The 144,179-nt window shown below is 41.3% G+C and overlaps 1 protein-coding gene and 1 pseudogene across 9 annotated transcripts; both read left to right on the top strand.

Moving 5' to 3' along the window:
* The first annotated feature begins 11,057 nt into the window (after positions 1 to 11,057).
* LOC148028686 (Met-10+ like family protein / kelch repeat-containing protein) lies at positions 11,058 to 109,316 on the top strand. Of its 9 annotated transcripts, XR_015692307.1 has the most exons (13): positions 11,060 to 11,663; positions 11,822 to 12,012; positions 12,087 to 12,469; positions 12,699 to 13,082; positions 13,387 to 14,397; positions 46,306 to 46,435; positions 62,233 to 62,465; positions 62,604 to 62,739; positions 104,003 to 104,079; positions 104,273 to 104,379; positions 104,469 to 104,635; positions 107,691 to 107,742; positions 108,839 to 109,316. XR_015692307.1 is itself a non-coding variant. In XM_087687475.1 (11 exons), exons 1-11 carry the CDS (start codon positions 11,159 to 11,161, stop codon positions 104,567 to 104,569), a joined length of 3,258 nt encoding a protein of 1,085 aa, XP_087543601.1. In that variant the 5' UTR covers positions 11,060 to 11,158; the 3' UTR covers positions 104,570 to 105,611. The 9 variants fall into 9 exon arrangements, 4 of the variants coding, with proteins under 4 accessions (XP_087543603.1, XP_087543604.1, XP_087543602.1 ...); XR_015692308.1 differs by lacking the exon at positions 107,691 to 107,742 and having other exon boundaries at positions 108,839 to 109,315; XR_015692309.1 differs by lacking the exons at positions 107,691 to 107,742; positions 108,839 to 109,316 and adding an exon at positions 105,641 to 107,436.
* Positions 85,687 to 87,294, top strand: LOC148028687 (uncharacterized; annotated as a pseudogene).
* Positions 109,317 to 144,179: the final 34,863 nt, after the last annotated feature.

The raw sequence follows: 144,179 nt of genomic DNA on the forward strand, positions 1-144,179 counted from the left end.
ACTCATGGGATTTTAGCCTTGATAATTGGTCGTCTTTAAAAAATGCAGACATGAGAGAACGCATCATAACTGTCAGAGTGTAGATAAGCTTGACTACTTGCTTCACAATGCGCTCTTCTTTAGTGGAAAAAACCTAAGGAGCGCGAGGTAGCTGCATGTGACCATCAGCACTTGACTGCGGCCAAAGCGCTTCCATCTTGTCTACCTCCTTCAAATCCATTTGTGCCCCTATAGTGTCTCTCTTTCATGTGATGTATTCCCATAGCAAGCTGCCCACATTCTTGAAAATATACATGGGATCCAACAAGTGGTTGATCTGTAAGTGGATCCAATATGGCAACTCATAGAAAACTGAGAACCGCCACATTCCGTTTGGATGTGACTTCACGTGGAATATTTTCAGCTCGTACCAGCTTACGGCATTCATACGTGTTGGAGATTGTCCAAGAAAACCTTCCCTGAGTTCATGACCCTCTGGCAAGAAAGCGGCATGTCCTTGATATACCATCTTCTTCATGGTTCGTGACCTTTGGGAGTCTAACTGTGACCCGCACAATGGACATGCATGATAACCTGAGGTAACCAGACCTATTCCAACACTTCTATCCGGTAAATACAAACTTGAACGAGATAAAATATAGATATTACCAACGAGAACGGAAGCCTATTTACCTGAGCACTCTCTGAATCCCGGAAAGTCATGCATCGTCCACATGAGAATGGCTCGAATATTGGCGGACCATCGACCATCGCACTTGCTCATATCTTGTACGGTGACCCCTTCCTCCCACAAAATCTTAAGCTCATCGACTAATGGACGAAGATACACGTCCATATTTTTGACTTTGTAGCGGCCGAGGACGAGTAAGCTAAGGATGAGATGTCCTTTCTTCGTAGAAAGTCATGGAGGGATATTGTAGTTGACAAGGACTGTAAGCCACACACTGTAAGAAGTTGAGCGCAGACCGAATGGGTTCACGCCATCCATTGCAAGACTGAGCCGAAGTTTCCTTGGCTCTTGGGCAAAGCCTGGGAAGGTAGAGTCAATGTGGCTCCATGCGCGTGAATCCGCTGATATTTGTTGAACTCCATCTATGGACCTATTCTGCGCATGCCACGTTGTCAAGCTCGCCATGCTGGACATATGAAACATGTAGTTTATCCGAGGAATAAGCGGAAAGTGTCTAAGAACTTTTTGAGGGATGGTTTACCCTTGCAAGTTCTGTCGATACCTGTGAGCACCACACTTTGGACATATCTCTATAGTCTCGTATTCTCCTTGAAACAGTATGCAATCGTTGATACATGCATGGATGTTGTTGTAGTCCATGACAAGTTTTCGTAAAACATGTCGTGCATCATCACGGACTCAGGCATGGTATTTGCAGGTGGTAATATATGATATTTCAATAACTTTAAAAAAATCATAAAACACCTTGAAAAAGCACAAATGTTTTTAATAATAGTGTAAAAGAAATCAACGAAGCACACGTACAAGGTCCCTGAACAACTCGGTCACACTCACATCGCTCCACCCGTATTTTGCTTGCACACTTAGGAGTGCAAGCAGTGTCTTCAGGTGAGATACTCGGTGCCCATTATATAATGGTATGGATGCTTCCTCTCTAAGTGGATCAGAAGTCTCGACATCCATGGGAATCAATGCATCGATCATTGCCTCCATCTCGAGCTCCAAGATTGTAGGTAGGTATGGAAGGCTGCCTATCTCCTCTGGTATTGACGGTATAGATTGGGTAGTGCCTTCCAAGTGGTGGATTGGCTCACGCACTCCATCCATCGCACGCCCATAAACTCTTCTAATTGGCCACAAAGGTTGTACTCCTTCTCCTTGGGATGAGACGTCACCTCCTTGGATAGAAAATTTGCCAGCTACACCCAATCTTCTTGTATATGGTATTCAATTAGCTTGCGAGTACAATGCATGATTGATATTAACTTTTCTTACCGTTTGCTGAAAATCCACAATCGCTTGATCAATGATCTCAGATTGAAACTCACTGAAGCATCGTACGTGTTCTATAGACAATCGATGTTTTCGTCTAATTGCCAGCTTGCATTGAGAGCAAGGACATGGGACATGCTGATTTTGATATGCCTCGCGATCTTGAACAACAAGACCTTCATTGTTTTCCATTTTGTCTACGTTACGACAAACAATTTGTTTTTGTTATCATTCTTTTTCTTTCTTAAATTGTTTGAGAAGGGATTTCTTCTCTTGTAACTCAGCAAAAATTAACGTATGTAAAGTCTCCACCCACCCACCCACAGATTAACATATATATGTCGGAGTGTTTCCCATCTCGTGCTGTTGCACTGGACCTCGCCACCACTCTCTCTTTGTTTTTTATCCATTCATTATCTCCTCTCCTTCCATCTCTCTCTCTTTTTCTCTTTCTTTATTATGTTGTATGTTTATTCCCTCTCTCTCATTCCTTCTTCTTTTTTCTCTTCCTTCCCCTCTCTCATTTTCTTTAACGATCAGGGCTACGACTACGATGAAGACCACGACCACGACTATGACCACTATAATAAACAAGAAAAGAAGAAAAAAAAACAATAACAACAACAACTACTACTACTACTACAATAATAAATAAGAAAAGAAGAAAAAACTACTACTACTACTACTACTACAAAAAACAAGAAAACTAAACAACAATAAACAAGAAAAGAAAAAAAACTACTACTACTACAACAAACAACAATTAATTTCATTTTTTCTCTTCCTCTCCCTCCCTCACCCTCTCCCTCTCTTTCCCTATCAGGTTTAATGTTTTTTCTCTCCTAATCTCCCTCTCTCATTTCCTTTTCTCTCTTTCTCTCCCTCTCTCATTTCCTCTCCCTCCCTCACCCTCACCCTCACCCTCTCTTTCTCTCTTTCTCTATTATGTTTAGTGTATTTTCTCTCTCGTCTCCCTCTCTCATTTCCTTCTCTCTTCCTCTTCCTCTCCCTATCTCATTTCCTCTCCCTGCCTCACCCTCTCCCTCTCTTTCTCTCTTTCCCTATTAGGTTTAATGTTTTTTCTCTTTTTTCTCTCTCCTCTTCCTCTCTCATTTTTTTCTCTCTCCTTCCCCTCTCTCATTTCCTCTCCCTCCCTCACCCTTCCCCTCTTTTTCTCTCTTTTCCTATTATGTTTAATGTTTTTTCTCTCTCCTCTCCATATCTCATTTCCCTTTCTCTCTTTCTCTCTCTCTCTCATTTCCTCTCCCTCCCTCACCCTCACCCTCTCCTTCTCTCTTTCCCTATTATATTTAACTTACTTTCTTTGTTTTTCTCTCTTCTCTCCCTCTCTAATTTCTTCTCCCTCCCTCACCCTCTCCTTCTCTTTCTCTCTTTCCCTATTATGTTTAATGTTTTTCCCCTCTTTTCCTCTCCCTCCCCCTCTCTTTCTCTCTCCCTCCCTCTCCCTCTCCCTCTCCCTCTCTTTCTCTCTTTCAATGTTTCCCTCTCCGTTCCTCTCCCTCTCTCATTTCCCTATTATGTTTAATGTCTCCCTCTCCCTCTCTTTCTCTCTCCCTCCCTCTCCCTCTCCCTCCCTCCCTCTTCCTTTCCCATTTCCTTCCTCTCTCGTTTCCTCTCCCTCCCTCTCCCTCTCCTTCTCTTTCTCTCTCATTTACTCTCCCTCTCTCAATACACACGAATTATACCAAAAACAAGTAAAAGAGAGAGAGAAAACTCCCTTTCCCTCTCTTTCTCTCTCTCTCCCTCCCTCTCCCTCTCTTTCTCTCTCATTTCCTCTCCCTCTCTCAGTACACGGGGATTATACCTCATTTCCTCCCTCTCCCTCTCTCATTTCCTCTCCCTCCCTCTCCCTCTCCATCTCTTTCTCTCTCATTTCTTCTCCCTCTCTCAATACACACGAATTATACCAAAAACAAGTAAAAGAGAGAGAGAAAACACAAAAGCAGAGCAAGAATGGACAATGTACTCATCGTAAAGGCTCGAAGAAGGGTTTGCGGCTCCTCTTCGCGATGGCGGCTCCTCTTTGCCCTCCGTACACCTCCTCCTCTTCTTCGCGAAAGGCGGGGGCAGTGGCTGTGGCGGTGAGAAGCCTTCATTCTCCTTCTTTCTCTCTTTCTCTCCCTCTCAGCAAGATGGTCGCTCTCCCTTTCCCTCTGTCTTTTGTGAATGCGCGAAAAATGACGTGCTTGGGTTTCGGCCTGTGTTTTTTTCCTCTGGGTACCGTCGCTATTTGTGTCGCTATTTGCGTCGTTATTAGCGTCGCATTTGATGCCGCTATTTGTCGTCGCTAACGCGCATCGCTATAGCCTCATATCCTTGTAGTGGGGGAAGAGAGAGGGAGAGATTACACTTTGTGAGAGGCAGTTTTAATTAAAACGGGGTGAACCTTCAACTAAAATAATAAATTAGTATAGATTGTTAAAACTGCCAAATTAGTCATTGTTGAGAATATTTTTAGGCTATATGGGCTATCAACCAATAGTTTATGCAACTGTGAGTAAAAGTTTAATAGTCACTTTTGGGAGTCATAAAACAAAGAAAAATGCATATCTCTTTGACAAACAGGAATGATACCTTCCCCCATAATTATAAAACAACAAAGAGACTTGTGGCAACTCTTTAGTATGCTACTTGTATAGCATATTTATGTATTTTCTTATATATTACTATTCTTTTATAAAGTTATAAGTTAATTTTTAATAATCAAAAACCTTATTGAAATGTGAAAGCCATGACATCTCAAATTTTGACCAAGTAACTTTTTTATTTTTGGTTTTATATCTTGCAAGGTACTCTCCATCAACATGACATTTTAAGCTATATAATGAGTTTTTAACTAAATTTGATTAGCTTCAAAAACTTGTAAGTAACTAAACTAGATCAAAACATTCTAAAAGATCATATAGTTTTTTCAAACATAGATATTAAGATGTAAAATTATATATAATCATACATTGATATTATCATCATGAATAAACATAAATTTTTATGTTAATAGAATACATAACAATAATGCATAAATCCATTCAAATGCTAAATCAAAGGGTTTCTTTTGATTTTAACCATTTTATAAACCACTTACAATTCCAAATGTTTAACTTTGATTTTCAAGTCGCCATAAGCTAAAAAATGACCTCTTCTAACATATTTAAGAACAAGCACTCTAACAAAAAACATAAACTAAAAAATCACATTTTCTAAAATATTTAAAGCAAGCACTCTAGCAAAAAACATCAAACATAATACTATCACCTAAACTCGGTTGCACGTGTCTCTCTCTACTTGTGTCTCTCTATGCCTTTTTTATTCTCTCTCCTCATCGTTGCCTTTCTCTCTCTCTCTCTCTCCTATTTTTTATTTTGATATTTTTCCTCTCTCTCTCTCCCCCCTCTTTTTTCCTCTCTCCTCCTCCTTTGTATTTTCTCTTTTTAAAATGTTTTTCTCTCTCCTCTTTTTTCTTTGTTTTTCTCTGTCCTCTTTCCCCCCTCTTTTTTCTTTTTTCCTTCTCTCTTTTTTATTCCTTTCTCTATTTCTTTTCTTTTTGCTATCCTTTTCCCCCCTCTCTTTTCTCTCTCCTCTTTTTTATTCTCTCTCTCTACCTACTTTTTTTATTTTCCTCTCCTATTCTATCATTGGCTTTCTCTCTCCTCTATTTTTCTTCTCTCTCCCTCTCTTATTTCTTCTTTTTTCTTTTTTCTCTCTCCATTTTATTCATTCTCTCTCTCATTTCTTCTCTTTCCTCTTTTCCCCTTCTTTCTTTATTTCCTCTTTTTGAAATGTTCTCTCTCTCCCCATCCTCTTTTTTTATTTTCATCCCTCCCTCTCACTCAGTTTTTTCTCTCTCACTCTCTTTTCTCTATATATATTTTTTATTTTCTCTCACAGTTTTCCCTTCTCTCTCTATTTTTCTCTTGCTCTCTTTTCTCTCTCTCTCTCTCTCTCTCTCTCTCTCTCTCTCTCTCTCTCAATGATCTTATTATTATCTTTAAAGTTTTAAAGCTATTATTTTCTCTCTCAAGTCCAAAACTATGTAAAAAAAGGTTTAAACTATTTCTCCCTCCCTCTTTTCCTCTTCCTTCTTCTTCTTCTTCTTCTTCTTCTTCTTCTTCTTCTCTCTCTCTCTCTCTCTCTCTCTCTCTCTCTCTCTCTCTCTCTCTCTCTCTCTCTCTCTCTCTCTCTCTCTCTCTCTCTCTCTCTCTCTCTCTCTCTCTCTCCACTTCATTCCTCTCTTTGTCTCTAAATTTTCTTATTATTCTCTCTAAAGTTTTTGAAAGTTGTTATTCTCTCTCTCTCAAGCTAAAAACTATCTCAAAAAGTTCGTCCTCCTCCTCTTATTCTTCTTCTTATTCGCAGCAAATATGTGTCTTTGTTATGGCAGCCAAGATACAGGAGTCATGGGGTACACTGACTCTGATTATGCAGGACATGCAAATAGTAGAAAGTCCACTTCTGGCTATGTATTCACTTATGTTGAAGGGGCAATCTCTTGGATGTCCAGGGTGCAGAAGTTTACGGCCCTTTCTACTACAGAGGCTGAGTATATTGCAGCCACAGAGGCTTGCAAGGAGGCTATCTAGTTAGGCTGTTTGATTGCAGACCTTGATATGACAAATGATATGCCTACACTACATTCGGATTCTATGAGTGCCATTCAGTCTCTCTCTCTCTCTCTCTCTCAAAGTATGTTAAAAACTATGTCAAAAAATGTTAATTTTAAAAAGGTCATTTAATAAAAAGAGAAGAAGACAAAAAACTTTAAATCAAAAGAAGGGAAAAGTCTAAATTTAAAAAGGTTGTTTAATTAAAAGAGAGGTAGAAGAGAAAAAGCGTTAAATTGAAAGAGGGGGAGAATAGATAGGGAGAAACCTTTGATTTAAAAAGAGGAAAGAAGAGACATTTAAATTTTTAAAATTTAGAGAGAGAGAGAGAGAGAGAGAGAGAGAATATATATATATATATATATATATATATATATATATATATATATATATATATATATATATATATATATATATATAAGGTTTAATTAAAAAGGGGAGGGAAAGAGAGAAAGAGATGTGTGATTGAGAGAGAGAGAGAGAGAGAGAGTGGTACGAAGCGGAACACATGGCAAATTTAGCAAATCAAATCTCAATCATAAACAACTTTATGACACACATAATAGAACTTAGTGAAAAAATCTAACAAATCAAATATATCAACTATTAAATACAAGCAATTATAATACATAAGAGGATTTGAATAACTCAATAGATTGAGAAAGACGAGAAAAACACAGGATTGGGTCCAACCTCCCCCATGGCAAAAGCCATGGTTTGCCATCCTTAATTATATATTATAGTTTTACATGGATATTTGCATTCATATCTTACATATAATTACAAAGAAAGCACAAATATCAATTAAAATACAGAGTTTTAAGAGTCAAGAGGTATCCTGTAACATGTTGCAGTTGCTGCAGAAAAATTTGTGCTCTGAATTTTGACATTTTGACATTATCATTGCGTCCAAAGCATGCCAAAACCTCCAAAATGACTCTTGAAGCTTTGAATTCCAATTCCAGATGAGGGACAAACGAGAAAACTCAGTTTTCACCCTTTTCTCCCATTTTACGCACAATCGTGTTGCTTTTATAAAGAAAGCTAGAAAAGCCTTCTAAAACTTAACTACATTAAGAAAATAGCTAGGTATTCCATAAAGAAAGCTTATTTCAATAAAAGCATATCTTAAATCTCATATTCTAAAATAATCCATATTAAAAATAAATAAATTAATAGTATTAATGAGAATAATCTAATTATTACTAAATAAATTTAAACTTATAACTTACAAATAGAGTAATGATTTTAATAATACAATATCATATACATACATAATATTATATATTATATTTAAGATAACAAATCATAATTATGAAATTTATGCTTGGACTTATGCTAATGCCTAGTGCTACCCAAAGTCACCGCTACCTACTCTACATATCAACTGAAGCATTCACAATTGTTTATAAATAAAATAAACAAATAATAGTGAATACCTAGCAGTCTTCAACTACAAATAATTAAAATAGGTTGGAACACTGTCCTAATCTTAATTTAAATCAAGTGCACACTCTAAACTCGTAAAAGCTTAATTAATTAATATGAATTTTACAAAATCACGCATTGTGGAATCACCCACATGCACATTAATTAATAAAACACTCGAGAAGAACAAACGTCCCCGTCAACTTCTCGCGCAAGGAATCCACCTTATGTACGAGCCCCAGTCAACAAATAAATTTTACAAAATCCATTGTAAAATCTCATAGGAATCCACCGTGACTATACCTCCTGGCATGAGAGAGAGAGAGAGAGAGAGAGAGAGAGAGAGAGAGAGAGAGAGAGAGAGAGAGAGAGAGAGAGAGAGAGAGAGAGAGAGAGAGAGAGAGAGAGAGGGTAGGTTCGAGAAGCCGTCTGGAGGTTCAAGGCTTCTTGAACCTATAACAAATATAATATAGTATAGATTATTATTATTATTATTTTCTCTCTCCCTTTCTCTCTCAAAGTATATTAAAAAATGTGTCCAAAAAGTTTAAATTTAAAAAGGTTGTTTAATTGAAAGAGGAAAAGAGTAAAAACGTTAAATTAAAAGAGGGTGAGAAGTTTGAATTTAAAAATGTTGTTTAATTGAAAGAGGGGGAGAAGAGAAAAATTGTTAAATTAAAGGGGGAGGGGGGAAAGAGAGGGAGAAACTTTTGATTTAAAAAGGGGGAGAAAGAGATGTTTAAATTTTTTTGATTTGATTAGAAAATGCAAGAGAGAGAGAGAGAGAGAGAGAGAGAGAGAGAGAGAGAGAGAGAGAGAGAGAGAGAGAGAGAGAGAGAGAGAGAGAGAGAGAGAGAGAGAGAGATTACACGTGATTGAAAAGGATAAAGGATGAAGGAAAAAAGAAGCGAGAGAGAGAGAATAGGTAGATTTGGGAAGCCCTCTGGATGTTCAAATCTTTCTAAAATTTTAATGAAAATAATATAGTAGTATAAATGTTTTTCTTTCTCCTTTTATCATGTAAAGATGAATAAAGCAGTGTATAGGGAAGGCAAAAAATAAGGGCCAACAAAAAGCCATTGCGTAGTAGGAGGTGATGCTGGCCTATCAGGTAGATAACATGGATATATAGGAGTGGTGAAGAGGAAGGTAGGGACAAAGGGAAACAGAGGTGGAGGATAGGTTTGCCACCAATTCATGGCCACCATATGCAGACCGATACCTCATGGTCATGGACCTCTCGTGTGAGTACCAATGTTATGTCAATGATTAAGATGCTACTTTTATAGATGTATATATATGATATCACTTATGAGATATTGCTGCTCATGAAGATCACAATTTCTCTTCCTTCCTTCTTATGTGCGGCCATTAGCATGAAGCTAGTATCATAGCTTAGCATCCCCATAGACATTGATCAAAGGATGTCTTGATTCCGACTCCTTCAAAACCATTGAAACTGGAAGAATGTGGAGATCATGAAGAAGGAGGCTATAGGTTGTAGCTAATGGTGATCTTTGTGGGATTTTTTATTTAATAATTCCTCATCGTCCTCATGAGCTGCTTAATTTCCATTACCATTAGTTGTGATCAGTTTACCATTGCCATTACTATTGTTGAATTCAGAGGCGATAACACTATTCGATAGTACTAAAGTAGCAAGATCTAAATTGTGTTTTTTATGCTAGGCTAATGCGAATAATATACCTACTTCGCAATGATGACGATGATGGAATATTTCTTATATGTAATTGATAAAACTTCTAAAATTATTAGCAATGCATTAGGATGTTTGGGTTTTTGATGAGCAAGAGAGTGGCAAAATGCTATCTCTAGCTATGTTTCATGGCTTGATAGGTTACATAGATCCTTGCAAGACGTTCTCCATCATGGGACCTCTTGGATTAGGAATGGAGGGTTGGAAAAATGCCTTGTTGTAACAATAAAGCAAGTTGTTTGCCATCAAGGGACCTTTTGGGTCTAATTTATACTTTAAAAAACATTATTTGTTGCGTAAATATGGTTAAAAACAAATTCAATTCAGCAAGATTAATATCATACATTTAAAAAGGTATACTTGGTTGTTAGAGAGAGGTACCCCCCTCTTCTGAGCTTTAGGAAGTCATATCCTTGAGAGAAATTTGTATAGCAAATATTGTAGAACAGGGCTCCTTATATGAATAATGAAAAAATGATTGACCATTTAGCCTAGTAATGCTGGTTAAAAGAGAAGTAGAGATGAAGACATGGCGGCAACAAGAGGAGAAAGCCTTTTTCACTTGTATCGGTAAATTAGCATACTCGATAGTAAATCCTCCTCTAAAAAGCCTAGGTGAAGGCTAGATCCCTACTATTTTTGTTGGGATGAGCATAGAATGAGAGGATGACCCCTCGTCTCTATTATCACTTTGCCATGAGTCAAAGGAGGTATCCCCATGAATCAATCAAAAACAACATATGTGAAGCACAAGTTATTTGACATGCTTACATGGCATGTGTAGTGCTTGCTCTAGGCACTATTCCCAAGATATTTGAGAAGTGATGGAAGGATGTGAAGGCCCACAAATAGGGTTGGCCAAAGGCACAGAGTTCCACCCAAGCACGTCTGTTAGGAGCCACAGGCTGCACTGTTGTGCAACTATGCTCTACCCAAGTACCAAGGTATACCTACCTTTTCCTCACGATGGATATCATTATCTACCTTTGGGTAGATAGATGGAGAAGGCGCCTACAAGTCATTTTGGATGACCCTCCATGAAGGACTCAAGAGGATTTAAAGGAGGACTGGATAGTGACCTGTATACCCATGAAAAATAATTTGCAAGAGATTACTAAATATAATGTTGAGATTGTCGTACTAGAGGCCCCCAACTCTATCCCTAAATCTACCACCTTCAGCGAGGACCCCAAAAAGACAAGTGGAATTATTAATACCCACCTTAAATTGTCTAATAAACAAAATCCTAAAACCTAAACCTGGCTGCACCTGTCAAGTTGTCAACCTTTTTAGACCAAGGGGGTTCTTAAAGTTCTGAAATCTACTACTAGACACTCAAGGCTCTGAACTCTGAAATCTACTACCAGACTGACTGTGTGACCCAGCGAGACGCCAGAGATTGGTCGAAGAAGAGGAAATTGAGTCGAAGAGATGGACTTCCATGCTCGGAAGCTTGCAGCTCTGCAGGCCATGGCTTCCCCTTTTCCAGACAAATCTCGAAAGGGAGATGTTGATGCACAAATCGCCCCTCTCATCGCTCGGATTAACGCACACCCTGCTTACTTCACAACCAGCTCCTGCTCTGGCCGAATTTCGATCTCTACTTCACCCTCGTCTTCGTTTGCTGAGGCTGTCGATGCTTTCGAATATACTGACGTAAAGGGAGAAGAAGACTCAATCAAGAAAAATAAGAAGACAACGAAGAAGAAGATGAAAGGGGGGGACTGGAGCTTCATTACCCACGATCCAGCGGATGCTGACGGGGTTGTTCGTACAGTTGTGGGAAGCTTTGCTGAGGAGAATCAGGGAAAAAAAGAGCTGCTTGGAAATATGGTTTTCAGATTCGAGCCTTTCATCCTTGCGGTTGAGTGCCTCGACCTTGCAGCAGCTCAAGCTATAGTCGCCTGTGCAATCTACTCTGGCTTTCGAGAATCTGGTAGGACACATTCCCTGCACTTCCATAGCTCCCTGCTTGTGCCAACATACTGAGCCTCGCATTCCTGTTTGTGCCAACATACTGAGCTTCACATTCCTTTTTTATGTGGCAATGCCGCATTTATGTGTGGATTCGGTAGCTCATCACCTTTCATGCAGGTATTACAAGCGTAAGGAGGCGCATAATTGCAGCAGTGAGGTGCTCCATCCGAATAGAGGCTCCCATCGCAGAGAAAGGATGCTTGCTGGTCAATGAGGAATACTTGAAATTCCTTGTGCGTGCTGCAAATGAGAAGATGTTAGCTAATCACCGTAAGACTGAAAAGTTCTTCACTGAGTTCATCACACAGGTATGCTTGCTGATAATCTCTCAACATAAGAGTTGGGCAATTTGCTGCCATAACTTAGATGAAAATCTCTGCAGATTGAGGTTCCATACACACAAAAGAACACATCCACATTTTTCAGTTCAAGAGATCTGTCTCATAAGTGCAGGAGCAAAGCAAGAGAATCAGGTAAGCATAATTCAAGGAAGTTGGCAGAACTTGAGAAGAGGCAGTTGAGTGTGCTTTCCTGGATTTTTGATATGGAGGCAAGAGTGCAACAAGGTGTTCTCCAAGTCTCAGGACTAGCCTCTGATATAAGTAATAAGAGTAAAGTTGAGCAAGAGATATCTGCAGTAGTTAAAGAAACGCAGGAATCTGATGGCACATGTAGCCCAGCAAAGGTGGTAATAGAGATGTTTGCAGCTGAAGATGTGGATTTGAGCACTTCATCCCAAGATTCTGGTTTGGAATTAGAAGGTAGGTAGGTGCTATCTGACCCTTGATTGATGTGGGTTAATGTTTTCTTGTGAGGTTATGCTGCTACAAATCAGTTCTGCCGTCTTTTAGCCATTATATTATATTGGCTATTAGAGATTGTGTACAAGGTACTAATCATAGAAAAGATCTTTTGTGTTTTTTTTTTTGGTTGATGTTGCATGATGGGAACTTGCTTCTTTTTAGCCTTATCTTCTATCACTGTCACATCTCAGCCTTGCAGGGGCAATGTTTAGCAAGTTAAATGACTCATCTGAGAAGCTTTATCGATGGGGGCATTCGACTTGTCTCCTGCCGGGTCCTTTTGGAACAAGTTCACACTTATTGGTGACATTTGGAGGATATGGAGGTTATGGCAAGCAATGCAGGCAAAACGATTTGGTGATTTTGGATTGTCTAAATGGCAAACTTCATTCAATCTCTGCAAAAAACCCACCAATAGCAAGAATAGGGCATACAGCTTCATTAATAGGGCCGAAAATGGTGGTCATAGGGGGCCGGGAGGATCCAAGCAAGCCGCTGGCAGATGTTTGCATCCTACAGCTTGACAAGATGGAATGGATTTATCCAGAAATTGGAGGTGCATGGTTTCCTCCAAGGTATTCCACAAAAATATGAGATCTGGAAAATCTTGCTTGTTTTTGCTTAAGTGTTCTGTATTTTGCATGAGATCATCAATAATGTGCTGAGTGCATGTATACCAGTTTGCTCCAGTCCCTTTTATCCATGTATTCTCTTCTTGAGGGTGCTGGTGGATGCCTGTGTCTGTGTTTCTGTTAGGCTATTCCCAGCTGGGCTTTCCAGCTGGTTTGAATACTTAATATTGTCACCAGAATCTGCTTGCCATTGGTGTATTTATTGCACCTCTAATATCTTAATTGGACATCATTTTCCTTTCTTCAGGCACAGGCATGCAGCAGCGAGTATCAGGGAGAAGATCTATGTTTTTGGTGGACTTTGTAATTTAGATGTTTTGGGAGACCTTTACATTCTGGATTTGTCAGAGCTTCGATGGAGTCGCTTAGAGTGTTCTGGAGATGTACCTACTCCTCGTCATTCACACTCTTTATCTGTCATTGACGAGAAGCTTTACTTATTTGGTGGCTTTGATGGACAAACAATATGTGGGGATCTGTTTGTTCTTGAAATCAACAGTTTCATATGGAGCAAGATAAATTGTGATAGGATCTACAGGTTTTCTCACAGCATGACTGTAGTTGACAGATCCTTGCTCTTACTTGGTGGTTGCCCTTTGACAAAGCATGTGAATGTTGTTTCTTTGTTGAATGTAGACTCCATGCAATGGAGTCACAGAAGAGTTATTTTACCTACTGGTTCTATTCTTATTCGACACACTGCAACATGTCTAGGAAAGCAGATTGCAATAGTAGGGGGTGGTGTCTCTTGCTATGCTTTTGGCATCAAATTCAGCCCCTCTATTCTGATGGATCTAACATTCTTGCCAAACCACGCTTTTAGCTTGGAAAAGCAGCCAGATTGCTTAGCAAGTGGAACCTCCTCTAGTGAGTGTGTTTGGGGACTGAAGGTTGACAAGCATCTTGCAAAACTGACCAAGGATATTTTGAAGCAGCTTGGCTGGTTGGATATGAGAAAGAAGGTTGCAGCTAATGAGGATGGACACATAACTTTTCCTCTGAGAAAAGCAGCTGTGAGTTGCATAAATGGAAGCAGTAAGAGAGGTACATGTGTGGAAGGTTGTGCCACCAGTGAGAAACTTTTAAAAGAAGTGCTCTTTCTGACGGAAATTTCTCAGAACTCTGAGATTGTTCAGATGCAATCTTACATTGATACGAAACCGAAAAAAACCCCATGGGAAAGGTTACTGTCCTCCATGAGGTCGTTGATTAAGATGCATAACTTGCCTGAATCCCTTCTTCTTGATCTGCCAAAGAGGTACATTTCCTTGTCTTTGGTTAATTGCAGCTTATATATTCCAGCTTTCAAAGGTTTATTTGTGTTTGTAAATATAACTTATTATGCTAGTCTTGGCCTGCTAGGACTCAAATAGCATTTACTTTTCTGGATGACATTATTTTGATGAAAGGGAACAAATTGAATGTTGTGAAGTGGTTATGTTCATGAAAATTCAGGCATGCTAAGGGTTGAAGCCTCGGCCCTTGAAAATTAAGCAGTTCAGCATCTGTTGACCCCATTTAACTAGGATCATGTTGACAATTGGTGATGGAAAATGGATGACTCGAGTGTAAAGAAACAGTAGAAACACTAGGAAGGGCAGTGACCTGCGGTCAGCAATGGAGGGAGCGAAACAGTCCTTTGAGTAGCATGATGTATATGATGACTTTTGGCAGTAGAAGGAATGATGTGGGCAGCAGTGGAAGGAGGGAAAGGCAGTCCTCTGCGTAGTAGGACTTTGATGATGACTTGGAGCAGCAAAAAGATAAAGATCTGTTGGCTATAAAGCAGCCCCATGATCGTCAGATTGAGGGAGAAGATGATATCAACCGGCTGGCAACAGTGGCTGCAAAACACATGCAAATGCAGGCTGCATTGTACAAGGTGTCTGATGATGTGGCAGACACCAGGTTGGTAGTGGACAGCTTGGTGATGACTTCTCCATGTTGGTGCTGACCTCCAGGCAGGGCGGCAACAATTAACAGGCTGGGCAACTGCCAGCAATGTGGCACCACTAGTTGCAAGGTGACAGCTCCTCCAATTAGGAGAGGTGAGTGCATAGCGGAAAGGAAAGTGAACATGGAGAGAAGGAGAGTGAAAGTATGCAGAAGAGAAAGGAACAAACCGATTGCAATGGCTAATGATACAAGGCTATAACAGTCAGCCCCAACACACAGTACAGAGCATTAGTGTGGGTGCTAGATGGTAGTAGGGCGATGAAAGAGAATGAGGGTTGGCTGAATGATAAAATGATGTGATGAGTGAGAGGGCAGGCTGCCTAAAAGTAGACAACTTGGGGCCACAACTAGTAATCGAGTGGCCAGGCCCATAATGTGGGCACGTAGGACAGCCTACAATGCCCAATAAGAAACACACTAATATACCCTCCATCTAATGCGCCTAAAGCACATAAAATGACACAGAGAGACAATACTTCTAATGTCTCTGACTAGCTTAGATTGAGCCTCACAAGGAGGAGATGATGGTATAAGGTACATGTCTGCTAACACCCCCTCTTAGATCTTGGATGTGGTTGAAGGCCAAAGGAGATTGAGATTGAAGTTCACTAGAAAGAGTGCCAATGTTGATAAAGTCCAGTGATGAAGAATGCCAACCAGGGCCCAAGACCTCTCCAAATGAAAGTCCGATCCAATGGGTGTCCATCATAGGCCAATGGAAATGGAGAGGCCTTGAACAAATCACTCTTGAAAACTTTAGTCGGGGATAGGTGAGCCAAGCCTCTAATCCATTGTGAGATGATAGTAAGGAACTATTGAAGGTGCCACAACTTGTATAGAAGTAACAAGGACGAAGGGCCGTAATCAAGTGGCTAGTGTTGAGCTAAAAATGTATTAGCTTCACTTAAATAGCCCCAAAACATGCTTAATTAAGGAAGAAACCTTGTTTATTTAAAAAGAAATGCATTCCTTGAGAGAGTCTATATTCCATAAGCACAAAGCCACTTGGAAGGGCCCAAACTTTCTATAAATAGGTATGCTACTCTCCATTTAGTCTTAATCTTGTTTTTGTAGATTTAAGTATTTCAACTTGCTGCCCACACCCTAGATGTGGAGGACATCGCAGTTCAAGTTAGCCATTGCTGTCTACAACAATTTGGCGCATGTTTCCAGGCTACCACACATTGTTCGGAGTTGATTTCGGCATGTTGGCTGCTGCTGCTAGTTTTTCTTGCGTTTTTAGTTTTTCTCTCTCTTGCCACCAATGTTTTTAGTAATTTTCTCTCCTCACCTGCGTTTTTAGTTTCTCTCTTTTCCCTATGCTATTTCCCCCCTATGACGCCCCGATACGCCCCACCCAAGGGGCAATCACTATTTGTGGCTTTGGATGAGGATATTTGGGAGTTCTCGAAGGAGGGAGAGGTTATCTTACTAGGAGACTTTAATGCCAGGACAACCTCCCATTAGGTGTCTTTCTTTGATACATCTGAGGAGATGCTACAAGAGCAAGATGTGGATATGGGGGAAGTCACCGAATATGGAAGATACCTTGTGGAGATGGGCATAGCACACAGGTTGGCCATTCTCAATGGCTTGGCTAGATACCCCCTATTTGGCTTCTTCACATGTTATCCTCACCGACACGGTGCCAGTATAGTAGACTACGTTCTTGCCCGACCGATGCTGATATCTCACATCCAGGACCTCTCAGTATCCCCATGCCTTCTTGGAGTTGCAGTGGATCATGCCTACCTATCATTCACCATCGACCTCCAATTCACTGACTCGCAAACCCATCATGCAACTCACCGACACCCGAGATACCTCTTTTCTAGAGAGACAGAGGATACTTATGAGGTGGAGATCCTTAGATTGTTACATGATGCAGACCTTGACGTTCCATTATAGGAGATGACTCAGTAGTTCAGTGAGGCTTTACACATCGTTGCAGGTGTAGCCTTCCCACACTCACGACCCACACAGAGAGCCTCCACCAGGGTGACATCTTGGAACAGTTGGTATGACGATGAGTGCCGTGAGACCAAAGCTCAGCTACAGAGAGAGATAACACTGGGGTCCACTATCCACAAACAAACACAGATACTCTTTAGACGCCTCACATGGTGGAAAAAGAAAACATTGTTGGCCCAGCTGGAGCATTATATCTGCCGCTACCCAGTGTATTATGAGGTCCTTGGTCGTTTCCACTGTCTCAGAGTCATGGATTTTACTGATCAGCGATGCATTGGCCTCTTTCTTTTTGAAATACGACGGCTTCGTGACATGCGCCTCAGGAATGTAGCTGCTCCAGGACATCGAGGCCTTTATAGAGGCAACTCACAGACTTCTTTGCAAAGGAGACACAAAAGACTTCAATACAGTTACAACCACAGTCCACACGAGAGCCTCTCTCACCGCCACAGTCCACACACAGACAAGGAGTATTGATTGATCGAGCCATTTAGCATAGCCGATCCAAATGTCCTAGGCCTCGACACAAACACCAACACCTTTATAGATGGATATAGGGGATTATTGCTCGGGCTAGAGCTAGGCCCTCCATACCCACATGAGATTGTACCATTTGGAGCTCATTGTTACTAGATAGAGCTCTATGTTTTACATATAGCCATAGTTAGTTTTCTTTTTTATTTTGCTTTGTGCTACATATTTTGCCTAGATAGTTGTACCATCATACATACGATTGTAACTCATGGTCTCATAGGTCATTTCGGCCTTTTGTAGACGTTAATATATCATTTCATTTCATTTCTCTCCTGCACTGCCGTTTGCATTCGATCTAGCCTTCCTTGGCTGTGTTTGCTGGTGTTCGACATTTGGAGGCTGCCTTGCTGCGATTCGGGATTCGTTCAGAGTACGGCACACTCTTTAGATTATTACCCTTGCCTTGATCCTTGAGATACACGAGTTCGAGGTACAATATTCATTCATTGCATAGTGTATTTGTTGTATGAATATTGTATATTGAATAGTCATATTACTTCATTCATTGTTTGTGTTCATTGTTTTTGAGTTACCCTAGCCCTAATTGTGTTCTTGTATCAGTTTGTACTTTATCGTACGGTGTTATTTGTGTTTCTATGTTAGGATATTTCTTCATATGGTATTAGGGCCAAGTTCTCTGAGAGAAACCTAGGCCTTGATCTGAAAGCTCTGTACAAGAAGCAACAACAATAGAAGGGTAGATGACTTCGAACAGTACTTTCAAACCACTTCTCATATCCAAGCTAAACCCATCGAGGAACGAGTTGGAGTGAGCCTCATAGCTTGCTTCACAAGCTCTCGACATGGTAGGACAAACATTGGAGTACCATGGAGTTCCACGACCTTACGAGATCACTGTAGTTGAGTATGATCTCATTTTGATGCATAGAAGGTAAGTTTGAATTTCACCCTTTAGATTCGATGCACCGATTTACTGACTATGTAGGAAGAGCAGAATCTCCACTTAGGACTGGCCATCCGCAAGTGAAAATTGGCATAGAGTACACTGCATTGCCTTCATACTTTTTCTCTCCGGTGCTATCTACCATTTCAGATTTTGTTAATGATGATTTCCCTTCTCCTATTGGTATGGATGATTTTCATGATGAAGGATGTATGCAAAACAATTTTTGGTTTATGAGTAATAAGGAAGACAAATATTTCTTTATGAACTCAAGACTAGGTAAACAGTTGAAACAAGAAACTGTGAGTATTTTTTCCCTTTTTTTTTCCTTCAAACAATTTTGTTTTCAAAGGTTAAAATAAAGAAAGTGTATCTTCATCATCATTTTTTGAATTTAATGCATTTAATGGACAAAAGAAACCCATATTATTTTCTACATCTACATCTATTACAAATCCATTTAATCTCCCTCCCATCTCACCCTCTTATTCCGTTACCACATCCTTTCAGTCTTCATTAAGTGCACTGCATATTGCCTCTCAAGTCTCATATAGGATCACATGTGTTTTCATTCACCACATCGGGGGGTTCTTCAAACTTAGGCATAGCCGTTAGGACCTCATCTCTTCCTCAACCAGGTGGTGTTCCACATTTTCCTCACATACTTTCGGAATTATTGCAACTTGGGTATTTCCCCTAGTCTCTCCCAAGTGTGAATCAGTTGGTGCCACAATTTGCCTCCATGGCATTACCTAGTGGACCCTTTGGTCATTAGGTTGTGTCCTAGCCGACCTTTGGACAAGCTTATGTGTCCTAGTGCCTCCACCTCCATTGATACCTTATGGAAACATTCATGTTCTAGTGTCTCTGCATCAATTGGCACTCATTGGACACTCAGCTTATTTCTGCCTACCCATCTCTTTCCCCTCCTCCTTATCAGACATCTCTACCACCACCACCACCACCACCACCACCACCACCACCACCATCTTATTCTTCACATCCATCTTATCCCATATTTCCAACATCTCATGGTTCTACCTCATCTTTCGCCAAGCATGCATTCAATGACAAGACTCGTTTTAACGGATCAAACTTTACTACTTGGTCAAACTTGATGAGACATGTCATTGACTCACAGAACCTATGGGATCTTGTGCAAGGGTTGGAATCCCAACCTGATTCCGCACTTGTTTTATATGAGGTTATCCGCTCATGGAAAGCTAGGAATGCCTCCACTATTGTCGAGTTGATGCAAGGCTTATTGCTTGAGTTTCATTCTCAGCTTCAGTATTTTGACTTAGCATCAGAGTGATGGGCACACTTGATTGACCGCTATGCGGCTCAGGATAGGACCCGTCGAATAAATCTCGACCATGAGCTTTAGAACTTCAAAATCTTTGACTGGGATGACTTGAAAGTTAAGTTGATTGAGTATCAATATCTCCTTGCCGAATTCTTCACTATAGTGACTCCTAAGTGGTTTGACAATCATGTCACATTGTTTCTTAACAAGCTGATGCGTAAATACTTTAATATTGTGCAATAAGTGGGTTCTTTGTTTAATTTACCCACATTTTATAAATTTGAATGTCAACTATTACGTTATGCACGGCTGGTCGATTAGTTTCATATAAATAATCCCTCAGAGGGGGCTTTTGTTATCCATTCTTAGAAGGGGTAGCAAGGGAAGGGTAAACCAAATCAAACTTCAAATCAAAATCAAAATCAAAATCAAGCAAGGGAATCACAAGGAAACTCCTAGTCTCAACTTAAACTCGGGTGGCAGAATGTACCTAAGAAGAATAGATATTGTCAACATTGTGAAAAGGATGGCCATTTTGACCAGGAGTGTCGATCAAAGGCAAGAGGCTTAGCACCAAGATCCAAGTCATAGACCCCCGCCCCTCAGTCGGGCAAGCCCCATCAGGGGAGGTAGGGTAATGGCAAGGGACAGTGGAAAGGTTAGACTCACAGTGCCATCGGTCAACCATCTTAGTCGACAACGTTCTAAACTCTAGAGGGCTTGTCTGGCTGGTCTACTGAGGCCCACATCGTCTCCATAGAGACATTTGATGCAAGTCTCATCCACATCTATGAGTTGCCTCCCGATGAGATTATCATAGAGGTCCACTCATCATAGCCGAGCACATCAGCATTTGTCTGGATTGTGGATTGTGGAGCTACATATCTCATGACTCCTATAGAGGACATTTTCGATACCAAGCCCCTGCAAGCTGGGCGGGTTTGCGCAGAAAATAACTCCTCAATCAAGACCCAGGCTCAAGGTTGCGTCAGTTTTGCCTTAACAAGGGTCCGGATTTGACTTTGTTGGACAATGTGTACCATGCCGCTCAGCTTGGGGTAAACTTGTTATCTGTTCAGTAGCTTTGTTGGTTAGGGCGAGTAGTTTTCTTTATAGCGACTACAGTCGAGGTCGTTAACTCTTAGACTGGTTTAGTGATTGATCGTAGTGAGGCACAATCTAATGGCCTATACCACAGGATTCATTTTCTTATCGAGCCAACAACTGAGGGCTTCGTGTTTCATAGCTTCCAAGCACTAGCCACATCTCGGAGCCTACGAACAATGAGCATCTTTGGTATTTCCGCCTAAGACATCTTAGCTATGACTCTCTTTATGAGATAGTTGCGGGTATTCCTTACTTGAAGCTAGCTTGAGATGTCTGTAGAGCATGTCAGCTTGGAAAGCAACATCGTACCCCATTTCCTTAGTAGTCTACACATAGAGTTGAGACGTCTCTTAGATTGGATCACGTTGATATTTGTGGGTCCATATCCATTGTTGCCTTAAACGACGCATTGTACTTCTTTTTGATAGTGGATGATTATTTGAGATCCATGTGGGTGTACTTTCTTAAGTATAAGTCCGATGCTTTCACATATTTCTTTGCTTGTGTGCTACTGGTTCATAATTAGATGGGTCCTCGTGTTGGTTGCATGAGGAGTGATAGCGGTCGTGAGTTCATCTTCCACGAGTTTTCCGAGTTTCTATAGTAGCATGGCATCTCTTGAAAGACTAATATGAAAGTAGCACACATATGTACATACAGTCACTAAGTATAACTCACTAAGGAAAGAAGTGGTAACACAATCAATATACTATAACCAAGGATGGACTACATGGATATAGTTCACCTAGAATCACTATTATATTCTCATGTGCTCACCAAACATGCTAGTGAATAATATCCTACCACATCTCTAGTTGTATTTTACTGTGGAGGATTTTAGAACAATAAATCTAAATTGGTTCTTGTAGATGGTTAGAAGAGTTAATCTCACCCATGAATAAAAAGAACATAGAAGCTTTTACCATATGGGGGTTAAAATATTCTGAATCAATAACTCAAAATATCAGTTTTTATGGCTCAGTTCCTCTTAATTTTGGTGAACTCTAATCAGATGTTTACTTTCTATTTGATCCCATTGCGCTTGGCTTGCAGTAATTCTTATACTCTGAGGCAAGTTCACCTCTACCAACTCCCCTCTCAGAAAGGAGTCGTAGAGCATCGGAACCGGATAGTCGTGGAAATGATACGCTTTATGCCGTTCGCAGAAGAGCTCCCTAAGCGCCTTGGGGTTGAGGTTGCTAACATTGCGGTTTACATCCTTAACTGGTGCTTGCGACTGTAGCCCTTTCTCAGAAGATTCTATACGAAGCATTCTTTGGCTCTTGGCCTGTCATATCCCACTTCAAAGTCTTCGGATGTCGTAGATACATACATACGTGTGATGATAAAACAAGAAAACTTCTTTGATTAATTCATACTAGGCTAGACTCAGCTTACTTAGTCAGCATTCTTAGTTGGTATTTCATAGCACCTAGGATGCCTTATTGGATTGCATGTCTATGCATGTTGCGTTATTTATGGTGTACTTATTTTTATGGTCTCACTTATAGTTTTAGTTTATGTTTGCAGGGGTACACTGATTCTGATTGGGTAGGAGATCCTGACACTCTGCGTTCCCATGGCGGGTACCTCTTTACCTTGGGCATTGTTTCCATTTCTTGGTCTACCCATAAGTAAGAGACGGTGGTGGCTTCTGCGGCCGAGGCAGAGTATAGGTTTCTCTTTGATGGTACCACCGAGGCCATTTTTTGAGAAGCTTATTGGTGGCACTTCACTTCCCTTGTGACTCTCCCACCGTTATCTCTTGCGACAACCAGAGTGTCATTGCCCTTGCGGACAATCCAATCATCACACCATGGACACGGCATGTGGAAGTTCACTTTTACTTTTTCAAAGAGCAAGTTGAGCTAGACACCATCCGCCTAGAGTTTGTATCTTCATCAAACAGTTTTGTAGACATTTTGACCAAAGTGGTCAACAGGCCGGTTCTTCAGTACTTTTTACCCAAGACTAGTTTGGAGACACCCTCCTCTACTTCTTCAGATTGACAGGGAGAGGGTGCTTCCGTGTTGCTTTCCCTTCCAGTTTAAGAGAGGGCGACTGACTATTTCTCTTGATAGTGGCAATGGTGGTGCCTATAGTTTTTAGACATTTATTCATTCATTCATTCTTTTGTATTGTACTTATGAATATTTGTAACTTCATCCGTATTGCCAGGATGACATGATTGTAAAAGGGCACTTGTGCAAGTGAATAATTTTCCTGTAAGGACACTGTCGTAGCGGCACCGTTGTATTTCATTTTGCGTGAGTATGACATCTTGCATCTCCCTTTGCATTATCCCACGCATTGGCATTCTGTTCATGTAAACATGCATCTGTGTGCCTTTATTGATGTTTGGTCTTTTGGAGTGATTGACTCTGGATTCATTATATTTGTTGCATTGCACATGGCGGTCTCTCAGGTAGTTCTTTCTAGCTTGCTTACTTTCTTTGCTTGTCTTGCTTACTTTATATCGTTGCTATATTTGTGTCACTCACACCTTAGCCTTTTTTTTTTCATCGATATCTAGTAATGGTAGGGATAGTATGCTTGTTTTATGAAGGTCTTGGATGCGACTATTGTTGAGCTAAAAATGCATTAGCTTTACTTAAACAGTCTCAAAACATGCTTAATTAATGAAGAAACCTTGTTATCTAAAAAAAATGCGATCCTAGAGAGTGTCTATTACCCATAAGCACAAACCCACTTGGAGGGGCCCAAACTTTCTATAAATACGTATGCTGCCCTCCATTCAGCCCTCAATCTTGTTTTTGTAAATTTCAGGTGTTTCAGCTTGTTGCCCACACCCCGTTCGTGGAGGATATCTCAATCGAAGCTGTCTATAACTGTCTCCATTAGTTGGTGCCTGATTTTCAGCTCTCTTTATGCAGTTTGGAGTTGATTCCAGCCAGGCGACTGCTGTTTCTGTGTAGACCTACTGTCGTACAGCCTGTCACATTATCACAGTCTTGCAGTCTGCATTTTTAGTATTTCTCTCTCCTGCAGGCTGCCTTGCTTGCTTTTTTAGTATTTCTCTCTCTTGCAGCCTGCGTTTTTAGTCTTTCTGTTTTCTGTAGGCTGTCATGCTTGCAGCTTTAGTCTCTCTCTTGCAGCTTGCGTTTTTAGTCTTTCTCTCTCCTCATTGTTGTTTGCATCAGATCTAGCTTCTCACTGTTGCGTTTGTTGGTGTTATGATATCCGGAGATTGCCTTGTTGTAATTCGAGATCCGTTCAGAGTACGACACATTCTCTAGCTCATTACCCTTGCCCTGATTTTTGAGATACAAGAGTTCAAGGTACAATATTCATTCATTGCATAGTGTGTTTGGTGCATGAGCATTGAATATTCAGTAGTCATATTACTTTATTCATTCACTGTGTTCATTGTCTCTGAGTTATCCTAACCCTAACTGTGTTCTTTTATTAGTATGTGCTTTGTCGTACGGTTTTTGTTTATGTTTCTGTGTTAGGATATTTCTTTACATGGTATCAGAGCCTGGTACTCTTTGAGAAACCTAGGCCTTTGATCTGAAAGCTCTACACAAGAAGCAAAAACAACAGTAGGTTCAAATGACTTCGAATATAACAATACCGATCTAATCTCCAAAACCAACTATGCTGAGAATCAAGCGAGAGTAGGCCGATTAGCTTGCTCCACAAAGTTCCGACATGGTGGAAGACACTTCTAATTACATGGAAGAAAAGCTAGGCAAGCTGACCTTTGAAGAATACAAACTGATCATAGCTTATAGATGTAAGAAGATTGAGGAGCTCGATTGAAGGATTGCCCTTCAAGAAAAGCTTTTAAATGAAGGTATGCATGAATTTCTCTCTTTAGATGTTGCGCGTAAATCTGATGATGTTGTAGGACTGTTGAGACCTCCATCAGGGATGGGCCCTCCTCTTGGAGAACAAGACTTGGAGTATGTTCCTTTCTTTCATCCTCTTTCGTCCACTCCGGTGCAAGGTACTTTAGATTCGTCTTTTGTTCCTTATTCTTTTACCTCTTTTGCTTTGTAATATTCTGGTAGAGATCATGTGGAAGAAAGAGTCCAGTTTGTTGACTACGGAAAGGGTCCTCGAGGACCTATTCTTGTATGTTAACACACGTTGTGGAGATTATAAGAAAAAGCCAAGTACCTCTTCTTCTAACCTTTCTTCTTTTCAGTCTATTTCATAAAATCAGAATGAATTTGGTATTTCTTTTTCTTCATTGCATGGTGCATCATCATCTTTACATTTTCATTTTCAATCATTAAATGATAAAAATGAACAAAATGCATATGCATCTCACACACCACATTTTCAAAACCCACCCATCCCACCACATTCTTCCACTGCTTCCCCACTTCCATTCACACCATTTACATTTTCATTTCAAACACCTCATGTCGCACCGCACATCACATCGGGGAGTTATGGAAACATAGACACATTCTTTAGGACCTCATCCTTCCCTCAGCCGGGTGGTGTTTCACCTACTTCATACACATTTTCGAGATCATTGCAGCTTGGGTATTCCCTCCAGTCTCTCCGGAGTGTGGATCAGTCGACTCCATAGTTTGCCTCCATGGGTTTACCTAGTGGACCTTTTGGTCATACTGTTGTGCCCTAGCCTTATTTTGGACAGGGCTTTTGTGTCCCAGTGCCTCCACCTACACCGGCACCTTATGGAAATATTCATGTTTTAGTGCCTCCGTCTCAATTAGTACTCATTGGACACTTACAGTCTACTTCTCCCTACCCACCTCTACCCCCTCCTACCTATCAGACATATCCACCTTCACTATCTTATCCCCCACATCCATCTTACTCCACCTACTTGACACCTCATGGTTCTAGCTCATCTTCTGCTAAGCATGCATTCAATGACAAGACTCATTTTGATGGGTCAAACTTTACCACTTGGTCGAACTTGATGAGGCATGTCCTTGACTTCCAGAACCTATGGGATCTTGTACAGGGGTTGGAGCCCCAACCCGATCCCACACTTGTCCCATACGAGGTTATCCGCTTATGGAAGGCTAGGAATGCCTCTGCTGCTATCAAGCTGATGTAGGGCTTATTGCCTGAGTTTCATTCTCAGCTTCAACATTTTGACTTAGTGTCTGAGTGATGGGCATACTTGACTGACCACTACGCAGCTCGGGATAGGACCCGACGTATCAATCTTGACCATGAGCTCCAGCTTTTCAAAATCACTGACTGGGATGACTTGAAAGTCAAGTTGACGTCTTCTCGTTGAATTCTCCACTACGGGGATTTCCAAGTTCTCTGATGATTAGGTCACATTGTTCCTAAATAAACTCCCCAAGAAATATTTCAATTTTGTGGAAGGTATAGTTTCAAAGCCTATCATGCTTAGATTCTATGAATTTGAGTGTCAACTGTTGCGTTACGCACGGTTGTTCGATTAGTTTCATATGAATTCCTCTTCAGAGGGGGCTCTTGTTGCTCATTTTTAGAAAGGGCAACAAGAGAAGGGAAAACAAAACCAAATCTCCACTCAAAATCAAAATCAAAATAAAAAACAAAAGCAAAATCAATACAGGGAATCCTAAGGAACATCCCAATCTCTCAAACCTGGGTGACAGAATGTATCTAAAAAGAATAGGTATTGTCAATATTGTCAAAAGGTTGGCCATTTTGGCGACGAGTGTCGATCAAAGGCAAGAGGCACAACGCCAAAATCTAAGTCACAGACCCACGCTCCTTAGTCTAGCAACCCCCAATAAGGGAGACAGGGTGATGGCAAGGGACAGTTTAAAGGTCAGGCTCATACTGCCACCGCTCCAGCCATCTGAGTCGACAACGTTCTCAACTTTAGAGGGCTTGTTTGACTGGTCTGTAGAGTCCCACATTGTCTCCATAGAGACATTCGATGCGAGTCTTGTCCATATTTGTGAGTTGTCTCCTGATGAGGTTACCTCAGAGGCTTACTCGTCACAGCCGAGTACTTCAGCTCCTGTTTGGATTGTGGACAGTGGAGCTACACATCATATGACTCCTATAGCGGACATTTTCTGTTGCCAAGCCCCTGTTGCCGGATGGGTTTGCGTAGGAAACAACTTCTCGGTCAAGATTCAGGCTCAAGATTGTGTCAGTTTTGTCACTAACAAGGGTCCATATCTAGCTTCGTTGGACAACGTATATCATGTCCCTCAGCTTGGGGTGAACTTGTTATCTGTTCAACAGCTTTGCTAGTTGGGGCGAGCAGTCTTCTTTACAATGACCACAATCGAGGTTTTTGACTCTCAGACTGGTTTAGTGATCACTCGCAGTGAGGCACAACCTAATGGCCTATACCACATGACACATTTTCTGACCAAGCCGACAGTTGAGGGCTCCGTGTTCCATAGCTTCCAAGTCTTAGCCACATCTCGGGAGGCTACGAACAATGAGTGCCTTTGGCTTTTTCGCTTAGGGTATCTTGGTTATGACTCTCTTTAGTTGGTTAAGGGCCTTCCACGCCTGAACTTGTTCCTCAGCTTGGGTTGAACTTGTTATCTATTCAGGAGCTTTGCTGGTTGGGGTGAGCAGCCTTCTTTACAGCAACCACAATTGAGGTTTTTGACTCTTAGACTGGTTTAGTGATTGCTCGCAGTGAGGCACAGCCTAATGGCCTATACCACATGACACATTTTCTGACCAAGCTGACAGCTGAGGGCTCTGTGTTCCATAGCTTCTAGGTCTTAGCTACATCTTGGGAGCCTACGAATAGCGAGCGCCTTTGGCATTTTCGCTTAGGGTATCTTGGTTATGACTCTCTTTATGAGTTGTCACGCCGTGAGTTGGTTAAGGGCCTTCCACGCCTGAAGCTAGCTCGAGATGTTTGTAAAGCTTGTTAGCTCGGGAAGTAGCACTGTACTCCATTCCCTCAGCAAATCTCATATCGTGCTGAGGTGTCTCTTAGATTGATTCATGTTAATCTTTGTGGGCCGACATCCATTGTTGCCTTGAATGGCACGTTGTATTTCTTTTTGATAGTGGATGATCATTCCAGATACATGTGGGTGTACTTTCTCAAGCATAAGTCAAATGCTTTCATATATTTTTCTGCTTGGCTGCTGTTGGTTCATAACCAGATTGGTGGTTGTGTCGGTTGCATGAGGAGTGATAGTGGTGGTGAGCTCATCTCCCGCGAGTTTTTTGAGTTTCTACAGAAGCATGGCATCTCCTACCAGCTCACCTCTACCAACTCCTCTTCTCAGAATGGAGTTGTAGAGCGTAGGAACCGGACAATCATGGAAATAGCACGCTCTATGCCGTTCGCAGCAGAGCTCCCTGAGCGCCTTTGGGTCGAGGCTGTCAATACTTCGGTGTACATCCTCAACCGGCATCCAATTGCGGTTCTTCCTTAGAAGACCCTGTATGAGACATTTTTTGGCTCTCGGCCAGTTATTTCCCACTTCAGAGTTTTCGGGTGTCGTGCGTACACATATGCTTGATGACACGATAGGAAAGCTCACTCCCCGAGCTGATCTCCTTATTTTTATGGGATATTTCTTTGAAGCGAAAGCCTATCGTTTGTTTGATCCTTGGACAAACATGGTGATCGTTAGGTGAGATGTCGTCTTTGACGAGAGGGATATCGTGTAGTTCTCTGCACAGGACTCCAATCCGATTCCTTCCCTTCTTCCACATAATAAGAGATTGTGCCCACTGGGCACGGTCTACTTCTCACTCTTGACATTTCCGTAGATTCTTTCGCTCCTAGGCTTCCTCCTGGATACCCGTTACCTCGCTGGTACCAGTAGACCATGCGAGATTCCGGGATCCTACCATTGGATTCCACTTCGGAGGTGTTGGTTTATGTTTGTAGGGGTACACTGATTCTAATTGGTCAGGAGATTCTGACACCCGGCGTTCCCATTGCGGCTACCTATTTACCTTGGGCACGGCTCCCATTTCTTGGTCAAGCCGTATACTGGGGACGGTGGCGGCTTCCATGGTTGAGGCTGAGTATTGGACTCTCTTCGATGGCACCACCGAGGCCATCTATCTAAGGAGTTTACTGGCGGTGCTTCACTTTCCATTTGACTCTCCCACAGTTGTTGTAACCGGTCTATGACTCACATAAAGCGGTAGTTCCTTCAATTAACACCTGGACTTTACATACACACACATAAACAGAGACCTCTCTCCCTCGCTCAACACCAGATTGGCCTCAAAGACTGGCGCCCCTCTCGGTATCTCTTTATTAATTAAAAGATAGAAAATTACAGAAACAGTAATGTTCCAAAATACATAACCTGTGAACAGTCGGTTTTCATCTCTTCTAAGTAAATCCCAACTGCATAGGAACAGTATAGCATGTCCAGATCAACACCCCTTACTGTCCAGTATGTGCAGAATTCACTGTTCTTACTGTCCAGCATGTGCAGAATTCACTGTTCTTACTGTTCTTTATGTGCAGAGTTCACTGTTCTTATTCAGCATGAACAGAGTTCACTGTTCTTACGATTTAGCATGTGCAGAGTTCACTGTTCTGATTCAGCATGAACAGAGTTCACTGTTTCTTATTCTGCATGAGCAGAGTTCACTGTCCTTACAATTCAGCATGTGCAGAGAAAACACAGAATGGTACCTTCGATGGAATCAATCCATCATGCAAAGCATTTCTTCTGAGAATAGAGAGAGAGGTGATCAGAGGGAGCAAGCTCTACCTCCGTGCTTGAGTTAGAGACGTAGAAGTAGTCTCCATGGCTGGTTTTCTTGCAGCAATCTGCCCTCAGCTCCTCAAAACTTCATTCTCCCATCTGCCCCTTATGCTTATTACGTTTTTTAAAAATGCTCTCCCTCTCTCTTTTGGGAATTTGTGCCACATGGCATACATGTAACAATTTTTCCGTTTAAACCTTCCGGTCTAAAATTCTCCATGATCGGTGCAAAATTTGACCTCCATACAAGCTAGAGAATTAATCCTCGTGTAAAAACGAAGACAATGCCGCGAACAGATTCTGGGGTCTAAAAATATTAACTCCCTAAATTTTAGGGATGGTGACTGTTGCATTCCTCAAGTTGTTCTGTGCAACTTTTATCATTGCGACCACATCAAAAGTGTAATGTGGCTCAGTTACAATGACTTTTATTCCGTGAGCATTTTCACATGTGCATCTTCTATCTTGGCCAGACTCATTGTCCTGCACCATCTCCAGTGGCTAAGCACACAGTCGCAAACCACTGGGATTCTATTCTTCAGTGCCCATTCAATATGGAACTGGTCCTAAGGCTCAAACAGTCCTAAGGCTCAGATAAACCATTAGTCTAATTTGTCCCAATGGCTGCCTCTTCTGGCCATGCAAAGATCCCGTTTATTTCAAAAGAACTCTGGGGGTAAAAAGCAACAACAACAAAATAAAAGAAAAATAAAATATTTATATAAGTAAATAAGAAAAGCAACTGTAAAAAGTATCACCACTTGGTGACATATCCCCCTTTTGAAAGAAGCAAGCAATCTCGATGGCATGCCACACATGCTAATGGATGACATAGGGCGATAACAAGATTCTCCATGTTATTAGTGCCATCGCATGTATCACTTGCTAACAGATGACACGGGGCTACTTCAGGAGTTTTTCCACTACCATTTGTGTCATCGCAAGTTCAAGTCTCACATAGATGGAGGATTACATCCTGTATCCAACTATGATTATTAGGAGTCTTTCTAATATACATGTTTCCGGATGCAACACAGGGCGATAGCACGTATGTGCGAACTATTAGTGTCACAACATGCATATTTATTCAATTGAAGTGTAACAAATACAACTTCAAAGCACTGAGTTTTGATTCAATGATACACATGTTAATGCTAAATGTAAGCCATACATTATGCATTATTCAATGAGATACAATATTCAACTGTACAATAGAGAATGTACATTGCTTCAAAAAGCATTCTAAGTCACTGTAGATTCCAGTAAGAAAGCTTCTCGGTAAAGTTGCAATAACTGAGGCGAATCTGCCAATTTAGCCTCTTCCATCCATTTGGCATCCATTGGTGAATAGTTCTTAAACTTCACCAAAAATCTTCTTATAACTCTACCTTTCACTTTCCTATCCTTATGTGCTAGAATCTGCTCAAGAACTAGAATCTTATCTAATTCCTTTACTTCAGGCTGTTCCTCTTGAACCAAATCTTCTGGCAGTTCACGAATAAAAGGCCTCAATAGACTCACATGGAATGCATTATGAATTTTCCAATTCTCTGGCAATTTCAGCCTATATGCTACGTCATTGATCTTCTCTGAGACTGAAAAGGGCCATAATAACACATACTCAACTTTGGAAACAAATGTTCCTCGCCCTTCTATTTTCTCAAATGTGCCTTTTCAAAATGCAATAAGACCCAATCATCCTTTTTGAACAAGAGCTCTCGACGATGACTATCAGCAGCTTTTTTCTCTTTAGTTGTGACTTTTCTAGGCCATACTTGACCTTTTTATATGCTTCTTCCCAATCTTTTACATAACGATTTGCTTCAAAGATGTTATCTTTTGTCTGCAAAATGGGAGGCAATTTCTTTCCACCTTCCACAATCTCAAAAGGTGCTTTGCCAGTAGATGAGTGCACTGTATTATTGTATGCATACTCAACCAATGGCAAGTAGTGTTCCCAAGAAGTCTTATGATCTGAAACATAACACTTCAGTAAATCTAAAACAATCGAATTTGCTTCTTCAGACAGTCCATTAGTTTGTGGATGGAAAGAAGATGAAAATTTCAGCGTAGTGCCCATGTTTTCAAACAATGCTTTCCAAAACAAGCTAGTCATTCTCGGGTCTCTATCACTGACAATTGACCGTGACATTCCATGGTACTTGAAGATATTTTGCATAAATATCTTTACCATGTGTTTTGACGTAACCTTTTTCCTTACAGGGATGAAATGTGCGTGTTTGCTGAATCTGCAAATGATAGTTCAGATTCCATCATTCCCTGAAGAAGTTCTTGGAAGATCAAAAATGAAATCCATGGCAATAGTTTCCCATGGCCTTTCTGGAATAGGCAGTGGTTGCAATAACCCTGGTGCCTTTTGTCTATCAAATTTGACCTTTTGACATACAAGGCAAGATCTGACATATGCATCAATATTAGATCTCAAGGTTGGCCAATAGAAGAAAGTCTCTACCACTTTGATTGTAGCATCAATACCACGATGTTCTACATACGGTGGAGTATGACTTTCTAATAAAACTTTTGGCCTTAGCTGTTTTGTAACACAGTCTTCCATGCATCATGATATAGCCTTCTTTGAACACATAATGATCATGATGTTGGCCATTGATTAACTGTTCATAGATTTTAGAGAAATCTTCATCATCAGCATACTGCTCTTTCATATCATCCAATTCATGGTGATAAGGAATTGAAACAGTTGATACTTGTGGTTTTCGAGATAAAGCATTTGCAACTACATTCTTCTTGCCTTTCACATGTACTATTTGAAAATGAAACATAGATAGGAAATTCGCCCAATGCATGTGTTTCTTTGATAATTTAGCCTGTGTGAGAAAGTATCTAAGTGTTTGATGATCCGTTTGCATTACAAAATCAGCACCAAGCAAATAGTGCTTTCAACTAGAGAGTGCATGGATCACAACCAATAATTCTTTCTCATAAATTTGGTGAGTCCTTTCAACGACAGAAAGTATTCTACTCTCATATGCCACAACTTGGCCATTCTGCATTAATACAACACCAATGCTGTTTCCACATGCATCACACTGCACTATAAATGGCTAAGACAGATCTGACAAAATAAGTACTGGATATGTAGTCATTTTTCCCTTCAAACATGTAAATGCTGATTTCTCTTTGCAGTCCATTGCCATTTGACATCCTTCTTTTCAAGCGTATGTAAAGGAGAAGCAATCTTTGCAAAGTGTCTTACAAATCTTTTGTAGTAAGAGCATAGGCCAAGAAAACCACGGACATCATGAACAGTTTTCAAGTCTGGCCAAGAGACAATTGCTTCTATCTTTGCAGGATTCATCTTCACACCATCTTTAGAAACTATGTGTCCAAGGAAGTGAATCTCTTCCAAAAAGAATTCACTCTTTTTACCATTAATGAGCAATCTATTACGCTTCAGCTCATTAAAGACTGTAACTAAGTGTTTTCTATGCTTCTCTTCATTCTTTGAAAAGATAATCATATCATCAAAGAATATGCCAACGAAACTTCGATAAGGGCGGAAAATTCTATCCATCATCCTGCTAAACGTAGCAGGAGCATTGGTCAATCCAAACGGCATGACTAAAATTTCATAGAGACCAAATGTCGTTCTAAAAGCAGTCTTATGGATATCTTCTGGCCTGATTTTGATCTGATGGTATCCACTTTTTAAATCTATCCTGCTAAACATTCCTGCTCCCTGTAATCAATCAAGAATGTCATCTATCCTCGGAATCGGAAACCTATTCTTGATCGTGTTCTTATTCAAGGCTCTGTAGTCAATACACATTTGCCAAGAGCCGTCCTTTTTCTGAACTAGCAACACAGGTGAACAAAATGGAGAACTACTGGGCTGAATTAGTCCTTTCTCTAAAAGCTCATTAACTTGTGTCATAATCTCTTTCTGCTGCGTTGCACTGACCCTGTATGGTGGCCTATTGGGCGGATTAGTCCTTGGAATAAGATCTATGGTATGATCTTCAGGCCTCTTAGGGGGTAACTCTCCTGGTAACGAATCTGAGAAACAGTCACTGAATTTATCCAAGAAAGCCCTTTTACTTTCATCTAGTACAGACACATTACTGTCAACTTCATCAACTTGCTTTGCAAAAACCAAGTACGTAGAAATATGATATTTCATTACAGAAGTAATTGCAGAAGCAGAAACAATTGGGATAGACTCTCTTTTAAACTTCACATCTAACACGAATCTTGCTCCTATGTATAAGAGTAATCGTTCTATTGTAAGTATCCAAGATAGCATGATTCCTGTGGCACCATGGAATACCCAACAGAACATCACAGCCCTCTAGAGGGATAATATGAAACTCCTCTGTGTCCACATAGCTCTGAATATGCATACGAAGTTTGCCAAGAATGGGGGTGACAGGTTTAGTATGTCCTGGGCATGCCAAATCAGCATGTCCAACTGGTCTCATTTCCTCGGGACGTATACCCAATCTAGCTGCCAATGCTGGTGAGATAAAGTTTGCACGAGCTCCAGGATCAAAGAAAATAAGCACTGTGGAATCTTTGATTTTTCCCCAAGCTTTGCACAATTCTGTAGCATCATCAACTGATTGATCTCCCAGCATATCAGGCACCAAGCCAATGCTGGGCTTTTTTTTACTAGGCGCATCTTTATCCTCCGCATCTTTATAAAATTGCTGTGGGGACTTGGAACCAATATGGCCTTTCTATTCACAAATAAAGCATTTTCCAGCCATCATTAAAGCCTTTCTTTCTTCAAATGTTTTGCCAAAAAGTGGCCTCTTTTGTCCTTTACCCTGTTTAAAAGAAGTCTGAGGTTGCTGCTGAAATCTTTTCTTCCAAAAAGACTTCTTTGTAAAACTGGTCCTTTCTGGAAATTACTTCTTCTTCTTGCCAGGAGCCTACTTAAACAGAGAATCCTTCTTTTCAGTGCCTTTAAAGCTGTCAGCTTTTCCTTTCAACAATGCATTTGCCACACCAGCATTTTCAATTAACTGTACCATATTTGTAACCCTAGTCTTGGTACAATAATCCCTGATAGCTTTGGGCGAACCGCAACAGTACTTTTCAATTTGTTTTGACAGGGGCACTGTCCTGTAAGTACTCACGGGCAAAAGTGCTTCCCAAAATTTCTTATTGTACTCTTCTAAATCGGTACAATTTGCCGCATCCAATTTATGCCATGCAGTTGTGACATCTACTTCAAACATGTTAGTTAACCATGATGCTGCAAACAACTGTTTGAAATGAACCCAAGTGTCAGAGTGCAGCGGTGCGGAAGCGTAGGAGTGAGAGAGAGAACGCAGAAAGAGAGAAGAGAGAGAAAGAGACAGTAGAAGATGAAGATCTGCTGTATAAAGTGTGCTGTATACAAAGATATGCAGATATATACACGGGCGCAGTGCGCTGGACTGCGTGTCTCCACCTCGACGATGCAACCTGCTGTTCACCTCGAAGTCTGCTGCAGTCTGCACTGTCTCCTGTTTGAAATCTCCGAACAGAGACGGAATCTGCGCGAGCCACCAGTCTGTAATCTGCGAGCAGAAGAATGTCGGCAGAAGACTGAAAACTCGGCTATAAATAGCCAAAAATTTGGGCGCCAGAAAATGCAGGTCGGCTGCATTAAATGCAGCCGACTGTACTGCAGCAAGTTGGACTGCCACATGGCAGTCCGACTGGACTGTGCAATCTGACAAGGCAATGATCTCTAACATCCCCTCTCAGAGCCTAGGCAGGGCAGAAGCCTGAGGGATCTGGAATGTCTCCGAAGTAGAGCCTAGGGAAGTGCCTTCGTAAACAAATCTGCAAGATTATCCTCCGTCTTGTAGTACTCCACGGTGATGGTCTCATCCAGAAGCTTCTCTCTGATGAAGTGGTACTGGATCTCTATGTGCTTCGTCCGGGCATGAAAAACAAGATTCCGTGCCAAGGCAATGCAACTCTCATTGTCGCATTGCAGCAAAGTAGGATGAGTCTGGGGGCAGCCAAGCTCCTCCAGCAATCTCCAAAGCCACACAGCCTCACATGTGGTGGAAGACGCGGCCCGATACTTCGCCTCAGTAGACGAAAGGGCCACCATGGGCTGCTTCTTGCTACTCCATGAGATAACACCTGCACCCAAGGTAAAACAGTAACCTGTAGTAGACCGCCTGTGGTCCACATCACCGGCCCAATCCGAGTCGCTCCAACCTGTAAGAACAAGATCTGAACCACCTGTGCTTGCGGGGTAATGAATCCCTAAATCAGACGTCCCCCTCAAATACCGAAGGATCCTCTGAGCAGCCTGCCAATGCACCGTCTGAGGTGCACTCATAAACCCTGCCAAGAGCCCAACAGCAAAACAAAGATCAACACGAGTGTTGAGGAGCCAAATCAACGATCCAATCAACTGACGATAACGGGAAGCATCCGCCATGGGAGAAGCTGAATGGGAAGTGGCCTTCCAGTTCGGATCCATAGGAGTAGAAAGGGTCCGACAATCCTCCAGCGCAAAAGAAACCAAGAGCTCCTGTACATATCTCTGCTGAGAGATGAAGATCCCCCTCTGAGACTGATAAATCTCATGGCCCAAAAAGAAATGGAGTAGACCCAAGTCCGTCATCTCGAACGTCTGATGTAAAGCTGCCTTCGTCTCTTGGACCTTCTGTGCATGATCACTTGTGACAATCAAATCATCAACATACAACACAAAAAGCACACAACCAGCCTCAGAAGTGTGTACATAAAGCTGCGGATCGGCCCTAGAACACCGATATTCCAACTGTGACTAAAGGAACGAATCAATCTTCTCATTCCATGCACGCGGAGCCTGCTTGAGGTCATACAAGCCTTCTTCAACTTGTAGACTTTCCCATCAGAAGATCCAAAGCCAGGAGGCTGCTCGACATAGATCTCCTCCTTCAAATCACCATTGAGGAAGGCCGACTTCACATCCAACTGGTAGACAGGCCATCTCCTATGGCTAGCCAAGGCAAGAACAGCTCGAATAGTCGCCATACGAGCAGTGGGGGCAAAAGTATCATGACAATCAATCCCTGGGCGCTGTGAAAAACCTTTAGCAACAAGGCGAGCCTTGTGCTTGTCCAAAGAACCATCGCTAAGGTACTTGGTCTTGAAGACCCATTTGACGCCAATCACCTTCTTATTCGGGGGGCGTGGCACGAGTGACCAAGTGCCATTCCTCTCAATAGCCTCCAACTCGGTTTCCATAGCTTTCTTCCATGGTGCGGATTGTAAAGCCTCTTTCACGGAGGTGGGCTCTCGATCCTGCATAACACGGGTCATCAAACAATAGTTAGAGCAAACAAGCTCCGTAGAATGTGCTTGGTGCCTCCGTGACCGCCGTGGACCATCCTGTGGTCCCCACTCCTTAGGGACCCCCTCGATCCTTGAATCACGAAGTGTGTCACGGGCCCAACGAGCAGGAGGCCGGACCTCCCCTCGTCTCTCTCCATCAGCTGAAGACTCTGGGATATCCACCAGTGGTAACTCCTCGGGGGTGACCGGTGGAACAGTAGACCCTGTGTCAGAAACATAATCAGAATCAAAAGGCGCGGGCTCCAAAGGAACTGTAGCGGGAGCCCAACTCTCCCCTGGATCTCCAAGAACGGGATGCTTCTCACCCATTGGTATGGCCGGAACCTCCACAAACCGAACATCTCGACTGGTGTACACATCCCGCTTGACGGGATCATACAAATGATAGCCTTGGGATTGGGAGCTGTAGCCAACAAATACCTGTCTTCGGGAAGCTGCTTCAAATTTATCACGATGAGCCTTGGGAATGTGAATATAGGCATCACATCCAAAGACCCTAAAATAAGAAACATCGGGCTTAGTCCCAAAGTAAGCCTCAAAAGGTGTCATCCCATCAACGGCCGAAGTGGGGGATCGGTTAAGGATGTGGACTGCAGTAGCCATAGCCTCGGCCCACAGAAACTGAGGTGTCTGTTGGTGCTCCATCATGGTGCGCGCCATCTCGATCACACTTCGGTTCTTCCGTTCAAGAATGCCATTTTCTTGAGGAGTGTTGGTATTAGCAAACTCTTGGTGAATACCTTTATCTGCACAAAAACGAGCAAACTCATTAGAAACAAATTCACCACCCTTGTCGGATCGCAAGGTCTTCAATCTCCGGCCTGATCGGTTCTCCTCAAAGAGAAGGCAATCCTTGAAGTGGGAGAAAGCTTCTGACTTCAATGCCAAGAAATAGGCCCATGTCATCCTGCTGTAGTAATCTACGATCAACATGAAGTACGAGCTCCCTCGCAAGGACTCGTTCCTCATAGGGCCACAAAGATCCGTAGATACAAGCTCCATCGGTGAACTAGACCGCCGTGAAGCTTTGTGGGGAATGGCATCCCTATGCTGCTTCCCATGAATGCAGGAGACGCATGGCTGCTGGCTCACCACTATATCCGGCAACCCTTGAACAAGCTGTCCACGTGACGCCCTCCGAAGATAATCATAGTTGAGGTGACCAAACCGAGCATGCCATAGCTCTGACTGTGTCTGAGAGGTAAGAAGAAGAGTAGAGAGGGCAGTGGAAGACTTCAATTTATAGATGTCATTCTCCTCATATCCGGATGAGAGAACCTTCCTTGACCCACGATCAAGGACTCGCACCGAATCACTGTCAAACTCCACCAAAAGTCCAAGGGAGCAAAACCTTATGAAGTGACAGAAGATGATATCCTAAACCTGGTACATGCAAGACCTCTGAGGTATGGATACCGCCGCGTCCATCTGGAATAAGCTGCATCTCACCCTGTCCAGCAATCGACACTGAAGAGCTATCTCCAATGAGAATCTGTCCGATGCTCTGGTTGCTTTGGGGTGGGACTCCTTGAGGTAAAAGATAAACCAAGAAAGAGCTTGGCTGGCCTCTATTCTTGTGGTACCGTTGTTGGGCTTGAGAGGGGATGTTGAGCTAAAAATGCATTAGCTTTACTTAAACAACCCCAAAACATGCTTAATTAAGGAAGAAACCTTGTTTATTTAAAAGAAATGCGATCCTAGAGAGTTTCTATGTCCCATAAGCACAAACCCACTTGGAAGGGCCCAAACTTTCTATAAATACATATGCTGTTCTCCATTCAGCCCTCAATCCCGTTTTTGCAAATTTCAGGTATTTCAGCTTGTTGTCGACACCCCTTTCGTGGAGGACATCTCAGCTGAAGCTATCGATTGCTGTCTCCATCAGTTAGCGCTTGATTATCAGCCCTCTTCATGCAGTTTGGAGCTGATTCTAGCCACAAGTGGCTGCTATTCCTGTGCAGACCTATTGCCGTATAGCTTGCGACATCATCACAGTCTTGTAGTCTGCGTTTTTAGTATTTCTCTCTCCTCACCTCTGTCTGCATCAGATCCAGCTTCTCATTGCTGCGTTTGCTAGTGTTCGACATTCAGAGGCTGCTTTCATTCACTGCATAGTGTGTTTGCTACATGAGCATTGTATATTCAATAGTCATATCACTTTATTCATTCTTTATATTCATTGTCTCTGAGTTACTCTAACCCTAATTGTGTTCTATCAGTTTGTGCTATGTCGTATGGTGTTATTTGTGTTTTTGTGTTCGGGTATTTCTTCATAGCTAGGCCCCTAGTGTAGGTGTCCAAGATAACCTACAATGCCCAAAAAGAAATGCACGAATATACCCTTTATCTAAAGTGTTAGCAATCATTCGTGTCTAGTATAGTCATCTCCTACTTGTGAGCCTTAGCTTGGATTAGACGTGGATATTAGGAGTGTTGATATTTAGGCCCTCATTTGTTTTGGGGGAGAAGGTAGGCTTTGGTAGAGCATGTATATTATCTTTTTATTGGATTTACAAGTGTTCGCATTGGCTGTTTATTTATCACCTCAGTGCATTTCTTTTTAAGTGGGTTTAGACTACGTTCACATTGGCAAGGATGGGGTGATCAACATTTATGATGGTGATAATATTTCTCTTGATTATATTGTTTATGTATAGTTGGCCAGCATATTTATGGCCTTTAGGAGCAGATCCACCAGATTGGATTGATTTTGGCTATTTATAGCTAGGCTCCATACTTGGCAGATCATTCACAAGGTCATCCCTTGCAAGACCAGCCTATTCTCATCCTTCCTCAACGATTTCCAGCAAAATCAACCATTTGAGGTGGAGCTTTTGACTAATCTTTACTGTAAACCATAATTTATAGGAGAAATTAGTGTTTGACAGCCACCTCGAAATCATAGGCTTAGAGACTTGAATTTCAATATTGAAATTGGGGCAATTTTAGGATATTCAAGTGGCCATTCAGCTAGTAAATATTTGGGGCTCAATTTGTTACCCAAGGAGCTCATCCTTGAGCAAACCAAGGGGAAAATTGGTTTGAAGGCTTGTTTGTTGGTTATTTATGATAGCAAGAGGCAATTGGAGTGTGAAGGAGATTTAAGGAATTTCATTGTATTCCATCTAGATTGCAATTCAAGATAAAGAAATGCCACAAGGAGCGCTAGTTTTGGGGCCAATAAGCTGTTCATTGTCCAAGATTAAGTGGTAACATTTGTGAGAGTGTGCAACGGACGAGAACCATGAACACGGAGAGAAAGAGAGAGGGATAGCAGGAGATGAAAGAAAGAAATCTGTACTGACCAAAGACGAATGTTAAATACAAAAGAGTGGAATGATCAGTCCTTGCATGCAGCCTGCGGTGTTAGTGAGGGCACAGGATCAAGCTGAAATGGTGACTGCAGCACCTACAGTGATGGTGATGGAGATAGTGATAGAGACGAAGAATATCCAGCTTGCTAGCCATGCTAAAGACGGAGGAGAATGCAACAACCAATGGAGCACTTGCCAAGAAAGAGAAGAATGTTGTCTACCCCAACTGGAGGCCAACTATAAATAGCTGGAATAAACCAAAACTAGTTGATTAGCTGCTCGTTGACGAGTGGGAGCTTGGCCAACTACATTTAATTCAGTTGGCGTTGCATAAAAAATGAAAAAAATGCTAACATGGCAGTTGATGCGGGCACAAACTCTTGGGAAGGCTGGATACTGTTTGATAGGGCAGCATAGGCTGTAAATTGATCGACAAACACTCCTAAATTGACTAAAAGAAGAAATATAGACTCTTAAATGAGTTTTTGCCTCCATCAAAGCACATGAAAGACATGCTAGAGCTCCTAATGTCCCTAATTGACCCAGGCTGAAGCTCATAGGCAAGAGATGATAGTGCATAACAAACATGATTGCTAACACCCCCTCTCAGATCTTGGGTGTGGTTAGAGGCCTAAGAAGATGGTGACAAGAAGAGTGTCAATGCCGATGCAGTTTGTCGATGTAGATAGTTGATGAAGAAGCTTTTTACAATCTTGGAAATTCTCCTCTGAAACTTTAGGGGCTAGGGAATCCATAGTTGCATCATCGAGTTCATCCCCCTTTGAAAGGGATGGGGGATATGAGGGAACCATTGGAGGAGAGGGTGGGGGGATGGGAAATAACTTGTGGAATAGATGGTCCATAAGTGGAAACAAGTATAGCAATCGACAATTGCCTTGAAGGACCCTACATAAGAGTAGGGGAATGGAGCATGTGGAGCTTGCTCTCGTGCCACAATCCGTGAGACTAAAACAACTATGGAAGAAGAATCCTTGATATACATGGTTTGCTCGTGAAGACAACCCGGGTACCAAGTCTAGTAAGGTCATAAACGGAGAGGAGTGGAAAGCCCTAGTTTGGAACACGAAGGACTTCCAAAATGGAGGGCGAGGAACGGTTTGGCAATAATGTCAAAGTGCCAACACCACTAATAGGCACTGAACAGATGCCACCCACAGTGACTAAACCCTCGAGTGGACGAGGATCTTGGTAGCATATCACCTTGGGGAGTCACATGACTTGAAGCACCACTATCTATGAGCCAAGAGATGATCTTGCAGAGGAAAGAAATCTCATTCCTCATATCTTCCAGTTTGTTGATGTGATCCTTCATGGGAGGAGAGTCATCAATAGCGAGTATCTAAATTTCTTCTCAAGAGTAATCTGGTGGGCAAATGTCTTCTGATGGTACAAAGAAGCAAGCTTCTACACTTTCGCTGCCTATTGCAACTTGGGCACATGCATTGGGATAGAATCCTGTAAGCTCATAAAGAGGAAAGATTGAGCTTTATAATTGCATTGATCCCATAGAGCTGCACGATCCATTGTCGATCCCACTCTAGGATCCTCCAATGGGACGCGGAATCACTCGGGTAACAAACTCCCAAAGATTGAAGGTGTCAAGAATATATTCCACCTTGTAGGACCAAAATGAATAATTTGATCTATCCAAACTGTTTTCTTTGGGAAGAGAAGGAAGAATAGACACCTGTACTGACGGTGCCATCATAGGCATCCTAGGACCTGAAGGATGGGCTCTATAGAGGATGTGGGGAGAGGGGTAGGAGATGGCTGCTCCAGTGTGTGTAAACAATCAAGAAGGGTTTGTGTTCAAAATTTATCTCACGATGATCATGCCGCCTTTTAGAGTAGTGATGAGAGAGCTCCTCGTCAGAGTCATCAAAGCCATTGAACCGGTGATAAGAAATCTTCAACATTTGCAAACATTCACAAAAATCTACGTTTTGTTGTAAATGGTTCCGAATGTCAGCTACACCTCTGCAATAGGATCGTAGATGGTCCGCCTATGTTGTCTGGATTAGTAGAACTCAGAAAATCTGTGTTTCCAGCAAGGGACAGATGGCAAAAAATCTGCATTTTCAGCTTGCCTGGTCTCCTCTCGATAGGTGTAACTCCATGTCCTTTGGCTCTGATACCATATGAGAGTGCACGACATAAGAGCACCATGAACACGGAGAGAGAGAGAGAGAGAGAGAGAGAGAGAGAGAGAGAGAGAGAGAGATTTGCACTGATTGAAGACGAATGCTGAATACAAAAGAGAGGACTGATTAGTCCCTGCATGCAGCTTGATGTGTCAATGAGGGCATTGGATCATACTGAAATGATGATAGCAATACCTAAAGTGAACGGAGATGGTGATGGTGACAAAGATGGTGATAGAGATAAAGAATACAGTGTGCTGTCCATGCTGAAGACGGAGGAGAATGCAGCAACCAATGGAGCACCTATCAAGGGAGAGAAAAATGTGATCTGCCCAACTAGAGGCTAGCTATAAATAGCTGGAATCAGCCAAAAATGGCCAATCGGCTGATGTTGGCATGGTAGTTGCATTTAACATAGTCGAGTTGTGATAAGGACATGTATTTTTGAAACCTCACTTAACATGCGGATTAATTTTTAATCACATGGTTAAGTAAATGTTGCACATGTGAGGTGTAATTGGGATTAGAGTACATTTGTGAGCTCAGGACCTGAGGAAATCACGGGATGTCAAGGGCAAAAGTTGCTATGAGTTATGCCGCATAGGTACTTGGCGGTATCTGGTTCTAGTTGTTGGCCTAGGTCATTCATTTGGTCATAAGTGTTAGTTGGTGATACTCGAGAAGTGGCGTTTAATGGTACCTAATACCAATTTGATGGTCAAAGATGGCGCAAAGACACTCTGGAATTGAAGTTGCCTAGTCAATTTAAATATTGGCCAGTTAGATTATTTTTTTGGGCATCGAAATAATTATTAGACTAATTTTAAGTATTTAAAGACAAAGAATTAATATTTAAATATGGATAATGTTGGAAAAACCATTTGCGAAGGTTGCCACTTGTAAATAATGCCTATGCAAGACTGAAAAACGTCTTTAGAGGTCGGAGAGAGGCATTTTAGTGCATTTAGCTTGCAAGAGAGAGGAAAAGGACTTGCTGGTCTGACCTATAACCATTGGAGGACCTTGTGAGGCAGCTAGGGGCAGGAGAAAACCAATCAACGGTAGGAGACATCATCTACTGGTTGTTGAGACAAGGGAGCAATAGTAAATGACTGATTTTCTTCAATTTTTCGTGAAGAAAGTCTGATTTTTCTCTCTTCTCAGCATTCTCTCTTATCATCGAGTCTTTCTATAGCCTTGCTTCAAAGATTATAGCATTGTGATCACCAAAGGCTGAGAAATTTCAAATTTCTCTGTTGTAAACCCTAACTTGCAATAGAAATTAGGATTTATTAGTAGTCTCGGGAAGCGTGTCAGAAATTGAAGCTTCCAGTACATCAACTAAGTTAGAAAAATACCGAAAGGAGCGCTTGTTTTGGGGCCAGCAGGGTGTCCATTGTCCAAGATTGTAAGTTAATTTGCATCTCTTAGTTTTGTAATAAATGTTGTTGTTGTAACTAAGTTGTAATCAAGGAATTACCACCCATCCATGGAAGGTTGGTTTCACGAGCACATAAAAAATACAAAAATGTTGACGTGGCAGCTGATACAAGCGTAAACTCTTGGGAAGGCTGGATATTGTTTGGCAGGGCAGTAGAGGTTGAAAACTGATTGACAAACACTCTTAAACCGACTGAAAGAAGAAATGTAGACTCTACAATGAACTGCCTCCTTCATCAAAGCACATGAAAGATATGTCAAAGCTCCTAATGTCCCTGTTTGACTTTGACTGAGGCTCATAGGTAGGAGATGATAGTGCATGACAAACATGATTACTAATAACATTTGCATTTTTAGTTTATGTGAATTTTATGGTTGCTATAATTGTTGACCAATCATGTCATTACCACCCTCTCCAAGAAGAAAGATTGGTTTCAATTATGACAAGGTCAAGAAAGAAAAATTATATTTTAGATGTCTTTCACTAAATCATCTTGCATGGAATTGCGCTAAAAAGAAAAAGAGCAAAAAGAAATAAGGGCAAAAAAGATAAACAAATTCGTATAGTGCAAACCTTGGAAATCAAGGCGACCAAAAGTATAAATCTTTAAAGGTTTTGCATGTGGACGATGCACGTAAGTAACATCTCAACATCCATTTTGAAAGAGTCTACTTTTGGATCACCTGATTTGGTAATAATGCATGGATTTGTTGGAGATCATAAGGTTAGAATCATGGTAGATAATTCATCCACTCGTAATTTTATAAGTTATAGCCTTGCAAAAAGTTTAACTTTCCCAATATCAACTTGTAGTTAAGATGATGTGAGGGCAAGTAGTATGATATGGGACACTATGGTGTCCAATTTGGGAATTGAGATTCAAGAATATAAAGATGACATCAATTTTCGATTAATGTATATGGATAGGGCATTTATAGCTTTAGGCATAGGGTGGATTTGAAGTTTAGAGCCATAATTCAAAAGAAGCTATTATAATAATGCATTTCAAATCCAAAAAAATAAAAAGGCTATTGTAATTCAAGGTGAAAATGATGCACCAAATTCTCCATTGATTTGTCCACTTGAGTTACCAAAACTTATGGATAGACGTGCTTTTTGTGTAAGTAGACATTTGATGTTTGCTTGTATAACAATTTTTTTCTGTTTTCTTTTTTTTTTGAAATGTGATTTATTGTATGGCTTACCACCAAATAGAGGGAATGTTGACCATTCCATAGAATTAAAGATGCATGTCCAATTTCCAAACCTTCATAGAGGCTAAGTGAATCCCAGCACCAAGTATGGAAAGGCAAATTAAATAATATTTGTGTTAGTAGTTGAGACATCTCATGTGTGAGTTTGACCTATGCTGGGCATGGCCAGGTTATTTAGGCATTTTATTATGGTTATTATGATGCTTATTTGGGGCATTTTATGCTGGCCAACTTGCCTCTATTTTGACATTATTTTTTTCTTTATATACCCAACTCCCTCCTCATTCAATCACATCATCACCTATAGGTTCTATGGAGAGAGGGAGCCAGTGCTAGTGCCTAGGAGCTAGAGACTCACTATTGTACGCGTTATTCTCGTGTTTGGTTTATGGATTCCATTTCCCAAGCACATCTTTGAGTTCTTTTCTTTTGCAGTGTTCTTTTGTTTTCCTTCTCTTTTTTCTTATATTCAGCACTTGTCTATGCTTCCATTGCTGCACCACTTTTGATATGGTATCAGATTGCTGGATCTAGGTTCCTACTGTAACTTTTTTTTTTTCCAGGGGAGCTTAATTGTTTACAAAAAAGTAGCCATGAAATTCGGCTATAATCAAGTTGGAATCAAGGCCAAACTGTTGAGCCACTAATATTAGGGTTCAGACTAATCATTAATTGCAACATATTAATCCCTAATTTTTTAGGCCACACCTAGGCCAACAATTAGTTTTTCTTAAAACAATCTTGATAAGCATTCATTGCTTACTACAATAAACAATTGGCTTTATTTTTGAATGATAGAAAAAATGCAGGAAAATCTTGTATAAATAGAGTTTGTTGTTTGTGCATTCTTGTATCATGATGCATTCCACACTCCAACCTTCAGCCATCAGCCTTCTATCCTCACACTGCTGCCCACACCCCATTTGGAGCTGCTGTTGGTTCATCTCAGCCTATTGCCCATTGCGGAAAATTTTGAAGAAGGAGAAATAAGTCTCCCTCAAAGTGCTTGAGCATTTTGAAACCATGGATTAGGACCATGTCCAAAGTTATTACCAAGGTATTGTATCTGCTGTTAAGCTTCAATTTTTGAGGGGGAAAGAAGAGGTGAAATGGTTGTTTATGATTAATTGTGACATGCATAGCCAACATGATTCATCGGTTACAATACATGGATAATAACATTAGTTTAAAGGTCAGGTTTTGAATATTTTAAAAATAACTTAGAATTACAAGATCACACTAGTTATGTGGTGTTGATATGTTTGCAGGTGGGAACGCTTGGATGACATGGTGGTGCTTCCAGAAACTGCTTTTAGATGTGAAGCTTGGCAATCAATAGGGGAACAATTGTGGATAACTATTGCAAAGTGCTTGAATGTGCAACGGGTTGCTCGTCAGGTTATTGTTAACTCTTGTATGCGTTGTAAAAATTTGAGAAAGTCTTCACTATTGGCAATCAAAATTACCTTGCGTAGTATTATATTACACACTTTTTACAAATATGTATTGTTTGAGTTTTAAAAGTAGTATTGAGCATTTTGGAGAAAGGGAGCATTGTGTACTCCAACCAATTTCAACCTCTCTAGATCGTATGATTTTGTGACATGAAATGATCACAGCTTTCGAAATGGGAAAGCTCTTCCATTTGAGCCACCTTGCCTCTTGGTAGTAGATGGCTGCTTCCATATAGTTTTTTTGCTTATTGTAAGTAGATGGGTGAACAAGCTCTTTTATTTGAAGCATCTTGCCTCTTACAAGCAGGTTGTTGGTTTCATGTAGTTGTTTTTCTTAGTGCCAGCAAATTGGTTACTTCCCTTTAATTCATGAGCTTCTTAATTGTTCCTAGTTTGAGAAGTTGCTTAGGGATACATTAGAAGCCTCCTTATGAAGATAGTGGATGGCTTGTAATACAGCATTGTGCTATGTCATTTAAGTCTCCAAAAGAATATGCAACAATACAACAAATGAAACCAACTCACTATGGATGTAGGGCCTTCTTGCAAGCCTCAATGGTTGCAACACGCTCTGCCTTAGTAGTAGACAAGGTTGTGCATTTCTGTACCTTGGATATTTAAGAGATAGCACCTCTAGCAAAAGTAAAAACATACCCAAAGGTGGACTCCTACTATTTGCATATCTTGCATGGTTGGAGTCAGTGTGACCCATGATTGTAGTATCCTGGCCACCATAGCAAATGCACATATCGACAATGCCTTTTAGGTACCTTATAATATCCTTTATGACATCCCAGTGTCATTGGTCAAGTATAGCCATAGCGTGCCACAACTCTCATCACAAATGCTATGTCAGGGCGAGTGGCTATCATTGCATACATCAAATTGCCCATTGTAGATGCATAAGGGATCTTGGCCATCTTGGCCTTTTGCTCATCTAATTGGGGACAATTGGCATGATTGACGTTTACATGGGAATGTAAAGGATAGCCAATAGGCTTTAACATTTTGCATATGAAAGCGCTCAAGTACCTTCTGTATATATGGCTGTTGTGATAGGTAAAGGAGCCTCTTAGAGCGATTGCACGTGATATGCATACCAAGAATATGTGAGGCTTGCCCCACGTCCTTCATCTCAAAGCTATTCTTGAGCTAAGTCTTCTAATCATCCAGCTCATCATGAGCTCTCCTAACAATCAACATATCATCGACATAAAATACCAAGATAATAAGGATACCATTATGAGTTTTCTTCGTGTAAAGACACGAATCCATATCACTACGAGTATATCCCTGCGAATGCATGAAAGTATTCAACTTATGGTACCATTTCCTAGGTGTCTGCTTAAGGCCATAAATGCTCTTTCTCAATTTGCACAATAGGTGTTTCCTATCCTTTTTTATAAAGCACTTAGGCTATTGCATATAGATATCCTCATGCAAGTTCCCATGCGGAAAAGTCGTTTTCACATCCATTTGATAAAGTTTTAGATCTAACTGCCCAACCAAGGCCAAAACCAATTGTAGGGTAGTCATCTTGACAACATAAAAAAAGACGTCATCAAAGTCAATACCATGCTCTTGCTTAAAACCCTTAGCAACTGATCTGGCCTTGTATGCAGGCTTGGGCATCCAAGGGTACTCTTCAACTTGTACACTTACTCAAGGTTGTCATGTTCAATGACATTTGATTAATACAGTCCGATGCTAGTATGGTACTAATCGGACTAATAAATCTTGGACCTACGTCCTACGTCCGATGTTACATTCGATGAAAGAAAAAATACATATAATTTTAAAGGGAGAATTTGAAAGGATGAATAGATGGTGGGGGAGGGGATATTTTTTTTAGAAAGGAAGAGTGCTTTGGGGTTTAGGGTTGGGGTCCACAAAGAGAGAGAGAGAGAGAGAGAGAGAGAGAGAGAGAGAGAGAGAGAGAGAGAGAGAGCAAATTCTGAAATTTGAATGGTGGCCCAGCATCCACAGGAGAGGATGGTTGCATTGTGCCATAATCCATTGTGTGTGTATTAGAGAGAGAGAGATGGATGAAATTTGAATCATGAGAGAGGGAGAGGGAAGGAGAGAGAGTTTTTAAAAATTTTAGTTTAAAACTTTAAACTCTAATATTTTCTCGAGTCTATGTGTGAGATAAAGAAAAGATAGAGAGAGAAAAGAAGAATAGAGAAGATTCAAGAAAGAAAAGAAGAAAAGAAAGGTAAGAAAGAAAAGAAAAAAACGGTTTACAGGGCTTGAAAATGGTAAAAAAAGTGATCGTTTGTTGGTCACAAGGCCCAGGCATATGGGACCCACTGCCTGCGTAATGGTCGACCATCGAGAGTACGAGGTTGGGGACAGGGCGCAATTAGGCGACTCGGACCAGATGGGTCCGGACGGACATGACGGATGGGATTGGACGGGTCAGACGAGTTGACCTATCTGTCGGGTGTGGACAACCTTGCACGCACTTGTATGGCAATGCATGTTTTCCATTGGGCAAATGAACCAAATCTTATGTATTAACAGGAGGCTTCTCATGAAAGATCACCCTGCGTACCTCAACTACATGCTCAAGTTGCTTACGCATTTTTTTCTCATAGAAGGCAATATCATGGTTGCGGATGACCTTTTGAGCATGCGGATCTCATAGGCAATAGCCCATCTCACTTACATCTCTACCAAGGAAGATGTATTTTATTGACTTAGGATCCAACTTATTGCATTTATCCTTGGATATATGGTAGAAAGCCTCATACCCAAAGATTTTAAGATGCACATATGAGGGAGCTTTTCTAGACCATACCTCCTTTGTAACCTAACAACCAATGGCAGTGTATGGGGATCTGTTTATCAAATGTACTGTAGTAATAATTGCCTCAGCTCAAAAATATTGCGGTAAGCTTGCTTGAATAAGTATACTTGGGACTCTTTTTGCTCGGCAACACCATTTTGCGGTGGGGTGTATGGGGCGGTCAATTGACTCTTTATACCCCTCGCATTACAAATTGCTCAAATGCTTTAGAAATATACTCATCCCCATTGTCAGACCTTAGGCATTTTAGCCTATATCTAGTTTGGTTCTCAACTAGAGCAAGCCAATGCTGAAAGATAGATAAGATATCCGATTTCTGCTTAATAAGATATGCCCAGATCTTATGCGAATAATCATCAATGAATGTAACAAAGTACTTCGCACTACCCAATGATTGACAGGGCATGGGACCACATACATTAGAATGCACAAGATCTAGAGGCTCACCCATGCGAATAATGTTGGACTTCTTATGAGAATTGTGTATTTCATAGTAACATGAGATGGGTTTTGGGAATGAGGATGGGAATGGAAATGGGGGCATGAATTGTCATCCCCTGTTATCATGAGTGAAGGCTCTAATATGGGGATGAGATTAGGATGCAGGATTGGATTGGGACCAGAAGCTAGAAAATGGCCGTCCCTTATTGTTATGGCATGTTTGCGTGCCATAAAGACAATGATCACAAGAATCAAAACATTTGTAATTAAGAGGCGGAAGACAGTTTGCAAACGAGTAAGCTACTTGTATCCAAGGTGATGGTGCCATAAAGATATATGTGGTATGTCAGCCACAACCAAAATATGGTTAAGGGATCTAGATACGAATCAAGGATAGAGGTTGCTAGCCTTGGCACCTCGAGCAAATACAAGATTCCCACGGGTAATCTTATGCAAAATCACCAAAAGATACATAATAGCTTGTATTATCGAATTATCCAGTAGATAGAAGACTTTTAGTCAAAGTTGATACATGATGTACATTATGTAGAGTAAAAGAGTTCGTGAAGGAAACTGTATCGGTACATCCCCCATGCCAATAATATCCAATGCAAAGTCATTTCCCAGTCTCACAGAACTTGTCATGTTGCGATAGGATTGAAACTAATCCTTATGCAGGGTAACATGAAAGGAAGCCCTAGAATCAACCAGCCAACACATACAATATGTAGACAAAGTATTGGTTAACTGAGAAGCATCCAGAGAAGAAGCTACCAAGATGTACTCATCATTGGACTTAGGTTGCACTACATTTATGTCTTTAGTCTTTACGTGGGACTTACTAGGGACAATGCTGTGATCATTAAACTTTTCCTGTACACTTGTCTTTCTCTTTGCGCTTATCATTGTGCATCTTATGGCATCGCAGCCGAATATGACATTGCTTTCCATAGTAATGACATATTAGAGAGGCCTTACGACCACATGACTTGCTACAAAATCGTGTACTACGAGTCTCTACCACGGTGGTCATTACTACTCTTACCATCATGTCTACCCTTAACAGTCAATGCATAAGAAGTACAGGTTTTTCATTTTTTCCGTTTATCTCCTTTGTGAGTAAAGTACCCTCAACATCCTGGAGTTTTAGGCCAGCCTTAGCTAAGGTATATTAGCACACATGGCATGATGAAAAGTGTCCCATGAATCGGGGAGTATCATAAGTAAGAACAAGGGAGGTTATCCTTGAACTCAATGCCTTGCAAAGTCAACTGGTTGAAAATCGAATGAAATCCATTCAATGCATGGACACATTAGTCCCTTTCTTCATGCGAAGGTCTATGAGTTGTTTCAATCAATACATTTGTGAAGTACAACTTTGCTTGTCATAAAGATTGCATATCTTTTTCCTTAATTGCTAGACATTATCCTCAGGTGCCATAACATTGAAATAAACTTGTTTAGATAATAATAGTATAAGAGTAGATTTACATAGCTTATCCAACTCATCCCAAGCATCTTGATCTATATCTTTGGGCTTTACTCGCTTGATTTTCAACGGCCTTACTTACTTCTTTTGGACCAGTACTTGCCATACTTGCGTCTTCCAATAGGTGAAATTAGTGCTGTTAAGTTTTTTAATATTGAAAATAGCACTATCATTCGAAGTACTAGCCATAATGATAGTATACCAATGCAAAATCTAAGAGAATGGTTTGCTGTAAATGACTGCAAATAATCCCCAAAACTCAATCAAACCAAGGGCAAAAGATGAGAGAATAGCAAAGTAGAGAGTTGTCCATCAACTACAACCAATAGATTGCCAAAGTACAATGTTTGGTTTCCAAGACAATACTGAAAAGTGTAATTATAGCACTATAGTAATAAATGCAGCAGTATGACCAAAACCATTGTGGGCAAATAGTCACAAAATACCAAGCTCTCATTGCTAGGAATATCCGAGTAACAAGCAGGATATGTAAAAGCAACTAGTAGTGAATAGGCATACAACTAGTATAAAAAATCTATCATAAACACAAGGGGGTTAGTAATCAATACATCCCATAGGCATAGACATTGTGTATGTGAGAGATCTCAAGATCAAGTGCAAAGATTCTTCAAATACACAACTGATTGAGCAAAAAGTAATGAAGTCAATTCATAACGAAGAAGCATGTATATATCATTGAATCTTGTTGACGGAGGTAAGTGTTGGCGTCCAAAGCATGCAAATCAAATCATCCCACTAGTAGGTGTAATTGCATCCAAGAGTATCAAGAGTTTAGACTCCGGAGATGGTAGAGATAAGGGAAGAGTTGAAGGTTTCAAGCCAAATCCTTGAAGATGTTTGACAAGGCTTCCAACTGCATGTTCTTAGCAAAGATCATAAGTGTATTACCTCATAAGCTCTAATTCAAACCAAGCTTGATTTCTTGATTGTAAGAGTAATCATGGATTATGAAGTTAAGTACATGTATCAAAAACAACTTTCAAGAGAGCTCCAAGTAGAGACCCTGTTAAGGACAAGATACCACAGCCAAGAAATAAGAGAAAGAGCTCCTCTTAATTCAATTCATAGTATCTATGAATAATCTTCAAACATTGCCCTGCCATAGGGCACATAATACTTGCATATTTTGACAAGATGTCAACTGTGGAGCAGGAAATAAAAGATCAATGCTGTAGCTAATTCTTTGAATATGGCTAAAGATATCAGCCCCAAATAGCCCATAAAACTTCCGAAATTCACCTTTGATGTTAGCATAAACCTTCCCTAACATAGAGTGTATAGATCAACCAAATACAAGCGTAAATCATACCATATGAAGCAATAGAGAAGTAAAAGGAACTGCTGTCCACAAATCACTATGAGGACTGCCTATTTCAGCCCACATACATGGCATCAATCTCCCAAGAAGACACTTTGATGAAGTACAAAAACAGCCCCTATATTCAAGAGCATGTATCGAGCAATAGGTAGGTTGAAATAAGCATATAGAAGTAGGAGAGAAGAAGGAATTCCTGTTGCCTTGTCAGCCCTGTTATTGGCTACTTATATCAGCCCCAAGCATGTACATAGAGCAATCAAGATGCTCTCTTGCTATCCCTTCCACAATGCTTATGCAATGTCAACTTGCAACAAGCATATCAATGTCAAGTAAGTCCAGTAAATGATCATGAATCTTCAAGAGGAGGAAAATAAGTGCTGTTGCCCACAATTCTTTGTTTGGGCTGAAATATTCAGCCCACTTTCTTCACATAAACAAGTCAAGAAGGCTTCTTGACACTCCTCTCAGCCCACTTTCTTCACATAAACAAGTCAAGAAGGCTTCTTGACACTCCTCTCTTCAAGCTTCTGCAATAAGCTTCCAAGAGCAAGAATGAGTCCTATGTGTCAAGATTAATCAATAAAGCAAGTTGATGAACTTCAGCCCTTCAAATTACAGAATTGGAAGACCAATAACAGTCCCTATTCAACTCTTAAAGGACTCAAGGGAGTGAGTTTAATGTCTCTCTTGACATGGGAGATCAAACTTAGCATACACAGGTCAGGCCTAGTCCTTCCTCTAGACTCATAATAGAGCTCTTGTATGTATGGGCTGCTGCCCTTTAAATACACAGTTCTGCCCTGTTTTACACAGCCAAGTGTGGCCTTCCATTTTCGTTATTGCATGGGAAAGAGAGGTACTTACAGTTCGAGTTTAGTCTTTTGAAGATACTTGTGGTTGCATGGCACAAGCTTCCCTTTTGTGTGGTGGCTTGACACCTCTCAACCTTCTCCATCTACGGTGCCCTGGTCTCAGCCTGAGATCTGCCCGCAAATGTGGCGCAAATAACGCTGCCCTTCTTGTCTTCTTTTTTGAATGTATTACAAGTACCACAAGTAAGGTATAACCCATATATAATGTCCTATACTCAAAACATAATAAACTTCATGGACTTAAGTGATTCTTCTCTCTAATGAACTTGTGAGTCATGTTTTTGGAGTAACTTCATCACTGACATATGTAGTCAGGGCCTCATCCAAGCCATATGCTTGTTCATGACCACATATACCATGTCATATGTAGCATGTCTTACAAAACATGTAGTAACTTCATGGATTTTTAAGATTTATTGCACTAGGCAAGTCTCCTTACAGCATGTCTAGATTGCAAGTGTCTAAGTAATATATGTAAAGGATTAAAGTTTTATGTTTAGACCATGGGCAAAGATTCCCATGACAACTATTAGTGTTTGTTGAGCTCAAAGCTCGCTCCACAATGCTTGAGAGGTTGTGGGAGAGCTCCGTGACAAGTGGGAACAAGTGGAAGTAAGCTAGGAGATGATAGAACTCAATGCATACCTCGGGGTGAAGGAGCCATGGCTGCCATGAAACCTTCAAGCTGTAGGTATTTGAATCCGAGTTGAAGCAAATAATGAAGAAGCTCCTCGAATCGTTGGCTTTGATACTAGTTGAAGGGAGAAGTTAGAGGGGAAGCATGAGCAAGCAGAAGCAAGAGAGATGCAAGCTATGGAGAGAGAGAGAGAAAGAAGAAGAAAGAAAGAAAGTTATATTAACGTCTACAATAGGCCAAGTTGGCCTATGAGACCAAAATGTTGCATACAAAATGTTTGGGAGATTTCAAAAGTCCCAGTGAAGCTAATGTTTATACTATGTTGAACTAAATTGAGTAGGTACAAAATGATATCTAGACTAGATACAATCTAGAGGTACTCCCAGTGCGGTGTGGAACTGCTCCTAGAGTGTTCATCCTAGGATGTCCCGCATGGGTCGGTCTAACATGGAGAGGCTAAAGTGGCGGGGCAGGGCCCTCCGATGGTGGCGTAGTATCCCTTGTATCTTCGATATGTGTCTTCTGTGGGGATGGGGGCTGGCGAGGCATGGGTGTCGAGCTTTGCCTCTCGCTGTGGCTATTTCTAAGGTGGTCCCCCGGGGTTGGGAGGCCAGTTGGGCTAGTGGAGGCTCGATGGTGGGGAGGGTAGCTGGTATTTGGTAGAATTCGTTGTGTGTGTGTTGGTTGGTGGCTCCTTGTCTTTGCTCCGTGGTTCGTAGGAGGTAGTCTCTATGGCGTCGTATTTCCAGTAGAAAGAGTCCCAGGCATCTCTGGTCTTTGAATTCCATCACCTTGGAGAGTGGTCCGAATGCTTCGTTGAATAGGCAGTGGAAGCGTCCCCGGATTTCGTAGTACACTGGGCATCTATAGATATAGTGTTCCTCTGTCTCTGGCTCGAGATGGCAGAGCTGACAGATTCGGTCTTCTGGGGGGAGGGGTTTGGCCTCGTATCTGTTCGTTTCGACTCGTAGTTGGTGTGAGGACGTGCGGATCTGTCCAATGGCACTTCTGACCCCGTGAGACAGGAGTGTGTCCATGTAGCTTGGGTGGGTGATGAAGCCATCCGGGGAGATGTGCAGGAAGTGCTCTCGGTAGAAAGCCTTGTTGGTTCCTAGTTCCGACGTGGGGGTCACCCATGTCCTGGCTGTGTCTGTCTGGATGATATCCATTCTGATGATGCGATTTACCTCCTCTCGGCTGAGCTCCAGGTGTGGGCAGTCTAGGCTGTATTGTAGTGGGGGGAGGTGGTCCATGTGCAGGCCATGGAGCCGTAGCCAAGTCTTTGTTCGGGCATACCAACACTCAGTGTCCCCTTGTGTTGCTAGCTATTTGGATGACTCCAGGGCGAGTCTGGGGTACCGGTCATTAGTTCTCCATTGACCCGAGGGCTGCATAGCCTCAGGTTAGTCTATCTTCTGCTGCTTTTCTCAGGGTAAATCTCGGTCCAGAGAATGTAGTCCCCAGATAGACGTATCTTTGGACCATGTCCACGGTCTCTCCGCCGTATGTGAAGGGGGGTATGGACCATCGGAGCCATTGGGTTGACGTGTTGAACACCATGACCTTGGTTTTCCCCAGGTTCACAGTTAGGTCTTTGTCTTGGCAAAAGGCCTGTAGTGCGTCCAGTTGGCGCTGTAGCCCTTCGGGTGTGCTGGAGATGAGGACTATGTCGTCCGCATATAGTAAGATGGGTATCAGTGTCCCTTCCAGGCTCGATCCCTCCTCGCCCAATCTATCTATGTACTTTGAGATCTCATCAATGTAGAGGCCAAATAGGGTGGGTGAGAGTGGGCATCCCTGCTTGACTCCGATGGTGCTGGTTATCTCCTTTGATAGCCCTCCTGGTGCCCGAACTCGGCCCGTTACCGATTCGTATAGTCCCAGTATCTCCCATCGCATTTTGGTTGGGACCTCCAGTTCCTGTAGTCTCTGCGTGAGCCTCGCTTGTGGGACTGTGTCAAAGGCCTTGCGGAAGTCCACGAAGCAGCAGTACACCCGTCTTCCATGTGCTCTGCCCTCCTCTATGATGGCTCTCAGTGTGAGGATATGGTCAAGGGTGCAGAAACCCCTCCTAAACCTTGCTTGTCCTGCCGCCCGATGTTGGTGCTGCTCTGCCCACTTGCTCAACTTGTGGTCCAGTATGGATCCATAGAGCTTGGCTAGTACATGGCCAACCATGACTGTTTGATAGTTCGTGGATACCATGGGGTCTCCGATCTTCAGGATAGGTATTATGGTGTTGGCTTACCAGCTGGCAGGGAAGCCTTCGCATAGGGCTCTGTTGAACATGTGTGCTAGGAGAGGTGCCAGTATGTCTCTGGCATGGGCCAAATGCTCTACTACCAAGCCTTCGTGGTCTTGGGCACGGCCATTTTGGAGTCTATCAATGGCGTCCTGAACCCACTCCGTGCTGAAGAATGTGGATGATCTGGGTCTGCTCCCTGGGGGCCGGGGTAGCTGGGGCTGCTTGGGTACTTGGTATAGTGAGGTTGCATATGCGTGCCAAGTGTCCGGGGAGGTGATGGGCATCTGGGCTCGGGGTTCCTGAAACACCTTCCATGCCTCTTTGCTGTCCTATCCTAAGAATAGCTGGTAGAATTCGTGTTCCACTTTGGAGAGGTAGGCTCGTTTCTTCCGTCGCACTAGACGACGGAAGATCAAGCGTGCCTGTTTATGTGTGTGTACTCCCTGTGCTTCGTCCTGTTGAAGACGGAGCCGGGTTTCCCTGCACTCTGCGTCGTATCAGCTATTATGTGGGACATTCTTGTTCGGAGGGGTGGAGTGGGGGGATATGTGGGGGAAGTATTCGGCAGCCGAGGTGTGTAGTGTGTCCGCCAACTGTGCTGTGACCTCCTCCAGGGGTGCGTGGGGGTCCATTTCCTGCAGGCTCCAGTAGAGATGGTCGGAGTATGTGCTCGCAATTAGCCTGGTAAAGTGGTACTTGGGGAATCTTGGGGGGTTGCTTGCTGGGGGGGGGGTAGGTCATACCTGCAGGTTATTTCAAATTGCAGGTAGGCATGGTCAGCAGCCATTGTGAGTGGGCGAGGTGATATTTTAAAGGACTGGATGTCGGGGATAAGTGATAGAGGGTCGAGGATATAGGCCACTGTGCTTGCTCCCAGTTTCTGTGTGGGTGCTCCATGTGCCCCCCGTTCGATGCAATTGGCCGCGTGCTTGTGTGGGAAGCATGTGAGGGCATCCGACCCGGGCCATCTGTTGAGATCGTTGAGGATGGCTAGTCCGTGTGCCCCCCGTAACGCTAGTAGGTGTTCACCATATTCGGTGCATTCAGCTGTGTCCTGTGATGCCCGGTTGAGTCCTATCTCCGCCGGTGCGATCTCTTTGTACATGTGGTCTTTGCTCTCGAAGAAGGGGGTCTGCCTCTGTGCTGTGTGTGCATTGAAGTCTCCGGCCAACGTGACATCCCCCAAGCTGGAGTAGTGCATGATATCCTCGTACAGTGGTAGGTATGGTGACTCGCCCTTCGGTGATGCGTATGGGGAATGTGTTGGTGGGAAATAGCACACCGCCATGTATATGTCTCGGGGGCGATCTGTGTGTATCCGGATCCACATGAACCGGGCTTCCTCATCTTTCCGCATGACTTGCACCATGGGATGTAACTCCTCCTTGTACAACACAGCCACCCCTCCGGACCCTCGGGTTCCTCCTTTTGTTCGGGCTCTAGGGCAGCATGCCGTCTCCCATCTATATCCCCTTACTTTTGGTAAGTAGGTGCATGGGCTTTGGCGGGTTTCTGTGTAGAGGACGATGTCCTTGCCGGTGAAGGTCTCCTGGAATAATCCTGCATCTGTTTTCATAGCTCCGTTGCAGTTCCACACTGCAAACCTCAGGTGGGTCTCATAGGCCGCGCCCCTTCATTGGCGTTTATCTGTGATGATGACACGACCATCTCTGTATACTGCCCATTTTCCTGCTTTGCGAGCCTCCAGGATCTGTGGCATGCATTCTTTACGGTGTGCCACCTGTGCGGGTGTGAGGTCATCCTCCAGCTAGACTTTTTCCCCTTTTAGAGCTGTCCTTTTAGAGAGGAAGGCTCGTCTGGATTCTAAGTTGGCAAATTTGCGGATAAGAGGCCTTCCCTTGGTGAGGTCTTTCCCTACGTGCCATGCATACTCCACTATTTGAGGGTCCTCTACTCCCAGCTTTTCACATATTTGCTTGGCGTGTGCCAGGGGGCTATCCCCTTCCTTCCATCCGACCACTCGGATGTGGAGCGCTCTAAGCTTTCTCCTTTTCTCCTCCTCCAGTGCTGCATTCACAAACTCCTCCTTCTTTGTTGGAGAGAGAGAGAGCGAGAGAGACAAGATGTGGGAACTCCAATAGTCACAATGTGTGAACGGCCTTCCCTTATTCAATAGTCATTGAAAGAATAAAGAATAAAGTGATAATGACAGGCGCCTATCACTTGTAGTGTGTAGGTGTGTGGTCATAGTGTGTGTAGTAAATACAGGGCGACGTAGGCATAGGCGCCTTTACCTCAAACAATCACAATGTGTGACTGGCCTTTTCTTATTCAATAGTCACTGAAAGAATAAATAATAAAGTGATAGTAATGGGCACTTGTCACTTGTAGTGTATAGGTGTGTGGTCACGAGGTGTGTAGTAAATACAGGGCGGTGTAGGCAGAGTTGCCTTTATCCCTAACACTAACTAGTTTTGCGGTTTTCTTCAACTAGTGTTTTTGTCTAAAAGGAGAAGGTGAAGCTATAAAACGAGTGTTTAGCCACATGGCATTGAGATGGAGAAGTGGAAGGGCACTTGGAAGGTTAAATGACAAGTTTTAGGACACTTTTATTTTCTTTTAGTGTTTTCCTTTCTGGGACGGAAGCTATTAAAATAGAAACAACCAAACTTAGTATTAATTATTGCGGTGAAAAACCTACCAAGTAACTTGTATTTTTTATCTCAATATTGTTAGGCTAGTTTGAGACTCCTAAAAATGCAACCCCAATGCAATGTTGGAATTGCAATCTAAGACCTTAGGGAAAAGATATATACGTGTCAAAACTTCTCAGCTTGTACATGCACATAGGACAAACTTCTATGATCAATGCATCTTATTGATTATAAATATTTGTTCTAGTGGATCTAACCTATTAATGCATTGTGTGTGAGGCTCATCTCTTTACACTTGTTTTTCAGCCATAGGTGCCCATTGGCTCTTCAATGTAAGCTCTATCAAATTTGCAATTGAAAGCAAGAGTGGCATGCTTTAAAACTTTAAGTATGCATATGCATGTTAGAGCAAAATTATTGATCATGGGTGTTGTTTGGGCAGATCTAGCCTATCAATCCTGTCTATCTTTGTGGTTGAACTTGATATGTCTGTTTGAGTAGGCCACAGGTACAGCAGTGGTTGATTATGTGGCAGCAGTGTGGATGGCTGGAGCAATCGGGGGAGTCATTGTGGGGCAGCTATGGGCTGCAAGTTAGACAAATTTTTTGATCATGAATGTTTGTTTTGGCTTATCTTAGCCCATCAATCCTTTCTATCTTTGTGGTTGAACTTGACATATCTGACTTTAGGCCACAGATACAGCAGTGGTTGATGATGTGGCAGCAGTGTAGATGGCTGGAGCAATCGGGGGAGTCACCATGGGGCAGCAATGGACTGCTATAGTCTGTATTTTAGCAGGACAGCAACATGCAGCAGCAGGGCAGATTGTTGGGGTAGTAGAGCAGTCAGAGATAGATGAGGCTGGCAATGGGCGACTGGCTGGAAGAGGGATGATAGGGTGGTGAATAATGGGCATACCCTTTGCACCTTTTTATAAAAAATTTTGGTACTTTCCTACTGGAAGTCACTGAGTTTTGTTTTTAAGGAAATTTAATGTGAATTTCTTTTGGGGCTGTACGAGAGCTGAAAAGTTTGACCAATAATTTTCAGACAAAGCCTAACTTTTTTGTAGCTTAATGCGCCTTGTAAAGCAAAGGCACCATAACAACTCATGCTGAGCTACTATTCATAGAAACATTGGAGCAGAGATGGGAATTGGAAAAGGGATGGTGATGGAGATGGGATGGGGTACAGGACCAGTGAAGGGGATGGTGATGGGAATGGGAGATGGCCAAATCCAGGTGTTGGGGACAAGTACGGATGATGTGTAAGATATACGATTCAGATTAGGTGTGGTTGTTTGAGAGGGGCTGAATGGGTTGAAGTATCAGAAGGAGCTGAGAATGGGCTGAAATTGGCTGAGAATGGGGTGAACCGTGATATGCAAGGATGAGTCGCAAGAATGGGCAGAATGGGATAAGATTGAAGGAGTTTTGCACTATTGAGTGTGATGCAAGGTTGCAAGCTGCTCATTGCCTGCACAAGGTTGGAGAGGCTGCACCAAAAAAAGGTGCAAAATAGGCCACAAATAACCAAAAAATGGCTGAAAAATAGGCTAAACCACAACAGGCCAAAATATCCTTCTCACTTGTTGCTTTCAAGGTGTCCCATCCTTGGTATAGGGGAATGGGGGAATGGCTGTCGAGTTTAGGTAGGGAACATTCCACCCTATTTGGGCACATCCCCTGGCCCAAATTGGTTGGGAATGGTGTTCTTGCATGACAAGACCCTTTTACTGTCTGTGTCCTGTCATTATTCATTTAATTCATCAAAGGATGACAATTTAGCTTGTAGTGAAATAATATGCTAAGAACATTTATTCATAAACTGTTTACCTTTCTGATTGTTGCCAGTTTATTCTCCAAAGGTATAACATCATCAATTTTGTTGGAAATTGAATCACCTTGTTTGATCCGGATTTGGTCGAATCACATCTCCTTAGTACTTGCTAGTGTAAAAGATCACAATCATAATGAGCATTGATGGCCTCCCATAAGTGCTTGAAAATCTTATAACAGAGAACTCTTATGGATTTTGTATTGAAGAGAGTTGATTAAGACTGCATACAAATGGTCCCCTCTTCCATTACTCTCTAGTTTTTCCTTTTGTGAAAAGGGGTCACTCAAGCTCTTGGATGGTGCCTAAGATGTAAACGAGCCTGTACATTTCGCAGAAAAAAGATAACCATTGAGTTTGTTCTCTTTGTCTAGAGCCCAAAGGCTTGCCTGAAGTTCTGCAATGATAGAGAATTCTATTAGGTTCAAGCTCAAAGAGAACATATGTATAACGTTTGATCAATAAGTAGAAGTATATATAATGAAGGGTCCATTAAATTGTAATTACAAGGTGGGTGCATGTCTGATTCCTCTTGTAACTCTTGATTTGTCACAAAGTAAATGCACAAGATGCTCAGATAATCTTGGGAAAACCAAGATTCTGGTTTTCCATACATCAGCCATAGTGAGGAGGAAATCTATTTTGACTCTAGGAGCCGGACACATGGAGGCTGTGGACTGTATGTCTATTTAGGGGTCATTCACTGCATCCACTGGGAGAATCACCATGGCACAGGTAGCTAGAGATTGACTTACACAAGGATATGCAGTATTGACCAGGTGTACCTGTTTGGACCCCTAGCCTGGCTACATATCTATGGACACAGATTGAGAGACCACATATGCTCGTGCTCTCATGGATGATCTGCATCAAATGATCAGTACCACATGAGATCATTTGAGTAGAGTTTGCTGCACCCACCATGATGTTGGAGGGCCTTTTTCATATGATCAGCTTCAAACACAGTGTACGTGACATGCATCCAGACAGACTACCTCTTGGCAACTAGCTCAAGCAAGACATGAGACCATGGTATGTGCAGGTCGAGCATTGACTTACAGGATACAGGATTGACACAGGCCACCTCTCCCGTGAGGTGGATGAGAAGAACTCTAGCCAATCATAGAAGTTGGAAATAGTAAGACCTGAAACTTGACTTCAGACATATCACCAGCATCATAACAGCGAAAACAGAAGCATGCAATGCTCTCATCTTTCAAATCAGTTGTTATGGGTCAATGTATACTAAACCTGAAGGAAGCCCTTTATAAACCAGGTCCAGTGCTAGGACAATAATAACCATTAAAAACGAGTCTAGTAGTTGGGCAATAAAAAAAGCTGATTCAATTTGTATCCTTTTTTTTTGGGAAGAAGTTAATCTGTTCAGATGGTTAATATTCTGCATAGTCCATTTTTAATGCTCGCTGTTTTCGTTTGTTCGAGGAGGGGGTATACAGGCTCGAGTCAAAGCAAATGACATAAGAGAGAGCAACTTAGAATTACTATTGGGTGAAGATGGATGGGTTCGCCACAGGGAAAATGGACTTCTCTATTGTTTGGATACCACAAAATGCATGTTCTCATCTGGAAACATTTCAGAAAAGCTCAGAATGGCTGGAATGGAATGCATTGGTGAAACCGTGGTGGATTTATTTGCTGGTATTGGATATTTCGTTTTGCCTTTCTTGAAGTAAGTTTTAACAGTTTGTTCTATATTAAAAATTTCCACAATGTTTTGCAGTGATTAGAGAGCGCAGCAATGCAGTTATTACTTTGGAGCAGGTTTTGACTAGTTGAGATTGTGATTATTGCCTTTTCCTGATGGCAGAGCAAATGCAAAAAAGGTGTTTGCTTGTGAATGGAACCCTTTTGCCTTGAATGCCTTGCGATATAACTTACATGTTAACGACGTGGAAGATCGATGCATTGTCCTAGAAGGAGACAACAAATTGACTGCTCCAAAGGTTCTATCAATTTCCCATGTTCAATTGTTCTCTTGAGCTGCCATGAAAGTTCTCTGCATGTATATTTGCATTCTTACTGGGAGAGATGCATGTTTTAAGCGATATACTGTGTATTCTGTAATGGAAATGTGGGCGAACATTTGGGATCTAGTCAATGTTTATGAGATCCATGTCTGAGGTCCAGCTGATGTTATCAACCTTGAGTGGCACTTTTAATGAGTGTTGTAGCATCCTGATGTGCAGATTGCTGTATTAATTATGGCCCGTTTCTTAGTAGATTGACATTTAAAAGAGTACCAGTCTGACTTTCCTTGTATTACTAATGTTGTTAAGGATCCAAGTATCTTAATGCTCGCAATTTGAGCTGTCCAGTCCACTTGTAAAATTTATTCTGGATGCACATGGCTGTGTTATTGAGCCGCCTCCCCTCACAAGCTGCCTCTGCCTGTCTCAGCTGTTGCTGCCACCCCTTCTGTTAAGACAGAGTGCACGCGGATTTAGACAAGTACAGCTGTTTCTCAAGGGGGGGAGAGAGAGAGAGTGAGAGAGAGTGCAGAGTAGAAAGTGAGGAAGAGAGTGAGCACAACTTGATGTGGGTACAATCTCTCAAGTGTACCACTTTAGGTTTTTTGATAATATATATAAAGTACATGTGTAAGGGTGTGTGCACACCCGAACGCCGTAAAAGGCACGGTGACCCTTTATTCCCAACACCTCCCACCTAAAGGCAATGTGCCTGAAGGTAGAGGAAAGAATCAGCTAAGTCTATGTATGTACAAAGCTGAAATACACATATACTATCCAACCCCCATCATCTGGCGGCAATGAGCAAATTGCTCTGTTGGAAGACCCTTCATGAGAAGGTTTGTAGGGTTATCATCTGTATGTACCTTGACAAGCTCAATACTCTTGCTGTCATGTACATCTCTAATAAAATGATACTTCACTTGTATGTGTTTTGTCTTTGCATGAAAGATAGGATTCCGTGCTAGCATGATAGCACTCTGACTATCACAGTGGAGGATAGAAACCTCTGTAATGCCAAGCTCTCTCACCAGACGTGAAAACCATAAAGTCTCCTTGCATGCCTCAGTGGTAGCCACATACTTTGGCTTTGTAGTAGACAATGCAACACACTTTTGCAGCTTGGATATCCAAGAGACTACTCCTCCTGTGAACGTGAACACCTATCTTGAAGTAGACTTCTTGCAATTAGGATGACCAATATAGTCTGCATCTGTGAAGCCAACAATAGATGACTTATGCTTCCCAAAGCAGATGCACAAGTCCTTTGTGCCCTTAAGGTATCTCATGATACCCTTCACTGCTTTCCAATGCTTTTTGCTAGGACGTGACATGTGTCTACTATCCACTCTCACTGCAAATGCAATGTTAGGACGTGTAGTAACCGTGGCATATATCAAGCTATCAACAGTTGAAGCGTAAGGAATCTTGGCCATCTCAGCCTTTCCATCATTAGATGCAGGGTTGTCATCTGCACTAAGTTTCACATATGGAGGCAAGGGTACACCAATGGCTTTCCTCCCCTCTGTTGGGATAAAGGCCTGGTTTAACCTCCGTGTATAGTACATGCACATTATTTAGCTGTACATGTGAATGCACCCTCACGTGCCCTAACTATAAATACATTTTATTCTTTGTGTACCAACACATTGTTGGTACACTCATATCGCATCGTACTCACTCTACTCTCACTCTCTCCAGCCGTCACATTCTCACGCTCACTTCTCAAACTTCTATCACTCTCAGTTGAGTTCCACAACAAATGGTATCAAAGCACAGATTTCGTGAACTTCCTGAGACCATGGCACAAGCAGCTTGAGCCATAAGGCATGTTCAACACAAGTTGTGTTGAAGATCAGCAGTTGGGCGACAGGGCAGCATTCAGGTGACGAGCAGGTGTATGGTAGTGGGGCGACGGATGTTGGACTCACGATGACCAGCAATCATGATGTGACGGTGTAGACGACTGTGTAGACATGACCAACGCGAGAGGGGCGACCAGGCCAGCACAACCACCATGTGTGACGGTCCGGGCAACAGCGGGTAACAGGTGGTAGACCAAGCTTGATTTCAACCTTGGCGTTGGTCTTCAAGCTTGGCATTGAGCATTGATGTGATTTATTTCAGATTTGGGATTGTTATATACAGTTTACAGGTAGCCCACAGTAGTGCTACATTAGCATTTTATATTTGGACCACTTTGGCATTGACATAGGTTGCCCGGTGTCGTGCCACTATGCGGACACGGTGTGAAAAACTCTGGAATGCATCATCATCCGACTTCTTATTGATCAAGAGAGTCAATGTGATCTGAGTCATTAGTATTAGTGTGAGGTGCATGGATTATTCAAAAATACTAGATTTTTGGATAATTTTAGTCTATTTTTGATATTATTTATTGTAAAAATCCAAAAAAGTTAGAAAAGCTTCTAGACTAGGATGGCATGCAAAAAGAAAGTTGTGAAATCGCGCGCGTCGCGATCGCTGTAAATAGGCTGAAAACTGTATTGTGAATTGAAAGGAGGAGTGATTTGGGAGATCTGTGAGCAGGTGTGCAAAGTCCCGGGGTTTTACTCCCCTTTCGGAGCCAACATAGCCATCAGATTTAGGTTCCGAGCAGCAGAGAAGGAGCTGTAATTTTGATGCACGTTTGGTTCTATGAAGAAGCTCTAGGAGTTCTATTGCCTGGAGATTGTTTCTGAGTAGTGCAAAGATTCCAGGTTTTTTCAATACATATTGATTCAGTTTATTGTGCTTTGTTTTTGTCGTGTTTACCTCTTGTCTATTCTCTTTCTTCTCTTCCATCTCCTATCTCTACTTCCTTCTACTTTTGATCCTCGGTGGATTCGACCTTTCGAAAAAAACCCCTCTGACACTGGTTGGTCCCGAATGCTCCCCGAATGCTAAGGGAATATATGTCTAAGATGTGAGATGCTTTTGGGGCTGAATTTGCTCAGCTATTGATTGTTTTACACAATCCATAGGCTGCCCAAAACAGGGAAGCCCCTTGTCATTACATTTTATGCTTATGTTATATAGTCATTTGATACCCGATTAAGCCCGTTTGTTGCCTATATATATGGGAAAGTATGCCTATGGTTTGCCTATGGTTTTGAGCTTGGATTGAGCCATTGCTTGCTCAATTTTGGACATTTCTTTATTGCTGAAAACTTCAAGGCTGAAGCTATTTATGCTAGAGTTGGGTTATGCCTATTGGTTAGGGGGTGCTTCCAGCTATTTGGGGTTATGTATTGATGTATTTGGATGATGCCATATGGTTTTTTTTGCTCCTGGAATACTTTTGAGCAAGAAGTAGAGCTCAATTTTATGCTTCACTGTCGTTTTTTATTTGCAATTGGCATTTCATTTATGACTGCTTATGCCTAGGCTACCCATGTGGGTTTATGTCTTGATGGATGCTTTTGGATTCGGCTGCAGTATGGTAGATGTTTGGGCTTGACAAGACTAGAACATTTGGACATTGATTTGGCTTTTTCCGTTACGACCTTGGATGCTACTTGGCCTTATGCTCCAATGTTATGGATCCTTGGATGTTTGGTTGATGTAGACATGTATTGAGCAGAGTTGCTTCATTGTCTTGGCAAAGTTTTATTGAGCATTCTGTGCTCATTGGTGCTTGGATTTATTGCGGGTTATTTGGTCGATTAGTGGACTTTACAGTGCTTGGGATACAGTTATGGCTTTCTTGCTTCTTTGTTGCCTAGCCTCTATGCTAGTTGGGCTCTTGTTGCCCGTGCATGTTAGAGAGCAGATGCTACGCATGTTTACCCGGCTATGCACTTTGTCTACTATCTTGTGCCTTACAGAGCCGCTTATTTGGATGTTGTTGTACAGATGTTTGGGCTTCTCCTGGAGCTTGACTCTTGCAGGATGCTTTGCTTCTTGTCGGTCTTTAGTTGACTTGGATGTTTCTACGTGGCATGATGCATTGTAGAGTTATGCGTATGCACATGGTTATGGGCGGATTTCATGGCTAAATACTGTATGCTCTTATGACAGATGTCTTATGCTTTATTGTATTATGGTTGGTTAGGTCATGGAGATGGCTACGACTCTTCTTCATATGGGAGCTTTTGTATCCTTGGTTGATGCCTTTATGTTCTCTCGTCCATTGAGGTTTCAGGAGCCTTTGCAGCATGCTTCTACCATTGATGCACTTGCAAATGATTGTCTTTATGAGCAGGTTTCCTTTGCTGGTACAGTTCTCAACTTCTTGAGTTTTGTGGATACTATGGATAGCCCTATTCATGATGACTTGGATTCCTTGTCGTCTTCTACAGGTTCTTTAGTTATAGATGTTGTATGATTCCATTGTGGAAAGCTTGGGTATGTTAAAAGAAAATGTTTTAGACGGATTAGAGAGTAGCAGAGACAAGACTAACTCCACATGAGCAGAGAGTCAATGATGCAGCAGGTGTTACCACTCTTTCTAGTGGTGAGGTACATACAGTTATCCATGATGATGTAGTTGAGTATGTCCTCCTGTCATCTAGTTTCCCTATAGCTTACTTGCTCAATGATCAGGCCTATGTCTTTGATTGGCTGTTGGATTCTTCAGCCTCTTGTCATGTTACCCCTTATAGAGCATGGTTTTCTTTTTACAGGGAGGTTGACGGATGTATTGATTTGGGCCTTGAGCAGTCTTATGCTATTGTTGGTGCAGGGGACATACACCTAGCTTTGTCTAATGGGACTTCTCTTACGCTTAGGGATGTTTTACATGTTCCCATGCTTAGTAAGAGCTTGATTTCTGTCAGTCAGTTGCATGATGCAGGTTACTTTGTTTCTCTTCAGGATAGATCATGGAAGATCTGTCGTGGTTGCTTGGTTTTGGCCAGAGGTTCTAGAGTTGATTCTCATTACCCAATGCATGTCTCTCATGTGGGAGATTCTATGGTTGCAGTTATCCGGATACCACATGTATTGTTATGGCATTATTGCCTAGGCTATATACACCACAGAGAGATGGAGATTTTGTCTCGTTCAGACTCATTGCTGCCTCCTATATCACATGCAGATCTTGATGCTTGCCCTGATTGTTCTTATGGTCCCTGTAGAGCCCCTTTGACTCATGGCGATCATGAGAGGCATGATCCTCTTGATCTTGTCCATTGTGCAGTATATGGACCTATGCCTTCCCAGTCACTTGGTGGAGCATCGTACTTTATGACCTTCGTGGATCATGCTACCCATCGTGTTTGGGCTTTTCCCTTGGTACGGATTGAGGGTGCTGCAGTTATGCTTGATAGGTTTATGAATTCTATTGGTTGCAGGTCTAGGTGCTTGCAGATGGATTATGAGAGTCTTGCTCTCTCTCCTAGCTTTGAGTCCTATTGTCAGCAGTCTGGCATTGATTTCCTATGCCCACGGTAGTATGCGATTGCTCATGGCATTTATCTGACTCTATAGGCAAACATTGCTTCTATGCTTACCACAATTGGGTTATCTTATGGCTTTTGGGTTGAGGCCCTTATGACGGCAGTCTACTTGCTTAATAGGACACCGTGTCTGACTTTGGATGGTATTACCCCACATGAGGCATGGAGTGGTATGAGATCCTCCTATGATTACTTGAGGATGTTTGATTGCCAGGCATTTGTATGTATGCCAGATATGCCTATGCCACGTAGATGTATTCCTTGGATGCCCAACAGGTTATACGCAGTCGTCATGCTATCTTTTATGAGGTGCAGACATCTCTCAAGCCTCTTGATGCACGTTCAGTGCACTTTATGGTTGATGTTACAGCTGTATGTTAGTCTTTCGCTTCGCTGAGGCCGCATACTATCTTGAGACCTTGTTTGACATGTGTCCGGGATGCTGGCCCTTCTTCTATGATTGACTTTGGAGAGTCTATGTGCTCTCAGCTATCTTCTATGTGCCATGCTGATGCTATGCGCTCCTCTGATGCTTATGCATTACAGCCTTGCTATTACATGCCGGTCAGTATTAGATGCGGGAGACTTCTCATAAGTGGCCCCTTTGTGTTCAGTCATAAGGCACGAGAGACTCATCTCTGTTTCTCCTCCCAGCCACGTCTAGAAAGTGCTGGCTAGACTTCTCACCCGCCATGTCTCTCCTGCCAGCCATCTCCTTAAGGTGAGTTATACTATTTTAGAACTCACTCACTTCCTAGGCTCCCCTTGACCCCATTCGGGTGCCCAAGGCCCTCGGACGGTCTTCTCTCGCACTTGTTCCCCAAAGTATTACACCATAAATGTAACATTTCCTCCCCCTTAAGAATTGGTTTTGTCCTCGAAAACAATACTTGGAAGGTCAAACTGTAAATTGGGAAACCTTTTCCTTAAAGTACTTACTCGCTCCCATGTTGAGCTTTCTTCTGAACAATCTTTTCATTTGACCAGATATTCTTGATAAATGGTATTCCTTGTTCGTCTGTTACGAACATTTAAAATTCTTTCTGGTTCATGTGGATTAGATTGGCTATGTAATAGCTCCTCAATGTTATCATTTAAGATTAGATTATTTATATTACCCAGCTTCTTTCTTAGCTTACTTACATGAAAAACTGGATGTGTTTTACTACCAACAGTTAGTTGGAGCTTGTGAGCCTTTTTCCCCACCCTCTTCAGTATTGTGAAAGGACCACAATACCTAGGCGAAAGCTTTGGACATCGTCCCGTTTTCATGGTTTTAGTTTGTTCAGGCACCTTAAGATAGACCAATTCTCCTTCCTCAAAGGAGATGTCTCTTCGATGAGAATCTGTATAAGCTCTTGCTCGATTTTGAGCTTTCTTAATATTTTCTTGAGCAAGTTTTAACATATTATTCATATCCTCCAAAAAGTCCTTGGCTGCTTGAACCTTTTCCTTATGCAATCCTACTGCATGAGGAGCTCTGGGCTGAAACCCATACATAAGCATAAATGGACTATATCCAGTGGAAGAGTGCTTGGTACTATTATATGCAAACTTTGCTATCGGTAGATACTCTTTCCAATTAGTTTGCCTTTTACTCACATATGCTCTGAGGATATCTTGAAGGATTTGGTTAACCCTTTCAGTTTGCCCATCAGTTTGCGGGTGCTCCGCCGTACTCATGCTAAGTTTAGTATCCAACTTCCTAAATACAGCACGCCAAAATTGACTATCAAAATTTCTATCTCGATCAGAAACTATATTTGCCGGAAGGCCATACAATCGGTATATATTCTCTATGAACAATCTAGCCAATTCTGGTGTTCTAACATCAATTAAAGTTGGAATAAACCTAGCCATTTTGGTTAACCTATCCACAATCACCCACACAGAGTCGTGCCCCCTTTGTGTTCTGGGTAACGCGACAATAAAGTCCATGGAGATACTCTCCCATTTTCCGAAGGAATCTCTAATGGGCGGAGAAGTCCTCCCATTTTCAATCTTTCAGCTTTATTAACCTGGCATTTATTACATTTGACCACATAGTCAAGGACGTCCTTATTCATTCTAGGCCAATAGAATTGCCTTTTAATAAGATTATAAGTCTTATTAACTCCTGGATGTCGTGCACTAGGGGTATCATGACACTCAAAGAGTATCTGGCACCTTATTTCATCATCTTTCGGGACACATACCCTACCCTTGTAGAGTAAATAACCATTATCAATGGTAAAATTCTTCCACTTGAATCCCATTTGAGCAACCCCTGATGCTCCATTTCCTTGTTGAACATCCTTAGATATTTGTTTCTCAGTGGAGGCCCTTCCATTTGGATCCCCATTTTCTATTGCTTCCCATATGTTGGAATATGTCGGATCAACTTGGAATTTCCCTTTTAAGGATTCAAGTAAATCGGAAGTGAACTGAGTAAAACTTAATTCATTTATGATAGGCATTCTGCTGAGTGAATCAGCCACTATATTGTACTTTCCCTTTCTATACCTTATTTCGTAGTTGAACTCTTGGAGGAGTTTGGCTCATCTGGCTTTACGCCCTTGTAGATCCGGTTGGTCATTAAGCCACTTAATGCTTTCACTATCCAACAAGATCAAAAGTTTGGCACCGTATAGATAGTGCCTCCATTTCTTCATTGCATGTATTATTGCATACAACTCCCTCTCATAAATAGAATAATTTCGTTTTGCACGGTCTAATTTCTTGCTTTCAAAAGCAATTGGTCGACCTTTTTGTAATAAGACCGCGCCTACTGCCTTATCTTTGCCATTAGCTTCAACCACGAATGGTTAATTGGGACCCACAATTAATAGTACTGGGACTGGAGCAATAGCTACCTTAAGTTTTTGAAAACTTTCATTTTGGTCCGTTCCCCAATTAAAGCTCTTCCCTCTCTCTTTAAGTTGGTCCGTCATTGGAATAGCTATCTTGGCATAATCTCGAATGAATCTACGATAAAATCCAGATAAACCTAGGAAGATCTGCAGCTCTTCCAAGTTCCTTGGAGATGGCCATTCAATAATTGCCCTTACTTTTTCTGGATCCATCTTGATTTCCTCTTTCGAGATAATATGCCCCAAATATTTGATCTCTTGTGCGAAGAATTCACATTTAGTTTTCTTCGCATAAAGAGAATGTGTTCTTAACAATTGGAATACTAATCGTAAGTGTTCCAATGTTTTTCTCTTGATTTACTAAAGATCAAGATATCATCCAAGAAGACTACTACAAGGTGTCCTAGATAGGGCCGTAACACACTATTCATCAGCTTTATAAAAGTAGCTGGTGCATTAGTGAGGCCAAAAGGCATCACCAAAAAATCATAATGTCCATATCTAGTACGAAATGCTATCTTAGGAACATCCTGTGCCTTAATTCTTACTTGGTGGTAGCCTGATCTTAAGTCAATCTTTGTAAAAGAAATTTACCCCTTGTAATTAATCAAAAAGATCTTCCATTCTGGGCATAGGAAATTTATTCTTCAGCATTATTTTATTAAGTGCTCTATAATTAACACAAAGTCGCATGGAACCATATTTTTTCTTTACCAATAAAATTGGCAAAGCCCAAGGTGAATTGCTGAGTTGTATAAACCCTTTATCAAGGTAATCCTTAATTTGTCTTTCGACTTCTTAGTGCTGTGTTTCACTTAGCTTATAAGGTGGTTTAGAAATAGGGTGTGTATCCCTATCTATGTCAATTGGGTGATTTACATTATCCCTATCTGGGAGATTGGTGGGGTGTGTTTACCCAACTGGGTGGGCACTCGTCGCACTTGAGGAATGTTGTCCCGGGGCACCGCCTCATGGCAGTATTCCTCAGCAAGGCGATGCCGACGTACTTGGGAGCATTATATGCGTGATCTCTACCCTTCGCGGGTAGGGAGATGACGATATCCTCTCTCTGTGATCTTGTGCGCAAGCTCGTACTCGTACCAATGATGACACTGCCTCGCTCAAGCAAGCGAATGCTGTCGGGAGGCAGTGTTTGCTTGAGTGCGACGGGACACCACCTTTGAGCCGACGCTCGACCTTGGGGTATGGCATCCCTTTGAGGGAACCCACCGGGATCGGCGGTTTTAGCTGATGAGAGTCCAGCACTACCTGGGCCCTTGAACCGGTGTGCTAGGTGCCTACCCACGCTCCCCGCATTGGGAGGAGTCTTCCAAGGACCTTGGTTCTGAAGAAAGTAGCGAAATCATAAGCTAGTGGCACAGGGTTCCGCCTTTGAGTCTGTTTAGGCACCCGGCTCAAAAAACAAAAACAAATCACCCCTATCTGATGGAAGGCCGCTTGGTAAATCAAAAGGAAACACATCTTTAAATTCATCTAACAAACCACTTAATTCATTACTTACATTCAACTCACAAACATAAGAAAATTGTTGCTTTATATTACAAAAAGTAAAAGTGTCCTATACAGGAAGGGACCATAACATATATAGCTCACAAGCTTCCTTCTTTATCAGCTTTTGAACTTCAATGGAACACATCAAAGGGTTATCAGATACTTCATGTTCACCTTGAATCATAAAAGTCTTACCATCCCTTTCAAATTCCAGTGTATTATGATGATAACTACGCTTTAAGGATGGTTCCAATCCCCATAGCCACTCCCTCTCTAAAGCAATATCGGCTCTTTCCATATTCATAATTTGAAAATGAAGTTTATATTTATATCCTTGGATCTCAATTTTCAAATTGGATACCATTGTATCCTATATTTTATTATCCTGACCTTGCATCATGCGAACAACATACTGATGCCCACTCGTTTGTTGGGAAAGTTTCAATTTTTTGACAAGTGCATAATTTATGAAGTTGTGGGTGGCAGAGTCATCAATCATGACTCTAACCCTCTTTCCAGCTATCAATCCATGCACTCTAACTAAATCATGTGGCCCGAAAGTAGGTTGCCACATAGAAGTTAACATACAATACCTGTGTTGTACATCCTTGTGCAAGACCTTTAAAGATTTATACTTTTCATGCCCCTTTAATTCCAGGGTCTGCACTACATGGATTGGTTTCTCTTTGCCCTTGCCCTTGTCCTTATCCTTTCTTTTATCTTCCCCCTTTTCCTTTGAGGGCAATTCCAGTCAGCATGGTTAGGGGATAGGCAATTGAAACACAGCCTTTTTTTTTTTAGCCTTATCAAAGTCATCTTGACTTAACTTCGGCCTTATATATTGCTTCTTTTCAATGGGTTGTTTCTTACCCTTAAGGAATGGCATTTTCCTTTTAAATTTGCCTACAAATTTTGAGGCTTCAAATTCCTTAGACTTGGGGTCCGTATCAGTGAGACTAGTGAGTGCACCTAGACGTATATTATCTTCATTGATTAATGCAAATTTAATTGCCTCTTCAAGTGTCTTAGGTGAACTCCTTTTCACTTTCTTTTTACATGCCTTATCTAGTCCCCTTATAAATCCTCGTCTTTTGAAATTCATCTATTCCCTTCGATTTGAGTATTATCTCACAATACTTCTCGAGATATGTCAGCAAAGGTCTTCCCTTTTGTCTGACAAAATCCCAATCTTCCCAATTTCTTTCCATTTCATTTTCAGGAAGGAATTCTTTCAAAAAGACCGATTCAAATTGAGCCCAAGTTTCAGGTATTTTATTTGTCTCCTTTAAAGTTCTCCACCATTTATATGTCTTTGGCCCCAAGGTTAAACTAGCCTTCAGCGCTTGAAGATGTGGTGGAGTATTCTTTAATTTGTGCAAATCTTCCCATTTTTGGAGGAAATTAAAGATAGTATCTTTATTTCTATCCTTTTCCTCCCCATGAAATTGAGGGGGTTTCATATCTTTTAACATTGGGTTATTTCTCAGCTTTTGGTGGGATTTCCTAAAGTCTCGTATAGTCACATCTAGATCTTTTGATGAAGATGGAATGTCTGAGGTTTCTACCTTACCTTTATCCCTTTCTAGTAATAAGACTAATTGATATTTTATTTCTGTGAGGGCTTGAGTTAGCAACTCCATTTGAACCCCTTGTGCTTGCACATGAGCAGTTAGATTATCAAATTGTTCTTGTGTAGCAAAAAATTCTTTCCATTGTTCTTCTTGAATTTCCGTTTCATGGGGATCCACCATAGGATGGTCCCCGGAATTAGAGCCTTCGGTTACCCACTCTCTCTCTTTCCCCTCCATGAATACACCGGAATTAGAAAGCAAATATAAGAAATTTGCGTACAAGATGAGGTACTTCCCTGATTACAGTAATAGGGCAGATGCTGATGGCTTTTACAGCTTAGTGATAGCAAAAGATGTGAGGAACAGTGTGACTTTTCGCCAATTTGAGCAGGTCGCGTGGGAATAAGACCTATCGGGCAGGAACGCAAGACAAGGATGGGATTAAACATCCCCCTGCCAGGTCACGTATGAACAAATTGTGACCACTGTTGTAACTTAAAACGGGAGTTCGCCCGACTTGCTCCGTCCCACCGTGATCGCGGGACGAGGATTGCAGATGAAGTGCGACCACAGTTGTAACTTGAAGCGGGACGAAGGCTGCAGACGAAGTGCGATTGAAGCAGCTGAGACGGGTCCCGATCACGCTTCAACGGAACAGAAATTGCGTTGATACCAGTATTAGATGCCGGTCAGTATTAGATGCAGGAGACTTCTCATAAGTGCCTCCTCTGTGTTTAGTCATAAAGCACAAGAGACTCATCTCTATTTCTCCTCCTAGCCATGTCTAGGAAGTGCTGGCTAGACTTCTCACCGGTCTTGTCTCTCTCGCCAGGCGTCTCCTTAAGGTGAGTTATACTATTTTAGAACTCACTCACTTTCTAGGCTCTCCTTGACCCCATTCAGGTGCCCAAGGCCCTTGGATGGTCTTCTCTCGCACTTGTTCCCCAAAGTATTACACCATAAATGTAACACTTGCACTCATGAGTTGTGCTTGCTTCATGAGAAGCATTCTTGGACTGCTCCACTGTATGGAGTTGTGGGATCGCTCGTCTCCCGGATGTCATGGACTTGGAGACGCTTCACTCTTCTATAGAGGTTCTTGATGCTTATTGCACAACTGCTTTCCAATTGGGCGATGGGTGAGATATCATGATTCCTCGCCTTGTCTCTTTTCCTTTTTCTTTGTTTTTTCACTCCGTGGCCCATTGGCCTTTTAGTGGGAGGTTGTTGGGGTAAAAGGCCATTGGGTCTACCCATGTACATAGACCTTCCATTCTTTATTCTTATATAATATGAAAGTGCAATAAGACTGTCATATCATTCTTGACAACACCTATATTGTGTGTGCTCTTCTCTCCCGCATCTTTCTCTTCTCCTTCTCCACTACCCCTGCATCCCCTTCAATTTGCGTAGAATTTGGTAAATTTCTGCATTTTTGACTGTGTGGTGGTTGGTTCATGTAGAAACAACAAAGATTTATTCCTGGTTGTGAAAGAACAACAGTGTATTTTGCTGGTTTAGCTTGTGCTTTTGCAGTTTAGTGCATTTACTCTTGTGTTCGTGATAAAATGGCTGCAACTTCTTCTAGTTCAGACATCAAGAGTTTGATGGAAATCAAATGGTTTGATGGTCATGGCTTTGACCTTTGGAAAGACCGTATGCAGGGCATTTTGTTCCTAAAGGATTGTTAGGATGTTTTGCAGGAAGATAAACTTGCACTAATGTGTGATGCAGATTGGGCTAGAGTAAATAAAAAAGCTGTGGCTCACAAAAAGATGGGTGTCTGAAACCAGCCTTCCTTCTTGGAATGGGTGGTGATAACCTGATTTAAGAGTTAATTACAACAATCAATAAATGCACATAAAATAAAATGCACACTTTACCATAACATTCTTGGACAAGAGACACCTTGTTGGCCCCAAAATTGGCGCCCCTTGCGGTATTTCTTTAGCTTTCATTCAATTGGAAGGAGTACAACTCGAGATTCTTCAATCTCCTCCTGCTAACCAATTGCTCTTGCTGTCATAAATGACCAGCAAGCCTTTTGGGTCTTCGCCAATTTGACCCTTGGCTGGCCAAATGCTACCCCAAATCAATTTGGGATGGACTGGCTCCTGAATTCCCTTGATAATCTTCAATTATCAGCTGCTGATTTTAGTCCCTTGAGCCTTCAATCTCTGGCACGGATCCCAAGGTGGCTGTTAAACCCTAATTTCTGCTGTAAATTAGGATTTACTGCAGAAATTGCAGATCAGCCCACCAAAAATGGCCGAAATCTCCTCCAAATGGTGAGAATTGCTGAGAATGACTGAGCATAGGCTGAAGGAGTTGAGAGAATGCTGTAAAGAGAGAAAATTTTGAGATTTGTCGCGAAGAACTGATAAAAAATCAGCTGCTGCCCTGCTGTACCAGCCCCAAACGGATGCACCAACAACAATAGGAGCATCAGAGACCGTGATCTTCAGGAGAAAGTGCATCAGCAGCAATTGCTAGCTTCCCAAGGTCAAGAATATGCAATCTCCATCACCAAAATGGTCTCCAATGGCTGGGAAATGGCCCCAGAAGCTGGCAGCAATAGTCCGACACCTCTTTCCAACAACTCCAAAATGAAAAAACGAGATTTCCCTCTCCCTTCAGCCCCATATAGCCTTTCCCCCACTTGCACGGGAAAGTTTTGCTAAGTGGCAGCTTTCTTAATCCATTTTCAGCAATTTCCAGCCATTTAATTAATTTTCAGAATTAATTAATTTTGAAAATTAATTCAACCCTTAATCCATGCCTAGAAAATTGACCTTGCCCATCCAAAAATTAATTAGCTAGGCCATTTGCAACCCAAAGTGGTCCCATGCATTAATTGACCCTTGGACAAGCATTAATCCATTAATTAATGCCTAGTCCCTAGTATCACCACTGACACTTAATGGCCAATTAATGGTCCTAGGGGCAAACTGACACCAAAATTCACCTAGAATCTAATAAGTGTAACTTGTTGCAACTTTTGCCTTTGACACCCATCCTTTTCACAGGGTCCTTCGGCCATCAATTGTGAGAAAGTAGCTTGCATCTCACATGTGCAACACATGTGCATCTTTTAATTGCACATTTGATTAATCCTTTAATCAAATGTCAATTAAACATAAGCAAAGCATCAAATTTTCACGTCCTCGTGACAGTGTCGCTCATGACATCTTGATAGATATTAAGGGTTTAGATACATGTTATGCAATATGGAAGAAGCTGAAAACTACCTATGAGATCATCACACCTGTTAATTAGGTGCATTTAATGCGCAAGCTGGTGAATATGCGACTGGATGAGTCAAAGCTTGCAGTTGAGCACTTGAGTGCATTTACATGGATTTTAAACTAGCTCAAAGATGCAAATTTGGACGTTGATGATAAGTTGAGGGCGATCTTTTTGATCATGACACTGCCTAACTCTTGGGAGACCTTGGTGGTTTCACTCAGCAATAACCCTAATCTCTCATATGATGGGGTGAGGGGTTCTATCTTGAATGAAGAAATTTGACGTATGTCTAGTGGAGAAGGTAGCAACTTAGCTCATAATGTTAGAGGCAGGGCTGAAAAGAGAGATGCAAATGCAGGACAAAGAAACAATAGCAAGAGCAAAGGAAAGGAAAAGAGTGACATTACTTGCTATCACTGTGGTCAGAAGGGCCACAAGAAACCTGATTGTAGGTATTACCAGAAGGAACAAGAGAGAAAGAAAAATGCAGGAGATAAAAAGAAGGAAGATAAGACAGATGCATCTGAGGCAACCAAAGGCAAAGAAAAGGCCAATGTGGCCTCTAGTGTGGTCACAGAGGAGCTTTTAGATACAGAGGCTGCTGTATTATGTGCAATTGATTATGATGCCCTTGTATGTCACATACAGGATATGCAGATTACCAAGGCTGATGTGATTGATGCACTTTTGTCTATTGATGATGGTGTCACTCAGACTTGGATTGTAGACTCTGGTGCCTCTTTCCATGTAACTCCTTGCTTGGAGTGTTTTGCTATGTTCAATGCAGGCAGTTATGGAAAGTTGTATCTTGGAAATAACCATGCTTGCAACATTGATGGAATTGGCATTGTACACTTGTCTTTAGACAATGGTCAAGAGCTTGTGTTGAAAGATGTCAGATAGGTGCCTGGCATTAAAAAGAGTTTACTATCTGTTGGTCAGCTTGACTTGCATGGCTACACCACACTGTTTGGTGGTGGTTTATGGAAAGTGAAAAAGGGTTCCACGCTGATTGCAAAAGGAACCAAGAAGGGCACTTTGTATTGTTTGCACTGTAAAGCCTTGAATGGCAAGTTTCTTGCAGTTGCTGAAATTTGCAGAGTGCGGTGCAGGCTGTCCACTGCTAATCTCCCTCATGAATTTTGGGTAGAGGCACTCAAAATGGTGGTTCACATTTGCAATCGCTCTCCGAACAGGTTCTTAAATAATGGTATCCTTGAGGAGGTTTGGTTTGGCAAATTGGCCTCATATGACCATTTACACATATTTGGCTGTGATGCTTTTGTGCATGCTAGGGATGAGTTGAGAAACAAACTTGACCCAAAATCCACCAAAGGCATTTTCATGGGCTATGGTGATGAGGGTGAATTTGGCTACAGAGTGTGGTTATCTCAGTCCAAGAAAATTATTTGCAGTCGTAATGTTGTGTTTAATGAGGCAAAATTGCTGAAAGGTACTTTAGCCTCTAATGAAGATATGAAAAAGGTGAAATTTCAGAGTTTGTAGCCATCTATTACTTTAGAAAATGAGCCTCATGGTGTTGTACCACATGTTGAAAATGATGATCAGCCGGTTATTTTTGAGCCAGATGATGATGGACAGCAAATAAGAGCACAAGGAGGTCATGGACAACAAGATAGACTTGCTGATTATGAAAATGCAGGTGTTGGTAATGAAAATGAAGGTGCTGTACACCATGAACAGCATGCTGAAAATGGCTTACAACAATAAAAAAATGCTGAAAATAATATACCTCCAGATGTAGACCCAATTCTTGAAAATGTTGATCATTGGGTATGCAGGTCTACACGCGGAAGAAGGCAGCCACATAACTCCTTGCATTTTGTGATACTTACAGATGAGGGTGAGCCTCTTACATACAAAGATTCCAAGTCATGTGAGTTCAGCAGTAAGTGGGAGCTAGCTATGCAGGAAGAGATTAAATCTCTATATGCAAATGATACTTGGGATCTTGTGTCATTGCCCAAGGGAAGGAAGCCACTTCCAAAAAAATAGGTGTACAAAATAAAGATAGTTGATGGGGGAAACCCAAGTACAAGGCAAGACTGGTCGCCAAAGGGTATGCACAGAAGGAAGGTATTGACTTCCAAGAGATCTTCTTACCTGTTGTGAAGATGACCAATCTACTTGTGCTTTTTGCTCTCATTGCTATATTGGACTTAGCGCTATATCAAATGGATGAAAAAACAACTTTCTTGCATGGTGACATTGATGAGGAAATCTACATGAAACAGCCCGAGAGCTTTGTAGTTCTTGGAAAAGAGCAGATGGTGTGTAAACTAAAATGCAGCTTGTATGGACTGAAGCAAGTACCATTGTAGTGGTACAAAAAGTTTGACACTTTAAAGCTATCTCATGAGTTTACACGCAGCCATGCAGATCATTGCTTGTACATGAAAAAGGATACAGATGGCAGCCCCATTATACTTGTTTTGTATGTGGATGATATGTTGCTAGCTAGGAAAACAAAGACTAGCTTGGATGCTCTCGAAAATCAGCTGAAATCAGCCTTCTTCATGAAAGATTTGGGGAATGCAGAGCATATTTTGGGCATGAGGATTCGTAGAGATAGAATGCAGAAATTGCTATTTTTATCTCAAGAAAAGTACATTGGAAATGTATTGGACAGATTTACCATGGCTAAAGCTAAGCCTTTTGGGATACCCTTATTTTCTCACCTTAATCTTAGCAAAGCCAACAGCCCAAAAGATAATGTGGAAGCAAATGCTATGAAGGGAGTCCCTTATGCATCAAGCTTGTGGCTCTCTTATGTATGCTATGGTTGCTACTTGTCCAGACATTGCTCATGTAGTGGGAGTTGCTAGCAGGTTTATGCCAAATCCTAGCAAAACACATTGGGAGGCTGTCAAGTGTATTCTTAGATACCTCAAGGGTACACAAAGAAAGCGTATTTGCTATGGGCAGGGTGCACTTAGTTTGCAGGGTTATTGTAATGCAGACATGATAGGTGACTTGGACACTTGTAGGTCCACTAGCAGGTATGTCTTTACAGTTTTGTTGGTGGGGCTGCTTCTTGGTGTTCCAGGTTGCAGAACATTGTTGCACTGAGTACCACTGAAACTGAATACATATCAGCTATTGATGCTTCTAAGGAAGCTATATGGTTGAGCAGACTTGCAGAGGATCTCGGCATGTCTATGGGTACTGCAGTTTTGGGATGTGATAGCCAGAGTGTTGTGTATCTGACTAAGAATGCCATGTATCACTCACACATAAAGCATATAGATGTGCGATATCACTTCATCAGACAGATTCTAGAAGATGGTCAAATCACATTGACCAAGATCAAAACACAAGACAACCTTGCAGATGTTGTCACTAAAAGTCTAAGCAAAGCATGAGCATTGCATCTGACTAGTGGGAGTTGGTTAGAGGTTTACTTTGGACGTTTAAGTGGGAGGTTGTTGGGATAAAGGCCCGGTTTAATGTCGTGAGGACGTGTATTTTTGAAACCTCACTTGACATGCGGATTAGTTTTTAATCACATGGTTAAGTAAATGTTGCACATGTGAGGTGAACTGGGGTTAGAGTAAATTTACGAGCCCGGGACTTGAGGGAATCACGAGATGTCAAAGGCAAAAGTTGCTATAAGTTATGCCGCACAGGTACTTGGTGGTATCTGGTGCCAGTTGTTGGCCTAGGCCATTCATTTGGCAATAAGTGTCAGTTGGTGATACTAGAGATGTGGCGTTAATGGTACCTAAGGCCAATCTGATGGTCAAAGATGATGCAGAGACACTCGGGAATGAAAGTTGCCTAGCCAATTTAATTATTTGTCAGTTAGATTATTTTTCTAAGCACCAAAATAATTATTAGATTAATTTTTAGTAATTAAAGGCTAAAAATTAATATTTAATTAAGGATAATGTTGAAAAAACAATTTGGGAAGGTTGCCACTTGTCGAAAATGCCCATACAAGATTGAAAAACGTCTTTAGAGGTTGAAGAGACATTTTTAGGTGTTTAGCTTGCAAGAGAGAGGGAGGAGATGTTGTTAGTCTGATTTGCAGCCATTGGAGGACCATATGAGGCATCCAAGGGCAGGAGAAGACCAATCAACAGCAGAAGACAGCATCTACAGGCTGTTGAAACACGGCATGAATAGTAAATGACTGATTTTCTTCAGTTCTTTGCATCTACAAGCTGTTGTGGCAAGGCAGCAGTTGCATTGGACTGATTTTTAGTCATTCTTCGCATCAAAACTCTGAATTTTCTCTCTCTATAATTTTCTCTCCCATCTCCGAGCCATTTCACAGCTTTGCTCCGAAGATCTCAGCATTTGGACCCTTGGAGGCTGAGAAATTGCAAATTTCTCTACTGTAAATCCTAATTTACAGCAGAAATTAGGGTTTAGTAGTAGCCTTGAGAAGTGTGCCATAAATTGGAAGCTCCAAGACTTTGATTTTTTAGGGCTGAAGGTGAATTTCAGCTAAATTCAGGTGGAGGACTAGCCAGCCAATGAATTTAGGGCATTTCTATCGTTTATGAAGTGGGTGAAGGCCAATTAAGTGTCCAAATCAAGGGGCAAAATGGATTGAAGACTTGCTGGTCACTTTGGACTGCAAGGGGAGTTTGGATTACGAAGGGGATTGGGAGAATCCCATTGTAAATCATTTTCTTTTTCAATAAAGCTAAAGAAATACTGAAAGGGGCACTGATTTTGGGGCCAATCGGGTGTGCATTGTCCAAGATCAGTAGGTAAATTTGTATTTTCAGATTTGCATTTATTGTTTGCTATTGTAATTAGGGATTTACCACCCATCCATGAAAGGAAGGCTGGTTACATGGTTCCATTGCCGAGATAGCATCAAATCCTTTGAATTGGTGGGCCCGTGGTACTTGATTGCAACTTGGGACTATTGCATTATTGCTGAAATTGTTGTCAGCAGTGAATTACAGCAAGCATGTCTTCACATGGTGATATGGGATCAAGTGGAGAGGATACATCACTCCTTGGTCAATCACGTGGTGAAGGGGGAAATACAATGACTAATGTTGGGCATGGTTCTCAGCATGGACAGCATGCTGAAAAAATGTGGGAAATGACCCAAATGTTGGCACTTCAATGCATAAAGAGGCTGATGACCAGCAAGGGGGCTGAAGAATTTGATGATAGCTTCAAGGATCGAATGCATACAGTAGCAAATCTTTTTACTAAATTGGCAAAGTATTCCTAGTTTACTCAATTCTTAAATGCCCTAAAGAAGGACAACAAAGGCAAAGAGAAGAAGACACCTTCTATAGCTTCGGGACAGCCACAAGAACCAAAGGAAATGCCTAAGCCTTCTTTAGAAGAGCCCAAAATGCCTGATGAGCACAAACAGTTGGTATCCATGGGGCAGCAAGTGCAAATGCATGGCCAACTTGGTAGTGCCAATCAATGGGAACATGGGCAACAAGGCAATTATGCACATGCAAGCATTGGACAACAAGGATACTTTGGTGGTGGTACCATTTTTCATGCTATCATTGGACATGCACTGCATACGGAAATGTATGGCACAAATCTCTATGGTATGCAGCAGCCAATGCATGGCTCACAACACCCAATGTATCCGGGTAATGCAAGTGGAATGCCTAATCCCATGTATGGAAGCATAAGCATGATGCTTGGGGCACAAAGCGGGCCATATGGATATGTATCGGCACCCCCAGGGACTATTAGAGCACAAGGATTTGGTGTTGGTCATGTAGGTGCTTCAGATAGTGCTGGTTTTTATGCAAATACAGCTAATGCACCCTTTTTGCAGCAGCCCATTTATAATAACTTGACTCACATAGGTCCGCCGAAGGACTATGATGAAGGTGGTAAAAGCGTGAAGTTTGAGCCTTTCAGTGGTGCGTGAGATAGGCTGAAAGCACTTGTTTTTATTTAGTAGTTTGATGCAGCCTATTCTGGAGGCAACTTCATAGAGGCATCTAAGATACGCAAGGGAAGCCACATTTTGAAAAGGAAATGCATTGCAGTGGTGGATTACACTTATTATTCAAGGGAAGTCACCTGCTACTTGGGTCGAGTTCAAGCAAATGTTTGCTTCAAATTGGTTGACAAATACCTTTGAACTAGACATTATGACAGCTTGGAATTAGTTGAATTCCAAAGATTGTAAGAACTTGGATCAGTACAATAAGAAGTTTTGGGATGGATTGTTGCCAGTTACTTCTTATCACACAGTACACCTCCATGAGTAGGTGGAGAAGTATATTTGTGGTTTGCCAAAGGGTATTCGGGATTTTTGCATTAAGTCCACTGTTTCCAGCATGTCTCAGCTTATAGAAATTGCTACTACAGCCGACACATTGCTCCGTGGAAAGGATGCATGATTCCATGATGATGATGCTAAGTCACATGTCAAAGAGGCAAAGGTTGAGAAAAAGTATAAATCTGAAAATAAAGCTGAAAATCAGGGAAGATCTGAAAATAGGGCTGGAAAGAGGAATAGATCGTAGAGAAAGAGTGGGAAAATGATTGAACTTTGCTAATGTTTATGATCAGCTTTGCAATGCCCAAAGCCATGGATACTTTGTGTAAGAGATGGATTTCTGATGATGCATGGACGACTGTGTGCCACAAAGCAGTTAAGGCCTAGAGTTATCATTGAAAGTCATACTTCTCCGTATGTAGGACATAAATGTATTGATGCCATGGTCAAGACAATGGAGCATTTTTTAAATTGGCCAGCATTGAGGTATAATTAGAACAGTTTGTTAAGACATGTATCGTATGCTAGAAGGTAAAGCATGATATACAAAAGATGCTGGGTTTGTTGCAGCCCTTGAATAGGCCTTGGCCTTGCATTGCAATGAACTTAATTTTTTTAGCTTCTTAAGACACCTACAGGGAATGATGGGATATGGACTATCATTTGCAGGTTTAGCAAGCAAGCCCATTTTATTCCGGTGAGGAAGAAAATTAAGGTTGATCATATAGCTTAATTATTTTTGCAGCATATCTTTAAGTATCATGGTATACCGGAGTCAATCATTAGTGATCGAGACCCCCCAGATGACCAATTTATTTTGGAAGGGCTTGTTTGAGAATATGGGTAGTACGCTGAAATTCTCATCATCCTTACATCCGCAGATAGATGGTTAGTCTGAGGAAGCGAATTCCACAGTGTTAGATCTTTTGAAATACTATGTTTCAGACCACGAGACTTAGTGGGAGCAGTATTTGCCCTTGGTTGAGTTTGCTTGCAACAACACAATGCATAGTTCTATGGGTAAAGCTCCATTTGAGGTGGTAGAGGGTGGTAAGAAAATACCCCCTATTTTGCACACAAAAGATAAGATCTTTGAGTTTGATCACTATGTGGAAAGCTTGGATGCAGCTTATCAGAAGGTTAAGTAAGGGCTTTAAAGATCACAGGATAAGCAAAAGAGAGCAACTAATCGTCATAGGTGTGCTTTGCACTTTGCAGAGGGCGATTATGTATTGTTGTGATTTGAAAAGGCATGGCTAAAAAAATTGAAAGGGGAATTTGTTCTTGTTGTAAGTATTGGAGAGGATAAGTGATGCATGCTATAGGCTGAAATTGCCTCCACATTGGCGGATACACAATGCCTTCATAGTTGCCTCCGTATGTCGTATGGTACTGTTCGTACGGTACCGTATGGTACGTATCCGTACGAATTTGTACGTGATTTTTGGCCCTTTTGGGCCACTTGGATCCCGCGTCTCGGGTTTCCTGTACCCTCGCCTTTACTCCTGCGCGTTTCGCCTGCGTGCGTGGTACTTTTTTTGGGGGGGGGAGATGGGAAGCCTTGGATACCTCCCCCCCTCTCCCCCTCCCTCCCCTCCAAGCCCTCTTTGGATTCCTTCCAGCTAGCACTCCTCTCTTTGATCGTTGACCCCTCTTTGATTATTTGAACTTTGACCCTTCTCTCATCTACAAAAGGTGCTCCTCTCCTTCATGCTTGCACGCCAATTTAGCAAGCACTTACCATTCTCATCTTCCTCTCTTGGATCTTGATTCTTGAATGGACTCGTGATTTGTCATTCTCGAATCTCACCTCCCATCCTCTCTTTCCCACATCCTATTGAAGCATTTGCCATTCTCAAATCTCATCTCCCATCCCCTCTATCCCGCGAGCCGCACCCTATCAAAGCATTTACCATTCTCATCTCCCATCCTCTCTCTCTCACTCTTGCTCTTTCAACTTTACCCCAACCCTTGGGTCTCTCAAGTCTCCCTCCCTTTCAACTTTCAAGGCTCAAGTTTCAAGAGTCGAGACTCTCTCTCTCTCTCTCTCTCTCTCTCTCTCTATCTCTCTCTCTTGGGGCTCTTTATCCGCCATCGGTACCATGACTTGTGAGAAGCATGAGGCCTTCAATTTGCATGTGATCTATATGGAGAGGTACACAAAGAAGTCCAACTCCCACCATTGGACATGCAAGTATTGCGGGAAGCGTTATATAAGTGGTGCAACTCGGTTTCTTCAACATCTTTCAAAGACGGGGGGGGGCAAGTTGCTCCATGCAAGGAGATTCCTCAAAACATTGCGGAGGAGATTCTCGCCAAGATGAGAGGGGGATCCACAAGAGGAGGAGGAAGTGGCTTATTGGCACCAACTCTATGCCTACTAATAAGGAAGCATCCAATGTGGGCATATCTTCAACTGATGCGGGAGAGGCCTCTACCATTGGTGGTGGGGGCTCCACATCTGCATCCGATTCCGGTAAAAGACAAAGAGTGGAGGCTCATGTGGTGCCAGAGAGGCAATCGTCTCTCTCTCAAGCTCCCGATCATGTGTGTGGATCGGTTGCCTTTCTTAGAGAAAGGCAATGACTTGCAGACATTGAAGTTGCACGCACAGTGATAGAGTGCAATCTTGTATTTAATGTCCTAAAGTAAGAGCAATGGAAGATGGTAAAAGCCATTGCCAATGTGGGTGCATATGAAGGATAGACCAGTGTCATACAATGACATGAGGACAAGAAAGATTGATGAAGAGAAGGAGAGGATTGATAGAGCCCTTGATCCTATTTGGGCCACATGAATAAAATATGGTTGCTCCAATTTCACTGACGGATGGAGTGATCGTAAGAAACGGGGCATCATCAACATACTCGTCTCATGTCCACTCGGCACTTACTTTTTGCGCGCCGTAGATACCGGCAAGAGGGGAAGAAAAATGATGGGCGCATTCATCTACTGTCACATTCGACAAGCTATCATTGAGGTATACATTGCAATTTGCGCTTTAAATTTGTTTTGCTTTCTTTCATTATGATAATATCATGATTCATAATTAAAATTTGATTTATATATAACTTGTAATTTGTAAATTGTGGTTGTAGGTGGGCCCCTCAAATGTGGTGCAAGTTGTTACCGATAATGTATCGAATTGTTGGCGCATGGGCTGTTTGCTTGAGGCCGAGTTCCCTACGATTGTGTGGACTCCATGTGCAAGTCATTGTTTGGACTTGCTCATGGAGAACATTGGGAAGCTTAAGTGAGTGAAGAGGGTGGTCCGCAAAGCTACATCAATTGTCATATTCTTCGTGGTAAAGGTAAAGGTGCTTGCGATGTATTGTGAGCATAGCACATTGGAGTTAAAGAAGCCTTCTTCAACTCGCTTTGCTTACATGTGGTTATTGCTGGAGCGCCTTTATGAGGTGCGGTCCGCCTTGCGCCAGACAGTGGTGTCCACTCTATGGAATGAGTGGAATGAGCATGAGACAGAGAAGGCCAAAGCCATGCAATGCTTGTGCATTAATGAGCAATTTTGGCAAAAAGTCCGTGCCGTTGTCATTGTCGTGACTCCCTTTTATAAGGTGTTACGTATGAGTGATTGTGAGGGGTCCACCATGGGCCTTCTCGTTCACTTCTTTAGAGCGGCATTGGTGGAGGCACGTGCTTGTAGAGTGATTATGGAGACACAATGTGCACATGTTTTAGAGAGCACATAGGAGATGGGCGTGGATGCATAAGCCCATCCATGGTTTTGCCGCATTGGTACATCCGACCTACAAGTCACCGACGGTCATGGATGATAGAGAGTTCCGTTCAGACCAGCTTGCTTGTTTGACTCGTGTGGTCCCTATGGATGACCACAATGCAGTGCTAGAGGAGCTAGGATGCTATGCAGATCAGAGAGGGCATATGGCTTTTGCTTCTCCCACTTGTTGGAGGAGAGAGTCACTTGTGAAGCCTTTATTTTGGTCACAGAACTTTGGATACGCACTGGAGACCCTTCAGCTCTTAGCCATGAGGGTCCTTGCCTAGGATTGCTCTTCGGGTGCATGTGAGAGAAGTTGGAGTGCCTATTCTCTCATTAAAGATTCGCAATCGGCTTAGCACACGATAGCTAGAGCAGCTAGTCTATTGCCGTACTAACTTACGCATGATGAGGGCTATGATGAGCATGGGTAGTCCAAAGCAAGTAAAGTTTAAACAGTTAACCATAACATTTAAAATTTATTTTTTTAACTTTTAAACTTTGAACTTTGAAGTTTAAACTTTATACTTTATACTTTACAATTTAGACCTAGCTTTTACAAATATTAATCTTACGTGCATTTTTGCATTGTGTAGGTGAATGTTGATACATTCAAGTTGACGGGCGACACTCTTTTGAGTATACATAAGGAGATGGACGAGGAGGAGGAGATGATTTTTGCAAAGCTCTATAGAGAGCTTATAGTAGCAGATACTCATGATACTTGCAGTTAGCGTGGTCGTGGGCGAGGAGTTTGAGTAGGTGGTAGTAGGGGCATGGTCATTCGACGCCCTCCATCATCGAGGAGGGGTGGTTCGAGTGGCTTGCAGACATATGTAAGGCGGGGCTCTAGTAGCTCACATCTTGTTCCTCATGATGACATCCCTCCCTTGCTTACATAGCTGTGTCAAGATTGTGGGAGAGAAGGAAGGAGTCTCACTTGTAGCTTTCTTGCTTGCACAATGGGGAATACACACAGAGGTGGAGGCTGAAAACAGTTTTCCTCTTCTTAGTTGTGTAAGCCAAAAGAACTCTAGTACAAGGAAATAGAAGAACCCTATATATGGGTCTCAAAACAAACTCAACTAACTAAGGTGGCATACTAACTGAGCCACGAACTAGAGTAGATAAAGATAGCTATCATGTAGCTATTATTCATGGGCGGTGTACCAACCGCATCTGCAACTGACAAGTCGGTGACATAATGCACAACGGTCACCCTGGCATATCACGAGTGGAGCTTGATATCTCAACACTCCCCCTCGAGCTCAATCCCAATTCCTGCACACCAAGCAGGTCTCTGAACTTGCGCAGTCCTCTGCGCTCAATGCCTTCGTAAATATGTCAGCTACTTGATCCTCTGTGCTGACATAAACTAGATCAATAAGACCTAGTAAAACCCTCTCCCGCACATAGTGATAATGCACCTCAATGCGCTTTGTTCTAGTATGATAGACTGGGTTATTTGCCAAGTGTATACTGCTCATGTTGTCACAATAAATGACAATTGGCCCATCTGTAGGCTGATGCATATCATAAAGTAGCTTATGCAACCAAGCTACCTCACATGCAGCCATTGCTGCACCCTTATACTCGGCCTCTGTGCTCGACAAGGCAACTGTAGGCTGTTTCTTGCTGCTCCAAGTGACTGCAGCACTCCCAAAAGAGAACACATATCCACTGGTAGATCGTCTATCAGAAATACTACCAGCCCAATCAGCATCAGTGTATCCATGCAGCTGTATCTGAATCCCAGTCTCATAAAATAGTCCATATTGCAATGTGGACTTCACATACATGAGTATGCGTCTAGCCGCATCCAAATGCGGTTTCCTTGGAGCTTGCATAAACTGACTTACCAGTCCAACAGCATAGCTCAAATCTGGCCTGGTAATAGTCATATAAATCAAGCTTCCTACTATGCGTCTGTACATAGTAGGGTCTTCCAGAAGCTCACCTGCATCTGCGCTCAGCTTCACATTCTGCTCCAAAGGAACTGAAATAGGCTTACAGTCTGTCATCCCATATTTGGACAGCATGTCCAATCCATACTGCCTCTGCAAGAGCTGTATCCCACTTGGTGATCTAATCACCTCAATACCCAACAAATAACGCAGCTCTCCCAAATCCTTCATCTCAAACTTTTGCTTCAATAGCATTTTCACATGAAGGATATCTTCATCACTGTCACCTGTCATAATCAAATCATCAACATAAATGACAAGTAGCATAATATCTTTCTCTGTTTTTCTTACATAAAGTGAGAAATCTGCCTTGGAAATTTGAAAGCCAATAGTGACAAGATACTGTCCTATCTTGTCAGACCATGCTCTAGGTGCTTGCTTCAAGCCATACAAGGCTTTCTTCAACCTGCAAACAAACTCAGGATGAACAGCATGCACATAACCTGGTGGTTGCTCCATATAGATCTCTTCTTGCAAATCACCATGTAAGAAGGCATTCTTTACATCCATCTGATGTAAAGACCATCCCTTTGATGCAGCCATAGCAATGATTGCTCTTCCATTTGCCATTCTTGCAACTGGACTGAATGTTTCTTCATAGTCAATGCCATATGTTTGTGCATACCCCTTGACTACTAATCTTGCCTTGTATCTGTTTACAGAACCATCTGCATTGTGCTTTACCTTATAAACCCACTTACAACCAATTGCATTCTTACCTTTAGGCAAAGGTACCAATTCCCATGTAGCATTTGTTTCCAAGGCATCCATTTCTTCATCCATGGCTTTCTCCCATTTTTCTTTTCCCATGGCTTGCTCAAAAGAAGTGGGTTCTGGTTCCTGTATCACTTTGACCATATATGCATAGTGAATGGCTGTAAATCCATCATATTTCAGCCTATCCACAGGATACCTAGCTCTCGTAGACCTGCGCAAAATAGGTTCACTCCCAGGTGCTCTCAAAACATCCCTGGTCTTCCTTACTCCAGGTGTAACAATAGAAGGAATACCCAACTCATCATCAATGCTCTGTTCTGAGCTACTGGATTCACCATCCACATAAGAGCGACCTGCATTCACATCAAACATGGGCTGATCAACCTTCTCTTTTCCTTTTCGTGATACCTGCATACCACCATCTGCATTGCTTTGAGAAGATTCTCCTGATCTCAATCTGCCTGTCCATGGCGAAGAATGTGAATCACTGCTAGAGGACGCTCCAGGTCCACTAATATTTTGTGACTGCTGCTGTGAATTCTGTGCAGCATTACCATTTTGTGCATCTACATCATCAATCACATTTATTGGTTTATACCAGCTACTCATCTCATCAAAAACAACATCTCTGCTCACTGTAAACTTACAAGTAGAAGGGTTATAGCATCTATACCCTTTTTGCTGTAGAGAGTAACCAATAAAGATGCACTTCTCAGCTTTTGGATCCAACTTGGATCTCAACTCATCTGGCACATGTACATAGGCAATGCAACAAAAAATTTTCAAATGAGAAATATCTGATTTCCTATCAGTATACCTCTCCTCTGGAGTCATCCCATGTATTGCTGCAGTGGGAGTCCTGTTCATGATGTAGACTGCTGTAGCAACTGCCTCAGCCCAATAAAAATCTGGCAGGTCTTTTTCATTGAGCATGGCACGAGATACCTCTCCAATATGTCTGTTTTTCCTTTCTGCAATTCCATTTTGTTGTGAGGTATGATTGCATGAATATTGCTGCTTTATGTCATGCTCTTGCAGGAACCTTGCAAACTCATTTGAGAGGTACTCTCCCTCTCCATCTGACCTTAGGCATTTTATTTGCAGGCCTGTTTCTTTTTCAACGATAGCTTTAAGAGTTTTGAAACGCCCAAAAACTTCACTTTTTTTTTCATAAAATACACCCAAACTTTTCTGCTATAGTCATCAATAAAAGTGACAAAATAATGGCAGCCTCCAAGAGATGCAGCTTTAGTAGTCCACACATCAGAGTGGATTAATTCCAATGGCTTCTTACTCTCTTGAACATGTCTAGGAAATGGTTTCCTTGTCTGTTTTCCAAACTGACAGGCTTCACATACCTTATGCATTTCTGCAACCTTGAATTTAGGCAATCCTGCAACAATATTTTGGGCTTGCATTGATTTAAGTCGCTGTACATTAACATGACCAATGCGTTTATGCCAGATATCAATATCTGCAACTACACCGGTCCCATGTGCAAACATTGCTGCACTCAATTCAGACATGTCTGTATCCAACGTAAACATTCTGCCCTTCTTCTTTCCTTTTGCTATCAAGCGACCTTTATTTTTCATATCCTCAACAAAGCATCCATGAGGATTAAATGTGACCTGCAAGCCCTGCTCAACCATTTGACCAACAGAAACCAGATTCTTGGTGATATTCGGGACATGAAATACATCGGACATGTATTTCTTTTTCCCATCCTGCATAGACAAATGAATTTTTCCAATCTGCACAATAGGATGTGCAGTATCATCACCAGTCTCCACAAATCTTGGTTTTTCTATTTTCCTTGCATCCTCCATCCATTCTGCATGACCTCTCATGTGGTTTGATGCACCTTAGTCAACATACCATATATCATTGCTTTCTTCTGCACTTGTCATAGAATTGTTCATGTGCTGCACCATGAACAAATGCTCATTTCTGTCATCACCCTGTCTACTAGAAGATGCATAATTCCCTTGTTGCAGTTTTCCATTCATGATGTCATTCTGCTTTTTATAGTAGTCTTTAGCCATATGACCCATTTTACCACAGTAGTAGCATTCAACATTACTGTTTGCATTTTGACCTCTTTGCCATCCACCACGACCTCTTTGGCTCCCTCTGCCTCTAGAGTTACCACGTTCTCCTCCATAGGATTGGTTTTCTTGAGTTTGCTGCATATTCTGATTTCTACCACGGCCTCCAAATCGGCCTCCTCTACCTCTGCCTCTACCTCTTCCAGCATTTGAGTAGAAGAGAGTTTCTTTTGAAGTTCCTCCTGAAGAAGATGCATCACCATTTCTCTGCTCCTCAGAAATTAGAAGAGCAATCAACTCCTCAAAATCAGGAAATCTTTCACGGACGGAAATGGATGTTCGGAACTGTGCATAATCCTTTCCTAGACCATTCAAGGTCACAGAAACTAAATCATCATCTTCCACTGGCGACCCAATGGAAGCAAGTGCATCTGCAATCTTCTTCACCTTCATGTGGTAGTCATTGATGCTCATATTTTCTCTTTGCACATTATGCAACTCTTGCTTGAGCTGCATTTTCCTGGCTTGCGTATTTGTGCTATACATTTTTGACAAAGTATCCCATGCCTCCTTTGGCGTACTTGCATCCTGAATATGCACAATCATAGAGTCTGAAATGCTGATAGACAGCCAATACATAACTTTCCTGGCTCTCTCATGCCATGCTTTAAATGCTTGCATTTGCTGTTGATTGGGAACATCAGGAAGAACTGGTTCTTCTTCATTTCCTGCAACAAATTCCCAATATCCTTTTCCCATAAGGAAATTTGCCATTCTAAACTTCCATGCTTGAAAGTTGTTCTTGTCGAGCTTTTCAGTGACAATTTGTGAGAGAGAATCAGACGCCATTACAGAACACTCCAAAAAATTCTGTCACTGCAAAGAATACAGCTTCAGCCTCACAAGGGCTAATCTGCAAAACTGACGAAAGTGGTATTTGACCACACAGTCACTTCCTAGTGACGATTTTACATCAACAGGCAACAAGGATGATTCTGTAACTCCCAATGTCTCTGCGCACAGGCATACGATGTAATTTCTACAGTAACTTTTCACCGACCTGTAGAACAGTGGTCGCACAGCATAAAACTGGGTTTTTTTCTGAGTGCGTGCAGAAAACTTCCGCCTCCAAAAAAGGCCCCGAAATGGCCTCAAATAAAAAAAACAGGGTCGCCAAGGGCTAAAGCCCTTTCCCGCAGCATAAACTGCCCTCTTGCTTCACCGCGAAGGGCGTCTCAACCTGAGACAATGCACTCTTGCAATTTCCGGCTGTGCTACCTGCAGAGATCTGCTCCCAAAACAGAAAATGAAAGCAACACTGCTCCTCTTACCAGAACACCGCGAGCTTGGCTTGCTTTCTTGAGCTCCTTACCACGAACAAGGCTCTGATACCATGTCAAGATTGTGGGAGAGAAGGAAGGAGTCTCACTTGTAGCTTTCTTGCTTGCACAATGGGGGAATACACACAGAGGTGGAGGCTGAAAACAGTTTTCCTCTTCTTAGTTGTGTAAGCCAAAAGAACTCTAGTACAAGGAAATAGAAGAACCCTATATATGGGTCTCAAAACAAACTCAACTAACTAAGGTGGCATACTAACTGAGCCACGAACTAGAGTAGATAAAGATAGCTATCATGTAGCTATTATTCATGGGCGGTGTACCAACCGCATCTGCAACTGACAAGTCGGTGACATAAATGCACAACGGTCACCCTGGCATATTACGAGTGGAGCTCGATATCTCAATAAGCCGCCACTTAGGGAGCCATCATTTGATGATGATGGTAACCTCATCAGTGAGGATGAGTATGAGTGTGTCTCATCATCAGATACCAAGGAGTCATCTTCAAATTCTCTTGATAAGCACTCAGATGGTTCTGACGATGATGATAGTGATGCTCATCATAGATTCGTATGACATGTCACACATGTCTCTTTTTTTTTTGTATCAGATATACTAGATTATAGTTGTATCGCATGTTTTGCATAGCCCATGCAAGCACGATGGTCACCTTGATGTATTCATCTTATTCTGTAATGAAATGGCTATTTCCACTTTAAACATGTATTCTATGATCTATCATTTAATGATTTATGGTTTTTGTTATTTAAAAAATCATCTTAATTTTTTCGTACTAATATCGTACTGTAATTTATAAAATCATAAGGTACCAATTAGTACCGTATTTTATCTTACTGTACCGTATCGTACCTTTCGTACCTGACAACTATGAATGCCTTTCATGTGAGCTTCTTTAGACCTTTTCATGGAGATGTACCAAAGGATGTCTCTGCTGAAATTCAGCTGGAGCTTGAAGAGCTTGATGAAATACTAGTACTAGAGCAAATTTTGGCACACAAAGAGAGGAAGATTAGGGGTAAGGGTTCTAGAAGATACTTGGTGAAGTTTCAAAATTATTCACCAATGGATGCCAAATGGATGGAGAAGGATGACTTGATAGACTATTCTCAGTTGTTGCAGCTTTACCTTGATGCTTTTCAGTTAGAGTTGACTTTAGTTTGGGTTCAATCAGGTTCAATAGAGCAAAGGTCCAGAGTATTACTTGATGCTTGTGAGGGAGCTAGCACCTCCGCTTCTCAGTAATGGACAGCTCTAGAAGTAGTGGATCTCGAATGTATTCAGCATACATTCAGGGTGCTGTAGCTGAACAGTATGTTTGCTAGGAGATCACTATTCAGTTGACTAGTCACTATGTTTAGTATGCAGATCGGTACTGTTTTCATTGTAGCTTTGAAACTGTACATTTGCATCCATTATACTCGGTGTGTAATCAGTTATGCTTGGTATGGTATTGGTTATGCTTGGTGTAGCATCAGTTAATGATCATCAGGGGCTGATTATCGAATGCTGGTTTTCAGCGTATGATCATTAATATTCAGTGGTATTCAGCTCAGTTTTTGATCAGCTTGAGAACTGTTTATAGTCACTTTTTGGATCAGTTTTTGCATTGATTATTGGTCAATTTTTGCAATGAGTTTGTGATCAGGTTGGGGTCACATTTGCAGCAGTTTGTGATCAGTTCTCAGATCAGCAAGTGATTAGTTTATGATTAGATTATGCTCAATTTTCAATGGTTTACATCTAGTTCCATGGACAATAGCATATGTTATGATGCCATTGATGTTTTAGCCATGGTTTATGCTTGGTTATGCTATGCTATGGTTTGGTTTTGCCAGATGAGTTGAGCTCATGAGAAAATGGACATGTCAAATGATAATTTGGCAATGTTTTTGAGATTCTTTGTGAGTCTTATGTTATGTTACATTGGCTGGTAATTGTCATTATACATTGGGCACATGGAATGGTTGAACAACAGTGCACAATGTTGTGTTGACTATGATGCCCTATGGAAAATTCCAGTGTAGTACTTTGCTTTTGATGCATTTGATAGTGCAATGGAGGATGATTGCAAGGATTTCGAGGGGGAGGGTTGTCATGAAGACATGTATTTTTGAAACCTCACTTAACATGTGGATTAATTTTTAATCACATGGTTAAGTAAATGTTGCACATGTGAGGTGTAACTAGGGTTAGAGTAAATTTACGAGTCCGGGACTCAAGGAAATTACGAGATGTGAAAGACAAAAGTTGCTATAATTTATGCCGCATAGGTACTTGGTGGTATCTTGTAACATTTCCCCTCTCTCTCTCTCCCCCTCCCCCCCGCCCCCCCCATACTCTATAAAAGGGCCCTTGGGCGTTGAAAGGAGAGAGGGAGGATCGCTGCTATCCGATTGGTGAGAGAGTAAGAGAAAAGGGAGAGAGAGTATGTGTGAGAGAGAGGGAAAATTTTTCCCTTTGAAGGCCTCCAAGCTTACCCTTCTTTTCTCCCTCTTTGAGAGGAATCCCACGGACAATTTCCTCTTGCAAGGAATCAACCCTTCTGAAGCTTGGGTGCGTAGCCGCAAAGCAAAAGCCGAATTATACGATATCTCCCAAGCGAAGTAAGGTCCAATCGAGTGCGAATTCCGCTTTAACCGATGGAGCTGCGGGCCAAGGAACCACGACGGTTGCGTCCCATAAATCCTACCTTGATGGGAGCCCTTAAGAACATAGACCAACTTCATTGGGAAGGGAGAAGTATTCAGGCAAAAGTCTATGATAACTAACCGCCATTTAGGTTGCATCATTCTATTATGTTGTAAATTGTGTTTAATTGCACTTTGGCATGTTTTGAACGAATAAATTGCACAAAAGATTTTGGATTCATGCATACTAAAAATCAAGGACCTTATTGATTGTGTTCGTAGTGCTTTAGATTATGCACTAGCATTGACATGAGTGAAGGTATTGAAAAATGGGTTGTTAGGACGCTTACGCATATTCGTCATTAAGCGGAAATCGTACTTTTTGCATCGCGAAATTGGAAAGGTAGGAGTAAAGGCTTGAATTAAGTACGTGAGGATCGTGAGTTGCTACGATAACGGTTAAAGTATATTTTTGTTATTGCAATACTAAGCCGGGTATTAGGCTCCTATATGTTGAAAGATAAGCATAGGAACTCTCCTTACACTAGAGAGGATAAGGGTAGCTAGATGTAAATGGACTGGAGGACAGGGGAAACCCTAACGCTAACTCCTCCAGTGGCTATATAAATAGCCTAAAGTACACACTCAATGTAGAGGAGAGTGTACTAGTTGTATTTTGAGGAACTAACTAAACAAGATCTTGTCTTGTACTTGAGCTCTCTCTCTCCCTCTTGTGCACACTCTTTCAAGCCTTCAACTTTGATTTGCAACATGGTATCAGAGCCTTCTTTAATCCTTTCAGCTTCCTATACCCTCAGCTTTACTAAGTGCACATGATTTTGCACCATCTTCATCTTTTACCTCTTACCTCCATAGCCAAACCTTGACCCCCTGACCTTGGAGGACCTGGGGAAGCCAAAGGAGAGCATTCTAACTCTTGACCTCAACTGAGGACTTCTTTCTCAACACAAGGCGACCTGGCGTGGCACATTAGAGGGCGACATTATGCGACATGGTGGGCAGCATTGTCAAAAAACGCAGAAATAGGCGCAGATCTACAGGTGTGACATTACGAGCTGCTGTGCATGCTGACGAGAGCGCAATCACTGGTGCCACCATAGGGCTTTCATACCGCCCCTAGTGGGCCATCTTTCCCTAAGAGGGTTTGGAGAAATTCCATCTTTGCTGGCTGCTATAAGCCAAACCCTAACTGCGGATCTCTGGCAGCCATAGCTAGGAAGCTTCAAGCTTCTTCAATCTTTAAATTTTTTAAATTTTTTGTCATTAACAATGATTTTAATCACTGAGTCAACTCTTCCAGAGTCAGTTACTAATCTGGGAACTTTATCTCAGAGGTTATTTTACTTGGAAGGTCATCATCAAGCTCATCAAGACCGACATCTACCATCTCTAGCAACATAAGCTACAGATGAGTGCTTGTAAGCATTGAGACACATTGCTCAATCATCATTGCTGTTGGTACTTACAAAATCTGAATATTTTCATCAGAAAATAAAACAATTGAGTACTTTACTTCATGTTGTAAGGCTATGTGCACAATTATAAACACATAGACCATCCTACCCTAAACTTGTATTACATATCTTGTGTGACTTTTTTCAAGTGCACTAGTCAATGACAATCAGAGGGATGAGTGTCATTGTACTCTTCTCGGAATCATCAACAACAAGCATTGAAATAATAGACCGTCCTTGTCCAACACAAGGTTCATCCACTAAGCCATACCACAAGGAGGAGCCCGAAGTCCAGTCTAGGTTCACATCATTGAAGCCTAAAAAGACCATTAAACCTCGGAAGAAGATTGCATATAAGAAAGGACCAGCAAAGTCATATTTTGAAATATTACATATGTATGATTTTTAGTCTTTCTCCTCATTATAACTTTTATATCAATTGTTTGATTTGCTTCCGCAATGAGTGGCAAGGTTGTAAGGGACTAGACACTGCCCTTGTTCTAACAAGTGGTAAGACCTTTCCAATGGCCACAACATATGCTGATGTCCGTCCTCAAATTCGGAAATTTAATGGAAAAGATTTCCATCCTTGGCAAGTTTTGATCAAATACAAAATGATGAAAAGAGGATATTGGCCCTCCATAAAAGGGACCAAAGTAATTGACTCATCCAATCCCCTTGATGTAGAAGATGATGAACGGGCTCAGGCCATCATCATGCTCCATTTCGATGAATCCTTAATTCATTAGATTGACCAACTCGCAACTACAAAAGAAAAGTGGGATGAGCTCGAAAGGTTCTACGGCGCTACAGGGAAGAACTTCAAGATATTTCTCAAGATAGAGTTTTTTAGCTTGAAATACAAACAAGGAGAAGATCTAAGCAAGTTCATTTCACATATGAAGGGGCTTATGGCACAACTTACCTTCGTTCAAGCACCTATCCATGATGAAGATGCCATTGCCATCCTGCTAAAGTCTGTGAAGAAGGCTTTTCCAACCCTAACTAATATCCCGAACCCAACTTTAGTAAGTACCATCCAGTCATGCCTGGATGAAGAGAAGAGAAACAATATTGAAGGGTCTTCAACATTTACTTCTCGTGAGCAAGTGTTCGTTCATACAACTTCTACTAAGTGCTCCTTCTGTCGCAAAAAGGGGCATATTATAAACAATTGATGGAAGAAATATCTTGACAAAATGAAGTTCAATAAATGCAAAAAGATCGGGCATATCACCAGTAAGTGTTCCGGTGTTCCAGAGTTAACTTTGCCTCCCAATCCACAGGTGACCGACTCTTTTGAGTCTTGGTAGAGAGTAACCTTTTCTTGTAGCTTGACTTATAAAGGCATCTCATTGAGAATAAGGGGAAGCATCCTATTATGTTTTATCCAATGCCACCTGGCATTTAGGGGGGGTGTTGAAAGATAAGCATAGAAACTCTCCTTACACTAGAGAGGATAAGGGTAGCTAGGTGTAAATGGATTGGACGATAGGGGAAACCCTATATACGCAAGGATAGGGCTTAACTCGACTTATTTAGGGTTTAAAAGTAATTGAGCCCATCTATTGTTACTTCATAGGGGGACCATGAGACAAGTAAAACACTCATCGGTCTCTATTCTAAATCTAGCCTTGATAAAGCTGAAACAACCTTGAAGATATCACCTTTAACTATGACGCAATCTGGCGTTAATACAAGAGAGTTCAAGTGTCGTTTCTTCCAAGACAAGAACCTTGGATTAAAGGCTAGCAAGCTTTTTTTTTTTTTTGCAAGTAAAATGTGGCATATTATATTACTAAAAAAAAAACTGAGTACATCGGAGTCCTCATGCTCAACAGACTAGCTGGAGTTGATGCAAAGTCACAAATACATCATGTATACAAGCCTCTCAAGGCGGTCTAGGGGGGATGGGGACAAGAAGGCATGAGGAGAGGGGGGTAATGCCAGCTGGGGCTGCCTACCTGCATCACGAAAAACAGATCCTGGCCACCCCAAATGCGCATGAAGTGACATCGGAGCTCTTGGTGAGCCGTGGACTTGCCCTGCACCTGATCCCATCAGCCGTTGAGGGAGTGGATGATGGAGGTCTAGAGCTCTGCTAAGGTCGCCTGCGCTGAAAGTCTCTCTCCGCCGAAAGTCACATGACACCACACCTTCTAGATATGCCATCCAGTAAGACTCCCTATGATCTCCTATACCTCCAAGCGGTTTGCAGTGGGCTCCAGTACCTGGTGGATGAATAGAGTCTCCAAACCGAGCACTGTGCACGACCCTGCCTCGATAATGAATATCGTGTCTTGCATCCCGGCCTCATACAGAAGCTGATGGCCCTGGCTGACTGCGTGCCAATAGAAGGCTTCCCAAAGGTTAGCAAGCTAGTTAGCAAGCTAAGACAGCTACCATCTATCGGATATAGATCCAATTGCATAATTGCTCGTTCCTATTATACTGGAGCGGGGTCAGAAAGAAGGTATTCCCTATCTCTTGGAGGATATTGGAAATTGCCGCCAAGGCAAGAAGGACAGACGCTAAGCGTCAAAGATAGGGACCCCACCTTAACAGATGTCCCGAGCACTTGCCTGTACCATTCTTCGGATTGGGTAACTCCACATATAGTAGAGTGTCCGGGAAACCTTGACCACCAGGGATTCAAGATTTAGGTTGATCCTAGTGGGTTCGACTGCGAACATTCTGTTGCGAGGCGGACTCGGAAAACCCCAGGTAAAAAACCCTATGACATTCCATGGGAGTGCCGGGCGACGACACTTAGATTCGTTTCTTGATGGACTGCCAAAAACGTGCTTGGACAGCTAGTAGACGGGCACGCGACAGTTGATATCAAAGCCGACCAATGACTAAAACAATTAGGAAAAAAAAATCGGGAAGAGTGAGGCGATGTTTTCATTAGAAAACGTTTTTTTTAAAACTCGTGGATTGCTGCCACTTCCAGACTTACGAGGCATGGAGCAGGTTTCTTGTATTTCATATCATGTTCAAGATAGCTATGAACTCTTCAAGCTATCGCAGACAGCGGTCCAACATGATGGGGATCTTGGATCGGCTCTACAACCCCTCACTGCTGTATGTGGAAAGATGTTGGACTTGGAGCGCGGGATACTGCTACATAGACGCCAACCGACTCACCTATCTTCAAAACAATCTAAAGAGGTTAAAGTGGTTGGAAGACTTGAAGATTATCAAGTTATTCATCTTTCATGAGGCTCATGTGAACTCGACCCTACACATCGGATGCCGGCAAGTAGATTAGAACCGCTATATCTACGAAGAGGTGGTTAAAATTTTACTTGTGGAGAGAATTAAAGTAATGGGGCGAAATGAACTCCATGGCTATCAAAAACATGGATTTTCTGAACTTCCCATGACTTATCGCTTCTTGAGAATCCAGTCCCCCAATCCATACTACTATTCTGTCCCTGTACCTGAATCCAATAGGGAATTATTAACCTGGCGTTAATGTAACTCTTGAAAAGTAAATCATCTCAGCTAAACCTTATCTATTCCCGGATAATTGTACTTAAGGCTTACGCTTCCCTCTGGTTAAATAAAAATTTTATGCTCATTTGAATGGTTGTAGAGTAGCAATGGAGAATATATGCACATTGATTTAAGTTGTATAGGGATGTGTAAATGCAATCCTAACACGGAAAGTTTAAATTGGCAACCAGATACAATCCCAAGCGCAGACCCAGAATCTTGTTTTCGCACTAAGCCCAACAGAGGCACAAGAGAAGAAGTTTCTTCTCAAACAAATTAAACCAGCGAAATTTGTCGGAAAACGGAAGACTGTTGAAGCCACCTCCAGCTAGCCGCCAACCCTAGCCAAGGGGGTTGTTCCCCCAAAACAACTAGAGGCCAAGGAGGGTATCGTATTTCCTATGGCTTTTAGCACATGGAGGACTTTCTGCTGGCAGGTAGTCAGCTAGGCCGTCACCTTCTGTATGGGTCTAGGATGCATGACACGATCTTCATCATTGAGGCTGGGTCTTGTGCAGTGGTTGCGGCCTGGAGGCTTTACCCAGCTACCAAGTATTGGAGCCCACATCAGACCGCTTTGTGGTATGGGAGATCCTAGGGAGTCTTATTGGATGGCACATCTGGAAGGCATGCTGTCAGGTGGTTTTTGGCGGGGAGAGCCTTTTAGTACATGACTTTGGCCGAGTTTTGGACCTCTATCATCTGCTCCGCCCGTGGCGAGTGGGACCAGGTGCAGGGCAAGTCTCGAGCTCGTCAGGAGCTCCGTTCTCATTTCTTGCGCACCTGGGGCGGCCAGGATCTGTTCTTCATGATGCAGGTAGGCAGTCCCAGATGGCGATACACCCCCCCTCCATGGCTTCTTGCTCCCATCCCCCCCTCCATGGCTTCTTGCTCCCATCCCCCCCAGACCGCCTCAAGAGGCTTGTATACTTGATATATCTGTGACTCTGCATCAGCTCCAGCTAGTCTGTTGAGCATGAGCACTTCGTTGTATTCAGGTTTTTTCTGAAGGAATATAATTAGCCACACTTTATTTGCAAAAAAGTCTCTGCTGCTCTCTCCCTCCGTAGCAGCATTCCATCCTCCTTTTTGGTCCGGGCTAATAGCTTGCTTGGGAGTTCTTTGGCAAAGCATACGCAATGGAACCTTGCGGTTCTAGCCTCTCTCCCTCCATAGCAGCATTCTGTCCTTCCTGTTGGGCTTGTAGCTTGCTTGGGAGATCTTGGGAGAAGCATACACAATGGAACCCTTGTCTCTCACCTTATGTGTTGTTTGTTTTGGGGGAACAACTCCAAACGGCCCGAGCTATGGAAAAGAAGTTGGAGAAGACCGCAGTCTATGGCTAGGTTGTGGGTCACTCACATAGACACCTTCGTGATTGGCTCCACTCTCTACTCTTGGCATTTGCACTTCATGGTTAGCAGAGGGCAGATGGGACAGGGTATCTTTATGGTTCATCTCACCTCAAACAGGCAGCATAGGAGCTAGTTGACATAGCTCATGTGTGCTCTCTATGAAAGGTGTCATCTACATGGTCCTGTGTTATAGCAACCTTATGGTCTCCAGCTTTATCTTATACCATAAGTTTCCTTGGCATCTTGTTACTTCCCTCTTTCTAGGCCTTGCAATGGATATCGCTAGTTGATGGAGGGCATTGGATGCCTCTTTGAGATTGTGCTACTAGTATCCTTTGCAAATATGATGTTCGGTGCAAGTGTAGTGAAGGGGTGTGTAATTGTCACTGATGTCAAGACAATACCTATATAGTTGTAGATTGTGACTAGTGGCACACTTTGTTAGTGGATCATAGTCACAAAGGGAGCTTGGCTAGTGCCTTCTATATCATGTTTGTAGACACAAGGCTGCAAAGTATATATGGTTCGAGCATAAGCCCTCTCAACAGGAGACCACTTGTTAGGTGGAGCCTCTTTCTATGGCGGATGATGACGGATTCACTAGGCTCTAACATCAATGTGGGAGGGGCTAGGCACCCCCTTAGTAGACCTAGCTAAGAATAGGGACTTAAAGGGAGGCCAGGCCTGGTCAGCTCATGCCTTGTAGTGTGCACCCAAGTCTCTTAGCTTTCCTGTTCTTCTTTTCAAAAAATAACCCCAAACAATCTGAGCTGCAGAGGAGTGGAGGAGATTGCATTCTAAGGCGAGTTGGATCATTGACCTTCTCAGGCATAGCTCCATGATTAGCTCTGCTTTACTCTTTGCTTTGGCAGCTCATGCATAACCGAGACTGTGCTGATGGGACATGGTACCTTTGGCTCACCTCCATGAAGGCAAAATAGGAGCTAGTTGATAGCTTATCTGTGATCTCCACAAAAGGTTTCATTTACATGGTTCTGTGGAACAACAGCTTCACAGTCTCCAGCTTTGACTTGTACCGTAGGTTTCTTCAGCACCCTGTTACTCTCATCTTTCTAGGCATTGCAATGGCTAGTGCCAACTGATGGAGGGCATCATCGACATTGGATAGCTTATATTTCCCAACTCAATCTGTCCTCTTTCAGCTTGGGGCTTGTGGTCTGCACCAACATGGATTTCCCATTGATGTGCAAGACTGAGCTTGTTTTGACTTGAACATTCCCACATCCGATCCTCAGGAGCAGCTTGTATTCCTCATGAGTGCATATTTTTTGGTTTCAGAGTACTGATCCTTCACATATGAGGTCATGGGCTTTGAGGGAGACGGTTGAGAATACCAATCCCTATCAGCCATTGTCAAAGGCTGCGAGGAGAATGCTTTGACAACAATGAAGCATGCATCTTAGCTTGTGTTTCTAAACTATATCCAATGAATGATAGTGGTGTCAAATTCTTATCGCATGTGTCTCATTCAAATCAAAAAAGTGCTTTTTACTGTTATATGCTTTACAGTGCAACCTTGGATGTGGTTTTGGCTGGTTGAAATTTTGCATAGTATCTCTTGATGTATCAGTTTTGTGCACGTTACTTTTGTTTACTGGAGTTCTTTTTTCCAGGGTGTTGCAGACAGAGTTTGTTTGGGGCTTCTCCCTTCTAGTGAAGATAGTTGGGAAGTGGCAGTCCAAGCTTTGAGGTAAGGGAGGATCATTCTCTCTATTCTTGGGTTAATGAATTTTGAATTCTGGACAAGTTGTTTAAAAGATGTTCTTTATCAATGAAATTATGTGATGCGAAGGATCTCCACTAAGAATATTATGTATTCTATCCAATGTTCACAGTCTAGCTGATCAAAATCTGTGCTAAGAGTTCTGATTCTCATTGAACAGGCCTGAAGGCGGAGTGCTGCATATACATGGAAATGTGAAGGACACAGAAGAAAAGGTGTGGGTTTGCCATGTCCATTCATCCATAAGCAATCTATCAAAGAGCCAAGGTAAAAGAGTTTTAGGCTCAGTCAAAGTACTTATTTATACGGATTTACCAAATCTCTATTTAAATGGACTTTTGTTTGAGATATCACAGGACATAGTTGGGACATCCGGATCACACATGTTGAGAAAGTAAAATGGTACGCACCCCATATACGACACCTGGTAGCTGATGTAGAATGCAAGGCAAAATAAGCAGCTGAAACAGGGGTGGACTTGTAGTGAAGGTCTAACATTGGGATCGATTTCGAGTGCTATAGTGTACGTAGTTGAACTTACGAAAGCCTTAACATTATGTGGAATACTCGGCATGCAGTTCAACTGTTCAAGTTAGCTAGAATATGCATTTGTATGAGTCTTATTTTTTTGAAATCAAATTGAGAAACCCATGGAAATTTTGAATGTTAGATGCATGGCTCTGAGTCTTGGACTGACTGCTTCATGTCTGTGGACATACATATGCAGTTAGGATGAACTTCTAGCTTCTGCTTTTGGAGCAGGACATCCTTTGGATGGGTTCCTGGATTGTAGAGCCACATTGAGCACTCATCCTTCAACCCAAGCAGAGTGGATACACCATAGAAATCGATAGAATGTTGAAAAAGACCATAAGTGTGGCCCCTACAACTTATGAACTTGAACAGCAAAAAGAGGAGGAAAAATCACCGCAGTCAAAATATTGTCTGTAAGAGAACAACTGCAGCTCTTTTGCTAGCTGTCGTCCTGAACTTTTGTTGTTGTGGGAGCTGCAATCCTATCCGTGTCCTATCATAGACTTCACTCATATGCAAGCTACCAAAAATGTAGAGGGCCAATTGCAAGAAATCTTTGAGAAAACCAGAAAGGTAGTCTAATTGAAGCAAGGAAAGGCCTTTAACTCAAATACACATTTTGTTAATTGGTTTATTGCTTTGCTTTCAAGCTTCACATAAGAGGGATCTGTAACCTAGTACATGCAGAATTCTTCATCCTATTGTGCACAATTCAAGTTGGGTCAATTTTGCTGTCTTGTGAGACTAGTGATTAGGCTTTCTTGGAAGTGGGCATCAAATTGGAGGCAGATTAGCAATCAAAACAAATAAGGAATTGTGTTTATTGGTAAGGTCTGTTGTTGGATGTCTCTACAGTCAATGTAGCAAGTGGTTTGATCATATTTGAGGTTGTAGGATGGGAGATACTGCTTAAGAATGAAACCTGTGGGTATAGGTAGGGATCTCTGAAACCTGTAAATGTATTTACTCATCTGATAGTTGATTGTTGTTACAGGGATGTTAGAATGGGAGCACAAATATTATTCTTTATTGGAGCTTAAATGAGTGATTATTTAACTGAATGGATACCTTATGTGAGGACTTGGTTTTCATCTAGATGAGTGTGAGGTTTGATGAGTTTCTTTGAAGATGATCTTATGTCCAAGTTTCAATTCACTAGTGATTTGGGATTCTAAGTACAGGACGTGCAAAAGAAGATTTGCATTTTAGGTCTTATATGTGCAATTCTGTTCAGTTCTCCAAGCTTTGAAGTAGTAGGCCAACTCCAATAATGAGTCTGGTGTACCAAATGAATGTTGATTAGTTCTTGATCACATGTTGCAGCCAGAATATCACGATGAGTAGGTTCATGTGTCTGTAGCACGATCCTTTGAAAGAGAGTTGTCGATTCTTCTATAGATCTGAGTGTTACAGTGGTCGATTCACTTTGAGCTGAGTGGCAAATCATCTGCTCCATCCATCAATGGCTAGAAATAAATTTTTCTAATCATGGATGATCTTCCAACATAAATGCTGGTGTCCTTCCTAAATGAAAATTTGAAAACTGTGGTGGGATAATCTCTCGCGAGTGCTTACCAAAGCGTGGCATTCAGCACGATCTCACCTCCACAAACTCCCCTTCATACAATGGAGTGGAGTATAGGAACCGGTTTATCATGAACATGGCATCCTAGTGTTTGTAGGTGAGCTACCTAAGCACCTCTAGTTAGTACTCAACACTTTGTCATATCTTCTAACTAATGCCAACGATAGTGGTTTTGTAAAGGACCCCCTTTGAGGCGTTTTATGGCACTCAAACCTTTTATATATCTCACCTTTGAGTTTTTGAGTGTCGTGCATACATGCACTTGCTAGATGACAAGATGGCTAAGCATGTGCTCTGAGTGAAGCTTTTGATTTCATAGGCTACTTCATCAAAGCCAAGGCCTGTCGTTTAGTCCATGTATAAACAAGGCATTGGCTAGGAAGGACATTGTCTTTTGATGAGTAGGATTCTTGGAAACCACCTACATTGGACTTCATCCTAGTAGGTCTAAGAAACCCTCCTAGGCTTGCACCCATTGCTTTATTTGTATTTTGTCTTCATGATAGATTATGTAGAAAATTTGGAGCTGAAAAGTTCGCAAGAGGTCCTCAAGCATTTTGATTGGTGAATGACCATTGAAAAAGAGCTTGATATCTATTAACAATAAATGTGGAAGGCAAAAGTCGAATGAAGTCAAATAAAAGTCAAAGTGACTCGTTTATTTTGTCATGGATCATTATTTTTTGAAGCTTCAATGTATTATTTATGGGCACTTGTACTCTTCATGAACAAGTATTATTATGGTTGTATTATCTTGTGAGTTGGGCTCACATAGATGCACATTGTATTATCACTTGTAATTTACACACATGCAATTATTGTGTAGGTTGCAAACATGAAAATATAAGCACAATAGCACAAGATAGGTCTAATTATGTTAAGCTACAAGCATGTATTAAGCAAGCAAGAGGATGCAAATCCTAAATCACAGTAATGGAAACTTTAAAATGCAAAAGAGATGTAAATCATAAAATATATATGGAGTGCCATCTTAGTACAGGGGTATAACTTTAACACTAATTTTGGTCTATATAAGGGTGGGAGGATTTAGTTTCATCCATTTGACACATTTGTACTATGAAAACTTTATTAATGTAATTATTGAGTGTTTATTTATTCTATTCTATTCTATCATCTTCTTATCTCCATTGTTGAGAGTGGAGAGAAAGAGAGAGTTTGTGTTAAGTGAGAAACTTAGGATAGAAAGTTTTCCTTTTTTTTTTCTTCTCTCATTTATGGTAAGATGGTTGAGTTTGGAGTTATACACGAGGTTGTAAGATTGTAAGAGACCAAAGAATTTGGTGAGGTGAAGCTTTTCTCCTTATTCTCTCTTCCGTCTTCTCTCATCGTTGGCATAGTCGGTGGTAGATGTGAAGGAGCAATGACATAGGGTTGTGTTGAGAAGGTTAACTGTGGAGTCACTACATCTTGAACATAGTCTTATGCTCTTGCTTTTCAGGGATAGAGAGAAGGATGCACGGTTGGTTAGAGTGGAGTATCGAGAAGATAAGGTGAGAGATTGTTGCCAAAGTGAGTTCTAGCTTTTGAAAGAGTAGAAGTTTGATCAATATCTTGACTCTTATCCGATTTGCCCAACATTTTGGTTCCATTTGCTAAGGCCAAGCAATCATTGAGTTTCTCATACTACCCTGTGGTAGAATATGAGACTTTTGTGCTTCAGGATGGATTTGTTTGCTAGGGTATTGTTCGTTCTCGCTTGTGACTTGCATGCTTTGAAACAGACATGGTTAGTTTAACAAGGTTAAATATGAAGGAACTAGTTCGTTAGATTGAGATTGCAAAGATTGAATCTTTTAGAGTAGGAGAAGATTAAACTCTTCATGCTTAAATAAATCATGTTATATTATTGTGGATTGGAGATGCATCATGGTTGTTATGGTTATGTATGCATGGAATTTAAAAAAAAAACACATTCTCAGAATGTAAAAAGGTAAAACACAAAACCCCTCTCTTTTTGCTTTAAATAAATTGTACATTACTATTGTAGTTGCATCTTGCTTATTATGGATGACTCATTATGTGTACATTGAAGAAAGAAAAGCGTACAAAACTCAAAAAACACAAAACTTAGAACACAAAAGTGCAAAACTCAAAACACAAAAGGCAAAACTTAAAACTCGAAGTCTTTTTGCTCGAACAACTTGCGTGACGGTATTGTGGATCGAACAATAATTACAAGTTGTTTGACAATAATACGGTATTCTTGAGTTGTGTATATTGTCATAATTGCAAATATTATCCATGTATATTTGCTCTAAATGAGCAAGAACACTGTTCTTTGATTTGCTGCAATGATTTCAAGGAGATCAATCTATTGATGTATATCTAAACAGTTGGATGTTGTTAAGTTGCTATATTCATGAGAAAGTATCAATGTGATTATACAATGTTTTGACTATATACAATACTTTTCAAAACATTTTGATAGTGATATATGCATTATTGTTGGATCAATGGTTTATTTGATATCTTCCCTCAATTCTCGTTATAATGAGCAAGTGTTTGAGAAATTTTGTCAATTTCATGGTAGTATGGTTTTTTGATATTCTGGTTGATATTACTTGATAGTGAGTTGGTATTTTGCAGACTTGGCTCCATTGTTTACAATAGACAAGGAACTATATAGCATCAGAAAGTTTGATGGTATTGACCTTAGTTTGTGGAAGGAGTAGATCCAGGATGCCCTTATTCAGAAGGAGTTGAGGCCCATAAGAGGTATAGATGCAAAACTAAAAGACATATTTGAAGAGAAGTGGTTGGAGCTTGATATATTTGCTAAATCCATTATTAGGATGTACTTGGTAGAATTTTTATATACTTTATGGTATTACTTATGACTGATGAAAGAAGCTAGGTCACACTTATAACAAGAAAGTTGCTTAAAATAAGATGTATCATATGAAAAAGTTGTTTGAGTTACAGATGAGGTTAAGGAAATGCTTTTGTTACGCTCCTTGCTTATATCATGGGACACCTCTAGGGCAGCCATTAGCAATTCAACTCCACATGGTGACTTGAAGTTTAGTGATGTTGTGGGAGGTGATTTTGGAAGATAGACAATATCCCAATCTATAGTGTACACCATGCCATCCTAATGCTAGACTAATGTGATAATTATCTCTTGTGTGATAGTATCTCTCTATTGCTTGGCATTCAAGTCATTAAAAAACAAATTGTTTTGTGCATCAATAAATGCATCAAATTGAACCCTTGGGTGTATTTTTGCACATTGTATTCAACATCGTTCTTGTTATCTAACAAAATCCTCCACATTTAGTAGGAGAAAACAAAATCTACATCAATACTATTGAAATCAAGACAACATAGGTCACACTCTCAAATCTTGTAGCTCTAGGGAAAGTTTGCCTCCTGCACTTGACCTTAAGCTATAATATACCAAATCTACAACAAAACAAAACCAAATTAACCCTTGCCATGAGTGCATGCACGGACAATTCATGAACGAATAAAACAAATAAATAAGTTAAAAGTTATATTAGAAAGGTTAGTCTAAATTAGGCTAGTCATGTTAGTAATGTTAGTCTAGATCAGGTTACTTATGTAAGCTAGTAAGGTTAGTCTAGATCATATTAGTTATGTAAGTTAGTGAGATTAGTAAGCTAAATAATTTCAACAAAAATGGTTTTTAAGTTTAAAGGGGGGGCAATTTAAGGGGGAGGTGATTGCCCTTAGATATCCTCCCTCCCTCTAGCTCATTGGCCACAAAGATCCCCACACTTTCCCTATCTACATCTTCATTTATAATACACAAACAAACAAATAAACAAATAAAAGGATTCAACTCCCCCTTGAGGAATAGGAGAATAAGACAAAATAGCATGAATTTTTCTTTCTTCTTTGTTTCTCTTGATAGTACATCACCTAAACTTTAGAACCACACGTAAGTTGGATGTCAATTTTGTTTCAATTTTATGGAATAATTGAAAAAAAAGTAAAAAATGGGAATAATGCAAATGAAAAAATAGGAGAAAAAGGTTCAAACATTAAGTATTTGGGAGTAGCTCGCAAGAATGAAACTTAAGTGGCTAGGGGTGAATTAGAAAGCTATGATTTAGTTCCTTTATTGAAGTTTGAAGGGCCATAAGAACCTATAGATAGGAAAAAGAGTCCTCCATCCCACAAGCATGCGACCATCACGAAACAAATCCAGGTCCACACACACACACATACACACACACACACAGAGTCCAAAGACGAAGAAACATAGTGGCATTCATGCATAATGAGAGTGAGCCACATCCAAAGTTGGGTTCACACAAAAGACCTCCTCACCCTTATTTTCTTTTATCTATCCTTTCATTCTTGTGATAACATGGTACCCAAAAGACGTTGGCCAAGACTTGTCCAAGTGACTCTCAATCGAATTCACATCTTCAAAAGTGTCATATGGGCCATGATTAATAATGGATGACAAAGAGAAAAAGGATAAAGTACTAATAAGGAATCTTGTAGAGGAAAACATGGGAGGATCCTAGCTCAAACTCAAGGAACTCCATAACCAATAAGTAGGAAAATGAATCAACCTAGCATCTAGGCAAAGTATTCAATTTAAGTCATTTATAATAATATATCATTCTCTTCTTTTTTTGGTGTTGTGGGGGTGGGGGGGGGGTTAATAATAAAAAGACTACATTGAGAAGATGGGGGAACAAAAGTAGGCCCACTTATTAGACTCATGTTAAGCAATGATGGCTTGTTAGTGAAGTGAATTGACAAAATTTTTGATTCCCAAGTGAATGAGGATAGTTGAGATAGGGAGATGTTTGTGTGTACCATACTTTGTGGATGTGTAAATGATGAAGAATTGAGACTAGCATTGTTTTTCCACCCTTAGTCTAGCAATGATCAACCATATCTGCTAGTCAGATATTATAGTCTAGAGTATAAGCTCACCACCAAGCTGATGAGGTTAGATGTAGGAGGACGGTCTCTTCCTAAAATAATAGCGTGGGGTGCTATTAATATTAAAACCATGCTTCCCTAAGGTGGAAAAATAAATCCTTAGTAGGCATGGTGTATGGGCATGAGATAGACTACCTCAATTCTAGAAAGGGATAAGGATAAGGTACATAGGAGTAGGTAGGTATACTCAATGATGGGATATCAATCTTAAAGTTGAGGTTGCCTAAAGTAATCAAGTAAAAAAATACTTAAACTATTATGAAAAGATTATGTTTAACCCTTTTTGCATTGTTTCTAAAGGTCATTCAATAAATCTTGTGTGATGGGCTAGTAAATAAGTTGTTTTATGTGTCCTAACAATGCAATAATATCCTTAATTACATAATTAAAATGTTGGGCGTGTGGATGGAAAGTGAGTGGATAGCTATCATGATGATGTTGTTCTACAAACAAGTGGACTTGGTAAGCGAGTTGCTTTCCTAATATAATTTATAAGGAGTGATATTTGACTCTCTAAGATCAAGTTGTAGAATCTAGCTAGCACCATTTTAGCATATTGTATTGAGGTTATGCTCAGGTAGAGGGGTCGATGCTTAATGTCCCCTTGTCTCAATGATTCTTGAATGCAAAGAGACCTCTCTAGACCATGTACTACATTGTTGATAAACCAAGAGTTAGGGGGGTGGTTATGCCACACATGGTATTAGAGTAGAACAATTAACATATGGACTAGTACCAAGGAACTCTGTGTTGATAAATTGTGCTCCAAAGTTGATACCCTACTTCTTTTGAAGATGAGGACATCTCGATTTTTCTAAAGGAAAAAAGAATGTAATATACTTGATTTACAACAATTCAAACCCAAATTAACCCTTGCCATGAGTGCACATGTAAACACTTTATGTGCGAATAAAACAAATGAATGAATAAATAAAAATTATATTAGTAAGATAACATTAGTAATGTAGATTAGGTATCTAAGTTAATAACATCAGTAAGTTAAATAAAAAATTAAAAAAAGGATTATAAGCTTATAGGGGAGTAATTTCAGGGGGGGCGACAGTCATAGAAGCTACTACTACCACACCACCTCCCCCCTTCTTCCCCTGCTCATATTCACTTCTTTTACCTTATTAGCCATAAAGGCTACCAAGCTATATTGAGGGGGGTATGTGTCAAGCCACAAAGCACATGGTCCAAGGAAAGAAACAAGAGAGGAGCTAACTTCAAGAGTACCAAAAGAAACCTATATATTACTTGGTAAATCACTCAACAAACTATAAACACACTCTTAGATTATACATATACAGTTCCTTTGATAGCTCAAAGCATTCACCAATAGTAGGCAAGTAGAAGCCTTAAGGAACAAACCTTGTATAAAAACCTTGAGAACAACATCCTGTCCTAAACTTGTTGCAACTTGTTTTTGCTCTAATTTTTTACTTCAAACTTAGAATATGGTCATATGGGTACTCAAATGGACTAAAATAGACACAATTTTCATAGTTCTATCCAAAATTATTATTGATTAATGGAACTCAATAACGAAAACTTAGACTATTTTTGTAGACCAATTCAAAACCCTAAAAAACTTACTTGCATCTTGCATAAGTATCCCAAAAGCGTGTATCTAGAATATGTACATAGATGTCTTTCCTTGGTTTTCCTTCATTGAACGTGTAACCACATGACATTCACCCCCTCCAAACTTGCACATCCTCTGGTATGTGCCAACCTATGTATCCCTTTGGGATCAAAAAGCTATCATGCCCATAATTATACTACCAGCAGGATCATAAATATAGGACACGGTTATCTTGAGAAACACATAGCTATTTGAAGCACTCCCACCCAGATCATTAGGCATCGAAACCTCATACATTCCAAATAGCATGTAACCCTCAGCATCCAACTCCATGAAACCAATAGACCCTCCAAGGTCAAATGGTAACAATAACACATCAAACCTTTGTAGCATTCGAGAATGTGTAAATCCACCTAAACCATATGTCATCAATGCAACATTGTAACTAGTAGCAACCCACTTGTTTTTGTTTTATTAAACATATCTACTTTTTTCCCAACATCATATATATGAAAGCATACATCCATATGTATCTATCATCATGCATAGGAAAACATATGCTTCCGGATTTCAACCTCCATAAAGATGGATCCTCCATGATAGATATCTCTTGGTTATCATCTTCTTTCACTTGCATAAGCTTTGGCATCTCTATAGATGTAATAAACAAAAGTGATGATGCCCTTTCAAGAACATCTACATCTATCTCATTAACAACCTCATTGAAAGCATCCAATTCTTCTTCATCCTAAGTCCCTAGATTAGTTGCATGTACTGTTGATGTAGAGCATGCATTTCTAGGCATTGTTTCATCCTCACTTAATGCACTATTTGCAGGTAGTATTGTTGTAGATAGCCTTCTCAGTTAAAGCATCATCAATATGCACTTTCATAGTAATGTTAGTGGTGAATTGGTTTGCATCATCATGCAAATACAACATATATATCAGGTGTACCCTCCTCTAATACTGCATCTACAACCAAAGTCATTACATTTGTATCATCAACACTACCATGTACATTAGATATCATAGAAGCATCCCTAGTCAAGATCTTTGCTTCATTAATACCCTCTAATACTGCATCTATACTATCGTCTGTCAAAGCATTTGTACTCTCCTTTGCAAAGCATATATACTCTCCTTTGTTAAAGCATATATACTGTCCTCCACTATCACTTCTATATTCTAAGTTATAGCTAAGTAAACATAAATTGAGGAGATATCAATAGGGGTATCCCATCCAATCTGTGCTTTAATAGTCTTACATGCACTAGCCAAATTTGTTTGAGCCACCTTGCCTCTTTGTATACTTTGCAAGGCAGAGGTCCATAGCTTCATCATTTTTCATTTAGGCTTCTTTTCAATCTACAATCCATAGAATGCTGAAGGCATATGCACCTTTATCTCTAACAACCTCCAACTCAAAGTTCAATGTGCCTCATTTGAGGAGAGAAAAAGAAAAAAAGGAAAAAGTACAAATGTACATAAAGCACAACAAGATAAGAAAAGATGTCACCTCATCCCGTGCCCATCATCTTTCTATGGAAGGAAGAACACTTTGTTGAGAGACTTTTAATGAGCCAATCTGGAGGATTTTGGTCAGTCAAAAGATGTTGACAAGTTCAATGGACTTGTGTTCAACAACCTCTCTGATAAAGTAGTAATGCACATTAGTGTGCTTTTTCTTTACATAGAAGACCGAATTCTTGCCAACTAAATAGCACTCATAGAACTTGAATGTAGTGTAGGGACCACATAAGTAATACCAAGGTCTGCTCTACCAGATGGCCTAATTGGAGAGCCTTCTTTTGCAAGCCTTAGTGTCTGCAACATACTCTACCTTTGTAGTAGATAGGGCTGTACATTTTTACACGTTGGACATTCAAGAAATAGCACCTCCAGCAAAGGTGAAAACATATCAAGAGACGAACTTCCTATTGTCTACATGTCTTGCATAATCAGAGTTAGTGTACCCTATGACTCCTATATTTTGGCCACCATAACATATCCACATATTTGCAATGCTGTCAAGGTACCTCACGATAACCTTTACAACATTCCAATGTTGCTTGCCAAGTGTAGCCATATAACATGTTGCCTGTTGCCAAGTGTAGCCATGTTACATGTCACAACTCCCACTACAAATGCTATGTTAGGGCCATTGGAGCATCAATCATTGCAGGTTGTCTAGCTGGTTGTACAATAATAGGAGGCTCCTCTTGAAATATCACATTGTGTACCTCAACAAGCTGCTCAGGCTGCTTATGCATTTTCTCCTCATGGAAGACAACATCATGGCTAGAGATGACCTTCCAAGCCTATGGATCCCATAGGCAATAGCCCATCTCACCTCCATCCCTATAATTAATAAAGATGCATTTCATGGACGTAGGATCTAGCTTATTGCACTTGTACTTGGGAACATGGTAGAGAGTCTCATAGTCAAAGATATGCAAATGAGCATATGATGGAGGCTTTTTAGACCATACCTTCTCTGCAACTTGATAGTCAAGAGTAGTGCATGAGTAGTAACTACCTTAGCTCAAAAGTGATGCGGTAAGCTTGCATGGCTAAGCATACTATGAACTCTCTCCTAAATCATCCTATTCATGCGCCATACTATTCTGGGTGGGGTATATGAGGTGATCAATTGACGCTTAATTCCCCTCTCATCATAAAACTACTCAAAGGCTTTAGATACATACTCTTCCCCATTGTTAGATCATTTTAGCCTACACCCAGACTAGTTCTCAATAAGAGCAAGCCAATGTTGAAACATAGCCAATACTTTTGACTTTTGCTTTATGGGATATGCCTAGACCTTATGTGAGTGATCATCAATGAAAGTAACAAAATAATTCATGCCACCTAGTGGTTTGTAGGGCACATGTCTATAAACACCAGAATGAACAAGAGCTAGAGGCTCGCCCATGTGTAATGCCATACTTCTTATGCTAGCTACCTATCTACTTGATGCCGTGAAGACAATGATCACAAGAATCAAAACATTTATAGTTAAGGGATGGAAGATACTATTTGGATATCCCTTGTTTTTCAATTTGCATTTCATGCAATAGATAATGACATATATCCAAGGCAATGATGCCATAACAATACATGTGGTATTGCAACCACTGCAAAAACATGGCTAATAGACCCAAATACAAGTAAGGAATAAATAGCGCTAGACTTGGTACCTTGTGCTAGGACAAGATTCTCACAGGCAATCTTTTATAAGGAATCCCCAAAGGATACAAAGTAACTTGCATCATCCAATTATCCAATAATCTTTTAGTCAAGGCCAAACCATAGCATACATCATGCGAAGTAAAGATGTTGTGTCCGAAACAAACTATAGCTATGCGTCTCCAATACCAACAATATCCAATGCCAAGTCATTATCCAATTTGACAAATCTTGCCATGCTATGATAGAAAAGGAACCACTCTCGATAAGGGGTAACATGAAATGAAGCTCCTAAATCAATCAACTAATACTAAGCATAGGTGGACATGGGATCAGTCAACTAGAAAACATTAAGAAAAGAGGTTACAAGTATGTAATCATCATTAGAATGAGTTTGCATGATATTAGTCTCTTCAATCTTGATGTTGGACTTGCTGGGGATAATGCTATGATCACCATCCTTTTCTTGCACTTTGCCCTTTCCATTTTGCTTATGCTTGTTATCATGTATTTTATGACATTACGACCAAATATGACATTGTTTCTCGCAATAATGACAAGTCAATGCAAATTTACAGCCATGGGACTTACAATGAGATTGTCCACATGATGGAGAATGAGATTTTTTAGAGTCTCTCCCATGGTAGTCATTATCACTCTTAGCATTATTGTCTCTAGCTATCGAAGCATGAGAGCTATAAGAAGCATCAACATTCTTTCTGTTTAACCTCTTCATTCAATATTGCACCCTCTACATCATGCAATTTTAGCTCATCAACATACATATTTGCACACATAGCAATATAAAATGTGTCCCACGATTCATACAATGTAATCGGCAAGAATAATGGTGGAAGATTATTCTTGAAGTCAATCCCCTACGAAGATAAGTGGCTGAAAATGGAATGAAACTCATTCAAGTGGGTGGATATGGAACTCCCCTCCTTCATACAAAGGTTTATAAGTTGCTTTAGCCAATACATCTTAGAGGCAAGGCTTTTCTTATCATAGATATCATGGATCTTCTCCCGTAACTACTAGGGAGTCTTCCCTTCAGAGACAACATTATAGAAGACTTGCTTAGAGAGTGAAAAAATGATTGTAGATTTATATAACTCATCTAATTCAATCCAATCCTCTACATCAAAGCATTTGGACTTTACACCCTTGTGTCTAATTGGCTTAATTTATAACTTTTGCACAAAAACTTGCTATATATGTGTCTTTCAATAGTTGTAAGTAGTGCCATCCAATCTGTCAATGTTAAAGATAGCACTATCATTTGATCCACTAGCCATCAAGCCAAGAAATGAAAGCACAATACAAGAAGACATGATGATGTAAATTACTACAAATCAACCCTAAAATTATAGCAAACACAAGGGCTAAACAAGAGAAAAAATGCAACCAATGAATTGTCAAGACAAAGTGTTTGCTCTCATAAACAATGCTGAAAAACTACAATCATAGCATGTGGAAATAAATACAATAGTAAATCCAAAACCAAGTGTGGACAAGCGATCTAGAAAATCCAAGCTCCAATTGCGAGGTATATCTTACAATAAATGGGCTATGTATGAGCAACTAGGAATGACAGAGCATGTAATCGGTGCAAAGAATGGTCAAACTCAATGTGTCAAAGAGAGATACATCCAATGGGCATAAATGTCATGCATGTACTAGGTTTTAAGAATAACTAAAGAGAACTACCAAATGCACAACCGATAGAGCAAGGGTAACGAATCTCAATGCATAGCCTAGCAAGGTGGATACATTATTGACAACACAATGAGAGAGATAGGTGTTGGGTCCAAAGCAAGCATCAAATCAGCCCATTAGCCCAAGTTATGGGATCCAAGTACCATCTAGAGAGCATATACATCAAATGAAAGCCCCACTGTCTTAATGAAGTAAGCTCAAGCACAATGTAGAAGTGCAAAGTTGAATGTGAAGATCCAAGTGTCAAGTAGCTCCCACTGAAGCAAAACTGAATGATTGAGCAGTCAAGCTTAATACATGAAATACATAAACATTCAAAAGCTAAGATGCATTAAGACCATACATCCAGGAGCAATATATATGGTCAATCTTCAAACTCATAAAATAGAATCACTGAAGCACCCAAAGCATAAGGCTAGTGCTCCAATACATGTAACCAAGCTCAAAGTCAATTGCCAAGGGAAACCATAAGCACATCTAGGCATATCTCAATGCTGAGCGTCATTGGAACCAAGAAGTAGAGGCGAATGCCATCAAGATATAAGAGGCATAGAGCTTTGCTTCTCAAAATAGCATGTTGGTTACTGCATTATAGTAGTAAAAAATTGTCAAAGAGATGATCCCATGCAAGCTCAAAACAATCCAAGCATCACCTTAATATATCCCACAATGGTCCAGCATCAACTTATGACCATATGGGCATCATTGCCGCCGTAGAGCCAAAACATGAGCTGCAATCTTTGATAGAACAGTGTTACATATACATACCAACATGTCTGTTTGAATATTCAGCTAATGGTTGAAGTTAGGGAGCTCCAAGTGATGCCAAAACAATGCCAAAGTTACCAAAGAGTTTTCCAAGTTAGTTGTATAAGTGATAAGAGCCACATAAGCTCTCTTATGCCATTGTCAAGTAGGGAAGGAGCCTAAAAAAATAGATGCAAATAGCACACTATTTGTTGTTGTAATAGTTGAAGGTTAGCTCCCCAAAGGAGCACTCAATGAGTGCTCAAACGTGCCTTCACAAGGTGGGGGAAGTGGCCAATTCTTGTCCAGTGATTGCCATGGATTGTAGGGAGCAAACAAGCTACTAAAGTGTGCTGAATACTCAGGGGAAAGTTTGCTAAAAAAACTATGATGAAGCTCCTTGAGCCAATGCTCTAACACTAGTTGACTAATACTAGTTGAAGGGAGAAGCCTGAGTGAGAGCATAAGCAAGCGGACACAATTGAGGTGTGAGCTATGGCAGATGGAGCAAGAGAGCAAGCAAGAGAGACATAATATGTGGGAACTCCAATAGTCACAATATGTAACCAACCTCCCTTATTCTACTAGTCACTAAAAGAATAAAGAATGAAGTGATAGTGATGGGTGCCCACCGCTACAATATACAGGTGTGTAGCTATTGTTAGTGTAGTGAATACACAGGTGGCATAGGCACAATCACTTTTACCTCCAATAGAAATTGGAGTAACAAAACCAATCTACAATATAGTATGCCATGTGTCTCTTATTTGGCATAGAAACAACATCCTTGGCATCTTGAAAATCTGTCTTTAGACCCATCACTTTGGTTCCATCTTCAAGTGACTTCCCTAATTCTATTTGCAAGGAAGGGTCTGCTACCTATAGAAATACCTCAACCTTTTTAGGCTCCAAATTTGTCTACTTTGTAGCTTTTAACTGACCGAATTTAAGCTTGAGCTCCTACAGAGATTAGATGCGGTTAGGCCCTTTGTTGAACTTATGAACCCACCCTTAGAAAAACCGATAAGTGACCACCCCTAAGCCTTCAAGGAAGTACTCTTCCTTCAAAGTTTTCTCGAATTCTGACCATTAGAACCTTACACATAAATATCATTGTGATGCATGACTTTAATACAAGAGTCACACATCGTACAAAGTATTGACTCATGATGTAAGTAGGGACCTCAAAGAATTCCATCTTTGCTTCATACAGCTTTAGATAATTGAAAACATTCTGGCCATTAAATAGCTTTATCTAGTTCTCTACAGCCTCCACTTCTTTGGTTGCTCCGACTTCATATTGTACATAGTATCATTGAATTTTCTATCATAGTACTTGTTGCTGTTGTACTTGCTAATGCTGTAGTTGTTGTTGCTAATGTTGTTATTGTTGTTTTTATTGTATATAATTAAAAGCATGTATTATTTGTTTTATATAATCAAAAGTATCTACCAATCTTGTAGGTACCACATAATCTCCCATCTTGTTGTAGCTTGGACGTGGTTTTTCACATCAGATTCACCAAATGTTGAGGGGGTTATGTGTCAAGCCATAAGTCATAAGGGTTCAAGGGAAGAAACAAGATAGGAGATAGAATCAAGAGTACCAAAATAAACCTATAAATTACTTGGTAAATCACACTTACACTGCAAATGTACTCTTGGATTAAACACACAATCTTTTTGATAGCCCAAAGCATTTACCAATAGTATAGCCACGTAGAAGCCTTAAGGAAGAAAGCATGTATCAAACCTCTGAGAACAATAGTCCCATCTTGAACTTGTTGCAACTTGTTTTCGCTCTAACTTTTTCCTCCAAACTTAGAATATAGTCATATGGATACTCAAATCAACTCGAATAAACCTTGTCTACTATAAGGCAACATAATGAGAATTGCAAAAATAATCTAGAATAGGTGAAGAAAAGCCACTTTTTGTAAAATGCATTGCTTTTTTGCATTTTTAGGCATGGCTCAGTATATGTGTTTTTATTCGCTCAACATTGTCATTAAGTTAATAGAAATCAATAATGAAGACCGACTATTCTTGTAGACCAGTTTTGAACCTTGAAAAACCTATTTGCATCCTGAGTAAGTATCCCATAAGCATATTATTTATATAGATTTCTTTTCCTTGGTTCTTCTTAACTAAATATGTAACCACACAACAATGCCTTTGTCTTTAATCCCACTAGTCCTCTCCCCCCCTATTTCTCACATTTGCTCAAGGCATATCAAGCTCAAGACATACCTAGAGAACCTTAGCTCTCCTATGTTAGACATATATTCCTAAGTGCATCATAACCTATTCACAATTTTGGGTCCTCAGGGCTTGTTGCCTAGAGTTACCTATCTCCCAAACCAATAATATCATATGCCATGTGCAGAAGACCAACTATTTGCACTTTCCACTAAGAAGTGAGTGTAGGTGAGGATTTATATTGCAGGTACAAAAGTATAGGAAGAATCAAGTGCCATCACTTCTACCTCAATCGTAACTCCCTAACTTTTCAAGCTCTATCCAACATACAGGATCAATAGTCAAGAGTCTTGCCATCACCAATACCATCTTTTATAAGTTGTCACACACAACATTGTCATCCTTGCCATCTACCATGGTACTTCCATTCGAAATACTTCTTCATCAACTATTCCCAATATTCTTCATCTACCTTTGATATGATGTTTTTAAAAAAAGTTTAAATTTTGATAAATAAACATATCTAAAACTAGTAATAATTTATTATCATAACATTCTTGTGGCTTACATCAAATCTAGAAATCTAGACCTCCATAAAGGAGATAATGATTGGCTCAATAAAGATTCTACATTCACTTCATAAAAGTGATATTGAATATACAATGTGTACCTCTCTCCATCCTCATAATCCCCCCCCCCTTCTTCTTGCTAGTTTCTTCCTCATTTTTCTTCTTTTTGGATCAAGTGCTAGATTACTGATACAATTAATGAATAGGTCTCCCAAGCCAATCCTATTTGGATCAATGATGTGATGTTTTACTACAAGGCAGACTTAGAAGTCTTCTGACTAGCTGAGTTCATGAATGTTAAGGGGTTTGGATGGTGTTGCTTAAGAGAGGTGTCTGAGAGACTACTAAGGATTTGTGCCCCTAGCTCTTAGCTAGGAAGTGGGTATGCCATATAAGCCTACCATGCTTCTTGGCAGTATTTCTTACAGCCTTTGTGCACTTCAACTAGATCACCAAATGTCTTGATAGTTTGAAAAAAACACACATATTATCTCATAAACAAAATTTTTATCATGGAAAAATAAGGTATGGAGTTTAAACATGGGGCCCTTTGATACACCTCCTAGTATAGATAATCCAAAACATCATCACAGTTGTGACATGGTTGGAATGCATCACATTTGCTAGTATCTGAACTCTACCATCAACTAGATCCACTAGCCTTCCAAAGTAGTGGGCATAGTGAAAGTCATGTAGCTTCCCATGTTAAATTCGTGTGACAATTGTGCCAGATAAATTGAGCTTGACTCCTATTAGCAATGTGACATCCTTCACTTGGTGACATGGGATGATTCCCATGCCTCCATTTCCTTTTGAATCATGCTAGATGACATGTGTCACCTGTATTTGTTAGCACAATAGCCATATTCCAGTTCACCAAGCATAGTATAAGGTAATTTATATTTTCTTTTAGAAATTGGTGGCACCTAGTCCACTCCACCTAGACATCGAGAGCATAAACAAAAGTAATATAAACCCTTTCTCCATCTCACTGGATAGAGGCACCAATCACATGACCACTACATTTTTCCCAATACTTTGCAAGTCTCAAAATACTTTTGATCAGCAAGAGGATCACTGCACACCCTTTTTAGCTTCATCATATATATAGTCATATCTGTTGAGAATCAGCAATCACACTCAAACAGCCTCTTTGTATGGAGTCTCAGGGTCAAGGATATGCAGGCTAACTTATCCCATATGCACAATGGTGCCTACTGCAGTTTCCTACTTTCCTATAAAGCATTGTACTTGCTTCCTTTCTTAATGCAATGATAGTACTCTTTTCATTTCAGTAAAGTGTCAATGTCATTGTCCACATACACAAGATTGTGTTTATGAGTCCAAGTCTCAATCTTGGAACCTAATTCACTTGTGTAACAAACAGTGTCCATTCCATCATGAGTCTACACTTCTCTTTCCATCCTCCATAGCTTCCGGTTATGTCATGCTCTAGATCCCGCATTTCTAACATGGTATCAGAGCCCAGTTGGGCATGGCATTGCTTCTCCAGCCTCTCTTGATTCTTCTGAACCTCCATCCAGCTCAGTGTCAGTGTATGACTTCTTTTCTCAACTCTACTTTCACTGAAGCTTCCATGGCAGCCATAGCCAGCAGCACCCTGTCAGATTGAACTGCTTATATCTCACTCCACAGGTCAAATCTCTTGGAGCTTCCTGTTGGAAAACTATTCCCCAACTCATAAAGCTTCCCTATATCACATCAATCCAGGACATTGGACCATCTGGAGCTCAGCATTGTGAAAATCCCCAATCTCTGTTCTGTGTCTGCCATAGCCAGACAGGACCTACCTTGCTTGGAGCTTCCATAACTCTTCAACCAGGCCATTTCAGCCCACGATTTCTTCTGGAGAGTTGTTCCTCTGCTCAAGGCGCTTCATCTTGGCACAATAATCGATGACGTTGATGCTCCCTGGCTCCAGCATTGCAGAAATTCACTGTCGCTGTCCAGATCTGCGCCGATTCTGTTCGTGGCCTCTGCGTGCGCCGTACAGCCCGCGATCTGGACAATCTCCATGGGGCTTTGATAGCCCATGACATAAGCTTCCTAGACATGTAAAAATTTTTGAAAATGATCCACTGTAGCTCCTGCAATCAGCAAAAAACCAGGCCCCTGTCTCAGAAACCCTAATTCCACCATAGCCAAAAGCTTCAAAATCTTGACATTTTTCACTGTGTCTCTCACTGAAGTTATCAACAGTGATTTTAATCACTGAGCAATACTCTCTGAAGTTTGTTAAAGTACTGTCACTCAGATCTGAAGGCATCAGCATCAAATCAAGAAGGGGAAGATCACTTGGAGTAAAAGACTTTTGCAGATTTGGTATTCATTGACACTCAGTTAGTGCTTTTTAGCACTTGTGTCTCTCAATCAATTCTTATGTTGCTCAAATCTAATAAAGTCTGAAGTTGATTTGCTACTGTTCCCGTAAATCTAACATGGGCAAAGACTCGCCAAATGCTCGATTCAAAGGAGTCGGATTCCACACTTGGCAAACCCGCATCAAGCTCATCCTGATGAAGAAGGGTCTCTGGGCCATCACAAATGGCAAAGAGAAGAAACCGCGGGACGCGGACCTTGCAACTACTTGGCAAAAGAATGATGACAGAGCCCATGCCATTATCAAATTGGAGCTAGATGACGGTTATATCCATCACGTGGATAACTGTGAGACCTCATAGGATACATGGAAAAGACTTGACACCCTGTTCGGTGCACAATCTAAATCATCGAAGTATGGTCTCCTAATTGAATTCTTCAGGCTTGAAATGAAGTCCAGCACATCACTTGCCACACATCTTAATTACATGGAAGGACTCCTAACCCAACTTGCAGGAATCAACATTAAAATGGATGAAGATGTTTGCATCGGTGTTCTACTTAAGAGCTTGCCTCCTGAATATAATAATGTATCAACAACTCTAATCAACATGCCAAATCCTGAACTTGTTGATATCCAGGCATCACTGTTAGAAGAAGAAAAGAAGCTAAAAACTAAAGAAGAACCAAGTACCTCTAGAGATGAGCATGCATTATATGTTGGCAACAGGTACAAAGGCAAGAAAGATCAGCTCTTTTGTGACTTCTGCAAAAGGACCGGACACACCGAGAAGTTCTGCCACGCAAGAAAGAGATCCCAAAAGGCCTATCTAGTCGCAGTCAAAGAAGAAGAAGAAAATGAAGCAAAGGAAGAAGAAGATGAAGACCACCAGGATCGGAAGGACAAGACTCATCAGTCCTTGTACTCTCATAATTCTGATAGACTGTTTTAAAAGCCTTGTATTTCCTTTCCCTAATGCTTCCTGCCATAAGCTTTGTAAACTCCTTATGTAACTTGGCATTACAGTCCCTGTACACTTTGTGAGGCCCCTGTTACAGCCTCTGGATGTTCACCATGTTTATGGTACCCACACTTAGCTTTTTCTGCAACAGCCTCTGGTGTATTGCCATGTCTGTGGTATGCCCACACTTTGCAGGTGGTTCTCATTACAGCCTCTACACACTTTGTGCCTTTACTAGTTGTGATTGAGGAGGGGTGTTGAGAATTAGCAATCACACTCAAACAGCCTCTTTGTATGGAGTCTCAGGGTCAAGGATATGCAGGCTAACTTATCCCATATGCACAATGGTGCCTACTGCAGTTTCCTACTTTCCTATAAAGCATTGTACTTGCTTCCTTTCTTAATGCAATGATAGTACTCTTTTCATTTCAGTAAAGTGTCAATGTCATTGTCCACATACACAAGATTGTGTTTATGAGTCCAAGTCTCAATCTTGGAACCTAATTCACTTGTGTAACAAACAGTGTCCATTCCATCATGAGTCTACACTTCTCTTTCCATCCTCCATAACTTCCGGTTATGTCATGCTCTAGATCCCGCATTTCTAACAATATCCTCCAAACACTCTTCATGATCACTTGCATCTAGCTTCAATTCTTGTAGTGCCACAATATTCAATTTCTATTTCCTTAGAAGGGTATTCATAGATTTTTCCATACTTGGGGAGCACAAACCCCTCACATTCCATGATAGGCAAATAAGTCCCTAAAATAATTTAATAATTAGAATTATTGTATTGGTTGAAGTAAATCCATGTCCTCTTTGCCCAATATATATTTCTTTCCAACAAGGGCTTCCTAGCCATCTTCTTGAGTTGTCCATACTATTTGTCCTTTTATGTCATGACTACAATCAACTTCTTTCCCTTATGTGACCTTTGTGTGTTGTGCTTCTTGCTCCACCTTCATATTTATGTGATATCTTCCCATCTACCTTCTATTAGGAACCTATGGCTTTTGGGTTGGATTCACATGCAAATATTAATAAAATTTACCCTTATTTTTTTCCTTTCAAGAGCACATTTCTACCACAAGACCTTTTGACTTAGGAGTTTTAGGGAATTGCACTTGAGTCTCTCTACCTGGTTGTTGCATCATATGTTGCTCCTTAGTCAATTTCTCACCATTAGGGGAGCCCTCTTTCTTGCCCTCCTCTCTCCAAGATCTAAAGAACATCCCCTAATAAAGTGGATCGATGCTTCACAACAAGTATATCAAGCATTCAGGAATGGAGAAAACTTGGCCTCCACTAAAAATAATTCCAAGATATCTAGGGAAGGTCTCCCATCCCTTAGAACACATGCTCTTTTTGTGAGTGCATGGCTCCATAGGTGCTCCTCCTCCTCCTCCTTGACATATATAGCATCCTAGTTGGGACCTCAACAATGACATCCACCTCCTCCAAGCAATAAGGAAGGGATGGGAAGGATACATAAATAGGATGCTCAAGATTGAGGACCTGATTGGTAGAACAATTAGCAAACTAAGGTAACACATATACATAGTCTCATTTGATCCCAACTATGCTCATGAGCACATATTCTCCTTCTATAAAGACAAGGTCAATAGGACAAAAGGGGACTTTTCCCACAAATTTGAATTGCAGGTATGCACTTAGAGAGAGAGAGAGAGAGAGAGAGAGAGAGAGAGAGAGAGAGAGAGAGAGAGAGAGAGAGAGAGAGAGAGAGAGAGAGAGAGAGAGAGAGAGAGAGAGAGAGAGAGAGAGAGAGAGAGAGAGAGAGAGAGAGAGAGAGAGAGAGAGAGAGAGAGAGAGAGAGAGTAGAGTAGAGTAGTTTATTATTGTCCATGGAAGGCCAAATTATGACCCATGGGACCTTTGCAGATATATAATGATTCTCCTCCCCCATGGTAGGAAAGGGTAGCTATGGCGAAAGAATGATCTATGCATCATGGTTCTCTCAAAAGCGCAACATATGGGTGATGAGAGCCCCTAACTTTCATATAGGAGTAGTGGTCAGAAACTGGTGAAGTGGGCCTTGTAAAGGGATATCAAAGTCAGCCCATATGTGTGCATATGTTGGGCAGTCATAATCATGTGCTCCTTTGATTCTACACTCTATAGTCCACACAGTTTGCATAACCTCATCTCTCTTGCTTGTCCACTCCATGCACTTGTCTTGATCAATAAAGTGTGTGATCGAGTTCGAAGTTGTGCAATACTCTATCTAAATACCATTGAGAGAGGGTTGGCTATGTATGGCTGCATGTGTGCCTTTGCCTACATGTAGGATTCCCAACATGAAGGATAGATATGCATACTATAATAAGCAAGTTTGCCATTTGCTCCCTTGCTTTGATGTTTTGCTTGATATGCTCGTAAGAGGTTTGATTGAAATGTGTCCATGCATATATCTTCGGATGCCATACCTAGATATCTATCCACTCCCCACCCTTTAAACCATTTTTGCATATCCAGCACCCATCTTGTTGAAAGCACTTACTTTTCCACGTTTTCTGTAGGCATGTGCTATGCTAGCATTCCATGCCATTTGGGGAGCCTACTATCATCCATTTGACGTACTTGGGTGGCATATCTCAGTACTCGGATCATAGCATGTACCTCAATTGGCTAACGACTAGTAGATATGCAAGAAAGTACCGTAAGAGTGAGCATTTTCAGCAAGGTGTTGCCCCCCCCCCCCCCGCATCCCTTCATGATCAGCCCCATATGGAGGTGGTTTTCGAGGGTCTTCTATGCCTAATAACAGCCCCAAAGTACCCACTTACCCTGCCTTCCATGCTAAAAGAAAAACAGACACTTTTGGGACAACATCGGGCTCTATGGCTGAAAATCGGTATGCTGAAAATAAACAGTCCACTGCATCACCTTCCCATGGATCCAGTAGTCAACAGTTCATCTCCCCAGATGTTGTCAAGGAACGGAAAGAAAAGGGCCTATGCTTTAAATGTGGAGACAAGTACACTGCTGATCATGCCTCCAAATGCCCCTACAAGTCAGCTAAGGTCAAAGTTCATAGCATGTATGTCATGGAAGATTGGCACAATGAGGAGGATGACCTAGCCATTGACCAGACTGAGCCCATGGAGGATGTTGATCATGAGCAGTTCTATGACCTCGAGGATGGGTTTCCCTTTGACCCGGGCGGTACACCCTCACATATACTTGATTTAACATCCCACCCACCTCCCACTTCCCTTTGCTCGATCTCCTTGGATGCTTGGACATGTTCACGTAGCCCTAGTACCCTTCCATTCAAGGCAATATCAATGGGAAGCATGTTTTTATCCTTGTGGATAGCGGAAGCACGCACAGTTTTGTCAATAAATCAGCCATGGATCGGTTGAAATATATTTCTATGGCATTACACCACCCCTTGAAGGTCCAAGTAGCAAATGGAGAAGAAGAAATCAGCACACATGTATGTCCCGCAGTTCCCTTGTGCTTGGCTGAAAATTATGTGGCACTGGTTGATCTGATTGCCCTAGATATGGGCCCCATTGATGTTGTCTTGGGCTATGATTGGGTGAAACAATTGGGAAAATTTGCTATGGACTTCTCTCATCTTTACATGGAGTTTATGATGCATGGACACCCTATCCACCTAGAGGGAGTTTGAGACCATGCTGATTTTCAGCTCATTACAATAAAGCAACTCAAACGGGAGTTTAAGAAATGCTCACAGATCTTTGTTTTGCAATTAAATAAGGACAATTCTGATCAGCCCTCCACAGTATCATATGACTCTGCCTTGCAGGCCTTACTTGAGGAATACAATGACTTATTTCAGATACATGCATCCCTCCCTCCCAAGAGACAAGTGGACCACCCACTTGACCTAGAGGCCCATTCCAAGCCAATGAACAAACCCCCCTATAGACTCTCCAAGTGTGAGTGTGAACAGGTTGCAAAGACAATCAAGGAGTTGCTGGAGATGGGTTTCATCGAACCGAGTTCTTCCCCCTATGCATCCCCTGTTCTCTTAGTCAAAAAGAAAGATGGCTCCTTCCGCATGTGTATTGACTATAGAGATTTGAACAAGATTACAGTGAAGAACTGCTACCCCATCCCACGGATTGATGATTTGCTGGACGAGTTAAAAGGGGCATGCTTTTTCACTAAGATTGACTTGCACTCTGGCTACCATCAGATTCGTATGCGGGCAGGAGATGAGGTTAAAACGACCTTCCGGACTGATCGTGGACTTTACCATTTTCTTGTGATGCCTTTTGGGTTGACTAACGCCCCTGCCACCTTTCAAAGCCTCATGAACAAAATCCTATAGCCCTTTTTGTTCGAGTTCGTGCTTGTTTTCTTTGATGGCATCCTCATTTACAGCAAGTCATCTATGGAGCACTTGACACACGTTTGGAGGGTATTTGACATATTGAGAGAGCATCGACTCTTTGCTAAGGAGAGAAAATGTATATTCATGCAGACATCTGTGGAATACTTGGGACACATTGTAAGCAAAAATGGTATACATGCTGACCCCAAAAAGGTGCAATGTGTTAAGGATTGGCCCACTCCTTCCACCACCACCTCCTTACGTGGCTTCCTTGGTCTCTCTTCATTCTACAAACACTTCATTAAGCATTATGCCACCATTGCAGTACCTTTGACTGATCACTTGAAAAAAGAGTCATTCTTTTGGGATGCCACTACATAACTTCAAACAGTTAAAGGACGCGCTTACTTCAGCCCCCATCCTTGTTTGCCCTGACTTCTCTAAACTCTTTACCATTCATTACGATGCCAGCGGGCCGAGGTATTGGTGCAGTATTGTTGCAAGAGCATGGTGTGATTGCATTTGAAAGCCGCAAGCTTGATGAGAAGGAGATGCAAATGAATGTATACGACCAAGAGATGTTGGCCATCCTCCATGCCATCAAGAAATGGCACCACTATTTGTATGGCAGTTGCTTCCAAGTGAAAAGCGATCACCGAGTCCTCCAATACTTCTTGACTCAGTCTACTTTGACTCCTAAGCAAAGGCGATGGGTGGCAACCTTACAGAACTATGACTTTGACATTTCACACACACGGGGCAAGGATAATAATGTGGCTGATTCTCTCTCTCAAATGTGGGCATGCAGAGTGTCATCTATCTCAGAATTGCGCAGTGATTGGGTTGAAGAGCTCTAGGAGGCTTACTTGTTAGATGACCATTTCAGCCACATATTTTAGAAATTACAGCATGGGGTTATGGCTGAAAACTCCCAATATCAGCTCAAGCATGGCCTTATTTGGTCCCATGGCAAGATTGTCATCCCACATACTTCCCCCTTCATGCAGAAGATCATGGAAGAGATGCATTCTTGCCCCACTGCCGGTCACTTGGGTGTTTTCAAAACATATGACAGGATTGCCAAGAGCTTTCATTAGAAAGGCTTATGGAGGGACGCCAAAGACTTTGTGACCAAATGTGTTCCATGCCAACAGAACAAGGATAGTACGCTCAGGCCCACTAGCCTCTTGCAGCCTCTCCCCATCCCTGACGGGAAATGGACTCACATCACAATGGACTTTATCACCAGCCTTCCCATGACTAAGAAAGGGTGGAACATTATCTATGTGGTAGTTGATCGCCTCATCAAAGCTACCCACTTTATCCCCACTAAGGTCCAATATACTGGCTCTTAGGTGGCCACTCAGTTCATGGAAAATGTCTTCAAGTTGCATGGCTTACCATAAGTCGTAGTACATAATCGGGATGCAAAGTTTATGAGCAACTTTTGGCAAACAGTTTTCACCTCCATGGGGACCAAGCTTGCTCCATCCACTACATACCACCCTCAGATTGATGGCCAAACTGAGAGAGTGAACAAATGGCTTGAAACATACTTGAGGCACTTTTGCCATGATGTACAACACAGTTGAGATACGTGGCTTCACTTGGCTGAGTTTACATATAATAACTCCACACACTCTAGCATTGGAGTTTCCCCTTTTGAGGCCTTATATGGGTATAAGGTTCCCCTTCCTACAGACTTGTTTACGGATAAGATCAATTCTCAGAGTCAAGCTGAATTGGATCGCATGCAAGCTTTACTTCAGCAATGCAAAATGAATCTTCAGAAGGCCCAAACACACATGAAACTCTATGCTGATGAAAGATGCAGGCATTTGGAATTCCAAGAAGGGGAATTGGTCCTTTTGAAAGTGCCTAAGTCTTGCTACTCCACTCTCAAAGAGGGCAATAGTAACAAGCTAGCCCACCGCTTCTATGGCCCATACCACATCCTGAAGAGAGTTGGCGACTTGGCCTACCGCTTAGAACTTCCCCCTACCACCAAAATCCACAATGTGTTTCATGTCAGTCAGCCGAAACCTTTTGTAGGCTCCTCAGTGGACTATGTGGAAGAACTTCTCCCCATCGATGAAGAGGGCATCACTCAATATGTTCCTAAAGCGGTCATTGGGCAATGAGATAAGCACTTACGATCCTGATCCATCAAAGAATACCTCATCAAATGGCAAGTCCTACCCTTGGAAGAAGCCTCTTGGCGCCCATCAACCATCCTCGATGAATTTCCCTACCTCCGTGAACCCCAACGAGAGCTGGAAGACTAGCCGGTCATGACCCAAATTGCCCACTTCCCGTCGCAGACTGCACACTTTTTTAGAACAATTTTGTGCTTACTCAAATCCAATGCATGTGCATTCTACATAGGTGGAAAGTACTTGTCATAAGCTCCGTTTCGACATATAGTATGCCCCATTCGGAGCTAACTATCAAAAGTTATGACCAGTTTACTTCAGCCGACCGGTCCAGGACTGCATGCTGTCCCTAGTCTCTCCACACCTATTCTTCATTGTCAAAGAGCTTTGAGTAGTACTCGGAAACCCTCCCTTAACCCACCCATCACTCCCCTTTGTTTCTCCTTGCTTTTTAGGGCAAAAACCTTTCGAGTGGGGATGGATTGTAATAAATGGGATACACATCGGACTAGGGTTTAGACACCTCGTTACACTGACCGGGGTATTTAAGGTGTAAGAGCCCCAGATTAGGGCAACCAATTATTATCAAGATCACACTCTTCACCTTCATCTCTAGCTTCCATGGCTTCCTTCTCCTTTCTCCCCTCTTTTCTCTCTTTCTCTCTCCTCTTCTAGTCTTCTTTCTTCTTCTTCTTGTTCTCTTTCTCTCTCTTCAGCTCTCTTGCTCTCTCCCCTCAGCTTCTTTCATTACATCTTCCTCATCCTATTGTACTCTATGTACATGTTTTTTTCCTCTTTTTTTTCATTTACTCCTTACTCAAGCACATTTGCTTTTAATTAGGAGGTTGTTGGGGGTTAAAGATTGTATGTATTTAGCTGCCTACATTTACTTGTATATAGTGCTCACACACCTATACACTACAGATGCCGAGTGCCTATTGTTGTTACTATATTCTTTATTCTTTTAGTAGCAATAGAATAAGGAAAGACATGTCACACATTGTGATTGTTGAAATTCCCACACATCAGTCTCGCTCTTCTTGCTTGAACCTCCATAGTTCTTACTTCCTTCTTGTTTCCACTTGTGCTTCCACTTCCATCCACCTTTTAGGATTATGCTCAAAAGTTTTAGAATTGCTTGACTAAGATACCAAACTCAAACAAACATTCTTTGGAAATGACCATTGCTTATTTTAACAAAGGCATGAATTGGAGAATTGGAAGTGGTGTTGCTAATGTAGAAATTGATCCCCCAAATTATGATTTTGATGATCTAGTACAAGTTGTAGTAAGGGTGGAGAAAAGGCCGGGGTTAAGTTGATCAAGAGATAAATCTAAGAAAGAGAGTTTAAAATTTGAGGAGGAATCATCCATAGGAATAGAAGAATAAGAGGAGGGCTTGAGCTCCGAATTGGAGTTGAAGGAGTCAGACAATTCAAAAGATGAGGATAGTAAAAAGAAAAAGTGGACTAAGAAGAATAAAAGCATGAATGATACATGATCATCTTTTAAAAATAGAAAATCAATTTTTTATCTAAGAAATCTAAAACTAAATTGGAAAAAGAAGGTTAAAGAGAAACTCATAGATCTAGGAATTACTACATAAGCGAAGAAGGAGAAGTTTAATCATATATGCCAAAAGAATGAACATGAGACTGCAACATGTTGGTATAATCCAAATGTAAGAAGTAGTCAACTAGCATCTATGATGTATCCAAGAGTGGGGCCAAGGGAGCCCATACAAGTAAATCAAGTAATTCTTGATGGTATACAATAAGGTGGATTTCGAGGACCAAGGAGGTTTTCCCCTTGGTGACAACCTTGGAATAGAACACATGAATAGCAAGATACACAAGAAGGATGATGTCATTACTATGGGACTCAAGGTCATTACATTAGACCAAGTTGTTAATTATGGTAAAGCATATATCAAAGAGAGGAACGCCAATAGTGTGAAGGTAGAATGAGGTAAGGAACAATATATAATATTAACAACCAAATAAACCAACCAGAGTTGTAGTAGCGCTGGTAGAATTCCCTTTAGAAGTGAGTACTAGAGAAGATCATATGATAGTAGATTGTGTAGAACTATAGACTGTAGTCCCTGAAGCTATTAGGGAATGCAAGGGATTAGCAACTCAAGGATGCTAGGCATGACAAATGTGATTTTCCAAATTGCATAGCGGTGAAAGACTATAGAGGACATGGTTACCAGGGCTATTACACAATCTAAAGAAAAAGTCAACATAAATTGGGAAAAGCAAGAGCGAGTAAGAAATGAAGCTCTTAAATAGGTTGCAAAAATGCCAAGGAAGGAGAAAATTTAAGAATTCAATTTTAGAAAAAGAAGAGATAGTGAGGATGAAAGAAGCAACTAAAGGTGGCATCCAACAATTAGAAGTTTAGGAAAGTAGTGCATCACCGGAGCTATTTCAAAAAATACCCACCTTTGGGACATATATTGGATATAATTCTAGGACTTATAAAGAAATTGTTGACAAAAATAAGAGTTTTTCTTCCCTAGCTTGAGAGTAGCAGTACAACAATACGATGGGATGGGAAAAAAGCATGGACCGCACGCTTAGTGGAGTTGGAACATCTCTTTGAGATACGACTTGTAGCTATTCATGCGCTAATCTGTGAGAAGGCAAGACACAAGAGTTGGTTAGACAAGCATGTCAAACCGCATGACTTCAAACAAGGCGACCTAGTATTGCTATACTCAGTGAAGGGCCATATGTAGAAGATGAAATTCAGAAGATTAGGGCCTTTCAAAGTTTAGTCGAACAGGCAAGATGGAGCTTGAAACCTTAGAGGGAGAGGGCATTGACTTCTTTAACAGTAGTCGCCTCAAGAAGTACTACCCCCAACCCATCCATTGCACGAGCCACCTATGCTATAGCAGGCACTTGTCATCAATGTGAGAGTAGCCACCATCATGGAAATCGAGGATACGAACGAGGAGGTAGTAGAACTTGCTTATCTATGAATCACAGTCGTTGCTCAGAAGACGGGCATTTTTTATGTGCTCATTGATGAGGGAGTCGACTTCAATATCCGTACTTATGAGCATTAGAATCTCATTGGTCAACCCCAGCCATAGCCCCCATGAATGCTAAGCTCAACCCATTTGGGGGACAGTCCTACCCATTGCTAGGGAAATGCAAAGTAGCGGTCTCTATCGAGACTAAAAGCCTAACCATGATTTTCTATGTGCTACCTAACATCATGGCTGCACATAATAAATCACTGCTAGGATGCGCTTTTAAGAAGTAGGCACATTGCAATGTCGACTATGACTCACAATGCATTCACCTTGCCAGCAGCACTGTGAGGATAGTAACGCTCTTCAGCAAGGGGAACATGGTTCCATCCAAGCCCGTAGTGCCACCGAAGTAGTACCTAATACAAAGTCTAAGGAGGGGGGTCGTGACTTGTCCTGCTCTATCAAGACCAACCAATCACAACCCAAGGGAAATACAACCAAGACCATTGAAAAATAGCTGAAATAGGTACCTAAACACCAACCATCACCACCTATGAGCCTAGCTGCATGGAGTTGTGATTCCCGACCATCATGCCCTAGGTGTAGGAGACATAGTTGGTGTTCTAGAACCTGACGAATAGTCAAGCCATGATGGGTACCTATGGCCCTATTGCACGCACAAGGCTACTACGAGGGCAACAACTGGAATTGGGTGCCTAAGACCAAGAGTAGCACACATGCCCCTCAGTCAACTGCTACTAACCCATCTTCAAAGATTGATGAGCCACCTAAACCTACTAAACTGCTTAAGTCAAAAACCAAACCCATTGAACCACAATAGGTCTATCGACCAAAGCCGAATTGGCTGCCCCTATACTAACTCAACCTCACGTTGCTAGTGCCCTAATGGCTTCACAATAAACATAATTAGAGATTATGAAGGTGAAGGAGCATAGCTTCAAAAACACTAAAATCATTGAAGAAGGCTCTCATGAACTCTATCAAATAAGGACAAAACATTTCTTGCATATCCCATTGAAAAGAAGTAGGAGCATTTTTAAGGCCAAACCACATTACAAGACATATAAAGGCACCTCAAGCTATTATAAGATTTGTCCTTGATTGATCTTGACCTGGTTATACCCATTGAATCCATCCAATAATGAGTACATTTGATGGCCTACTAGTTCATTCAAAATGCTATATAGATAAGGCAAGGGAAAAGGATTAGGAATAGTCAACAGTGAGGAGATCCTGTGATTCCACCTTATTGACCAAAGGCATTGACACTTGATCATTCTACTTACCATTTCCCTTCCCATATACAAGAGAAAATATGCTTCCATGAGAGTTGAGGGGCACCACCCTAGCCTCATCCACATCCATGCCCTCGTCAACCCTCAAATAAACAATGTTTCTTTTGTATATAAGAAGGACACTGGAGATCGGAGTGTCTAGAAGCCCAACAATATGATGCTCAAGAGTGATATAGTGAGGACTAGAATCCTTTTTTCCATCTATCAATAAGATGCAGATCAAAGAGGTACCTAAGCCTGAAGTCAATGTGGCTACCAAGTCAAGTAAAAAGTTAAAAGAAACTGTGGAGAAGCCCACATGAAGTTCCTAGGCAAGCAGAGTAAGAGAGAGTCCATCACTGTGTGGTTGGGTAGATAGCAAAGAAATTGCCAATGCTAGTGATTCCTATATCAAAGTCATGACCCACAAGAGCAGAAGGGCCCAAAGAAACATTGGTAGTGAGGTAGCAATTGCAACCGACTCCTCATCTAATATCAGCACAGCCAGAGAGCAGAAGGGATTGCAAGAATACTAGTTGCAAAGCATAATCCATAGCCAACTCCTAGTTTAGTGAAAATACATGTGAGGGTAGAAAAAGATAACCAACCAACATTAGTGGTTGAGGCACAGCCCTCTGCATAGGTGGCTCTAGCAAGTTTGGAGGCGTAAATGGCATGGGGCCCAATCTCCATTGCTATTCCATTGGCAGATCTACTAAATTTGGTCCCAACTTTCAAGGACCACTTTTTTCAGGTAATTCAACCGAATTGGTATATTCTACCAGAATAAGAAGTGGACTTGACTGCATCTACACTAGAAGAGGAAATCCACAAGGTGTAGTAGGAGCTAGTTTCATTAGGATCATTGTTAGGTTCTATAATCAAGTGATCAACAATGTTCTATTATATATAGTGGGTCCAGATTCAATATTATCATAGTGCCCACTTGTCGTGATTTTGGGTTGATGAACTAGGAACCAACCCCCTTCCTGGTCCAAATAAATGGCTAATTAGCAAAGAGTCCAACCACTTGGCATTATCCACTCAATCCTGAAAGATGAAAGTAATCAACGTGCCATTCTTGATTTCATTGGTAGTGTTGAATATGGAGGATGTAGATAAAGATTATCACCTCTTGCTTAGATGGCTTCGGTTGTGGCAAGTATAGGTTAGTCATAATTGGGACTAACCATTTTCTAGTCATAATAAAATTAGAATTTTCTTAAACAAGGTTCCACCTCCATCAATAGCATGTCGACCAATGGTGGCTACGATAGTCAATATGATGCATGGCTTGGATGATGATGATGAAGAGGTTGCATTCGTCATAGCCAATGCTTTCCTAGAACCCTTTTGTCTAGTAGACATCATGTAGATTAGTCAATAGTATTTGGATCCCCATTTCCCATTGTATTCTCCCCAGGAGTCGATACTAGCATAATATCATATTTTCCCAGCTATGGAAATCTTGAGTCTGGACTCCGAAGCAAAAGTATCTCAAGCTATGGCCATAGCTAAATCATAGATAGTAGATGTACTTAGACAAGAGAGAGAGTTTGAAGCACAAATGAAAAAGGTCACAAGATTCATGGAGGATGTCCTCACTATAGTGTATTTGGGCTCAAAAGAAACCAAGCCAATAAAAATCAATGCTCACCTACAACCAGACTTTCAAAGCTAGCTTATTGCCCTCCTAATAGAGTTCAAGGATATCTTTGCTTGGGATTTCTCTGAAATGAGAGGATTGGATCTTTGATGAACTGTAGAGTCCAAGTAGAAGCACACAAGTGAAAGCAAAAGCAAAGTAAGATCTATAGTGAATGGAGCAAGAGAGCAAGAGAGAGAGACACCTTATATGCGGGAACTTCAATAGTCAAAATGTGTGACTAGCCTTCCCTTATCAATAGCCACTAAAAGAATAAAGAATAAAGTGACAGTGATGAGCAGCCATCATCTGTAGTGTACAAATGTACTATCATAGTGTGTGAAGTAAATACATGAGAGCATTTACTTCTTACTATTTGCATATCCTGCATAGTCAAAGTCACCATAACCCATGACTGAAGTATCCTAACCACCATAGCAAATGCTTATATCTATAGTGCCTCTCAAATACCTCATGATACCCTTCATGGCATCCCAATGTCATTGGCTAGGTGTAGCTGTATAGCATACCACAACTCCTACTACAAATGCTATGTCAAGGTGAGTGGCTATCATGGCATATATCAAATTGCCCATTGAGGATGCATAAGGGATCTTAGTCATCTCGACCTTCAGCTCATCTGACTAGGAACAATTGTCCTGATTGGCCTTCACATGGAAAGATAAAGGATAGCCAATAGTTTTAACATCCTACATATGGAAGTGCTTAAGGACTTTTTGTGTGTACTTCTTCGGTGATAAGTAAAGGGGTCCCTTAGAGCGATCATGTGTGATGCGCATCCCAAGAATATGTGAGGCTTGCCTCATGTACTTTATCTCAAAGTTCTTGTTGAGCTAAGTTTTCAAAGCATCCAACTCATCATGAGCTCTCTCAACAATCAATATATCATCCACATAGAGTACCAAGATAATAAGATTGCCATATCATCATGAGCCTTCTTTGTGTAGAGAGATGGATCCATATCACTGCATGAGTAAGACTGCAATCACATAAATGCATCAAAATTATGATATGTTTCGCTAGGTACTTGCTTAAGACCATAAAGGCTCTTTCTCAACATGCACACTAGGTGTTCCTTGCCCTTTTTGTGAATTCCCTTAGGTTACTGCATATAAATCTTGTCATGCAAGTCCACATGTAAGGAAATTGTCTTAATATCCATCTCATAGAGATCCAAATCTATTTGAGTAACCAAGGCTAATACTAAGCATAGTGTAGTCATCTTGACTACAAGAGAAAAGACCTCATCAAAGTCAACACCATGCTCTGGCTTAAAACCCTTAGCAACCAATTTAGCCTTATGTGCTAGCTTGGGCCATCCAAAGGTACTCCAACTTGTACACCCACTTGCATGGCAATGCATGTTTTCCATTGGGAGGAGGAACCAAATCCCATGTATAGTTTTTTTGCAATGAATCAAACTCAAGCTGCATGGCCCTCTCCCAATAGTGACTATCACCTTTTCACATGGCCTCCTCATAAGTAAAGGGCTCACGAGAATCTATCACTACAACATAGTCTATGTAGGGTGTAAATCAATTAGGCTAACGTCTATCTCTAATAGACCATCTCAAAATAGGTTGTAGGGCCTATATATAATGTCTAATATCATGTTTATGGGCCACTGGAGCATCAATTGTAGGTTCTCTAACTGGCTGTATAGTAACATGAGGCTCCTCCTGAAAGATCACCCTGCATACCTCAACTATCTACTCAAGTTTCTTATGCATCTTCTTCTCACATGGTGGATGTGGTTAACTTTCTGAGCTTGCATATCCCATAAGTGATAGGACATCTCATCTACAACCCCATAACCAATGAAGATATACTTCACTGACTTAAGATCTAGCTTATTACTTTTATCCTTGGATACATGGCTGAGCCTCACATCCAAAGACTCTAAGATGGGCATATGTGGAAGGTTTTCTAGACCATACCTCCTATGTAACCTGACAATCAATAGCATTGCATGGGGTTTTGTTTATCAAGTGTATAGTAGTAGTAACTACCTCAATCCATAAATGTTTGGTAGGCCTACCTAACTAAGCATACATCGAGCTCTCTTCCAAATCATCCTATACATGTGCTCTACAATATCATTTTGGGGTGGAGTATAAGGGACAGTCAACTGACACTTAATACCTCACTTATTGCAAAACTTCTCAAATTCTTTAGAGACATATGCATCCCTATTATCTAACCTCAGGAATTTTAGCCTATACCCAAACTCGCTCTCAACAAGAGCAAGCCAACCTTGAAAGGTAGCCAATACACTAAATTCTACTTTATGGGATATGCCCAGATCTTATGCAAATAATTATCAATGAAAGTCACAAAATACTTCATGCGACCTAGTGATTAATCGGGCATAGGACCACATACATCAAAATGAATAAGAGTTAGAGGCTCATCTATGCATGGCATGCCAAACTTCTCATGAGAACTGCATGTCTACCTACCATAAAGACAATGATCATATGAATCAAAATATTTGTAGTCAAGGGGACAAAGGATATTGCAAATGAGAAAGTATTTTCACTTCTTTTAAGGACATGTGCCCAAGGTGACAATGCCATAAAGATACATGTGGTATGTTAGCCATAGCCAAAACATAGTCAATAGATCCAGATACAAGGAAGGGATGATAGAGGCTACCAACCTTGGCATCTCAAGCAAAGACAAGATTCCCACCAGTAATCTTCCACATGGAATCACCAAATGATACATGATAGCTTGCATCATCCAACTATCCAACAAAGAGTAGGCTTTTGCTCAAAGCTAGAACATGATATAAATCATACAAAACAAAAGTACTAACTATAGCAAAGTGTAATCGTACATCCCCAATACTAATGATATACAATGCCAAGTCATTTTTCAATCTAACAAAACCTATCACATTATGATAGGAATGAAACAAATCCCTATGCAGGCTAACATGGAAAGAAGCCCCCAATTCAAGCAACCAACACTAAGAAAAAATAGACGAGACATTTGCCAATTGACTAGCATCAAGAGAAGAAGCTAGCAATATGTAATCATCATCAAAATTAGGCTCCAAGGCATTTATCTCTTCAATTTGTATGCTAAGCTTACTAGAAAGAATCCTACAATCATCAGACTTATCCTACACTTTTCCATTGCCTTTCTCTTTGTGCTTATCATCGTGAATCTTATGACATTGTGGCCAAATATGACTTTGTTTCCCACAATAATGATATGTAAGAGAGGCCTTAGGACCACCAGACTTACTATGAGACTATCCACGAGATCTCTGTGAGTCTCTACCACAATGCATCATTACCACTCTTACCATCATGTCTACCCCTTACAATGAATGCATGCGAAGTATAGGCTACATCCACATTCTTCTTATTTATCTCCTCTATAGTAAGGCACTCTCAAACATCCTAGAGTTTCAAACCATCCTAAGCAAATTAGCACACATGTCAATATAGAAAGTATCCTATGACTTGGCAAGTATCACAACAAGGAAGAACATGGGAGGAAGATTATTCATAAACTCAATGCCTTGCAAAGTCAACATGTTGAAAATCAAGCGAAACTCATTTAAATGTATGGACATACTAGTCCTTCCTTCATGCAAAGGTCCATGAGCTATTTCAACCAATACATTTTTGAAGCACAACTTTTCTTGTCATAAAGATTGCGTATCTTTTCCCATAATTGCCAAGCATTATCTTCGGATGCCACGACATTGAAATAAACCTATTTAAGCAACGTAAATATAAGAGTAAAATTACATAACTCATCCAACTCATCCCAAGTATCTTGATCATTACCTTCCAGCTTTATACTTGATGGGACCTCAAATGGGCCGGCATTGGCTATGGCACTAGCCGGACCTCATGCTCATAACAGACAAACACACCTACACTGCCTCATGGGCCAGGAGCGTCTACCTATTGCTAAAGGACGAACTGTCCTAAAGCCTAATCTATGCGTTTATAGTTTTGTAGTCCAACATTTCCCTTTATATAAAATCCACAGAGGGAGAACCCATACACATTGGCAATAAATGCCATGATAATCATATACATGGGAGGCAACCTCTCGGTAGAATTACCATGGCCCCACTGCAGCTCTCCTACATCGTAGGGATTGGCCCCTTGATGCGCTGCTCAACATATAGAACAAACGAACAAGCTCCACTCTTTCATTTTAAAAGTATTCCAGGAGATACCATGTGTCCTTACCAAATACTTTCCCAAGAAACGAACGTCTATCCTACAGCTTAGGTTGCCTTTCCACACTCAAGCGTGGGTCATCTCATCGAAAACAGGCGCTATTCATCCAGTCCTTTTATTCTAATACCATGGTTAGCATGCACATGCAAAATTGGATGATTCTAGAGTGCTCAAACATAATTTTCAATTAGATGCGTGTGGTGCACAACTAGGCTTTACAATGCATTTACTAACCCGTTGCGGTGATGTAAGGATAGCACCGAGACAACACACGTGCTACTATCCTCTTAATTAAAATACACCAAACCCTATGTTATGAAATGCATCAAAAAATCAACAACAATCAGCATGCAAATCACACCATTCAAACATCCCAACCCCCTACGTTTAGGTATTGCTTTCGATGCATAGGTGTAGAGGTTCATTTTGTCATGTTTTGATGTGTAAAAAGCGATAAATCACAAACTTTGACAAGGAGATAGGGCAAACTGAGGCTAAACCTCATGCTTTGCTACTACCATACATCCACAAACAATCAGTATATTTTTTTCTATTTTTGTGAGGCGTTTTTCTATTTTTCACTTATTTTTTTCATTTTCTTGATTTATTTGGCAATAAAATATGGTAATTTCTGATTTTTCTTGTTCCAATCACTTCAGTATACTAACATTCAATTTATTTTCCATTTTTCCCCCATGGAAACACATTTCACCCACCCGAAACGAAAAAACAGTCATTTTACCGCTTAAAAACCGCATTTCGGGTTTATGGAAAAAATACCAAAAAACCCTTCATTTTCTTCATAAAAATGCTCATACCATGTTTTTACGAGACCTGGGACGTATTAAATGACTGCATGATCAGCAGACGAAGCCTCCATTGCTCTCAATCCAATGCTGCACATCAATCTTCAGCATCTCCATCCATCTCCATCACCATTTTCTTCAATCTCCCTCCATTCATGATTTGTGGGGGGGGGGGCGAAATTTTCGGCACCCTGATCAGCGTGAAGATGCTGCCATATCTCCACGAAGAAATTGGAGGGGGGGATTAAAGTCCCAAAGGGCACCCTCCTTTGGTCCTAAGTTTTGGTCCACCTTTTCAAATCTTGGTCAATTTTTTGCCTCTTTCGCGTCCAGGCTCCGTTTCAGCCTCTGAAAAATCATGCGCGTTCGTCTCGGCATCCCACACTGAGTGGCAACTCATGACATCCTACACGTCAGTCAAAAAAATTATCAAAAATCCACAAGTGTCACCGAGCGCCTTTTAAAAGCCGTCTTTCACTTGGTGCTTAAAATCGTCCTAACTGCAGCCGCCGCCTTCGATGTCGGATATTTTTCCCCTAAATTCTGAATTTTTTGGCAAATTTTAGGCACATCCCGGGCTCAAAACTCTGCTCTCATTGGCAACCACGGGATAGGGTGACTCAGCCCGTCGAATCCCACAACAGATCTATACAAAACAACCAAAGGAAGCATCAAGCTGATACAAAATAGATACATACTAAAACACAGAACAATGCTCACCCTACCCCTGACAAAACCAAGGCATGAAATCCACTAGGAGTAGGCTTAGTATAATCTGATAGAAGGTCCGAAGCTAGTCACTAAACCGACTGCTCCAACACGGCCAAACTAAAAAGAACTATCAAAGAGGTTGCCCTAAGTGGTGGTCTGAACTACCGACCTAACTAAGGACAACACAACCAGGAGCTCCTACTAGGCAAGGACTCCTATAGCCTGGTCAAGAATTATTTTCTTTTAGCACATTTCTTCTTTTAGGTTTTTATGTTTCCATACTTGGGCCGTGTAAAAAGGAGGGAGTTGAGCGTAGTGACCCAAGGAGAACAGGGCATCGGCCTCGGGTTCTATGTCGGTACCCAAGAACCTACCAAGCCCTCAGGAGGCAACACTTAATCCTTTTTTTACGCTCACTTTTATTTTCGCTCCAACCTTCCTTACTTTCTTCTTTTCCAACGAGATACCACCCCTAGGAAGACAAGGCATCAGCCCCGGGTGACTCGTCCCCAAGAACCTACCAGACCTCCGCAAGGCGATGAGCAACTGCTTATAAATTTTTCTTTCTTTTCTTTTCTATTTTTGTAGGGGTTAGAACCCCTTTTTACACACCTTTGTATATATTTATTGTCTTTGAGATATTCGGGGTTTCTTTTTTGTTTCCTCTATCATTATAATTTTCCTTCAGCAGGCTTCTCTAACTGCCTCACAACTAAGCAAGAACTCCTAGAATGGCTGCCTAGCAGGCTAGCAGAACAGGGTCATTAGAACTGCCTTCTAAAATAGGTCTTTTGATGCCTGGCAATGTCTTTACAGGAGGCAACGACTACTCAGACCTCCCTCAGACATACCTAACCTAAACCTAGGACTTCATGCTTTGGACGCCGGTCCCCAACAAGAAAAGAAAATCCCCTACAAGTACACAGACAATATAGCATAAAAACACGGTACTCGTAAAAGGAGAGATATCACCTGGATAGGGCCACGAGAAGGCTCCGCACGACATAGGCTCCTTCCAAGCTCTTCTTTGAACCTGTCTAGCACAGGACTAAAACAAGAAACCATTAACCGCACCCGTACTAAACAGATGACTGGCCCTCTTGGCCTAGTGAAATAAAGCATTTCATGACAAAAAACTGATCAGCCCTCTTGGCCTAATGAAATAAGACATTTAAAACCTCGCAAAACTAGCCCTCTTGGCCTAATGAAATAAAGCAGAAAAGCACCTACACATCCCTCCCTTAAATAGTACAGGTATACAATAATATGCTCCTTTTCAAGGAGGAAACATAGGGCTCGCAGCCCTAAACTAAATGCATAAGATTATGACCCATCCCTCCTGCATATATAGTAAGAGGCGTACGCATAACATGTTGTCTAATCAGCCTATGGGTCCAGGATAACAATGGGAGATGGGTCTCGGCTACTCTTTGCATCACCTATATCAACCATCGCCTGCCATATATTGCATGCTCTGATAACATTCCCCACAAGCGACCAGGTCCTGTCTCATTATTGATAGCAATATCCAAACTAGGACCAC

The sequence above is a fragment of the Lygodium microphyllum genome, chromosome 11 (assembly GCF_053477565.2).
Source record: "Lygodium microphyllum isolate KBCC chromosome 11, Lygodium_microphyllum_v1.1.10, whole genome shotgun sequence".
NCBI classification, from domain to species: Eukaryota; Viridiplantae; Streptophyta; class Polypodiopsida; order Schizaeales; family Lygodiaceae; genus Lygodium; species Lygodium microphyllum.

Coding starts and splice junctions, on each gene's coding strand:
- LOC148028686 (XM_087687475.1), top strand. CDS start 11,159: ATGGACTTCCATGCTCGGAAGCTTGCAGCTCTGCAGGCCATGGCTTCC. Junction 12,470..12,698: donor GGTTTGGAATTAGAAGGTAG/GTAGGTGCTATC, acceptor GTCACATCTCAG/CCTTGCAGGGGCAATGTTTA. Junction 104,380..104,468: donor CAATCTATCAAAGAGCCAAG/GTAAAAGAGTTT, acceptor GAGATATCACAG/GACATAGTTGGGACATCCGG.